This window comes from Diospyros lotus, chromosome 10 (genome assembly GCF_014633365.1).
Source record: "Diospyros lotus cultivar Yz01 chromosome 10, ASM1463336v1, whole genome shotgun sequence".
In the NCBI taxonomy this organism is placed as follows: domain Eukaryota; kingdom Viridiplantae; phylum Streptophyta; class Magnoliopsida; order Ericales; family Ebenaceae; genus Diospyros; species Diospyros lotus.
The window spans coordinates 31,120,794-31,247,065 of NC_068347.1; the positions used below are offsets into that span (position 1 = coordinate 31,120,794).

Sequence of the window (126,272 nt, forward strand, 5' to 3'; positions counted from 1 at the left end):
TATGTTATAGTTTTTATAATATATTTTATTTATATTTAATTATTGTTTATAAATATAATTATTACTTTTATTATCTCGTACGTTTTATTTTTTATACTTATAATTTATTTTTTTATTATTTTACTCAATTTTAGTAAAATTATATTCCACCAATTTATGTTTTTGATGGCATTTTAGTCAGGAAGGGGAAAGCATTGATTTTACAGGTTCACCCGCGACCAGTGACAAAGAATTTCCGGTAAAAGATCACTTTCAAGATCCTTTGACAGAGGGAGAGAGAGAGAGAGAGAGAGAGAGAGGTGTAGAGCGGTCTTTGGGGATGGCTGAGTCTCTCTACAGGCAGGAGGGAACAAGGCGTGGAAGAAAGTTGGAAAGGGACAGAGGAGACAAAAGAGAAGCAGAAAATGAGAGAAAAGAATAGGCGCCTTTTCTACATGCGCCATCGCCCAAAGCCGCCTCTTTACTCTTCAAACCACCACCAATTACAACTTCCCATTCCCAATCCTCAATACAAGTAACCCCTTAGAAATCCCAACCCTTTCTCACCCCCCCGGCCCTCTCGCTCTCACCATATTCTTCCCTTTCCATTGTTCGAGTTTCCGCTCTTGTTAGATCCGTGGACTCACTCTCAGAATGGAGACTGAGTTTTTATTGTTTGATCTTCTATTGGGTTTGTTCTGAATTGTTGGAAATTTCTGCGTTCTGGTAGATATAGAGGTGGGATTTCTGGGTTTTATTATATTTGCAGAGAGATATGCAATCGGAACCGGCGGCTCTGGGAGTGCAGCAGCTTCGATTGGTGGCCTCGGAAGCGACAGACAATCGAGGGAAGCATCGGATTTCGGCTGAATTGAAGCGGCTTGAGCAGGAAGCTAGGTTCTTGGAGGTTGGTTTTTCTTCGGTACTTTTATGGGTTTTTTAAGTTCTTCAAAGTTTAGGTTTCTTTTCTTTTCTTTTTTTGTTGATTTTTTGGTTTAGTAAGTTCACGTGCTTCTTGGGTTTTGGACGAAAGTTGCAGTCGTCGAAGTAAATTGTGCATTATCTGTAATCCTGAGGTACCTTTTCTTTTTCCTTCAAACGTTATTGTAGCTCTTTATGGAAATTGGATTTCTATTTGTCAAGGCTGGGACTGAGAGACACTTAGGGATGGGATTAGTTATAAGGGCCTTACAAAAGATAAGGCCATAAATAGAAATGAATTGCAAGCTAGAATTCATGTAAAGAACCCACATAGTGGATTAAGGTTTGGAATGTTGTTTTGTTGTTGTGGATAAGGAAAAATTATGGGGTTTTAGGAGGCAATTAGTTGTGTTTTCAAAATTTAGGTTTCGCAGAATGCTTTTCTGCAATGTTTAAGGATGTGAGTTTTTAGGGTAAGAATGAAGGTTTCGAGCATGAAAGCAGTTAGTGCACTTATCAGAGGAAAAATTGAAAAGGAAGAGAAAGCAGCTACTCGGTGCAAGGTTGAATCTTGGCCTGTTGGATTGACTGACACCCTAAATTGACAGGATAACGATTGATTGTATTACTGCCTGGTGGTAAAGGTTTTCATTTGGTTGGTTGACTGCTAAGCTTTTGAACCATGTCCTGGAAAACTGGATATAATGATGCAGCTTCTTCTGCTTTTGTTTTTTTTTTGCACATAAGCTTCTTGTGTTGATTTGAAACCTGTGGCAACAGTTTATCATCGTTCCTTATATACTGTTGTGAGCCCAACTGGTTGTTCTTTGAATCTTACAATGCAAATTTTATGGAAATTGGGGGATGTTTTGCTTTGTATTAAGATAGAGCACTGTGTCATTCCTCTCAGATGCCCTTTTGTTGTTTGCTTCTGCAGTGATTAGGATTATTTCTTGTCCCTTCGTCATAGGAACCCTGGACTCATTCACATGGCTTCTGCACCATTATAGCATCATGTATTAAGCTAAATACATTTTAGAATGCTGATTGTGTTGGACGATAAATTCATTGTTAATGGCTCTATTTGGGCTGATGTCAAACGTTAAAACTCCCTGTAAATGCTCCAGTTTCCATATATGCCTTCTATAGTGTTGAGATTAGGTCTCCACTATGTTGCTTTTGTCTCATTAACGCTCTGCCTAAATGCTCCACTAGCCATTTATTCCTTCTATCATGCTGAGATGAGGTCTCTAATTATTTTGCCTTTGTTATGTTAAGTTGCATTCCTGAAGCTGAGTCCTGATCTCCCTCTATTGTGGTAAGGCCAAAGTCTCTACATGGAATTTGAGGATTTTTGAATTGGAGGCTATGACTGTAGGTTTCTTCAAGGCCTTGCTCCTCCTCTCTAAAGATGATGGTCCCATCGCTACCATTGTCTCCATGTTCTATCATGCCAACCTCTCTCTCTCTCTCTCTCTCTCTCTCTCTCTCGTGTGCTCCTAGCTTCTTCTCTTAATTGACTGGTTAGTTGTCTTTCTTCCAGCTCTGATAGTGTCTGTGTTTGGCACATGCTGTTATTCCCAACAAGCCTCTTCCATTGACACATGTTACATTATCTTCCTTTGGACCTGTGCTAACTCAGAATCTTATTACATCCTCCCACTATCAAAGAACCCTCAACTAAAAGTTATGTCCATGTCAGATAAAGCTCCTTGTTTTCAGCTCTTGGCCATGCCTGGCCATTGAAATCAAATGTTAGACAAAACTGCTCCTCCAATTTCACTGATTGATGATAATTGCATTTTTTCGGTTTTTGAACTAGGTCGGATTCATGTTACTTTAGACAAAAAATAACAATTATGTGAAGAAAAAGTTTAACTTGGGTGTATGTTGCAGTTCGGAAATGAAATCAAATAGAACCCCATTTTAGAAGAAAAGCTCATAGAAGGGTATCACAATTTATCAAATTTGAGCACGTGTTGGATTTTCCTACTCATAATTATTTATTCAGGATGGTGTGAATTTGTCCGTAGCTAGTACAGTGAACTGAGAGTAGAAAACTAGTTGGTCAAACTGGAACATCAGGTTTGGTAATGAATGCAGAGTATTAAGAGACTCTAAAGGTGTGTTGGTACTGCAGAAGTACAAGATTCCCCTATGCTTTTAGTTGTTCATAGGCCCAACTTCTGACAAGACAATGCCTTCTCTCAGTTCTTTCTCAGTGTTGCTTACGTTGAGGACATATTACGGCAGTCTTTTTTCAAAGACCTTTAGTGTCACATTATCTGTTCTTGGTCCTTATCTCAAACAGGAAGGGTGATGCAAATAATTGCTACTTTCATGCATAATAATTAGATATATATCATATTACTCAAAAAATTAAAGAACATGTTTCAGATTAGCACAGTGCAAAAAAAGAAAAAGAAAAAGGTAAAGCACCAAGCCTTTAACCAACTATCTGGGTTCTGCTAGCACAGTGCCAAATAGCAAAATACTTGAAAGCTTGTTTCTTATATGTTTTGGTGGTGATATTTGCTGTAGGATACATTGGGTTCCCCTTTTGAAGCCATCTTCATCTTATGTTTGTCTTTGTCCCGTATAGTTAGAGCATCCTTCATAACAGGGAGAGCATAATAAGTCATGGTTGCTAACTTTTGTAGCGGGCAATTAGAAATATTTTTGGGAAACTTGCTACCCTGTAACTTTGAATTGCTGCTGGAAGATGAGATTTGTGTAATTCTTTATTTTTAGCATTTCAGGTCCCTATGGTTTATTTTTTTAAACACATTTAGCAGGATATATACATTTTTACCTAACAAAATCAAAATGAGTTATTTTGAAAAAAAAAAAAAAAAGAAACCCCAAAGCATAGGGACCCGAAATACTAAAAATAAACCATAAGGGGTGTATGTGAAAATGGCTTAAACCACATGGGGTCAGGGTGGAATTTACCTTTTCCAAATAGTTTCAGTTTTAGTCTACAGACTCTACACTGTAAAGCGTTGATAGAGCACCGGATGACATCTATATCGCTCATATCATCTCATTGTGCAAAACAGTTTTGCATGGGCATTATAGCAACTCTTTATAAATATGTCACATTAGGTATTTCAGATGATGGTTTTATTAATAGTTAAACAAAAACCCATTGATGCAGGAAGAGTTGGAACAACTTGAAAAATTGGAAGCGGCCTCTGCTTCGTGCAAGGAGTAAGTATACGAAAATTATTTGAGTACTCAAATGATAGAACTCATACTGGGATCATAATGAACTTGCTTAATGCATCTTGCTATGTGCCACCAGAATGCTGATTATCATTGAGGCAAGACCAGATCCCTTACTTCCAGTGTAATGTCTCTTTACTACCCATGACCTGTATCGATGAAATTATCTTTGTTTGACCCTGGTTTGAGTCTGAAAAGGTTCTCTTGCTCTCGTTTTTGGCAGAACAACTGGACCGACAAATCCTTCCTGGGATCGATGGTTCGAAGGACCCCAAGATTCACAGGGTTGCAGATGCTGGATACTGTGACAGTCTAATTGCAGGAGTTCAGTTCCAGTCTACTTCCATCGACATTTCTTGAGGCAAAACGTATCAAGATCTTACAAAAATGCTAGGGATTTTAGGCCAACCCCTTGTTGGTAAATATAAATGGCATGGTGCTTCTTTGTGCAGAAAAAGTTTTAACAGTTTTTCCCCTCCTTTTGGGTATTTATAGTGAGAACCAACTGAAATTTTCAGGCCATCCTCCTTTTATCTGTAATTGTTGTTGCCTTGGATTACAAACTGATTTGATGCTCTGTCTAGCAGAAGACTTTGCATTTTCATGCAAATTAGTTGAATATCTTTTGTCATCAATAAAATGTTTTCCTAAATTTGTAGTCTGTAATGTTAAATCTTGATAATTTTGGCAGAGAGAGAGAGAGAGAGAGGCTTTGTATCCATCTGATATTTATGTATTTGATCGCTGGTTTATTAATATAACAATATAATTGTTTAGGTCATATATATTTATATTATTAGAATTAATAACATATAAATATAATTGTAAACTAGCAAAACTGACTGATTTTGATTGGTTTTAACCGATTTATACACATTTTTGGCCTCCCATTTTCAAACTGGATGGGCTTAGTGACCAATATTGCGGTTCAACCAGTGTAACCAGCCAATTTGATCCGATCTTAACACCTATGCCAAAAATAGTTCAATGAAATAGATCGTTGTGCAGAAGACACAATTCTTTCTTGCAAGGCCAAATCAAAATAAAACATCAATTGCCAAATCACACAGGCAAGATGCCTGTCCATGGTACACAGAAGAAAATTGATCCATATTCAATCCTTAATATTCATAAAAGGAAAGAAAATGAAACTGTTTATGGTGGTTGCATTTCTAGCTTGGAGCTTTTCCAGTGACTCTCTGGGCAATCCACCCTAAACCGTCATAGAGGCCTTCTCCAGTAAGGGCACAGCAGGCTTGAATGTGCCAATCATGGTTCTTGATGCTGTGAAGGGAAAGGGCATCAGTTATCTCAGCAGGGGTCATTGCATCCTTGAGATCTTGTTTATTTGCAAAGACCAGGATTACAGAATTTTGAAGATCATCGTGCGGGAGCAGCCTGAAGAGTTCGTCCTTCATAATACCGATCCTGGCTCGGTCTGTGCTGTCGATCACCACAATAACTGCATGAGTTCCACGATAATATGTAGCCCATGATGTCCGGAGTCTGTCTTGCCCGCCAAGATCCCAGACCTGACAAAACCATGTTGGCATAGAGAGTGAACCACAACCCACAAAGGCAATATTGTTGATCTAATGAAAATCATTGAAATAGAGGGGGGGAAAGGAAATTTATCGTTGATTTCTACCAGATTTGAAGTTGCATGTACAGAACTACTGTAGCCACGTTAACTAAATCTATTGAATCTTGCATCCTCTATACGGGATAGATAAAATATATACGAGAGATCCACCATCAAACGTTACTAATTCAAGGATGACAGGGAACAACATACATTTGACTCGTGAAAGCAATAGATTCATCCAGTGGATTGAAATAATTTAGTAGTTCAGGTCTATCATGGCCAGGTACAAACTTACATGTAAAAATTGACATAATGAAGTATAACTAATATTTAACTAATTGCAGCATGTAGTAATAGTATAACTAAAATCATTCATTACACATTTAGTTTGACTTGTAAAATCACAGTTCCAGCCTATAACACAGAGGATTATCCACCACGTATATGTTGTAAAACTTCCCTCCAATGTCCTTCACTAAAGCCATACCATGGATATTCTTTATTCTGTTTTGAAAAAGCTTTCTTCATTTGTCACAATCTTTATCAAACATTACAAATTCAAAGTTAAAGTAGAACACTGATTTTTAATTTGCTATGGGATCACATTTGCAGTGTTTCATGAAATTCCACAAATCAATAAAGCAACATTTTGCAACTTCCTTGAGGCATGATTTATTGCAAAAAGAAATGTAATCGTATCACAATCAGTCAAATTCTTGATATGACTTAATTCTCTGATCCTTCATCATCTTCGTATTATCATGTATTGTTAGGCATGGATTACAACAGTGTCATGCATTCCTGTACTGGCACCTAATAAATCAAAGGTACAGTACTGGATAGATGGCTGGTACTCATTAGGAGGATCAATGAGAAGCCAATTAGACATGTAACTACACCAGAAGATCCTAAGAAGGATGAAACAACTAATCTGAAAGAAGGAGATCTACCAAAAATAAGGGTAAATCCAAATATATCTGAACCTTGTCCAGCATATTACATAACAAACACAATATAGACTTCCCTGAATGCAAGCATTATCCTTCAGAGTCCATCCTTATAAGCTGAGCACTATGTGCCAAAAATCTTCTATCATGTTCAAACTGGCCTGATGGCCGTTAGAGTGGCATTCCTGAGGCTGAACTGCCATCACAAGCCACAAACATGCATCTTGTACTACAATGGATGTATATACACATCTGACATTGGAAACTATGGAGGGTGAGAACACTTATTTTTTCATGTCATACAGATTGCAACAACACTATCTCATATCAATACCAAACAATCACCCAGCATTGCCACACTACCATACATGACCATAGGCCCCCTCCCTTTTGCACTCTTTGCACACTTATTGTTAAACCTCTTATCTGAGGCTCGACTATTCTGGAATTATAGAGGACTGAGAGAAAGAATTAGAAAGGGAGGGAGAATTTAGAGGGAAAGAATTTTGTATTATCTCAACATGATTCCCATCCTCTACACATAGCCTTTTTATAGGTTCTTCCTTCGGTTGTAGTGTCTTAACTGAAAGGGTACAAGTAGCTAAAGCAGTAACTAATTGGTACAACTAGCTTATTCAATGGAAGCCTAATTACAAGTATACCCCTAGGATCGTGACAATCCCCTCCCCTTAAAAACCTTCTTGTCCCCAAGAAGTGATAATAATTGGGCTGCCTGTGGGAAGTGCTTCAACAAGTTTGGCAAGTACTCCCATGTTGTGTGGTCAAGGTGCAGTGTGCTCACTGCACAAGGACTTGAGCAAGGGGTAGTGTATCTTGGTAAATTACCCTCTTGTCCACAATAGCCCGAGGTTCAACTTCCATTTCTATGTCTTCATCTACTGGTGGAAGGTTCGGACTAATGGCTACATCTGGCCCCATTGATTTCTTTAGCAACGACACATGAAACACTGGGTAAGTTTGTACCCCTGCTAGCAACTGCAGTCTGTAAAAGCCACCTTCCCCACCTTGGCCACTATAGGGAATAGTCCAAAGTATTTAGAGCTCAGCTTAGAGGTAGGGGTGGTAGAAAAAGAATGCTGTAAGAACCTTTTCACCTTCAAAAACACCATGTCTCCCACTTGAAATCCCTATCACTCCTCCTATCAGCGATTTGCTTCATTTGATTTTGGGCTGTAGATAATTCCTTCTTGAGCAGTTTTAGGACCTCCTGCCGATGCTGCAAAATACTCCTCAACTGCTGCCATGGGATTTGGAGAGTCGATCACAGCTGGTAACAGGGGGTTTTGTATCCAAACAGTGCCTCAAATGGGGCCTTTTTAATAGCACTATGGTAGCTGGAGTTGTACCACCATTGTGCTAAAACCAGCCATCTATTCCAGCTCTTTGGTTTGGCGAAGCCCATACATCCCAGGTAGGCCTCCAAAAACTGGTTCACTCTTTCCGTTTGCTCATCAGTTTTAGGGTGGTAAGCTGTGGACATGTGCAGCCCGACCCCCAAACTCTTAAACAACTCCTGCCAAAAAGTGCTGGTGAAAACCTTGTCCCTGTCAAATACAATGGATTTTAGGACTCCATGGATCTTGACCACTGAGTCTAGGAACAGCCAGGCCACTTCTTGAGCTATGGAGGGATGAGCTTGGGAAGTGAGCAAACTTGGTTAGTCTGTCCACCACTACTAGGATCACATCTCTTCCTTCAGATTTCAGCAGTCCTACAAAGCCCATTGAAATCCCCTCCAAAGCTTGCTTAGGGATAGCAAGTGGCTGTAATAAGCCTGGATGTGCCACTTGCTCGTGTTTACAATGTTGGCAGGAAGTACATGTCAGCACAAAATCAACCACATCCCTTTTTAGGCCAGGCCAAAAGAATAGCTGTCTCATAGGTTGCCCTTACTCTCGAATGGCCTCCCAGGGGTGAACTATGAAGCGTCTGCAGAATTCTATTATTTAACAGCTTGTCTTCTCCCACTACCAGCCTTCCTTTGAACCTAACTAATCCATTGGAAAGAGTGCAACTCGGATGTCTAGCTGGTTAGATGGCTAGTTGGGTTAAAATATCCTTCAGCCAATCAGTCTTTTCATAACTTTCAGTTAAGTCTTTCACCTAATCAGGCACTACAACAGTAATAGCCTGGCAAGCCCCTTTTTCTTCTCTCCTTGAGATAGCATCAGTCACAACATTTTCTTTCCCTTTCTAGTATTGGATGGTATAATCCAATCCCAACAGCTTCAAAACTCTCTTCCTTCACAATTGAGTGTGCAGACTTTGTTGTAATAGAAACCTGAGGCTTTCATGGTCGGTCTTGATAATGAATTGGCTACCCTTTAGGTAATGCCTCCACTTATCTACTGTCACTAGCACAGGAAGTAACTCCTTGTCATACACACTCAGCCCCAAGTGTTTTGGGGCAAGAGCTTGGTTAACGTAGGCTAGAGGCTTCCCTTCCTGCAATAACACTACCCCACTCCATTATCACATGCATCCATTTCCACCACAAAAGGTTTAGAAAAGTCGGGCAATGATAAAATGGGGGCCTGTGTCATAGCCCTTTTCAGTGTCAAGAATGCTGCTTCTGACTTGGGGTTCGAGTGGAAGTTGTATTTTTTAAGCAACTCTATTGATGGTTTGCTGACTATACCATAGTGTTGTATGAACCTTCGATAATACCCTGTCAGTCCCAAAAATCCCCTTAATTCCTTGACTATTGTGGGCCTCGGCCAATAAATCATGGCTGGTATTTTTTTAGGGTCAGTGCTGACTCCTTCCCCCGAAATCACATAAGTATTCCACCTCCTGCTTAGCAAAGGTGCGCTTTGATAGCTTAACAAACAATTGATTAGATTTAAGGATTTCGAAGGTTGTTCTTAGGTGGGATAGGTGCTGGTCCAAGTTGGGGCTATAAATGAGGATGTCATCAAAGAAGACAAGTGTGAACTTTCTCAAGTAAGGGCTGAAAAGGTGGTTCATCAAGGCTTGGAAGGTAGTAGGGGTGTTGGTGAGCCCATAGGGCATAACAGTGAATTCATATAGGCCCTGGTGTGTCCGGAAGGTTGTTTTTGGGATGTTGGCAGGTTCATCCGAATTTGGTGATACCTTGCTTGAAGGTCCAGCTTGGAAAAGATGGTAGCACCAGCCAGTTCATCTAGTGGGTCTTCGATAATTGGTATAGGAAATTTGTTCTCAATGGTGATGGCATTGAGTTGGCGGTAATCAACACAAAACTGCCATGTACAGCCTTCTTTTTTGCAAGAAGAACGGGTGAAACAAATGGGCTTTGGCTGGGCTGCATGATGGAAGTTACTAGCATATTCTTGACTAGCTTTTCAATTTCCCTCTTTTGTATAGGGGGTATCAATAGGATCTAATGTTAACTGGTTCTGAATTTTGTTTGAGATGGATAGAATGGTCAAAGGTTCTGTTGGGGGGTAAGGAAGTTGGTTCAGCAAATAGATCCTTAAATTCCATCAAAAGTAATTGTAAAGCATCAGAGTGTTGTACCTCGATAAGGAGTTGGAGGATAGCAGGGTTTTCAGCCTTAGTGTCCTCCTCCTCAGCCATATCTTCCCCCTCTCTCTATGCCTGTACGGAGTACATCTGTGATACCTGCCCACTTTTTTTCTGCAACAATTTTTGTAACTTTCTGCCAGTTATCATCTTACACTCCCTGGTTTCAAGGCTGCCAGCCAGTGTCAATTTTCTGCCATCAATTTCAACCGTAACTTCCAACTTGTTGCAATCAAAGGTTAGAGGGCTAACCATCCTCATCCAATCTACCCCTAAAACAATGTCACATCCTCCTAACTCAAGGATTCTTAAATTAGATGTAAACTCCTGTCCTTGCATCAACCATTTGAAATCAACACATTTATAGTGCCTGTACATCTTGTTCCCATTAGCTACAGTCACCAAAAGGGGGGCAGTGGCTGTCAATCTACACTTCAGCTCTGTGGCAGTAGCCTCAAGCTGCTGAACATGGAGGGAATGGAAGAGGAAGAAGAAGAAGAAGTTGAGGGGGAGGAAACAGAAAATGCTTTAGAAGAAGAACAAGGGCTGTATCTATCCCCACACTTGTAGCATAGCCCCAATTGCCTCCTCTGCTCAATGGTTGGGTTCTTGGCTGCACTGAGGCTGGCATTCACCTCGGTGGGGGCCTCAGGTTAATCCCACAGCTGCAGTCCAAGGGTTTCCCCCTGTCAGATGACTGGTGAAGGGACTTGTTCTTGGCATGACCTTGTGCTTCTTGAATATGACCTCCAAGGTAAGCTCCTGCAACCTTGCTTTCTCCGCCGCTAGTTTCACGGTTGCAAGCATCATCATCTTAACCATCGGCCTCACATCATCTTTCAAACCACTAATAAAACTTGACACAAAGCAGTGCTCCATCAAGGTTGGCCGAGCACTCCATATTAGGGACCTTAGCTCCTCAAATCTAACTTGATAATCAATCACCGATCCCCCTTGCCTTAATTGGTTGAACTCCTCAATCACATCAGTCATGTTCTTCTCCCCAAATCGGTCACATAACTCTTCAATAAAATCAGTCCACCTGGCCTCCCCTTCCCTAGACCTAGTCCACCCTTGGCACCACGAATCAGCCATATTGTTTAGATAGGCTGTTGCCAGATTAATTTTCTGCCCCTTAGCCACATTGTAAAACTGAAAAAAACCTTTCATAACGGCGGATCCACCATCTAGGCTTTGATCCTTCAAATAAGGGAATCTCCAATCTAAACATTGGTGGGGTATGATTGGGAGTGTGAGAAGCTGATCCTCTTACCTGAATTCCCAATTCCACAACTAGTAGTTCCTCTGTCTCCTACAGTCCAGAGGTCCTAGGGAGACTGCCATGGTTGGGTAGAATTGGATCAGCTACTGCCCGGGGAGGAATTTCTAGTGATAACTGGAATTGAGGTAGCGAGGACAACATGTCGAACATGTTGTTGATCTGTTGGCCATGTTGTTCCATCGTCTACCAATGCCTCTCCAATTCTCTTTGCATTCCTTCTCAAGAGGCAGCTAATTCTCTCTGCATTTCTTCTTGAGAGGCAGCTAGATCCTCTTGCATGTGTTCTCTGATGGCCTCAATATCCTCCCAGTTGTGGGTCATTACCTCATGAGTTTGCATCATCCTGAACTCCAACGCGTCCATCCTCAACTCCAGCTACTTCAATCTGGTTCCTTCGGCCATAACTCAATTATCTACACTAACTTCTCCTACAATCTGATTCAACTCCTCCAATCGGTTATCGATCAGAGTCGCACCCTCGCGACTCTGCAATCTTCGGCTCCTCCTAGCTCCTCCTTCTGATCGCCATAGATCAACAATCCTTCCCCACCGATCGCAATTCGCTACGATCCTATTTGCACCAACAACCAAATTCAACACCAGGGATTGCTGACTCTGATACCAAATTGTTAAGCCTTTGATTTGAGGCTCGATTGTTCTGGAATTATAGAGGACCGAGAGAAAGAATTAGAAAGGGAGAAAGAATTTGAAAGGAGACGGGAGAATTCAGAGAGAGAAAAGATAGGGAAAGAGAGATTTAGAGGGATAGAATTTTGTATTATCTTGTTGGGAGGCCGAGCTGATGAGGCCAATGGAAGGCCGTGCTATCGAGCTAATGGTCGAGCTACTAAACTCGTTATCATCTGATTTATCCTCTGTGATTTATCTTGATTTATATTGTTGTTATATCTTATCTTTCCTTTTTATTAGATTTGTTTGTATTTAATGTTGTTGTAATCTAGTCCTAAAAGGTAGGAATCTAATCTCTAAAATTTAGGAGAATTCTTAGGATCCACTGTGTATATATTTGTGGCATTCTCAAAGGAATAATTGACGGAGTATTATTCTTTCAAAAGAAGATTTCTCAGTATTCTAAAAGGCGCTAGGCGCTAGTCGGGCGCCTAGACGGAGCCTAGAAAAATTTGATTTTTTTTTAATTGAAGAAACTTGCAATAGAAACCTATATATATAACCAATAACCTCACTTAATATTCAAAATAACAATAACATATCATGCCATTACTGCAAAATAACTACAAAATAATCAAATTAAAACAATAAAACAACAAAATAACTTTTATTTTATAATATAATGAAAACAGAAATTATTTTCTGTAAAATAACCAATAACCTCATATAATTTTTTGTTTTCAATCTTCTTCATCATGTAAAAACACATATATTATATAATTAATAATAATTAAAACTAAATATATATCTAATATATAAATAGAACAGAAAAATAAAATAAAATAAAAAATGAAAAACAAAAACAATGTAACGGAGAGAAAGAGAAATCAATAACCAGAGACTTAGAGAGAGAGAGGGGTTACGAAGGAGATGGAGCTCGATGGTGGCAGAGATGGAGCTTGACGGCGAGGACGCGACGGCGGCGGCGACGACGTTCAAGTAGCGAGGAGGACGTGAATGGCATAGAGGCGGTGTTGATGAAGCTTGACGGCGATGATGGAGTTGGAGGCAACAATGGCGGTGAGTACCGGCGAGCCGACGACGTTGAGGCAGCGACGACCTTTGGGTGAGAGGGGGAGAGGCTAAGAGACGAGATCAAGAAATAAAATACCCTAAAATCAGCTGATATATAAAGCAAAAACTTGGGCGGTCCAAGCGGTGTGGGCCGCTTAGGCGCAGCCTGGGCGCTGCTGCGGCCGATTAATTAGGTCGGCACCTAGGAGGCCCGACTAGGGCATACTCAGGGCGGCCAATGGCCGCCTAGTGCCTAGGCGGCCGCCTAGAGCGATTTTTAGAACACTGAAATTTCTTCATGGTATCAGAGCCTGCTCTTCGATCCTAAAGCAACCTCTATTCTATTTTTCCGTCCACACCTTACTTCATCAATCAGTTTTATTTGTTTCTTCCGTCTACACCCTGTTTCATCAACAGCGGATACTCAACCTAATCCCACTCTAACCAAGACTTTTGCCACAAGTTCTCCAAATCTTTCCAACAACTCAATTGATCATCTTCCTATATAGATTACTCACCATAAGTTGAATGGGAGTAACTTTAGGGAATTGTTTCAGTCAGTTATGCTGGTGATCAAGGGAAAAGGCAAGGCTGGTTACTTAACAGTCTCTACTCCTTCTCCACCGAGCACAACAGCCACATATGATACCTGGGAAGTCGAGAATTCCACCATAATGGCCTGGCTAATCAATTCGATGGAGCCTAGAATAGGAAGAACTTATCTATTCTATAAAACCACAAAGGAGATATGGGATTTGGTCCAAAACATATACTCAGATTTAGAGAACTCATCTCAATGCTTTGAGATCAAATCTTCCATTAGGACCACACAACACGATAATCTAAATGTTACAGATTACTTTAATATTTTGGTTGAACTTTGGCATGAGATGGATCTATTTTACACCATTAATTGGGAATATTCTGCGGATAGTACAAAATATAGTAAGATGATTGAGAAGGATCGGGTGTTCGATTTTCTACATGGCCTTAACCATGATTTGGATGAAGTAAGAGGCAGAATCTTGGGTACAAAACCTCTCTGCCTTCACTTCGAGAAGTTTTTGCTGAGGTTCAGAGGGAGGAAAGCCGAAAAAAGGTAATGCTAAATCAGCAAGGTGAGTTCTCTTTAACTCACCAAAATTTTGCTTTAGCAAGTTTTAAACAAGAAGAGAGTCAACCAAGGAATCTAGGACGAGAGAAGCAGTGGTGTGACCACTATAAAAGGCCATGTCATACCAAAGAAACATGTTGGAAAATTCATGGGAAACTAGCTAACTGGAAGCCAAGAGGAAAAAAGGAGAGTGAAAGGACTGCTTGCATAGTTGATGCACCAAAGGAAGCAGGAAGCAGTACCAGTCTTAACCTATTAGAGGAGCAGATTCAGACCTTGTATAAGCTGCTAAATCAAGGTATATCCTCTCCAAGCCCTCCTATGGCAGCTACTGCTTTACAAGGTAATCCTCATTACTCTCTAAGTTCTAACAAACTCTCTAAGAATACATGGATAGTAGATACGGGTGCTTCTGACCATATGGCATGTTTAGCCTGTTCAATGACAGAATACACCCCTTGTGACAACTCTATAAACATTTCAATGGCTGATGGTACCACCTCTCCAGCCAAAGGACATGGAACAATTTGTATTTCTGGTTTAAAACTTAAATTAGTTTTACATGTTCCTGGTTTAAGATGCAATTTACTATCAGTTCATAAGATTACTCAAGACATGAATTGCTGCGTGACCTTCTTTCCTTTATATTGCTTATTTTAGGACCAAGTATCGGGGAGGACGATTAGCAATGCTAGAGCTAAGGATGGGCTTTATTATTTGAGAGAGGATAGGATTTTTTCTTCTACAAATAAGGCTGTTTTAACAGCCACAACCAATGCCAAGATTTTGTTATGGCATAATCGTTTAGATCACCCAAGTTTTCTTTATCTTAAATTCTTGTATCCGCATTTTTTCATCAATAAAAATCAAACTTTCTCATGTGAATAGTGTACCATTTCCAAACAATCTTGTTCTTCTCATCCAATTCAATCCTATAAGCCATCTAAACCATTCCATTTAGTTCATAGTGATATTTGAGGACCATCTAAAACCTCTAATATTTCTGGTTCTAAGTGGTTTATAACCTTTATTGATGATCATTCTAGGGCATGTTGGGTGTACCTTATGAGGGAAAAATCTGAAGCTTGCAACATTTTTAAGAAATTTCACAAACTCATCTTAAATATGTTTCAAACTTCCATCCAAATTCTTCGTACTAATAATGGTCGAGAATATTTCTCTCATAACCTTACCACTTATCTATTTGAACATGGCATTTTACATCAAAGCTCTTGTCCATACACACCACAACAAAATGGTGTGGCGGAAAGAAAAAATCACCATCTTCTAGAAATGGCTCGTGCTATGATGTTTACCACCCATGTACCACATTTCTATTGGGGGGAAGCAGTCATTACAGCTGCATATTTGATCAATAGACTTCCCTCAGAGACCCTAAAATTTCAAACCCCTCTTGCTGTCCTTTGTTCTCTCTACCCAATTGTTAGCCACTTATATTTTCTTCCTCCAAAAATTTTCGATTGCACTGTGTATGTTCACAATAATCAGCTTAACCGTACAAAATTGGACCCCAAGACCCTTAAATGTATCTTTATTGGGTACTCTCCCTCCCAAAAAGGTTACAAATGCTATAACCCACTCAAAAGACAAGTCTTGGTCTCCACAGATGTCACATTCTATGAAGACCAATCATTTTACACCTCACCAGTTTCAGTTGCTGCATCTCCATCCCTCCTGAATCCTAATCCTATTTCCTTTCCTTCCCTTGATGCTCCTCTGCCCTTATGCTCTCAAGGGGGAGAATTTCTAGCCTCTCCGCCTGTTAGGCTTTCAAGTTCCAATAGCATAAGGGCAGATCCTTCAAGCTCTTCTCCTATTTCTCCTAATCCATCTTCTCAGCCAGAAACTACAGCTGAATCTCAAGGGGGAGCTTGATGCTCCTCTGCCCTTATGCTCTCAAGGGGGAGAATTTCTGGCCTCTCCACCTGTTAGGCCTTCAAGTTCCAATAGCAAAAGGGCAGATCCTTCAAGCTCTTCTCCTATTTCTCCTAATCCATCTTCTTAGCTAGAAACTACAGCTGAATCTCATGTTCCAACTCCATATTCAACTGCTAAAAATCCTCTGCAAGTGTATTCTAGACGTTCAAAGGCCCATCCCGAGGGACAGCAAAACCAATCATCACTTCTAGATGTTGGTCTATCAGAAAACAACATTAAGAATGAGTCTACCAGTAGGGATAATTTGGATTGGGCTATGCCTATTGCTCTAAGGAAAGGGGTAAGATCTTGTGTCAAGTATCCTATGTCTAATCACTTGACTTATGCTAAGTTATCCCCTCAGTACAAGGGATTTGTTGCAAGTATTGACAACATTATCGTTCCAAGGAATATTCAAGAGGCTATGAGTGATCGTAAGTGGAAAGTCCTCGGTGAAAAATAACACATGAGAGACTGTTAAACTACCTTCAAACAAAAGGGTGGTTGGTTGTAGATGGGTTTTCACAGTAAAGCATAATGCAGATGGAAGTGTTGAAAGATACAAGGCAAGATTGGTTGCACAAGGGTTTACTCAAACATATGGGATTGACTATGAGGAGACTTTTGCTCCTGTGGCCAAACTCAACTCAATTCGGGTATTAATTTCTCTTGCTGTTAATCTTGATTGGCCTCTACTTCAATTTGATATTAAAAATGTTTTTTGAATGGTGACTTGGATGAGGAGATATATATATGAGAATACCCCCAGGATTTGAACAAGAAATTGGCAGTGGAAATGTGTGAAAATTAAAGAAATCCCTATACGGATTAAAGCAGTTTCCAAGGGCTTGATTTAAGAAATTTAGCATGACTCTCAATCGTTTGGGATATAAGCAAATGCAAGCTGACCATACCCTGTTTATAAAGTCTACAGTAGAAGGAAAAAATGCCATATTAATTGTTTATGTTGATGACATTATTGTGACAAGTGATGACTTACAGAAGATTGAAAATTTGAAGAAGCAATTAAAAACTGAATTTGAAGTGAAAGACCTAGGAGTCATGAGATACTTCTTGGGAATGGAGGTGGCTCGGAGTAAAAAAGGGCTATTCATCTCTCAAAGGAAGTACACACTTGATTTGTTAAAGGAAATTGGGATGTTAGCATGCAGACCGACTAGTACTCCTCTAGAAAAGGGTAGGACTGTCGAAGAAAAAGAAGATACTCCTATTGAAAAAGAAAGGTACCAAAGGTTGATTGGTAGACTAATTTATTTGTCACTTACAAGGCCAGACATAGCCTATGCAGTAAGTGTCATAAGTCAATACATGCATTCTCCTACTCAAAAACATATGAATGCAGTGTTCCATGTTCTAAGATACCCCAAGGGAACAATTGGGAAAGGGCTAATGTTCAGGAAAACTAATGAAAGAAGAATTGAATATTTCGTGGATGCTGATTGGGCTGGTTCACATGAGGATAACAGGTCAACTTCAAGTTATTGCACCAAGTTATGGGGTAATGTGGTTACTTGGAGGAGCAAAAAGCAATCCGTAGTGGCTCGAAGCAGTGCCGAGGCCGAATTTCATGCTATTGCTCAAGGGATATGTGAAGTTATTTGGTTGGAAAGGATGATGGAAGACTTGGGGATATCCTTATCTTAACCATCAGAAGTTTATAGTGATAGCAAATCTGCTATCAGTATTGTGAAGAATCCGGTTCAGCATGACCGAATGAAACATGTAAGAATTGACAGGAGTTTTATAAAGAGAGAAATTGAAGAAGGAGGAATCAGCTTATCCTACATTCCAATTACTAATCAAGTGGTTGATATTTTCACAAAAACTATTGCGAGGCTAGGGTTCGAGTTACTAATTGGCAAGCTGGGAATGACTTGTATCTATTCTTCAGGTTGAGGGAGAGTGTTGGGAGGCCGAGCTGATGAGGCCAAGCTGCCAAACTAATGAGCTGCCGAGTTGATGGAAGGCCGTGCTGTCGAGCTAATGGTCAAGTTGCCGAGCTACTAAACTCGTTATCATCTAATTTATCCTCTGTGATTTATCTTGATTTATATTGCTGTTATATCTTATCTTTCTTTTTTATTAGATTTGTTTGTAGTTAAGGTTGTTATCATCTAGTCCTAAAAGATAGGAATCTAATCTCTAAAATTTAGGAGAATTCTTAGGATCCACTGTGTATATATTTATGGCATTCTCAAGGGAATAATTGACGGAGTATTATTCTTTCAAAAGAAGATTTCTTCATATCTCAACATGATTCCCATCCTCCACACATTGCCTTTTTATAGGCTCTTCCTTTCGGTGGTTGTGGTGTCTTAACCGAAAGGGTACAAGTAGCTAAAGCAGTAACTAATTGGTACAACTAGCTTATTCAATGGAAGCCTAATTACAAGTATACCCCTAGGGTCATGACACTTATATACTAGCATATATATAATCTAGCAAATCAAGTTTGGACAACCCCTTGAAGAAACCTTCCCTTTCACAAAATACTTGAATATTTTTTGATAAATTTGAACGTAAATAAATATGTTTATGGAGCATAGGAGAAAAGATTAGTCTCTTCAAAGAGGCAATGCCTCTCAAAAGGAGGAAAACTTGGTATTGCTATGCCCCCCCCCCCCTCTCTATGAAGTTGGCCTATGGAGGCTATCATGAGGGTTTGAGTGTAGTTTAGCAACTTTGTTGTTTACAAGGCTGGGAGGAGAGATAGGGTCAGTTTTTGGCAACATAGGTGGTGCAGTGACATGCCTTTGGCAAGTGACCTCTAATAAAGAGGCCATAGTGGCTGATTACTTTGTCATCACTCCTAGCATAATAGTAGGGAAAATTTTCAATGGGGAATTCACTTCTTGTCAACTTTTCATAACTTGCTCAAAGGCCATCCACTGATAGGGCACAAGGATGACAAATGGGTGTGCAGTCCATGATGGAGGGAAACCTTTTCTGTTTGTGCCTTAATAGAGCACTCTGTGACAATAGTCCGTTGAACTTTCCTTGGAAAGTCATGTGGAGGGCAAGCACCCCTTTCAAAATCACCTTCTTTGTGTGGGCGGTTGCTCTTTTTAAGTTATTTTAACAACTGATAATTTAATGAGATGCAGGCAAGTGATTTTAGGTTAGTACATTTTTTGTAAAAACAATGGGATCAATCCCCTTCTCCATTTTCCAGAGAGGTTTCTGAGCTTCATGTTTCCCGTTAGTCAAGTTTTGTGGTAGGTTGTTAAAGGTTTGCATCGAGTAAAGTCTAGGATTTGGGCAAAAAGTAGTCAAGTGTCAAGCATCTTATACTAGACAAACAATTTTTTATTCAATTGTAATTTCTATTAAGTTGAGGGGTAAAACCGGTAATATCAAACCAGGTCATTTGTATTGGGTTGTTCGCCCACTTAGTCTATAAATAATGGGCAGGGGGTAGGTGCTTGAGACATATATCATTTTGCGAGTGCATTCTGTTCAATTGAGAGAGAAGGCTAGAGTTTAGGTAGTCCTTTGTAATCTCGGGTGAGGGGCAAGATTCTACTCCAGTAGGCTGTGTACTGATCGTTATCAATAAAAGAAAACTGCTCTCGATGAGTGTTTGAAGGCTGGATGTAGGTTCATTCCAAGAATGAACTGAACTAGGATAAATAATTGTGTTCTTATGTGGTTTGCTTTTTGTTCTTATTACTTTCAATTCTGATGTTGTTCTTGTAATTTATGTTCTGTTGATTCATTCATGAGTGGGTGCGATTGAGAGTGGTTTTAATCCGTCTAAGAAATCGAAGTCCAGTGCTCCCTTGTTAACCACTTGGCATTAGAGCACGAGTTCTAATTCAAGAAAAGCCAAGATTTCATTGGATTTAGTTTTTTGTCATAGAAATGGAGTCAAATATGTCTGCCACTAGATATAATATAGAAAAATTTGATAGCCAGAATGATTTTGGCCTTTGGAAAATGAAAACGAGGGCTTTGTTAGGGAACTTAGGACTGGAAGAAGAGTTATATGGAGAAACTAAAATGCTTGCCACCTATTCTGTTGAAAAGAAGAAAGAAATTATCAAGAAAGCCTAGAATACTCTAATTTTGAGTTTAGGGGATAAAGTCCTACAAAAATTGTCTAAAATGACAACAATGACAGAACTTTGGCTTAGATTAGAGAGTTTTTACATGACTAAATCCTTGTCAAGTAGGCTGTATTTAAAAGCTTAGTTTTTCACCTTTAAAATGAATTAAGGTCAAAGGCCACAAGAACACATAGATAATTTCAATAAACTTTGTTTAGACCTGGAAAATATTTATGTGAAATATGATGATGAGGACAGAGCTTTAATCTTGTTACATTCTTTACCAAAATCATATGAAACATTTGTAGATATCGTAAAACATGGCAGGGATACCCTAACCCTAGATGATGTGATAGGAGCCTTGAATTCAAAAGAATTACAGCACAAGGTAAAAGGAAAGAATTCAGCTGGTGATGTTCTCTCAGTTAGATCTAAACCTGATAGGAAAGAAGCTAGGCAAAGGGGGAGATCTAGGTTAAAATCTAAGAATGGCAGGAAAACTATAAAGTGTTATCACTGCTATGAGAAAAGGCATATCAAAAAGAAGCATGGATATTAGTGCAGATGCACTAGTTGTATCCGAAAATGCTGATAAAGAAGCATGGATATTAGATTCAGGCTGCTCATTTCACATGTCACCATATAAGCAATGGTTCTTGAATTTGTCAGATTCCAGATCTGACCAGCTAATTCGAGAACAGCGAGGGAAAAGAAATAGAAGAAATGAGAGGGATTGGAGGGAAAATAAGGGAGAAATTTAGGAGAGAAATAAATTGAGGAGGAAACTAATTTCCTGATTTCATTCAACATACTCAAATAAGGCGCCTTAATCAGTTTATATACTGATCAAAATCAATTAGGAGCCAAAAGCCGTTGGGCTCACCCATGTGAACGCACAAGTGGCTATGTGCACTTACAAGTGGTCTCCGTGCGCGCTGGATACGCTTTCACGCGATTATGCATGCTAGGACAATTTCCCCAGCTAAGCACAAAGGTTTATTTACATTCTAATAGTGCAATCATACTATTATTTCTACTAACAACTAGTTAGCGTAACAATCTCGGCCCCTTAAAATGTTTCTTGTCCGCAAGAAATATGTAGTAGGCTGGCCACATTGGGGAATTGCTGGAGAAGTTCCGGTAAGTATTCCCAAGTATTGTTGTCGGAATACAAAGAGGACCATTGAACTAACACCTGAATCATAGGAACGCCATTGTGGTGGGTCACCCGTCTGTCTACGATGGCCATGGAAACGGCCTCTGGTGGTATTTCGCTCACTATAGGAGGTAAGCTTGGTGTAGAGCTGTGGCTGCTCACTGACTTCTTCAGCAAGGATACATGAAAGATTGGATGTATTCTTGCTTCAGCAGGTAGTTCCAGTTTGTAGGCCACAATGCCGATTTTCTCTAAAATTTTTAAAGGGCCATAAAACTTAGGATTCAACTTTGAAGTGGACTGTTTAGTCAATGCCTTGTAATGTTGCGGATTGAGCTTCAAGTAGACTTCATCCCCTACAGCAAATTCTCGTTCGCTCCTCTTTCGATCAGCTTGTTGTTTCATTCGGTTACGTGCCTTGGCCAATTCCTCTTTTACCATTCTTAATGCTTCTTGTCGCTGCTGGAGGTAGGTTTCCACAGTGGCTATTGTCGTGTGACTTCCTAGGGCAGGAAGTAAATCTGGTTTGTAACCATAAAGGGCCTCGAATGGAGTCATCTTAAGTGAGTTGTGGAAGCTCGTGTTATACCACCACTGTGCCATTGCCAACCATTTATGCCATCCTTTGGGCTGCACAAAACTGAAGCACCGTAAGTAACCTTCCAGGCATTGGTTAACGCGTTCGGTTTGGCCATCCGTTTCAGGATGGTATGCGATAGACATTAAGAGTTTGGTTCTGAGGCCTTTCATCAGCTCTTTCCAAAACAGGCTGGTAAATATTTTGTCTTAGTCAGAGACAATTGATCTAGGGATGCCATGTAGCTTTACCACATTATCCAAGTAGATTCGAGCCACCTCCTGAGCTGAGAACGGATGGGCTAATCTGATGAAGTGGCTAAATTTGGTGAATCTGTCTACCACTACTAGGATACAATCCTTTCCCTCCGACTTTGGTAGGCCTTCAACAAAGTCTATAGTAACATTAGTCCAAGCGCGATCTGGAACCTCTAAAGGTTGAAGCAAGCCAGGGTGGGCCACTGTTTCATGCTTGCAACGTTTACAAACCTCGCACCTCAATACATATTCCCACACATACTTCCTTAGTTGCGGCCAGAAAAATAACTGTCTAACTTTGTGATATGTGTTTTGGATACCCGAGTGTCCTCCGATTGGAGATCCATGCAACGCATGAATTATCCTATCCCTCAGCTCCTTACAATCACCGATTACTATCTTGCCTTTGTATCTAATTACTCCATTGGTAAGTGAATACCCCGGTTTGCTGGTGGTGCTCACGATTAGCTATTCTAGAAGATTCATGGTCCATCCATCCGTGTGGTAGCTGTCAGTAATTTTTTGGAACCAGTCGGGTATCATTGTAGATATGGTTGCGGCCATTCCTTCTTCATGACAGCGAGATAATGCATCTGCTGCAACATTTTCTTTGCCCTTCCTGTATTGGATCACATAATCTAAGCCCATGAGTTTAGACATAACTTTTTTTTGTAATTGGTTGTGCAACCTTTGTTGTAAAATGTATTTCAAACTCTCATGATCTGTTTTGATTATAAACTTTCCTCCTTCCAAGTAGTGGCGCCACCTTTCTACTGCCATTAGCACTGCCATCAGTTCTTTCTCATAGATACTAAGGCCTTGATGTCTTGGGGCCAATGCTTGGCTAAGAAAAGCCAAGGGTCTTCCATCTTGAGTCAATACCGCTCCTATGCCCGTGTTGCTTGCATCTGTTTCCACTATAAAGGGCTTATCAAAATCAGACAATCCTAGCGTAGGCACGCTGCTTAGAGCTGCTTTTAACTGCTCAAAGGCCTCTTCTGTCTTAGTACTCCATTGGAATCCATCTTTCTTTAACATTTCTGTCAGCGGTTTGCTTATAGAGCCATAGTTCCTCACAAATTTCCGATAGTAACCAGTAAGCCTTAGAAAACCCCTTAAGGCCCGTATGTTGGCAGGTTTGGGCCAAGCCATAACTGCCTCAATCTTCTTCGAATCAGTCCCCACTCCTACTCCTGATATAATGTGCCCGAGATACTCGACTTGGGGCTGTGCAAAGGCACATTTCGACCACTTGATACATAGCTGATTGAATCGCAAGATTTCAAATGTAGCCCTAAGGTGGTTAAGGTGTTGGTCAACGGATGGGCTATATATTAGTATGTCATAAAAAAAAACCAGCACAAACTTTCTAAGGTAGGGTTCAAAAATCTGGCTCATGAGGGCTTGGAATGTAGCTGGGGCATTCGTGAGGCCAAATGGCATTACGGTAAACTCAAAATGCCCATGATGTGTTCGGAAGGTTGTCTTGAAAGTGTCATCAGGATGGACTCTAATTTGGTGGTATCCGGCCCTTAAGTCTAGCTTAGTAAATATGGTTACATGTTTGAGTTCATCAAGTAGGTCATCAATGATGGGAATAGGAAACTTGTCCTTAACACAAAAACGCCAAGTTCCATCTTTCTTTTTTACTAATAGAACAGGGGAAGCAAAAGGGTTGTGGCTTGGGCAGACAAGGGATTGATCTAACATTTCCCTGACCATTTTCTCAATTTCGGATTTGAGTTTAGGCGGATACCGATAAGATCGGATGTTGATAGGTTCGGCCTAGGGTATGAGAGGTATAGTATGGTCTAAGGAACGTTTAGGAGGTAAAGTCTTAGGTTCTACGAAGAGATCTTGATATTCATTCAGCAATAAATCTAAAAGGGTCAGTTCAAGTACCTGTTGCGAAGACTTTGAGCTTACTGTCTGAATTTGTTTCCCTTGCTGATCGCTGGCCTCAATGGAAAATAGATGAGCCACCTGTGCCCACTTCTTTTTGAACATTCATTGTAACTTCTTGCCCCTTATCAACTTGCATGCTCCTACCTCCATATGGCCCTGCAGTACCACTATTTTCCCTTTTTTATCCAATGTTACTTCCATGTTATTAAAGTCAAAGCTAATGGGACTCACTTCCCGCATCCAATCTACCCCCAACACAATATGACAGCCCCCCAATCTGAGTAGTCTAAGATCAGCCTGGAATTCCTCCCCTTGCATCTCCCAATAGAACCCCATGCAAGCTGATTTGCTGAGAACTTTATCTCCATTAGCTACCGTGACTGATAATAACTGTGTCCTTGCTGTTGGCCACCCCATTCTTTTAGTCGTTGTTTCATCAATGAAACTGTGGGTACTCCCACTATTGATTAACACCATGAGAGAGCTATCGCGCACCTTCCCTTGTACTTTAATAACTTTGCTGTTAGCCACTCCTTTAATAGCGTGTAATGATATGGCGCCACTGCCCTCGTCCTCGTCTTCTTCTATTGCTGCCAATTCTTTTGTTTCATCTCTTTCCTCTTCTCCGTCCAACAACAGCAGTTGTTTTCTACATTGGTGTCCTGGTGTGTATTTTTCCCCACACCTAAAACACAGTCCTGCCATCCTCCTTTGCTCCAACAGCTTGTCTCTGCTCAACGTATTTAGAGGGGGTGCAGGTAACGCGAAATACTTGGTATTAGGGCCCGTCCTGATTGCCTCTCTTCCTGGTGGTCTACCACCCTGATATACCATTCCTCCTTGGGTTCCTCTGATCTGTCCCTTTGTTTCCTCAGCAACGCGTCAAACGTCAGTTCCTGTAGGTAAGCCCCTTCTGCAGCCTCCGGAACCATCCTGGGCCTAAGAACTTGGATTACTGATCGAAGCTCCTCATTAAGTCCTCCTATGAAGCTGGATACAAAATAATCTTCAGTGAGGCCGGGGTTCCGATTGAGCATCAAGAACTTGAGCTCTTCGAACTTCGCTTGATAGTCCATCACTGAGCCTTGTTGTCTCAAGCGATTAAATTCTTGTACAACATCCAACCGTCCCCGTTCTCCGAATCTTTCATTGAGGCCTTGAGTGAAGTCCTCCCAATTATAGTTCGCTCTTACCCTGGACCACCCTTGGAACCACACATCTCCTTCATCATGAAAATATGCTACTGCCAAGGCCACCATCTAAATCTCTGGTACTTGGTGAATCTCGAACAACTTCTCACACCTTCTCAACCACCATCGCGGTTTAGTACCTTCGAAGGTTGGGAGTTCCAGTTTAGGAATTGGAAATCCCTACCTCCGGTCTACTACCGGTTCATCGCCAACCGTCGGCTCTTCTTCCGATACGATAATTCTCGCCTGTTGGTGTGGTATACCAATTCCTTGTAGGATTGGTTCCGTCCGTTCTCTAGGTGGAAAATCAGGGGAGATCCTTACCTGTGGTTGATTTACAAACATCAACATAAATTGTTGCAGCTAATCCCGCAACAAATTTCCTTGATCTCGAACTCCTTGCAATTCCTCTCGAATTTGCAATTGCATATCCCCCCTGAGTCGATCGGCCAGAGTCTCCAGCTTCCTATCCACAGCCGATCCAATCCCTTCTTTTACTATATCAACTCTTCCTTGCATTTCTGATACTATCGTTGTTACCTGTTGGAGCTGCATCTCCATCTGACGCATCCTCGTACCATCCGCCATTGATCCGATCGCCTTCAAACAATCTGGTTTGGAGCTTGCTCTAATACCAATTTGTCAGATTCCAGATCTGACCAGCTAATTCGAGAACAGAGAGGGAAAAGAAATAGAAGAATTGAGAGGGATTGGAGGGAAAATAAGGGAGAAATTTAGGAGGGAAATGAATTGAGGAGGAAACTGAATTCCTGATTTCATTCAACATACTCAAATAAGGCGCCTTAATCAATTTATATACTGATCAAAATCAATTAGGAGCCAAAAGCCGTTGGGCTCACCCATGTGAACGCACAAGTGGCTATGTGCACTTACAAGTGGTCTCCGTGCGCGCTGGATACGCTTTCACGTGATTATGCATGCTAGGACAATTTCCCCAGCTAAGCACAAAGGTTTATTTACATTCTAATAGTGCAATCATACTATTATTTCTACTAACAACTAGTTAGCGTAACAGAATTTTAAAGACATAGCTGGTGTAAAGTTTTGTTAGGTAATAATCAAGCATGTAGGATAAAGGGTATTGGAGATATTCGGATCAAACTACATGAAGGTTCCATTAAAACTTTAAATTCTGTAAGATATGTTCCAGATTTAAAAAGGAACTTAATTTTCCTTGATGAGCTAGATAGAAATGGTTACTCCTATAGAGGAGATGGTGGAGTCCTAAGAGTATCTAGAGGTTCACTAATAAGCATGAAAGCAATCCTAAATAATGGCATTTATGTGCTGCAGGCCTCCACACTGTGTGGAGAAGCTGCAGTCACTAAAAGGAAAGCCTATGATAAGTCAAGGCTTTGACATTTTAGGATGGCTCACATTAGTGAGCTAGGTCTTAGGGAGTTAGCTAAACAAGGGATATTAGGAGATGAAAAACTTACAGATTTGGATAAGTGAGTCACGTATATTTGGGAAAGCTGCAAAAAGGCCATACATTCCTCAAAGGCCCCTTTAGATTATATACATTCTGATTTATGGGGTCCTGCCCAAACTTTAACTTATGGTGGAGCTAGGTATTTCTTGTCTATTATAGATGACTTTTCTAGAATAGTTTGGGTCTATGTATTAAAATCCAAAGACCATACATTTGAAACCTTTAAAAGCTGGAAAACCATGATAGAAAACCAAAAGGAGGACAGAAAAATTAAAATCATTAGAACAGATAATGACTAGGAATTTTGCAATAAGGAATTCTCTCAATTATGTAAGGAAAATGGAATCCTAAGACATTTGACAACCCCAAGAAATCCAAAGCAAAATGGGCTTGCTGAAAGGATGAATAGAACCTTGTTAGAATGGGTAAGGTGCATGATCTTTCATGCAAAATTACCAAAATCTTTTTGGGGAGAAGCTGTAACAACAACAACCTATGTGATAAATTGGTCACCCTCGGCTGCTATAGGGTTTAAAACCCCCTATGAGATGTGGACAGGTCATAAGCATAGTGTGGAACACTTAAGGGTGTTTGGATGCTTAGCTTATGGCCATATCAAGCAAGGAAAGCTAGAACCTATGGCTAAGAAGTGCTTATTTATAGGATATCCCGCTGGTGTGAAGGGCTATAAATTGTGGAGTTTAGAATCAGGCATGCCTAGGACTATAATAACTAGGGACGTTACATTTGATGAAAATTCCACTGTAAAAGATACAAAAATAGATGAGACTAAGGATGAGGAAGGGAAACTAAAAGCTGTGGAAGTTGAACAGCAGGATGAACCCCTTGAAAATGCCTTGGACAGCCCTAATAACCAGCAACCAGAAAATGAAAGAGAGAGTGAAGGGTCATCAAGCATAGACAGTGAACTAGGCCATGAAAGATCCAATGTTGCTAGGGATAGACAAAGGAGAAATATAAGACCACCGGTTAGGTACAGATACTCAGATTTAGTCTCCTATACACTGTCAAGTGCATGGAAGAGACTGGTGAGGAGCCACTTTCATATGAAGAGGGAATGCGCTCAAAAGACTCCAATAAATGGCTAGAAGCCACACAATCTGAAATGGAGTCTCTAAAGGGTTGTAGGCTGCAAATGGCTATACAAAATTAAAGAAGGTGTTGGAAATGAAGGTAAACATAGATATAAAGCTAGGTTAGTGGCAAGGGGCTTCACTCAAGTGCCCGGAATAGATTTCAATGAAGTATTATCACCGTGGTGAGGCATACTTAAATTAGAATCTTACTTGCCTTAACAGCACACTTAAATCTTAACCTAAATCAAATGGATGTTACCACTGCCTTTCTTCATGGAGAATTAGAAGAAAATATTCTAATGGAACAGCCAAAGGGGTTTGAAGTTAAAGGGAAAAGAGAGCAAGTATGCTTGCTAAGGAAATCTCTCTATGGGTTGAAGCAATCACCTAGGTAGTGGTACAAGAAATTTGATTCTTTTATGATAGTCCAAGGTTTTAAAAGGAGTGCATTTGATAGCTGTGTACATTTCAAGCATATGCCTAATGAAATATCTATATATCTTCTTTTATATGTTGATGATATGCTGATTACTAGCCAATCAGCCATAGAAATTCAAAACTTAACGCTGTGATTAAAATCAGTCTTTGAAATGAAGGAATTAGGAGAAGCTAAGAAGATATTAGGCATAGAAATTAGTAGAAATAAGCAGCAAAGGTAGCTTGTATTGTCTCAAAAGTCCTACCTAAGTAAGCTAATTAGGAAGTTCAATATGCTTGATGCAAAGGAGGTTTCAGTCCCCTTTGCTCAGCACTTCAAACCCATCCCATGAGCAGTCACCCTCTGATGAAATGGACATTAAGGAAATGAGTAGAATCCCTTACTCAAATGCAGTCGGAAGCCTAATGTATAGTCTGTACTAGATCGGATTTGGCCCATGCTATGAGTATGTCTAGCAGGTTTATGGCAAATCTAAGTAAAGGTCACTGGAATGCTATAAAATGGATATTTAGATATGTTAAAGGAACATTAGATATGTCTTTAGTTTATGGTGGAGCAAAAGTGGAAGAAGAGTCTTGTCTTTTAGGGTTCACAGATGCTGACTATGTAGCAGACTTGGATAGGAGAAGATCCTCTACCAATTATGTTTTTTAGCTATGGGATTCAACCATAAGCTGGAAAACAAATCTGCAGCCTCTAGTGGCCCTTTCCACCACTAAGGTTGAGTATGGTTGTCACCGAAGCTATTAAGGAAGCCCTTTGGTTGAAAGGAATTGTTAGTGAATGTCAGATCCAACGGAGCTGACAAGTTTATCTCAAGAATTCTGCAAGGAATTCTGGAGAATTCTAGTAGAACTCGATCGAAGAGAGAGGGTGGGAGAATTTAGAGAGAAATTTAGGATTCAATTCATTCAAGCCTCTTCGAGTGAAATCAGTGTGTATTTGTACTGATCTCCTCAACCAAGCGGGCAATTCGAATAGTTCCCGCCCAAGCTTCTATAAAACCGCTAACTACCATGTGCTACGGCTACTTCTACTTTCCCGCCCTTTTATTTAATAAGCACATGACAGTTTACCCACCCCATGAAACATTTCTTGTCCTCAAGAAATACAAAGTAGACTAGCTACCATCGGGAACTGTGTGAGCAAATCAGGAAGATATTCCCACGTATTGTGGTCATTATGAAGATGAGACCACTTCACCAGCACCTGGGTTATGGGGGCTCCATGCCTATAAATGACCCTTCGATCTAAAATAGTTGCGAGTTTTGCCTGGGGTATACTGCTGCCGATACCCTGAGGCAGACTTGCACTCACTTGCTATCCTTCAACGCCTCTCTTCAATAGTGATACATGAAACACCGGATGAATACGGGAATTCTCCGGTAGCCGCAGCTAATATGCCACCTTACCTAATTTAGCCTCAATAGAAAAGGGACCATAGCACTTAGGGCTCAGCTTGGTCACTGGTGTTGAAGTCAGTGCCCGGATGTGGGTTGGCCTTAGCCTCAGATATACCTCATCCCCTACTGCAAACTTCCTCTCACTTCTTCCCTTATCAGCCTGTTGTTTCATTCTATTCTGGGCCATAGCTAGATCCCTCTTTAACTGTCCCAAAATTTCCTACCTTTGTTGGAGATGATCTTCTACAGCTGCCACATTAGTAATCTCTTGGATAGCAGGAAGTAAGGGGGGCCTATACCCAAATAGAGCTTTGAATGGGGACATCCTGATAGAAGTGTGGTGGCTAGAGTTATACCACCATTAGGCTAATGACAACCACTTGTGCCACCTCGTGGGATGGTGGAAGCATAAGCACCTCAGGTAGTTCTCCAAACACTGATTGGCTCTCTCCATTTGTCCATCAGTTTGGGGGTGATAGGCTGATGACATACTTAGCTTAGACCCCAGGGATTTCAGCAAGGACTGCCATAGTAGACCGGTAAAGACCTTGTCACAGTCAGGGATGATGGTTCTTGAAATCCCGTGTATCTTAACGACCTGATCAAGGAACACTCTAGCGACTTCATGGGTGGTCTATGGGTGAGATAGGCTCAAGAAGTGAGCAAACTTTGTGAATCTATCCACCACCACTAATATGCAATCCTTCCCTTCCGATCTAGGTAGACCTTCCACAAAATCCATTGATAAGCTCTCCCATGATTGGCCTGGAACAGTTAGAGGTTGTAATAATCCGGGGGTAGCTATATTCTCATGCTTACATCTCTGGCAAGTATCGCATGCCATAACAAACTTAACCACAACTTCCTTCAATTTAGGCCAGAAGAAGAGTTGCTTTACCTTATGGTATGTATTTTGAATCCTTGAATGCCCTCCCAGTGGGGACTCAAGTAGAGTTTGGAGTATATTTTGCTTGATGTCCTGTCAATCCCCAATCACTATTCTTCCTTTGTATCGAATAATCCCATTCTTAAGTGCATTTCTTGGTTTGCTGGTGGGGCTCAAAATTAGCTGTTCTAGTAATCCTTTGATCTGCTCATTGGCATCATAACTAGTGGCCACCTCTTGATACCAATCTGGTACCAAGGCAGTTATGGCTACTGCTTCTCCCTCCTCCTGACATCTGGATAGTGCATCGGCCACTACATTATCCTCCTTCTTCTTGTATTGTATTGTGTAGTCAAGACCCATTAGTTTTGCCATACCCTTATTTTGTAATTGAGTGTGTAGCTTTTGCTGAAGCAAAAACTTTAAACTTTGATGGTCAGTCTTGATCATGAATTGAGCCCCTTCTAAGTAGTGCCTCCACTTGTCCATTGCCATTAATACAGCTATAAACTCCTTCTCTTAAAAGCTTAGCCCCATATGTCTAGGAGCTAAGGCTTGGCTGAGAAAGGCTAGGGGGCCTTCCCTCCTACATTAACACTGCCCCAACTCCAATCTTGCAGGCGTCTGTTCCAGCACGAAAGTTTTGTTAAAGTTAGGTAGGCCCAACACCGGGGCCTTACTCAAAGCCCTCTTGAGTTGTTCAAAGGCTGCCTCAGCCTGATCACCCCACTTGAAACCTTCCTTCTTTAGTAATTGAGTTAAGGGCCTACTAATGATCTCGTAGTTCTTCACGAATCTTCTGTAGTATCCTGTTAGACCTAGAAACCCCCTCAAGGCTTTAAGGGTGTTAGGTCTTGGCCAAGACTGCATGGCCACTACCTTCTTCGGGTCTGTGCTAACCCTTGGCCTGAGATAATGTACCCGGAATACTCCACCTCCCACTCTGCTTGAGAGGGGCTATTGACCACCAGCAAGAGTTCACTGTCTCCACTTGTATCCTTCTCCTCCCCTTCTTCCACTGCCTGTATAGAGAAGAGTTGGGCCACTTAGCTTTTGCTTGAGCATCTTCTGTAAACGTTTCCCCGTGATCATCTTGCACACTCCGACTTCCTTGCTGCTCACCAATGTCATTCCCTTCCCTTCCCTCTCAAAAATCACCTCCATCCTGTTAAAATCAAAGCAGATAGGGCTCACTTACTTCATCCAGTCTACCCCCAAGACCACATCACATCCCCCTAATTTTAATAACCTCAGGTTTGTCTCGAACTTTTCACCCTGCATCTCCCAACGGAAATTAGCGCAAGCTAACCTGCTCATCACCTTACTTCCATTAGCCACTGCTACTAAAAGTGGTTGTGTGCTAATCAGTGAGCACTTCAACCGTTTGGCAGTACCTTCATCCAAAAAACTGTGGGTACTCCCATTCTCAATGAGGATCATCAACTTACTTTCTCCTACCTTCCCCTCTACCTTGATGATTTTGTTGTTAGCCAACCCTCTCAAGGCATGTAGAGAGATCTCCCAATTGTCTTCGTCTCTTTTCTCAGGCACATCCATCATTTCTTTCTCTTCTACATTCTCCTCCTCTCCTTCCAATAGAAGCAACTGCTTCTTACACTGGTGCCCAGGGAAGTACCTATCCCCACATCTGAAACGAAGATTAGCCTGCCTCCTCTGCTCTATCAACCTCTCCCCTTGTGTTTTTGGGCCCGATATTGGTAAACTCCTCACCCCTTATACTCCTTTCCAATTCTCTCTTCCCTGAATCTTTCCAATAGGAGTTGACACATTATGTGTTCCTCCTCTATTCATGATTCGTTGTTTCTTCATGAGTGCTTCCACCATCAGCTCATGCAACTGGGCACTGTCAGTGGCATGCTTAAGGGTTTGTGGCTGCAACACCTTCACCATGGGCCTTAACTCCTCATTTAACCCATTAATAAAACTAGAGACAAAATAAGCCTCCGTGAGGTAAGGATTATAGTTAAGCATCAACGCTTTCAGCTCTTCAAACCTCCCCTGGTACTCGGCCTTTTAATGCATTCTGTTTGATTTTGTTAAACTCCTCCACCACATCTGTCAGTCCTCTCTCCCCAAACCTCTTGCAAAATTCTGCCCATGGGCATTCCGCCCTCGTCTTGGTCCATCATTGGTACCAATCATCCCCAACATTGTTAAGGTAGGCTGCTGCTATGGTTACCTTTTGATGCTCCGATATCCCAAACCACTCAAAGGCCCTCTCACATCGTCTAATCCACCACCGACGTGTACTTCCATCAAATATGGGGATATCCAATATTAGCATTGGTATCCCTGGGTGGCCAAGGCCTCCATTCAACCCTTGCCTTCGACCAACCACATTCTCCCATGTTTCTCCCAGTTCCTCCCCAACCTTAGAGTTTCCCGATCTCCTCTGACTCATCCCATGGCCGGGAAGGATCGGATCTGCTCTTTCCCTAGGAGGAAAATCTGGGGAGAGGCTTACCGGTTCTTGTTGCACGGACATGACCATGAAGCCTTGTAACTGCTCTCGAATCTGCGCTCCTACTTCTTCTCGGATTTGGTTGGCCGCACCATCCAATTTGCGATCAATGGAGATAATCACCTCATAATTACGGTTTGATCCCAACTCTAGCTGATCTACCCTTGCCTACAAGTCCGATACCATGGATTTGAATTGGTGTAGTTGTGCCTCCATGTTCTTCATCCCCGTGCTGTCTGCCATCACCAGTCCTTCTCGCAGCTTCGCCTGGCCTGGATCGCTCTGATACCAAATTGTCAGATCCAACGAAGCTAACAAGTTTATCTCAAGAATTCTGCAAGGAATTCTGGTAGAAGAACTCGATCGGAGAGAGAGAGAGAGAGAGAGAGAGAGAGAGAGAGAGAGAGGGAGAATTTATAAGGAAATTTAGGATTTAATTCATTCATGCCTCTTCGAGTAAGATTAATGTGTATTTATACTGATCTCCTAAACCAAGTGGGCAATTCGAATAGTTCCCGCCCAAGCTTCTATACAACCGCTAACTACCATGTGCTACGGCTACTTCTACTTACCCGCCCTTTTATTTAATAAGCACATGACAGTGAACTCATAGGAAGAGATGTTAAGGCTAAGTTGATGTGTGACAGCCAAAGTGTTATTCACTTGGCTAAAAATCAAGCCCATCATGAAATAACCAAACATATTGATGTTAGGTATCATTTCATTAGGAAAATCCTTGAGAAGGAAGAAGTTAACCTAATTAAAGTTGCAGGTGAAGAAAATGCAGTAGATATTTTTACCAAGGCTGTTCCTTTATCTAAATTTAGCATTGTTTAAAGATCCTTAATGTTTGTTTGTGTAAATGATTAGGTTTTAAAGCAGGTCCCAAAAGAGAGCAAGATTAGTTTTTGAAGATTGGATTGTACTCAAGGCAAATGGTGGAAATTTGTTAAAGGTTTGCCTTGAGTAAAGTCTAGGATTCGGGAGAAAGCAGTTAAGCGTCAAGCATCTTATACTAGATAGGCGGTGTCAAGCATCTTATACTAGATAGGTGGTTTTTTATTCAACTGTAATTTCTATTAAGTTGAGGGGTAAAACCAGTAATATCAAGCCCAGTCATTTGTATTAGGTTGTTCGCCCATTTAGTCTATAAATAAGGGGCAAGGGGTAGGCGCTTGAGACATATATCATTCTACGAGTGCATTCTGTTCAATTGAGAGAAAAGGCTAGAGTTTAGGTAGTCCTTTGTAATCTCGGGTGAGAGGCAAGATTGTACTCGGGTAGGCTGTGTATTGATCATTTTCAATAAAAGAAGACTGCTCTAGGTGGGTGTTTGAAGGCTGGATGTAGGTTAGGAATCGAATTCCAGTGCTCCTTTGTTAACAGTTTTTGGGGTCTTGGAAGAGTGGCCTGGCCTGGCCTACTTAGGGAGATTCACTTGGATGACCACCCTTTTGTGTGTTTGGTGGTGTATCGATCAAGAAAGAAACAAACAAGCTTTTAAAACTCAGAGTTTGGTTTTCAGTTGAAAAATTATGTTGTTTCAATTTTGTTTTCTTAGTGAGATTGAAATTCTTTCTTTGCCTTCTGTTGCATAACTTTTGGACAATATTCATTTTTGTTCTTAATCTTTAGTGGGAACTTCCTTGTTTTTTGTGTATTCTTTTGTATTGGCTATGCATCTTAGAAGCAATTCCATCCCTTAAGATGCCTTTTTCTAGACATGCACTCTTATCTCAAAACAAAAGAGGAAGAAGCAATTTTTTCATCTTATTTCTAGTTCTTTTTCCACTTGAACTGAATTTAAAATTGTTATCTAGGTTAAATAGGCTTATAAAATGTAGATGTTAGAGATAAGTGTCGTATGGGTGGTGATGAGAATAATAGGCAATTATCATGGAGGCTGCTACTATGGGCAGCGGTTGCATGGTGGAAATGGTGGCAAAAATGGTGAATGAACTATAGATGCTAGTTTGTTTGTGCGTGTGTGACTCTCTGTGTGTGTGTGTAGGGAGGGAGGAGATGGTAGTTTGATAAGAGAAATATGAAGTGGAGTGTACAGGTGACGATGGTGTTGTTTGGCCAGGGGTGGTGTTTGAGGGGTGGATTAAAGAGAGAAACGAGCAAACAGATGAAAAAATGGGGGTATTTTAATAATCATTTCAACTGTTGGCTCTCTTATCTTTCACACACCAACAAAATCAAACAAGATACTAGTGTCATATTTCAGAGAAGGCACATTTATGGGCCCAATCACAAGGGAATGGAGTGCAGCTATTCCTATCCTAAATATCAATGGAATTAATGCATGCTTACTACAAGAAATTCAAGCTTGTGCATTTTGTGGGTGATGTCAAGTGACATAAATGAAGTAAACAAAATCCAAAAAATATTCATCTAAGCTTTGGTAGCCAAATGGCAAGGCTACTCAACAAACCCTATTCTTTATGTGGTTTATCTCAGAGCAGTGAGGGAGGGAGAAAAAAGAGGGGGGGGGGGGGGGGAGGGAGAGAGGAAGAAGATGGTAGTTTAATAAGAAAATCTGAAGTGGAGCGTACAAGTGACTGGTGTTGCTTGGCCAGGGTGGTATTTGAGGGGTGGATTAAAGAGAGGAAAGAGCAAACAGACGAATAAATGAGGGTATTTTAATAATCATTTTCAGCTGCTGGTTCTCTTACTTTTTACACACCAACAAAATCAAACAGGATACTGGTGTCATATTTCAGAGAAGGCACATTTATGGGCCCAATCACAAGTGACTAAAGTGCAGCTATCCTTAACCTAAAATATCAATAGAATTAATGCATGCTTACCATGAGAAATTCAAGCTTGTGCATTTGTGTGGGCATGAAAGATGTCAAGTGACACAAATGAAGTAAAAGAAGTCCAAAAATAATCACTTAAGCCTGGTACCCTATTCTTTATGCGGTTGATCTCAGAGCAGTGATTCAAATTTTGACTCCTTGATCAACACAAGATGAAACTGCAAAGCCAAATGATTAGTATTGAATGTGTCCAACCAACAATCATCTGTTAAATATTTCCTGCTATTAATGGGTGTCTACGTAAAGCCTACTTCAAATTGTAGATTTGATAATCCACTCTATTTCCTCAAAGAGAACACTTAACATTCATATAGGTGATTTGCTTGCCAACTCCAAACAAATTCTATACTTTCATGACAGTTGGAGGATTGCTAACTTGTAGATGCTAAGACCTACTAAATTGCCTATTGCATATAGAATGGCTGGCCTAAATAAACTTGAACTACTTATCATATCTCTAAGAAAGCTCCACCTGCAAAAATAGAACATTTGAACAAGCAGAGACAGAAATATAGACATGTTTTGTAAAGGCAGTCACAACACATTCAGATAAAACCCAGTTTACAAATTGAGATGCTAGCCAGAGTTGCTCATACTAATGCAACAACTGCATAAATCTGAGGCAGATAATGAAAACCCCTCTCATCTAGTCTTATAACTGCACTGTCATTTTTTACACTATTTTTGTTATATTGCCAATCATCCATGTCAACACCCTCATTTCAATACGTTCAATATTGGCAATTTGGCACAGTAGTCCCTTTCTACCATAAAGCCTGGTTTATTGCTGAATTAGAAAATGCCGGCAAAGCACACATATCTTCTTTTTTCTTCTCTTTTCTTTTTTTGGTGTTTATAGTATGGTTCAGAGTCTCACCTTATTGTACTTTTCATAAGGAACCATTACTCACTTAAACTAGTATACCTGTTATTTAAAACACTTAAATTCAAGCCTTAATCCTAGTAGGCGCAGTATAGTATACATTTTACATAACAAAAAAATAATCAGCAACTTCTGGGAAAAGTTGAAACTATGAGAGGCTCATGGAATTGCCCACCATTCATTCCCACTTTTTATTAAGACATATCCTACTAAATTTGTAGGTACACACACAACTGATCCATAAACAAGTGCAAGTGTTAATAAAGCTAAAAGATTAACGCCCCAAAAGAAATAACTCATCAAAAATTACTAATTCGAGTAATAAGAACAAGAATCAATTAACCATACGCGAAAAAGAAAAATCATAATTTCGCACCTCGAACCGTATATTCTTGTAAACGAGCTCCTCGACATTGCTACCAACTGTAGGATGCGTGGTAACGACCTCACCCAAGTGCAATTTATAAAGCGTCGTCGTTTTCCCGGCATTATCCAGCCCAACGACTACAATCTTGTACTCTTTCGCTGGAAACAACATGAACCAGAACCTCGATATCAATGCTCCCATGTCTTACCTAATTCACAAACAAAATACACACCCATATGCGCACAAATTCACAGATCGGTTAAAATTAGAACTTCGTGAAGCAAATTGGAAAATGCGATTATCGGAATAGAATCACTGGAATCGAAGAAACGAGACGAGGAGTAACGAAAATCGAACCTTCAATTGAGTGCAGGGAAGTGTTGGTGGCGTTGGGGGAAGCCCTAATTATGGAGACGATCGATCACAGAATTAGGGATTGGAAGGGGCTGAGCGTCGAGGTCTGATCAAATGGACGCTCATTGGTGTTAGGGACGAAGAAGAAAAGATTTGTGGGCTGTCGGCGCCAGCGTGGCACAATGACGTGGCCGAAAATGGAATAAAATCTGGAAAGTCCGAATCGAGCTTTGCCGGTCCGGTCCAGGCCCAATCTGGCGAAATGGGCTTTCTGTCCCGAACCGAACGTGCTTCCATGATGGGCTCAACACTCAGTTTCTTTGGTGATGGGCTCATCGATTTAAAAATGAAATTAATTCGCATCAATTAAAATAATAAAGATATGCATTTAGAGAGCTAGTTGGGAAGAATTTATATAAGAAATAAATACTTGATATATTATTTTAATTTTAATTTTATATTATTTATGGTAATAATTAAAGTATAATAAATGCCTTCATATTACCGTCACTAAATATATATAATAGCTCCTGAATTACACATGTTAAATATTTATGAGTGATTTAACGGGCCAACCGCCAACTGGGGGTAGAAAGCCCAATCCAGACGCAATTCACATTGCCGAACACAGGGCTTGGGTTGAAACTGCGAGCATCGCATTGTGTTATTCGCGTCTCTCCCGTCTGACTCTCTTAGGCGGCAACTTCGAAGCTCCAACTCTGCCTATCCCCTTCGTTTTCTCCGCCCCTCTCTCTCTCTCTCTCTCTCTCTCTCTCTGTGTATATATATACACACACACACTCCCCTTTACAGTCTCTCGTTCTCTCCTCCCAATTGGAAACACGCTTGCGAACATAATTGCTTGCTTGCCGGTCCGTGGGAATGGCAGCGATGTCGCAGTCTATCAATTTCTTCACTTCTTCTTCTTCTTCTTCTTCGTCCAGGTCCCGGACGTTCGCCGTTTCAAAACCATCCTATTCAAAGCCCTATGTATTCAAAATGAATCCGCGGATTCTGGAGAAATTCGTCAAGAGATCGATGTCTGTGTCGTGTTCAGATCCAGATTCACCGTCGCCGGTGCTTGTCTCCGACAACGGCACCAGCGGCGGAGCGGCGGTGGAGTCGGTGAACGTTTGGTCGCCGACTGCGGAGTCGAGTACGATTGAGGTTGATGCGGTGACGGAGACGGAGATGAAGGAGAACGGGTTCCGGAGCACGAGGCGGACTAAGCTGGTGTGCACAATTGGCCCGGCTACGTGCGGGTTCGAGCAGCTGGAGGCGTTGGCAGTGGGGGGAATGAATGTTGCGCGGATCAACATGTGCCACGGCACGCGGGAGTGGCACCGGAGTGTGATCGAGAGGGTGAGGAGGTTGAATGAAGAGAAGGGATTTGCTGTTGCGATTATGATGGACACTGAAGGGAGTGAAATTCACATGGGGGACCTCGGCGGAGCCCCATCAGCAAAAGCCGAGGTATATTTGCTTAAATTTGGTTTCTTCAGAAGTACGAGTCCAATTAGTGATGCCAAACACATTGGGTTGAGTTCATTAGAAAAATTATACTCTGTCTACTTAAAATGCAGGTTAGAATTTTTTTTTTTTTTTTTTTGTGTAAATAAAATATATTAACAGGAAAAAGCGCACAAGCATTTTTACAAAATTTAGTCGGACATACCCCGTTAGGAAACAAGACGCAAAGCAACCCACTCACAAGAAAAGAGAAAACGAAAACTAATACAGCCTCAAACCATTTAAGGCAAAGTAAAAAAAACACCTAAGGTGGGATAAGGGCAACAACCATCCCAAGGCAAAATGGTGCAAGAGAGTGTGAGAGGATTGCTAGGGAATGGAACGGATCCATAATCTGCCATAATGAAGAACTCCTGCCAAATCGTGGAAGAGAGGATGGAAGGAGGAGACTGAAACATAAGCGAGTAGCAGCTGAGGGCAGTCACGAGAAGGGGAAAAGGAGCTAAGGGATACCTCAGCCAGAAGACCTGCAAATACACCAATCTCACAGACAGGAAGATCAGTAGTAACTGGAAATACAGCTTGAGAAAAGAAAAAAGAGAGAAGAAAAACAAGGACTAGGTCAAACAAGAAGGTGGTAAATGCCAAAAATGGACAAAGGTAACCTTGCAAAGTGCAAGGGAAGCGCATCAAAGTCAAATGAGTCCAAACAGAGGTTTGGATCTGATAGGCAAGCTGAGAAGGGGGACACATACTATCCCTAAAGCAACGGTTATTGCGCTCATGCCAGATGAAATAAACAACAATTTGAAGAGTGAGCCGAGCTGCCACTGTCCACGGAGATTTGCCACGCCATCTATGCACTGTCTAGAAAATCTCACTAGACTAGCATCGCCAGAACCAAGCAAACTTCACTCGACATTTAAGATGAGAGATGACTTGCCACAAAAAGGGACAAGCAAAGAACAAAAGCTTGTGGCACTCTGGAGCAACTTGGCATAGAAAACACCAATTAGGGAAAGGCAAATAGAGATTGAGTCAATCAAGAGTGGACAGACATCCCCTAATAGCAAGCCAAAGAATAAACGTGTAGGAGGGAAAGCCAAATCCATGCCAAACAAGATGAAACTAGGAGACCTTATTACGTTGAGCTTGTAAGGCCCGCAATGTAGATCTCACTGAGAAAGCACCATCAAATGTTGGGAGCCACTGGGGGCAATCTGGGGAAGAGATCTGAGGTAGGCCTAGCATGGAAGAGAGAAGAAGTTGAAGAACATGAGAAGGGCCTGACTTAGGCTAGCCCCAGGCACCTTGCACAATAATATCAGAGACCCTAGCAGTGGAGGGGAGATAGAACTGATGAGGAAAATCGCGAGAAAAGAAATCAACAAGCATCCTCATCGGATGCCAGTGATTGTGCCACAGAAAAATCCTACAGCCATCGCCTATATGCCACCCAAAAAACTGACGAACCTTACCCCTAAGTTGGAGAAGCTTATGCCAGTACCAAGGGCAGGAATAGGGGGTTGAAAGAAGTTAAAAGCATGACTCTTTGATGTAGTAAGAGTGAATCCATTGACTTGAGAGGGATTCAGATGAAGTCTGCATAAGACACCATATGAGTTTAGCAACAAGGGTTTGATTCCTAAGGAACAAGGGACGAAGACCCAAGCCACCTTGATCTTTAGGACAACAGATGCCAGACTTGGCCACTTTGGCCTTATGAGAGGATAAGTCTGATCCACTCCAAAGGAAAGCACAGGCAATCTGCTCAAGCTCTTTGAGGACTTTTTTAGGGAGAATAAAGATAGAGGCCCAATAGATGTGGATTGTGGACAGCACAGATTGAACAAGCTGAAGTCTACCCGCAAAGAATAAAAGGTGACCACACCAAGAACCCACCCTAGAACGCACCCGATCAAGGATCGGACGACAATCATTATATGAGAGCCTCATGGAGATCAAAGGGAGTCCTAAATAGTGAATAGGCAAGGAGCTTGGATGAAAGTCGGATTCCATGACTAGCTCCGCATGCAGATCCGGGGAGGAACAACAAATGCAATTAGGAGAAAATGAAATTATCATTACCTTTATTTTCTTTGGGATCTATATGCTTAATTTCTGGTTCACTATTGCTACTTTTGATTTTATTTGATTGATTTTTGTTTTTTTCTGACGGGAGATTCTGACAGCATTTGAAGAATATGCCTTCTACTGGTCCTGCAATGCATCTGTCTGTGGTCAATTTATTGTCTCTGCACGTTGTTGCAATTAGGAAGAGAACTGTCAGCATTTCAAGCTTATTTCTCACTTGTTATTTCTTAGATGTGAAAGCACTTTTGTGGCAGCTCATCACAATCTCTAGTTTTGCCAGGAAAACAAATTGGTTGATATTTTTTTCCTTATTGATCTAACTTGTCATCCAAGTAAAGAAAGATTGCAAATCTGCAGCTTGAAGAATCATTCTTTTCCATCATGGTGTATAGCACCATGATTTATCACATTCATCATGAATGGATGTATCATAATGATTTCTGAGACTTTTGAGCACTAAACTACTTTACTCAAGTTCTAGACCAGGCTAAGACTCTTGCTGTTGTGTTTGGAAATATATTTGTTCAAGTCTACTATGAAATTGAATAGCATGTATACTTTGCGGGCTCCCAATTATAATTGAAGCCAATATTGTTGGTCTCCTAAACCCTGATGATAAACCCACATATTTCTTGTGCATTATCATTGTGTGATTGGGTTATGAGCATAGGTTTTCTCCAGCTGTCTATTTGCTTTGGAATGTTTTTTATCTAATCAAATTGTGTTGAGAATAAATATATCCAGTTCCAAGGAGCAAGAATAAATGTCTTGTTCTTATGGAATTATCCATAGCTTTAATAATTGGTTTGACATTTGAGTCTTTGATGTGTGGTTTCATAGCCACTCGAAGTCTCCTTCTGGCTGCTTTGAAGTTCTTAGCTTTCCAGCTTCTGAATTGAAGACTTACGAGTTAATTGTAGGTATTCAATTTAAACTTCCATTGATTATTGATGTGCTTTATATTTTCACAATATAGATGATTGCAAATATGAAGTCAACTCTATCTCATTAACTATCTGGCTCATAAGTTCTATTTTTGGTTCTCCAACACCCCCCCCCCCCCCCAATCTTTTTCAAAAAAAAGGTAGGGCTGCATACAAAACAACTCTCCCCTGACCCTTGCAAAGCAGGGGGCCTTGTGCATTGGGTATGTCCTTATGTTGTGGAGAAGTGTTGAAGTTGATGAATTAACTGAAGTTGCTAATTACTGTTATCATTGACTTGGAGATATGGTTCATGATGTAATAATTTTTAATTTAGAAGTTTAAAGCTTAGTCCAATCATATAATCTTCTTAAGCAGGATGGTGAAGTTTGGACATTCACTGTACGTGCACTTGAATCATCTCTCCCTGAACGTACAATTCATGTGAACTATGATGGCTTTGCTGAAGGTAACAATTTTTTCATCTGCTTTGGTTGTGGAAAATGACTAATGAAAAATGATTTGTTGTAGATGTTAGAGTTCATCTTATGAGTGAACTTTGATAAGGCAGATGTAAAAGTCGGGGATGAACTCCTTGTGGATGGTGGCATGGTGAGGTTTGAGGTGATCGAGAAGATTGGTCCAGATGTCAAATGCAGGTGTACTGATCCTGGACTTTTGCTCCCTCGGGCAAATTTGACTTCTTGGAGGGATGGAAGCTTGGTGCGGGAACGTAATGCCATGCTCCCTACTATTTCGTCAAAGGTTGGTGCTTCTCCTTTCCTCTAATATTCATTTCTTTCGTGAACTGTGGAAAGTGCCCCTAGATATCCTTTTTATGTCTTTCAAGAAGTACAAACCATGTTTCTTTAATTAACTAGTCTAAGTGATAGGGGACAATGAAAAGATTGCCAAAAATTGGAGAAGAATAAAAACTCAGTGGGGAAGAAGTAGAGAGGCAGAGGGAGATCAGAGAGAGAGGGGGAGACTTATTAAACGGGAAGAAAGTCAATAATATTATTCAAAATCAACAACTGATTCCTAATTACATCACTGATGCCTATTATAGACTAAAGTTCAACCATAAAATATAAAATTTCAAGTTACAATTGTTCAAACAAATCTGCTAAAAATAAAAGTTAAAAGATTTAAAATATAATATCAAAATTAAAATAAATGAAATCTCCTATCAATCTTGCTCAGTTAGAGAAAAATGTGTCCTCAAGTTTTATGGACTCTCACTGCTTAATCATCCAATCATATGGAAAGTGATTGAGAGTCTTCTGTTGTTGCTTGCTATAACATGGACATCAAATGGTCATGTGGAGCCGGTGGATCTATTTTGCTAGATTCTATTGACATTGTGGCTCTGTTGATGTTGAAGTGCTGTTTGATGTTTTGAAGAGGTTGTGGCCTGAAGGTTACTGCTAAACAATGGTAGTAACCTGATGATGATAAATTGTGTGGGGTTATTGCTGAAAATCTTAAGTTAGTTGCTTCATGTTGTTGCTGGCAGTTGGTGAAAGGGAAGTGTTTAGAGTTGAAAGGGGAAGAGATTATGGTGTTTTGCAGTTGTGGATGGAGGATGATGGTCCTGCCTATTGGATTGCTGCTGAAATTTCCTGGGCTGTTGAAGAATGGCAAGACTAATGTGGTGGATCAGTGTATTTCCTCTGATACCAACACTGATGTGGGACAGCAGAATGTAGAAAATTGGAGGAAAATAGAAGAAATCTGGGGAAGTGGAAGAAGTAGAGAGAGAGAGATTCCAGCAGGGGAAGAAATTGATAATTTTATTCTAAATCAATGACTAACTCCTGATTACATCACTAATGCCTGTTTATAGGCCCAATTTCAATCATAAAATGTAAAACTTCAAGTAACAATTACCCCAAAAAATCTACTAAAATTAAAAGCTAAAAAGAAATCTAAAATTTAATATATTAAAATAAATCAAATTTCCTATCACTAAGACTATACCACCTTCGATGGTTGTTATAGCAAAGGCCTTTAAAATTTTCCCTGTAAAATTATCTCATCAAATTTTGATTGTAGAAAGATGGCATGAGGAGTGGGTATCAATGCCCCATTACTAGGAATTGGATGTCTTGGAGAAGGTTACCACTCTTTAAAAAAAACCATACTTCTTATTAGTTCAAGAATGTACTACTATGATATCTTTTATAATAAAGGCCTTTAGCATTACCCTGTAAATTATGCCATCAAGTTCTGATTGTAGGAAGTTGGCTTGAGGAATGGGTATCACATTGCTAAGAATTGCATGCCCAGTAGAAGTGTACTAATTTTCTTTATTTTTTAAAAAAGAACTGTTTAGAACTGGTTGGTTTCAGTTGTAGATGTTCAATGATCCTCTTAACTATTCAGTGCAAGTAAACCATGGTTGGTTTTGTATGATTTATGATTTTTCAAGAATAAATGACATCTTCATAAGTTACAAAAATTCATAAGGTTTGATCATAATATTGGTTTTTCGATTGATAAATAAAAATAGATGGTTGGAGAGCTAGAATATATGTAGATGACCCCACTCCCACCTAGTCAGATTAAGACTTATGATTGTTGTTGTTGAATGATAAATAAGGATTCCATCAGACTTAAAATGCTAGAGGGGGAACCTTTGATAAAAAAAGACTTATGATTGTTGTTGTTGAATGATAAATAAGGATTCCATCAGACTTAAAATGCTAGAGGGGGAACCTTTGATAAAAAAAGAAGAGATCGAAGCACCATAGGAAGTAGCCATCTATTAAACAAAAAAAATGGGAAAGAATTATAAAAAAAAAAAAAGAAGATATTTTATATCAACCACAAAAATAGGGAAATGAGAGTGCTCCATTCAAAATGGGGATAAAACTGTGTCTTCAAAAGTTCTTGCCAAAAGCATCTGTGGTAGGATTGTGATTAAGAAAAGAAGGAGAAGGAGAAGAAGAAAGAGCAGAGACGAGGGAGAAACCATGATATTTGAATATGCTCTGGTACAAATATTGATAGAGAACTAGCAACTGTGAGAGAGAGAAGAGGAAGAGAGATCTGAAATAGCATCGAAGAAGAGTTGGGAGAAAAGGAAAGAGAAAAAGAGGGAGTGAGAAATTGGGCAATCAAAGTCTAGATACTTGCATGCAGCTAATCCCTATTTATGTACAAATATGAATAATTTTGTTAATTTGAAAATGAAATATGTGAGCAAATCTGAACTTTGAATTCTAATGAGGATAAAAATTCTTTCAATCCTAAGTGCAGGTCCTAATAAATTTTTTAACTCACAATCTGTCAATTTTCCCTTTTTGGGTAGAACTATCATCTAGAGAGAAAAGGAAGCAATATAAACTATCTTGTATGAAAACAATGAATTTTGTTATAAAAAATTATAGTAGCTATGATACTTAGATGATTCTTTAGATGTCCAGGATACACGGACGAGATATCTCCGTAACCATAAGTCATCTGCCAAAGACATGTCATCTTAAGTACAACCTCAAATAAAATCCTCATATCATGGTCGAAGTGAGAAACTATAGGGACTTGATCTTGAACTCCACAAATAGGGAATATTGTAGATAAATTTCTGAACAAAGTAGGGCCATCAACAATCAGACCAGGATTTTTTAATTAAAGCCGGATGAAGTTAATAACCTTATCCTTGGAGGAATCTGTGATGCCACTCATGAACCCTCCTTTGACCCATTGTTATTCCCATTAACAACAGTTCACTCATTTTTGTGAGTGGTAGAATCTGTGACTATAGTTGTCCTTGTCCCAGCCCTGGATTCCCACTTTTTAGGTGCATGTAAGGTTGTTTTCAATATTCACAGAGTGGTTATTCTTTCTCATTATAATGACATTTACTTGAAAAATGGTAGTCTTTCTCTTAGGCACTGGTTGTTTATTATGGCCAATAACTGAAGAGCTGACTTCTGGAAGGAGGCATCTGATATTCATCACCTCTTTAATATAGCAGTAGTTGGCAACTCCTACTTTTTCTTTCTTTTCATTGTATTATGGGTAAATTACACCCACCACCCCTCAGGTTTTGCAAAAAAACACAACCCCCCCCCCCCCCAAATTATAAAAAATGATAGACCCCCTTGCTGTTAGAAAATTGAGTAAAAGACCATTTCACCCCCGATTTTTTTAAACTCTCTCTCTCCCCCCATGAAGAAGCCATGACACTAGGTTTGGCCTTGGTTTCGGGCTAGGGAGAGGAGAGAGAGAAAGAGTTCGAACAATTGAGCAAAAAAGAAAAAAAAAAAAGTGTTAAGCCAAGGTTTTCAGTGAGAGGGATGAGAGGAACAGAAAAAAAAATAATAATAAACTGGTGGTGGATGGCCACCATCACCAGCCACCACCATTTTCTTCATCCTCTTCTTCATCCTCATCAACTACCCCTCTGCAGTGGGGTTTATTTGAAACCCCCATGGTTGGGGCGATGGCTGAATCTTCAACCATCGTCAAACCTTCACGAGAGAGAGGGGGAGAGGGGGAGGAGATGGAGTGTTTCTTGAGCAGAAGTATTTTTGGATGAAAGAATGATTTCTTTCATACAGACTAATCTTCTGTACAGAAATATATAGACAAAAGATCTACAATCTTACCATCTAAAATGTACAACAATCAAGGAATTAGACAATCCTAGAAATAGAAAGTTTTGACTTTATACAGTCCCTATAATTACTCCAATCAATCATCTATCAATCCATAATTTACGGTTGCAATCTTGTTTAATATACACCCTATCAATTTTCCTCAATTCTTGGCATTCAGGTTGATTTAAATATGATGCCATATTTGATTGTACTAGGACAGTTGGTTAGGGCAGTCTACACTGCCCGACAAAATAACCTTGTCAAACTATCCTCCAGCACAATTTTTGTATTAGAAATGAAACATATTCTTCCTAGAAAAATTTGTAATGGACTGAAAAAAAAAAGAATATTTGGCAATATTCACGTAATATTTACATTGTATCTTTAGATCGTTAAGAAAAATTTAGTTGGTTGTTCCTGTCCAAGGGAGTGTGGGGGTCCAAACATTTTTGGATTAGCTGGGTGGACTGTTGGTGGGTGTCAAAATTCTGGAAAAGCCACCTAGGACCTTCTAGAGAAATGGTCTGTGAAGACATTTGCTCTTGGTGCATTCTTGTTGGCATGTGGTGCATTCTTTTTGTCTCATGGTGCATGCATGATAGTGTTTATGCTAGATTAATGCTTTGTGTTTCTAGTAATCATAGAATTTTACAGTCAGTCTCGTTCATCTATCTATCAGGATTGGTTAGACATTGATTTTGGAATTGCTGAAGGTGTGGATTTTATTGCAATATCATTTGTCAAGTCTGCTGAAGTGATTAATCATCTTAAGAGCTACATCAAGGCACGGTCTCGTGATAGGTAAGCACATCTATCTTGTATCTATTCTCTATAAACCATTGATTATAACTCAAATAGTGGTGCATTTTGTTTCCCTTGTTCTTTTATTGCTTTTCTAATGTTTGGTAAAATAGGAACTTCTTTAAAGCAAACTTGTATATGTTATTCTTTTGCATCCCCTCTCCAGTCACAGTGAGTGAGCTAGAATACTTATATGACAAGAGTCAATACTGTCATGTTTCATTGTTTATTGAATTATTTGAGTGTTGAGCACATAATAGCAAGAGATCTCAAAGTTTTTTTAATGAAAAAAGAAGGAAAAGTTAGTTAGAGGCTCCCATGGTTGCATAGAATTCCTTTGGTGCAGGAAGCAACTATTATGTTAAATTTCCTTGTTCCAGAATAAAGTATTTTTCTTACATCTGTTCTTTTAGAAGTCGAAACTGCCATTTGTCCCTATAATTTCTCCTTAAAGTTTTTCCTTTGTTTTCATTTTCAGTTTTTTGGTCATGTGTATAACATTGTGATCATGCAGTGATGTTGCTGTCATTGCAAAGATTGAGAGTATTGACTCATTGAAAAACTTGGAGGAGATCATTCAAGCATCAGATGGAGTTATGGTAGCAAGAGGAGATCTGGGTGCTCAGATTCCACTGGAACAGGTTCCATCTGCCCAGCAAAAGATTGTTCAGATGTGCAGGCAATTAAATACACCTGTTATTGTTGCCTCTCAGTTGCTCGAGTCTATGATTGAATACCCCACACCCACCAGGGCTGAAGTGGCTGATGTTTCTGAAGCAGTTAGACAAAGAGCAGATGCCTTGATGCTCTCTGGTGAGTCAGCCATGGGCCAGTACCCTGAGAAGGCATTGGCAGTTCTGAGAAGTGTTAGTTTGAGAATTGAGAGATGGTGGAGAGAAGAAAAGCGCCCTGAAGCTATGGAACTACCAGATATAGCATCTTCTTTTGCAGACAGTATTTCAGAGGAAATCTGCAATTCTGCTGCCAAGATGGGTAAGAAGTTTTTGTTCATAAGGTTGTGCTTACGAATTTTCTTATATAAGATTTACAAGTTATTCATTTTTTTGTGCTTCTAATCTACAAGATTAACGGCTACAATCCCTTAATGGGGTCAGTTTCTCAGTTTATGGGAAGTGCTTATTTTGAGGGCTGTCTGGTGAACCTTCTGCTTGTATCCATAGAGGAATGCAGTGTTATATTGCATCTTGGACCATTGGTTTGTTGTAGGTTCTATATAAGCATGACTCTTTTTTAGAAGATAATTCAAGTCATGGATGCAGAGTCATCAGGCTAAAGCAAATCTTCCATAGAACTAACTTCATTTTGCAGATGAAACACAGTTTTGTTAGGTTTGAAAAATTGCTTGGAAGCATTTTTGCCTGCCATTAAATTTATCCCAGTCAAATTCCATTAGATGGTGGCTCGGTCATGATATTATGCCTAACTTTTGCATCCTAATACAGGAAATAGCATTTTTCTGTTGTTGAATAACAAAATATCCAGCCTTTATCCCACTATGTGGGGTCGGCTACATTAATTCTAGACTTCCATGTATTTCTATCTTTTGTCATATCTTCATTTAGATCCATACACTTCATATCAAATTTTAATGTCTCTTCCAAAATCTTCTTGGGTCTGCCTCTACCTCTTTTTTTGACTAATTGTACCATTTTATCAACTCTCCTTACAGGAGCGTCTCTTGGTCTCCTTCTCACATGACCAAACCATCTTAGTCTAGTCTCTCTCATCTTCTTCTCGCTTGGCACTACTCCTACCTTATTACGAATAACTTCATTTCTAATTTTATATTTTCTTGTATGGCCGCACATCCATCTTAACATCCTCATCTCCACTACGCTCGTATTTTGCTCATGCTGGTATTTGACTGCCCAACATTCTAAGCCATACAACAAGACTGGTCTTATAGCTGTCCTATAGAATTTTCCTTTTAGTTTTAATGGGATTTTACCATCACATAACACCCCTGATGCATTTCTCCATTTTAGCCAACCTGCCTTAATTCTATGTGTGACATCCTCGTGATTTCTCCATCTTTTTTAATCATTAATCCCAAATATCGAAAATGGTTTTTTCTTTATAAGATTTGGTCTTCCAATTTTATTATAGCATCCTCCACTCTTGCATTCTTACTAAATTTACATTCCATATATTCTGTTTTCTTTCTACTTAATTTAAATCCCTTAGATTCTAAATTGTTTCTCCACAACTCAAGTTTAGTGTTCACTCCTTTTGTTTTATCCACCAACACTATGTTGAATGCCAAAAATATTTTCAAATGCTATAGACATATGCCACATTTTAAAAACTAGTTTACTAGAAGGAAAAATTTTATAGGATAGCTATAAATTATTTCACGGAATCTTGGGCATTAAAGCACCAACATATGCAAAATACAAGTGTAAAGGAAATGAGGATGCTATGATAATTGTGCACCCATACAAGAAATGATAGTGTTAAAGATGAGGTTAGTTGTAATAAGGTTGGATTGACTCCTATTAAAGATACGATATTGTGAAACATGATTAAGATAGTTGGATCATGTGAGGAGAAGACTAATAGAGGTTCCTGTGAGGAGGGTATATGGAATGGAAAGAGTCCTTAACCAAAGAGGTAAAAGAAGACCAAGAAAAATGAAAACCTTAATCTGAAACTCTTAGGTATATACCTTATAGAAGATATGACAATAGATAGAAATGATTGGCAAGCTAGAATTTATGTAGCCAATCCAACCTAGTGAGATTTAAGTCTCAAATGTTTGATATGTTGTAGCTTTATCTATTAAAATTTACTGGGTTTGGCTGGTTGAGATGTATTTAACTTCATTGTCATCGTGTTCTTTCATATCTTAGAGAGATATCTTGATCTCTCCTTTTTTATATATCTTTTCCTTTTATTTTTCAGAGGCTTGCTCTATGACCTTATCTTATAATGCATGTGCTTTGTTCGTTCTATTTGTAGTTATAGAATTTGCAGTGTTATCCTTCATAAAACAAGATGGCTAAGTTGATCCAATGGGAATATTGAATTATAATCCTTCTGTTTAAGATGTATTGAACTTCATTGTCATTGTGTTCTTTCTTTTCTTGAGAGATATTTTGGGCTCTCCTTTTTTATTCATCTTTTCCTTCTATTTTTCAGGGGTTTTCTCTATGACCTTATTTTATAATGTATGTGCCATGTGCTATGTTTGTTCTATTTATAGTTGTAGAATTTGCAGTGTTATCCTTCGTAGAACAACATGGCTAAGTCAATCCAATGGGAATATTGATTTATAATCCTTCTGTATGATATGCCATGCTTCTATAGGACTGTATTCATGTTTTCCTACTTTCTTCTTCTATTGCAAAGTCTAAAGTCATTTGCTATGGGAGCTGAAGTTTGGGTTTCACCTCCCCCACTTAGCATTACTTGGACCCTATTAGTAATGGCAGTTTTGATTTTCAGCGAACAATTTAATGGTGGATGCACTCTTTGTCTACACCAAAACAGGCCACATGGCATCCCTTCTGTCACGTTCTCGACCTGACTGTCCGATATTTGCCTTTACAACCATGGCATCTGTTCGGAGGCATCTCAACCTTCAGTGGGGTCTTATCCCATTCCGCCTCAACTTCTCTGATGATATGGAAAGCAACCTCAATAGAACTTTCTCCTTGCTCAAGGCCAGAGGGATGATCAAATCAGGTGACCTGGTCATTGCCGTCTCTGATATGTTGCAATCCATTCAAGTTATGAATGTCCCTTAAGAATGTAGACAAAATGCTCTGGTTCCGGGCTTTATTTGGGCCAGGTAATGTTATTTGGTAGGCATCTCCTGCTGTGTTGGTTCAACAATATTGTCCATGCTAGAGAAGTAAAATAGAGTAACCTTGAGCCATCTCTGTTACTCTCAACTTCAACCATCAATATCTTCCTTGGTGACCCTGCGTTGCAACCTACAGCAGGTTTTAAGTTTTGCTTTTGTTGAGAATTATCGGTTGCAAAATGTACTGCAGAGGCATGCACTGTAACTCTTATCTATTTTTGTTACAAATTTGCGGGTGTAGCTTATATAGACTCCTTAAGTTTTAGTTTGAGCAAGTTTCTCTTGTTCGCAAGGATTTGGACTAATCATCATCCTCTTCCTTAAAGCTATTATGTTGTTACATCTTTTATTAATCCATTATTATCCTGTTTTAGTGACTTTCAGCCTCTGATCAATTCCACTAGCTAATTGGTTTAAAAGTCGTAATGTTCCATCCATCTTTGACAAAATCTACCCTACTGGATTGTTAGTCCTCTGATGATGATGATGCTGTTAAGTCTATGTCTACTCTAGAAGACTAGGACTTGACAAGTAAGTCATATTTGGCATATTCCCATACTTGGATGTAGTTAATAAAGATTGTTTACACAAATTGCCTAGTCAAAATTGAATTTTTTAGTCACCTCATTATGTGTGTTTTGACCCTTTCAACTGTAATATGTGTATTGAGAGAATGCTACTAGGTATAATCCCATATGATTTAAGGAGACTTGATATCTTGAGCTGTTGAGGGTCTAATTTACAGCCTGGGATGTGCATCATTCAGGAAACAGCATTCATAGTAGGGGATTGTGACAAACTCTTCCTGAAGAGGAGCACATTGGTATTTTGCTCTTTGTTTTAACTGAAAGCTGGAAAACCTATCTTGGTTAAGGAAACCAGGCTAGTAGTATTAGGATTCCAATTGTTTTCCATACTGATTTGGAAACTTGGCACGTCACAAGAGGAGCTTGGAGTGGAGAACTGGCGGGGGGCTAGTAAGAAACTTTCAAAGTGGCTATATATTTAGGGCGGTGGATCGGGTCTATGCTATGGTACTATCTGTTAGCTATCTTTTTTTAGGATGGTTCCTAGCTGTCATGTGAACTGAGTAACAACACAATTCCCTGTTTTGTCATATATCACAAACCTCATAAAATATTTAATGCAATGGCAATATCACGTTATTATGTTAATGCAGTATATCATTTAGAAAAGCGGGCAATATAATATTTGTCTGACTCGAACAAAATTAGAAGAGAGACGTGGGCTCCACACAACCAACCCCCCCGCGCGGCGCACATGCTCGCTTCGTGTTGCATTCAATATATCATCCCTTTCATCGTGATATCATCATTACATTGAATATTTTCTCAATTAACCTTGTAAGCATGAACACCGTCTTGCATAATCTTTGATAATTCTAGGGTATAAATATGGCCATTGTTTTGAGCAATCTTTCAAGATAAGCCTAATGTAAATGCAGCAGCTTGAAATGAAGCGAACAATAACATGCATTGATGGACAAAACACGACACAAGAATGAAACAAGTGGAGATCAGAATAAGAAAGCTGGGCTTCAAATTATTATTGGGCTCGGAATAATTGAAATCTGATTGGAGAAGATTGAATGTTGCCCATCTTGAACACTTGCCATCAAGTAGATTTCGATTTTCCCTTCCTTTTATTGTTGAGAACTTTTTTATGTTGAAAACCCAAAATGTTGAACATAACTGAGGTTTTTATCCTTTTAATTTCTTTCTTTATATGAGGGAACCTTGTTTGCTGCTTGCATATAGTATGGATTGCAAGTGCCATTGAAAAATTATTTTGAATCTTCATTTGCAATTAGGAATGCCGTCGTCTAAAAGCAACATCAAGCCCTACTTTAAGCTGGAAAGATACTTGGCTCTGTTTTAAGACCCTGTCAAAAAGCCATCACTCTCAGCCAGCCTACATTCTACTAGTTTTCTAGGGTTTTATATATATATATATATATATAAACATATGCACACACACACAACGAAAAAACAAGTTTATCTAGATGATTAGTTTATTCATGCTCCTTATCTAACAGAACGTACAAAAACAAGGTCTTTCAATGCTTGGCCACTTAGATTAGATAATCTCGACAGGGACAGCAAACAGGGATATGGATATTACTGATGACCACACACTCCACAAAAATCCCAACAAAGCTGAAAAGGAGGGTTGAATATTTTATAATTCAGGAGGGCGGGCCCTTGCGTGCATGGCCTAAACAATCTAAGGAATTGTTGGAGGTGACTGAAAGTTCAATAATTCTTCCTACCCTATTCCTTTTTTTCATCAAGGTTCATGTCTTTTTTTTTTAAAAAGAAAATTGAATTCGCATGTAATTTTTGATTTATTTAGTCTATTATAAAATGAGTTTATCTAGAAGAGATTTGAAGAATAATATATGTAATTTTTGTGATTACAAATGCTATAGATACTAAATTGGACCTTAAGAGCCTCACTTTAAGGTATTATTATGCCCCCCTAAGATAGGCATCAAATTTGCCTAGATCTCAATCAATAGTCCCTCGTTAAAAATAAGAATAATTACAATGAAAGCTTCAATAGCAATATGTATGTAGAGATCGATTGGATTGATGGTACCTGTCCGGATGGGGTCCAGCAATAGAGAGAGCCCACAAATGGCCCCCAGCAGCAGTCCATCAGTGTAGACTTCTTCAATCCAGCATCAAGATTCCTCGCAAAAGCAAATTGGAATGTGCCAAAAGTGGCTTACACCTCATGGATAAGAAACAAAACAAAGAGGAAACTGCTGCACCAGCGTTCTGTTTGGCGTTGCCCAGTAAAAGAAGAAAACCACAATAACAAGAATCCAACCACTATAATTCCCAAAATGAGAAGAGTGTTGGGATCCCACTGCCGGTAAATTTTGTGAACAAAATGTTCAACATTCGATTAAGACTTTAGTACACTAAGAGTTACAAGTTGATTAATAAAAAAGGATTCGCCCAAACATAGTTTAACAAGCTGCAGTTTTCTTTCACTTGTTTCTAAGTTTTCTGTTGTTTTCTGGCAAAGTAAACTCCTTTTCCCAGAAAACTCATTCACATAAGTTCCACTACTGTGAAGATGTAGAATCAAACATCACCCAACATTTTACTATCTGTGATTGAAATTTGGAAAACAAAGAATCTTACTCATAGCCTAGAGTCTTGAAAACAAAGACAGTCTATCTTGACTAGGCCACGGATTGGCCTCCGACACGGCAAAAACTAATGGCCACCCACTGGTTTTTCTCAGGACAAAGCCACAAAAGGGAGGCCCAAACTGTCATAATCTAGGTTCACAATCAGTGGGCCATCAAGATCCTTGAAAGCATATGTATATATAAATATACGGCAAACACTTGAAGAACTACATCACCAAGTCTCATGAGATGCAAGGATAAAGTTATTCATATGGTAAATTCTATTTATAGTCAGAATTTTTGCTCTTTGCAAACAATTAATTAAAATTTTACACTTACTATTCGCACCTTTATTACTCTTTATAATTATTTATATTTCAAAACTACCCTCACACGCAGACCCATCCTACATAGTCACCCCACACACACAACCACAGCCACTGTTGACATCAAACCCTACTCTTCACACCACCTCCCGCCCTCTGTTGCCTTCCTTTATTACTGTCGCCCTCTTTCACTCACCCTCTGTAGTAAACGATTGAATAATATCAAATGACTGTTCAAGTGCAAAAGTAGTTCCATTCTCACAATTATCCTGATATAAAAAGAAAAATAAATCAATCAAACTAAAATTACAGGGTTTTGGAAATTCTGGGATTCGGGTAGGGTTCGAGGAACTCCAACTCCCCCGAACCCTAGGGTTCGAGAAACTTGGGATTCCCCAAACTCCAAGGTTCAGATTCCAAGTTTCCCGAACCTTTCGGGGACTACAAGTTTCATACCCACATTTTAAGCATATATATATGTATGTATATAGTTATCATGGTTGTCACCCACTAATTTCAATATTTATAGACGCGTTCAGCATTTAAGCTGTATATATATATATATATATGTGTGTGTGTGGAAACTATATATATATCACACCAATTACAAACAAATATGCGTGTCTGTGTGTGTATATATATATATATGTGTGTGTGTCTTTTTCAAAAAGTCTTCTCTAGTCAATAGAAACTCGAACCCCAAACCACTGGGTTCGGGGCGCCTTCATAACACCCCAAAGCCCTAGGTTTGGGTCCCTTTCATGGCCCCCAAACCCCTAAGTTTGGGGGGGCCATAAAGGGTGATTGTCGCTGGCCGCTATGGCCACCAGTATGACCAACTGCTTTTCCAGTGATCTCTAATTCTTTAGTTATGTGTGTATTTGTGTATATATGTGTGTGTATGTGTTTGGATGCATTACCATTAGTCTTCTATTCTATAGTTATATTTTCATTCGTTTTCTGTATTTGCCGTATTGTTTCCAGCGTGAATGGCAATCGCATATGGTGACTTGCAGGCAATTCATCGAGGGAGAAAGTAGCTGCAATAGTAAAAGTAAAAATGAGTTTTCAAATGAAGATATTTTAGATATATTAAAAAGTGGTCGTAGGAAGCAAAATAGGCGGGTGGGGTATTTGTCAAAGAGTAAACAAACAATCAGGCAACCAAAAAAATATAGGGGAAGGCGTGCGTGCGCGCACAATCAGGCAATCAGGCGGGTGTGTGTGTGTGTGTGTTGGGGGTACCTAATTTATGAGTTTTGGGTGATCCATAAATTTTAACTTCTTACTAACTTCAACCATGTAATTAAGAATTTGGCACTTGATGATGATATCTGTCAGAATCAACAATGGGCCCTGCCCTGTGAAGCCCACAAGCATGGCCCATTAGTTCATGTCACTAGATATCTTCAACCAACATATTAAACTCCCCCCTCCTCCTCCTCCTCCAAAGAGATAGTTGTTGTGTGCATTATTTTAATTAACAGAGACCTAAAACCTTATTGGTAAGAAACAAACAAATAAACAAACACAACCATGTTAGAACAAAGACATTTGTGGTTTTGGCAAGAAAAAAAAGTAACCTGAAAGAAGAAGACACTGCCATCCATCATTGCATATAATTAAATATATCATGTTTTGCATATACATCTATTATGGCCATAATAAACCTCACCTTGCTTTCCCTATCAAAGACATTTGTATACAATGTTGTTATCAATACAAACAAACAGGCCTATCATTATTAAATTGAAAAAAAAAATGGATACAATAGACCAGCACCCTACCATTAGACTTAGTGATGCAGTTTTAACTTCTTTGCTATGAATATCTATTTTGAAAGTCAATCCTTGATTTCTAAGCATTAAGAACATCTATTACTGTCTAGACTATACCAAGCAGTAAATAATCAAAGTAAACCAATGATGCTATGGCTTCTTTTATGGTCCTGATGCAGGAGGAGTTCACCATTTTTTGGAACTCCACCCATACTAAACTTTGGGGGTGCTTAAATTATCATGTAAGTTTAACTGATCATATGGTGTATACAAAATAAAATAAAATATATTGAAAAAGATTATCGCTGAGGACATATTGATGTCCCCAAAGAGGTTTTTAGTTAGGCAATAACAAGGCAAGTTAAATCAAAGCATAGGTAGCTAACACAATTAGCATCAGTTATTCCTATGTTGGCCACATGACCTATCACTTCTGGATGAGTACATTAGGCTATGTAAAAATATGAGACACAACCATCATGGAACAATATATATATATCGTGTTGATAATTATATGTAACTGTTATAATTTTTTTAAGGTTGGGGAGATAGAGATTGAGTGCCTTTACATGAGAAAATGCAAATTGGTAGGCTAAGAAATGGGATCTTCTAGGAGAAGGTATTTGCCCCAATTTGATTCTACTGGTTCAAATCATTCCTGAAATGTCACTTCATTATCAGGCTAACCGATAGTTTTTCTTTTCTTTTCATTATTATTATAAAACTAGTATCAATTACTGTTCTTAGTCTTACTTATAATCATACTCGTTGAATAAAATTTATTAAGATTACATTTTGTATGCTAAATCTAGGCAAGTCAAAAATATTATTTTCCACGGTTATAAACAAACTACGTACAGATTCTTTCTTCAGCAATTAAATTAATTAAAATTCAACTACAAAAATACAACAATTATTCTGGTACTCCATAATTCAGCTCTCCAATTTGGTGAGTTTGATGGCGATGCATGAATAAGTAACGTCATTGTAATGTGGGAGGTATCCACTTGGATTTTGACCCCTCATCAACCATGGGGGAGTGAAGTCATGAACAAAGAAAGGTCCCACTCCAATCAAATCTCTCTTTTATTCATCTCCTCGACTGTAAATGACTTGGTAGAATGACAATGAATTTGGGGTCATCCTATTCTTTTCCCCCCCTCCCTACCCTACTGGGGCTAAACAAATTTACTTACTTCTTCCAGGACAAACTTTGTTAGGTCGATCTAAATAATAACTAAAGAATAAGTAACAATTTTACTTTGATATTTATATATCACATTTCTATAGGATGTTATAAACATAATGGATTTTCATTTAAAAGTACTAGTTAGTTGAAGGTGACTTACCAACTTATAAATTTGTAAAACCAAGTAACAGTAATATATTTAAGATATTTCTAATAAATTACATACAGATGTAGGACTAATTAACTCATGATAGATCGTCACAATCTTTGAATCCCTCTAATCATCCAACTAAACTTAATTAATATTTTCACTTTGCATTCAAATACGTTCAGCTCAACTTAGGGAATCAAAATTCTCCACCCTTAAGAGATAACCATAGGTTGAGGAACCTGTACAGCTATACTAGAGTGTTCAGATCTACTAGGCTACTAAAAAAGGGCCTGCAGGGGCATAGTTGGGTGATAAAGAAAGGGATTGTAAAATCATACTAGAGATTCTCAATGTGAGATCGATTTTTGGAAAAAGCAAAAATTTGTATCCTTTTAGAAGTGGTCCTTAATAAGTGTCGATGGACATAGCTTAAAAAAAAAAAAAAATCTTGGTCACCCAGACACATTCCTGATTTACCTCCCTCGAAATGACCCTGGGACGAATTCGACAGGAAAACGAGTGATAGCGTGTAATCTAAAAATGGGGGAGAGAATCTTTTTTTATTATCAATGATCTAACTTATATAAAAACAATCTCTTTTTATCCCATTTATTACTCTTAACTAAAAGGCATTGGAACCTATAATTCGAAATTCAAATTTGATTGAAATTAAGACTTTTAATTTAATCGTGATTATGATTTCGAATTTGATTGTGATTATGATATTATCAAATTCGATTTTATGTGATATTTATCTTATATGAGGAATATTCTTATGCATCATCTTTTGATTAAGATATATTTTTTTGTGTTCATCCATAGATGATCTATAAATAAGTGTCCAACACTCTAGAATTAGTTGCAGTTATATCACTTTTGTATTACTAATATTTGATTAGTGATATTTTATTTTTTTTGCTCGTAATTTTTTTCGATTTGGATTTTCTATGTAAATTCTATGTTCGTGTGTATTTGATTGTGGTTTGTTGTCAATTCAATTTCATAACAAAGTGGTATTAGAGTTGTTATATCAAACCATTCATGTTTGGTAGATCTCAACCATTAGATCTGCATAATCATCATCATTATTTGTATCAGCTAGTTTCAAGTTGCCCAGCATGTTCAACCCCTGTCGCCATCGCATATCCACCTCTTCTTCCGTCGCTGACCATCCTTGCCCTCATCGTCACTTCAGACCTAATCGTCTTCCTCTACCTCATCGGTCATTTACTCTTCGTCATTCTCCTTTTCATCAATTGGAACATCATTGGTTGTTGTTAAGTTTCTTGTTGCCGATCTACTATCTCTTCCACCATCGATCGTCGGCCAGCCTTCGTCGCCTTACTCCTCTGCCATCGGCCATTAGCTTTCCTTACTACTTGTCATCCATCAACACAATCGCCATTGTCGATTGGGTTTTTGCATTACAAAAGACCATTGTTTCAGCACACCCAAATCCTTAACCATATTTGGTTAAATCCGAACCACCAGGTCCAGACTTGCTTCAAATTTGGTTAGCCTAGAGTTAACCCATTAGGCTATATCCAACCAGTTAATCTGCCAACCTAGATTCAAATTCGTTTTTGCCCACATTTATTACCCAAATCCGATATTCTGGTTTGTTTTCTATTGGGATTTTGTTTATCGATCGTTTGGCATTATTTGAGATTATTTAATATTTGTATTGGTTACCTTAAAGTATGATATTCCATTACTGGATCAGAATATCTTGATTCTCACTATTGCAAGTTAAGATGCGTGTAATTTTGGACGGATGAATTTAGATGAATGTGGAGTTATTAAGGGGGATTTATATTGATAAATGCAAAGTTATTAAGATCGGCAAAAATATGTCGAGGCTGATCTTCAGCTATGCTTTAAGTACGGCTGAAGATATCCACTTGTTTCCTCCTGACCAAGGGAGGACGATCGGAGGTGGGGCGCGGGCTTCGATGACGAGTCCGTCCAGGGGGCGGTTGGCACCTGCAAGCACTCTGACGGTCGAGTGAGTAAGGGAGTAAAATGAGGCAGTGTATCGGTAGGTCAGTGATGAGAACATATCTTGGCTCTGAAGAGAGCTGGTTGATATAGGAGGAGAATATGTCCTTTTGCATGCATGAGACGTGCACTTGCAGGTGATGGGACTGGGTATCCGATGCCGGTAGAGGTTCCCAAGTGGTAGCATTGTGGCCACGGGACCCTCATTAATATGGATGAGATCTGCCATTAATGAGGACATGATCTGAGACTGCCACGTGGATATCTAGTGGAAGTCATAATGATGTCATGGCATGCTGGCATTGGGCCAAGGCTGGGTCCAGAGGAAGGACCAAGATTGGGCCTAAGGGAAAGGCCGAGATTGGGCCTGGACGGTTCACAGCGCCCCAAGTCGGATGCTCGAGTAACGAGCGTTCGAGCTAAAGAAGGGAAAGTCTGGGTAATCTGGTGTGCCTGTCTGATACAAGGCACGACCTAATAGACCGAGGCTGACTTGAAAGTCGAACCGAGGTAGACTCGAGGTCCGGCATGCTTGTCTGATACAAGGCACGACTTTGGAATCGGACCGAGGTAGACTCGAGGTCTGGGGGATCACATCGGTTTGGGTCCCGATCACAGCTGGTAAGGGACCGAGGTAACTCGAAGCCTTGAGCGAATCGCGTCGACCTAGGTTTAGAGCACTGCAAAGGGGCGATCAATGTGGGCTCGAGGTCCTGTGACGGACCGCATCGACCTAGGTCCAAAGCACTACAAAAGGGAGACCGAGGCGGGCTCGAGGTCCTGTGACGGACCACATCGACCTAGGTCCGAAGCACTGCAAATGGGGGACCGAGTCGGGCTCGAGGTCTTGCGATGGACCGCGTCAACCTAGGTTTGGAGCATTGCAAATGGGGGACCGAGGCGGGCTCGAGGTCTTATGACGGACTACATCGACCTAGGTTTAAAGCACTGCAAATGGGGGACTAAGGCGGGCTCGAGGTCCTGTGACGGACCGCGTCGACCTAGGTTTAGAACACTGCAAGGGAAGGGACCAAGGTGGGCTTAAGGTCCTGTGACGAACTGCGTTGAGCTAGGTCTGAAACACTACAAAGGCAGGCTCGAGGTCCTGTGACGGACCGCGTCGACTTAGGTTCAGAGCACTGTAAATGGGGGACCGATGCGGGCTTTAGGTCTTATGACAGACCGCGTCGATCTAGATCCAGAGCACTGTAAATAAGGGACCGAGGCGGGCTCGAGGTCCTGTGACGAACCGCATCGACCTAAGTCCGGAGCACTGCAAATTGGGGACCGAGGTGAGCTCGATGTCTTGTGATGGACCGCATCGACCTAGGTCTAGAGCACTGCAAATGGGGGACCGAGGCTGGCTCGAGGTCCTATGACGGACTGCGTTAACCTAGGTCCGAAGCATTACAAATGAGGGACCGAGGCAGGCTCGAGGTCCTATGGCGGACAGCGTCGACCTAGGTTCAAAACATTGCAAATGGGGGACCGAGGCGAGCTCAAGGTCCTGTGACAGATCGCGTCAAGCTAGGTCCGAAACACTGCAAAGGTGGGCTGGAGGTCTTGTGATGGACTGCGTCGACCTAAGTTCGAAGCACTGCAAATAGGGGACTGAGGCGGTCTCTAGGTCCTATGACTGACTGCGTCGACCTAAATCCAAAGCACTGCAAATAGGGGACTGAGATGGGCTCAAGGTCCTGTGATGGACCACGCCGACCTAGGTCCGGAACACTGCAAATAGGGGATCGAGGCAGGCTCGAGGTCCTGTGACGGACCGCGTCAACCAAGGTCCGGAACACTGCAAATGGAGGACTGAGGCGGGCTCGAGGTTCGGCGTGCCTATCTGGTTCATGGCATGGCTAGATAGGGATGTGGCGAACTCAAAGCCTTAGAGTAATGACGAAGTTGTGCCCGATCTCCTACTGATACTTGTATTGAATGAGTTACAAATAATAAAATGAAAAAATTCTTGGGTACCTTATTTTTAACGAGTCGAGTGAGTCTGAGGTGGCCCAAGATCTATTTATGTTGTGCCTGTTTGATACAAGGTTATCTTCAAGGAGAGTGGCCGAGGTTACTCGAGGCTGGGACTAGATCGAAGAAGCTCGAGGTCCGCCAAAAATAAGAACATACATTGGCTCTGAAGAGAGCTAGCTGATATAGAAGAAGGAGATGTCCTCCTATATGCATGAGACGTGCTCTTGCAAGTGATGGAACTGGGTATCTGGCGTCGGTAGAGGTTCTCAGGTGGTAGCATAGTGGCGACAAAACTCTCATTAATGTGGATGAGATCCGCCATTAATGAAGACAGGATCTGAGGTTGCCGCGCGGATATCTAATGGAAGTCATAATGATGCCGTGACAAGTTGGCATTGGGCCAAAGCTAGGTCCAGATGGAGGACCAAGATTGGGCCTAAGGGGAGGGCCGAGATTGGGCTCGGACGGTCCACCACTATAGTAAACTTTATGTGGATTTGGGTGGTATTTCTTATAGTGCAATTTTAGTTGGTATTTATTAAGAGATTAATTATCTGTGATTTTGTTGGAAGAAAGAATTTTGGATAATTTCATATTTGAATTCGTGTCAAGGTGGAGCTTATTACAATTATGACCCATAATTCAAATTTGAATGAGATTGGGACTCCTAATTTGACCGTGATTATGATTTTAAATTTGACTGTGATTATAATATTGTCAAATTTGATTTTATGTGAGATTTATCTCATCTTGAAGAATATCCCCATGCATCATCTTCTTATCAAAATATGATTTTATGTGTTCATCCATAAATAATTTTAGGTCTATAAATAAATATTCTAGAATTAACTGCAGTTATATCACTGTTGTATTATTAATATTTGGTTAGTTATATTTTGTTCTTTTTGTTCGTGATTTTTTTCAATTTGAGTTTTCTACTCAAATTTTATGTTGATGTGTGATTAATTGGTTTGATTATGATTTATTATCTATCTAATTTCGTAACAATAATAACTAATGCATGTGAGGCCAATCCACTTTCGTTTGGGAACAGAAGCTGTGGTGAGAAATACGACTAGTTATTGCATTATTTTCGTCACTTAATCGTAAAAGGTAAGTTTCTTTCTTACTTTGTCATTTATATATTGCGATTTAAATTTACTCAACTCTTACCAAAAGTAAAAAGTTTCTATCACAGTGAAACGACCATAGAAAATGCTAATATATACTATCCTTTCTGAACATAACACAGAAAATGGAGAAATTGGTTAGGTAAGTATCCATTGAATTCTCTCTACATCATCGGAAACTGAGAATCAATTGTAAAATCAGGAGCAGCTTGGTTTTTTGGACTGATCTATATATATATATGCTTATTATATACGTATGCAAAGTGACATGCATGTTAATTACAATATCTTGTGGAAAAAGTTCCTATTTTAGGGATTTGATATTGTGATTGCTTGTCTAATTCTTTTGTTTCCCAAAGTATAATTAGATGTCCATGAGTTATCAAATTTCTATCTTCCTAATTATGTAGAGTTGGTTATATAAATTTTAGATTTTTAGTCAATTTTATTGATGAGTTATAAGACTCTTGTGTACGTACCTAAATAGGGAAGATTATATGTTTAAGATAAAAAAAAAAAAGAAAGAAAGATACTATACATCTAAGATTTGCTATATTCATGAAAAGCAGATTAAGATTAACCCACTTAATCTGCTCGAGTGTAAACATAAAGTTTTGAATGGGTTCATGAAAATTAGTGCTATGAGTGGAGCCAGGGGCTTGGAGGAAAAGGATTCCCAAATCAAAATTTGAAGCCTGGGCCCATATAGCTGGGCAATTTTTATAGTTTCCAACTTTCCTCAAGCTACAAAAAGCTAAATATTTTTTGTGCAAGAAACAAAAAGGTTATCATAGTAAAACCAAAAGCAGATGAGGCTCAAAAGGCTGTAGCAAGCCAGTGTTCTCTTTAAGTCTCAAAAGAGGAGGAAATGAGTGATAAAGTGACCCAATGATTCCAAGAGACATCATCACAAGAAACTCACTGTAAGTGTCATCAACACTCTTGTCTCATTAAAGTTGTAACATTGAAAAGGAAACATCAACAGATGAGTGACATATCACTAGCTTAACAACTATGATTTGGTTTGGCCAACAGTTTTTAAGATTTTGCTTTCCATCATTCATAAAACGAAGCACCCATGAACAGCAACTTCAGCAATAAAACATAATTACTATGGTTCGTCTGATTTTGAAGGAAAGAATCTGATGGCAATACTCAAATTAGAGTAAAATAATGCCACAAGGGTTTCTACAAATTTTTCTTAATTTTCTGTTTCTCTCATTCTAATTAGACATTTGAGTCAATAACTTTGCGACAAGAAATAGGAAGTGCAGGGAAAGAAGTCATTTTCAGAGGTGAACCACAACACTAACTTGGGTTAGGATAGGATTACAGCAAGGGCAATCTAATTAAAACTAATTAATCCTGCAACTTACGACGGGAGTACTTTAATTTCTCTTTTTCTTGATATTTGCTCTGATTTTGTTTAATGTTTGATTCTTGTTTTTGTTATGAACAATCTTAAGAGACGTCTTCCTTGCACTACTGTTTCACTTCTTCTCATTTGCTTGCTATCAATTAATTATATATATATATTCATTGATTGGTGTCTTAGAATTTTGATAACTGAATATCTCTATCTATTATTTGGGGTTAACAATTTTTCAAAGATGAAAATTTCATAAAAACTTGTACTAGTACCCATTTTCTACACCTACTGTGTGAGGGTCATCTAAGAGGTACAAGGAAATAGGCTCTCTAGGAAGTACAACTTGTACTAGTACTACAGCTTGTTTACTCCTAAAAAGGAACCAACAGGGGGGCCAAGGAGGAAAACACCAATTAAAGCAAATAATTATAACCATATCAATACTCATCACCATCCTTGGGATAAAAAAAAAAAAAAAAGAATAGCATACTGCATCACATGGGACCCCCAATATTTTGCTACACCAATTATCTTAAGCCGTGTAGACACGCATTAACATTCAAGACTTAAACTATACTCATGATGCTGGGCAATTTTGTCCAATAACTTATGTATAGTATTTTCTCCAAATTTCCAATTAATTTATACTTGAGAGGGCATTGTGCTCATGGGTCGTGACCCCTCACTTCAAACCCATTGATACAAGCAAGATCTTCATAATCTCTTTCATGGGTAAAAAGATAACAGAAAAGGGTGAGGGTAAAGGGACTCTTCAAGAATTTAAGTTGTTAAACCAAACATGTAAAGCAAGAACCAAGTTCCTCAATTAATTAAACAAAAAAAAACCATACATTTTAATTAATTCAGCTATACGTGTTTAGGAACACAAATATTAAACCTTTAGTCATTTTTATCCAAGGATAATGTCCTTTATAAATGTGGACCAACGATTTGGAGGAGTTACATCAATCAAGACTCAAACCAACTTACCTACAATTATAAATGCATAGTACATTGAATGGGAATTTTGACGAAGTTTAAATATAATAACAAATTCAATTAATATTCAATGAATTTAGCTTCAACTAATTAACTTGCATGCTTTACTTTTTTGCTTTTTAATCGACAAGACTGAGTAAATATATATATTCAGGACTCAAAGAGAAACGAAATCAGTATAACGATTTATATACAACACACATTATCACTGGCTATTATTAAATTAAGTAACTTTAATATAACCAAGTAGAGACCTTTATATAAAATTAAGAGCAATGATTCATAAAAGTAAAAAATAAAAAAAAAAAAACTTTAAATAAAAACTCCCCAAGAGTAACGGTCAATCTTTTATCGTGTGGCCCAGTCAAAGTCTAAAAAAAAAAATCGAAATCGTCCGTCGGATCGGAAGGACAGAAGCTGAAACGGACGGAGAAGGGCGCAGCAGCTTCCAGATGACGCCCCCGGAAAGCAGACCCGCGATGGTCCCAACCGACACTTGTCAATTTCCGAGTAAAGGCAAAAGCTTTATTAGTTGACAAGTGTCCTCTCTTTGCCTCCACCAGCAAGTTAAGTAGCCACTGTTTTCAAGCCATGCCTGGGAATGGATTGAGTACAGTCGAGTTCAAGATAAAGCCGTGTGGCCAACTACGACTTGCAGATTTTTTTTTTTTTTTGCTAAATTCTTAATCTCTCTACTTATAAATTTTTTTATTTAAATATTCAAATTATTTATTATTTTAAAAATTATTAATTGATATAATTTTGAGTCAATTACACATCTTAACAAAAAATATGAGTATCTAAATAAAAATATATAAATATAAGAGATAAAATATGTATTTTATCAATTTTTATCCTTCCCTCCCTCCTTCACAAATATATAACACATTTGATTTGATATTTAGTATATATTTTACTTGGTTTAACATCCTATTAGGGCATTATATTTATGTATAAATAAAAGACTAGACACAAGCAACTACAATAATACTATTAGGGCATTATATTTATGTACAATGATACTATTAGGGCATTATATTGATGCTTTATTGAAACAGAATCTCAAAGCTTTTTTACCCAAAAAAACTGAAACGACAATCAATTTTGTTTCTGCACACGCAAATCCAAGTCCATTTCAAATCTCGGGCCCAGCCACGGTCATCGTGCGACGGTTATCGACAACCCCACCCCCAAAGGAATAACAAGGGCATCCGGGTAATTTCGACATCCAAGGCTCCTCTTCCGAGCCTTGGCTCCCACGTATCACCTCCACGGCCCACCCCAGCGGCCACAACCACGTGACCAACCGCAACTATTTGGATTATCCACGGCCATGTCGTCGTCCGCGTGGCAGCCCAGTCCTAGTCAGCACCCCCACCCCCCCACTATATAAACTCCCCCCTCCCAACCTCCCACCGCTCTCTCCAGTGGTTTTAACTTCACAACCAGACAACCCAACTCAACCCCCTCGCCGGGCACCGGAGAATGAATATTCCGGCGAATGTTGTCCTATTCTTCGTCCTCGCCGTCGTCTTCCTTGAAAAATCTGGTTTTCGCTAGAGAAAGGTAACCGTTTTTTCTACAAGAAATTTTACGGGTCTTGATTAGTTCTTTGGATTAGAATAGGAAAAGTGAGAAGAGAAACGGTGATGATGATGATGATGATCGGTAAACGCCTGTGAGATTGTATTAATCGTGTGTTTAAGCCTGTGTCTTGCATTAATTTTGTGGTTCAGTGCTATCATTGTTTATGCTGGAGTTTCTGAGAGTCATTGATTGGAGGTACAGTTTTTGATGTTTGATTGGCTCTTGTTACCTTAGCAAACAAGCGTCTTTAAGAGCTCTGAGCAAATGCAGTACTGAAAGAGTATAATTAGGCGGAGCAGGGTTTGAGATACAGAGAGGGTGAGAGGGAGGGGAAGAACCTTTTTATAGTTGACAGCCGTAGCACGCCTTTTCCGATGAAGATTCAACCTCTCGATTCTGAAGCGCTGCAAGAGCCGATTCTGAACGACTCCGCCAAACCTGTGATAAAATCGCGCCTCAAGAGGCTCTTCGATTGGCAGTTACCCAGTGTTCTGCGGATTTCGTCCACGGAGAAGCCGCCTGCGGCCGGCGAGCCCCCGTACGGAAAGGATGGAGGAGCGGCCGAGTTCGAGCCGAGTTCTGTGTGTCTGGATAAAATGGTGCAGAATTTCTTCGAGGAGACAAACGAGAAACAATTGGCTCCCAAATGTGGCCGCAATCGCTGCAATTGCTTCAACGGCAACAACAACGATAGCTCCGACGAGGAATTTGACATCTCTGGCGTTTTCGGTGACTCCATCCCAACCGCTTCTTTTGGTGATTCTCTCGATATGCTCAAGGTAACAACTGTTCACTTGAATTCAAATTCAGTCTAACTCTATGCTCAAATAATTACACATTTTAGCTTAACTGAGATTTTTCACCCATCCCGTAGAGTTTGATTCCTTGCCCGACCGTCGCCGAGAGAAATCTCTTGGCCGACACTTCGAAGATCGTGGAAAAGCATAAAACCTGCAAGCGGAAGGATGATCTGAGAAAAATCGTCACGGACAGCCTAATGCTTCTCGGTTACGATGCTTCAATCTGCAAATCGCGTTGGGAAAAATCCCCCTCGTTCCCAGCGGGTAACAACAACATCTTTCTCACACGTGTTCCAAATACTTCCATTTGATTCTCATCTGATTTCTCACGGTACGTTTGTTAATGATTGTTCAGGGGACTACGAGTACATAGATGTGATTGTGGAAACGGAGAGAGTGTTGATAGACATCGATTTCAGATCGGAGTTCGAGATAGCTCGATCAACTGGGAGCTACAAAACGATCCTCCAATCTCTGCCGCACGTTTTCGTCGGCAAAGCTGATCGTCTCCAGCAAATCGTCGCGATCGCATCGGAGGCCGCCAGACAGAGCCTGAAGAAGAAAGGGATGCACATCCCTCCGTGGCGCAAGGCCGAGTACATGAAATCCAAATGGCTTTCGCCTCACACCAGAACCACCGCTCCTCCGGCGAACGACGCCGTCAAGACGGTTCACTCCCCGGCCGCGAACCCGCCGTCCGAGGCAACAACGGAGAGCGAGTCCGGTGAGTTAGAGCTGATCTTCGGCGAGAACACTGAGGAAATCGCTGCAGGCCAAACCGAGCCGCCGTCCCCAGCCGCCAATCCTCGAGAGGATTCGCCGGTTATGGCGTGCGCATGGCAGCCGCCGGCCATAAAACCGAAGAGCTACGAGAGAGCGGCCAGGACCGTCACCGGACTAGCGTCTCTCCTCAGGGAGAAACCCTGAAAGATTTTGGATTTTTTTTTTTCCGCCCTCAGTTTTACTATTTTCCGAAAATCAAATACATAAATATAAAAAAGTACAGAGAACCAACTCCGGAGGAGTACACCACAGCTTCGGGTGACAGTAAAATCTCCTTATCCCCCTTAATTTTTGTTCGTAAGGGTATGTAAGAAGCAAAATCAGTGTTCAGCCTTCTCATCAAGTCGGAATAAATTATCCCCAAATTTGCAAGCTATCTGTCAATTTTCTTATCAGGATATAGGGTTTAGATTTTAATACAAATGGTGGTTCTGTTTCTGGATCTCCACCTCGAAGCAGCCCCCCCCCCCCGCTCTGCCTCTTTAACTGTTTCTCAAGTCAAGAGGGAGGAAACACAAAGGACAGGACACTCGTGGAGTTCTTTTTTATTTCCATCTCTTCTCTTATGGGCATACCATACGCATAAATTTGCGTGATTGATTATAATTTTTGTGGCGAGTTGTGTGGGCTTATTGACGCCAGACTCCCGTGCGTGCCATCTCGGTCGCCGTGAGGCGAGGCCAACTGTTCACTACAATAACGTGACATTTCTTCTTTCCTATCTTTAATTTCCTTTTTAAGAGTAAGCTGTCTGAATTTTCAACTTTTCTTTTATGAGGACTGGAATATGAAAATATTCAATCTTTTTCTGGCCACGTTAAACTCTTATCTAAACTGCCTCCTGGTGGGTAATGGGGTTGGGTAGTGGAGAGTGTTATTAATGCCCGTACATTTTGTTATTTGTGGAGTGAGGTTTGGAAACCAATTGTGTTTTGGTATTCTAAAATCTGCACCGCACGGCCTTGGGTGGTGAATCTCGTGGGTTCGCACTGGGACTTTATACTTTGACCGGGCAGGGCAGGGGGGGATGATGGAGCAGTGGAAATGCGTTGTGTCCAAAAATGTGAGCTCCGGCTCCGAAGCAAGGAATATTCGACTTTCTTGGTTTTGTTGTCTTTTCACCCTTTGTATAATATCGGGCTGGACCCGGCCCCGGCCTTGGTGGGTGGGTCACCTAGCGACACGTACTGCAAATGTGAATTGTGGTGTTGAATTGTACTACATTTTTGCTTTGAAAAACAACCATTTATCCATTCCTATTACCCACCCACTTATTATAACTCCCCAATTCTAACAGAATATGATATAAGTCTAATATCTTGAGTAAATTACACGTTATTTTGAGATTTTATTAAATTATAATTTTTTTTTAACGCACTATTCCGAGTGCCCCCACTATTCAGCCTCACGATTTCAGTAGGAGAGGTAAATCAAAAAATTCAGCAAACAGATTTCGACCCCTAGCACAACTACAAACATGAGGACAACAAGTATTTTTCATTTTTCATGGTCGCTCCTTGCCTGTTAAACTATTTTTTGGCCAAGACTCGAACATGGAACCTGAGATACAAAAAATATTACATTACATTTTTTCTTTATCAATTAACCTACCACGCGAGAGCAAATTATAGCATATTTACACCTTGAAGGTGTATTCACTTCTCATTCATATCTTAATTATTGGAATGAAGAAAGATTTCTCTTTGGTAACATAAATATACAATGACATGGGCAACAACTGGGTAAAGTTTTTAGAATATCCAAATGTTATTTAGATACTTAGTTATTATATTTTTGTATTTATATTCCATTAATTTGAGATTTTTATTTACCTAACAAAAAATACAAAATAATCCGATTCTAACTTTTTAATTCGGCACGTTGAATGTTCACAAATTGTTTATTTTTCTTTTTTCTTTTCACACGTTCATTTCATGTAGCATCACCCAAAGCACAACCCTCTCTAGAGCCCGGAATTTTGATCCCCTGCGCACTGTATTTTTCACGCAATTCTTGCTGTCGCAAGAAAATAAAATCATTTTTCATCTGCCAATTGTTCAATCACATGATGATGATTGATGATGATGATCATTGATCAAAGTCCAGAGACTGGCTAATTAAATTATGGGAGGCATAAAATAGTTGTTTTTTTTTATTAATTTTATATTTATCAAATTTTTAAAACACAAAAACTAATTTATTATAAAACATAAAATTAAAAAATCAACACCACATTGTTTATTTATAAATTACGCGGGCGCAATCAATGTGGTGGGACCTTGCGTGATCCACTATGCTTGTGCATGTACACTATCATTGCCCTCCCTCCCCGTCTTTTTATATATTTTCATTTTTCATTTTTTTAACGTCAAAGTGGGTGGGGTGGGGTGTGGGGCCCTGCTTTTTTTCCGATTAAATTTAGTGAGAGTGGGTCCCATTTTGTCCACACAAAAATAATAAAAGCAATTCCCACAAATTTTGACTATAATAACAATAATACTTACAAGAAAGCAACGCTCCACCTACTCTGCCTGTCACAGTATGGGTAGAGATAGAGAGGGGGAGATTTCTTGTGAGTTCTAACTTTGATTTTCGTAAAGATTGCCATAGCAATAGTAGCCATTCATTCAGTACCTTTGGGGTGCGAAAGCATATTTTTATAGTTGTGAGGGAATGGATTTGAATTTTTATTATTGTGTTATATTAAAAGAAATTTAGTATAGTATAAAACACCCAATTAAAGAAATAATATAATATATTTAAATTTGAGTAATGTTATTAGTTATGTATCGTATTTTTATTAAAAAAAATATTAAGCAGAATAGATAATGACATATAATCCTTTTAATCTTTTTCAACGAGAACTGTCACATAACTGATGGCACCGTTGTCAATCGTGACTCTTATTATTATTTTGAATTTTTTTATAGAGTCAGACAAGTTAATAGACATATTTACAGAATGAGAGCTAAAAATATGGGCGATAACATTTTAATTTTTTAACCCTCATTCTATAAACTTGTCTGTCAACTTGTTTAGCTCTCAAGAATTTTTTTTTTATTTTTTAAATTTGTGTGATCCATAATTAATATGGATCAAATAGAATATTAAAACCAAAACAAAATTGTCTTACTGGTCATCAAAATTATGTAAGAATTTTACCCAATTTATTACCCATCCAGTTTGGATTTCAAATTGTGTAACCAATGGAGTGAGGGCATGGTTCCAAGTTTGGCATATATTGCTTTGATACCACCATACTGGAAGCAGAAAAAAGTGAATGGAAAAAGTACGAATGTGAGACTGAGTGAATGAAACATTGGAAAAGCTGAGACACCACCCAATTTCACAAAAGTTCATCCAATCACTGTCTACCTTCAAATTATAAACGCCATTTAGGGCTTATGTGGTCCTAAAAGAAAATAAAGTTTCATTCATTCACCATTGGGTGAAACCGTTACTAAATTTAAAATTTTGTGACTTTTTAGTTATTTTTATATTATATCGTTTTTCATAGGATCGTGTCACGAGATTAATAGACTTTTTTTAAACGAAATTGTAATTCCCTAACAGAAAATAATAGAAGTCAATCATACCCCTTAAATGACAAATTAAATTATTACGAAAAGACATCTTAAAAATATGTATCTACCTTCGTAAACACGCTAACCCCTAACTTTGAAAATTATGGATTATGAAAGTCGAGTGACTTGTCGTCTTATAATTAATCAGGTATATACGTAATTTAAATTTTTAATTCCACTCTTTATTTGAAAATAATTATCGAAAAAAATGTAACAATAATATTTTTTAATTTATGACACGGGAGTCTACGAGATGACTGAAAATTTAAAATTCAGGCAATAATCTCTCCTCAATGAAGATGTGATTATAATTATTGTCAACATTAGAGTGAATCCAACCACCACGATTATCTCTTGCCATAAAGCCACCAATTGACTGATTGTTTTGCCATACAAGAACAATGCAAAAGGACGTGATTCCGAAGCATTCATGCACCAATTGATGGGTGCTCGCACAGAGAACTGCAGTGACAATTAAATCTTTGTACAATGGAATGGACCATGGAGGTCCCAAATGGCCATTTCGTCAGACCAAAAGCTCTTTGGATAACAAATTTTGGGACCAATGCATCCCACCCCCTTCTTTTTTTTTTTTCTCTCGTTTTCTTCTTTTTGACCTTATTAGAGTAGGGTTTTCATGATATATACCTTACAATAAAAATTAAAATATACAAAAAAATCTGTATACAGGTTGACACTTAGATAAGTTTAAGATCACTCTAAACTCTTTCCAACATTTGAGTTATTTTAGTTAAACAGAAATCTCACTCGACCAGAATGTCGACTAAGGCATAGGCCACTAAAGCCTATTTCTAGGACCTCCAAAAAAAAGTAGAGTTTCAAAATCTAATCATTAATTATTTAAAATATATATTTTTTATTTTTTGATATGCAAAGTCACTAATTCTATTTCATGATGATTTTTTATTTAAATTTATGATCTATTATATTTGTTGTTTTATTGGCCCCCAACTCATGGATCATTTTTAATATTAAACAATGAATAGTAAGTGTCATTTAGATGAGTAGATCTCCTGACTCCTCAAATCCACGAATCATTTTTCAATATTAGATAATTAATAGTAAGGTATAAAACTAGTAATACAACGAAAAAAAAAGAGGCCGAAAGTGAAGTTATTTTAAGAGTACAATTTGATAAAAAAATTCTGTGGATGACAAAAATTTTATCTGAAGAATCCATACTAATCTAGACATTAAAGAAAAAAGGCAAAAGTAAATTGACGACTTCTTAATTTGCAGGATCTAGTTGTGGACAGTTCACATTTTTTGCTTATTCAATTTTTACATTTTTAGATATTTTCTTTTTATCTATATTACTAATTTTAAAAAAATCTAAACTTGAATAAAAAATTAACGAAAAAATAAATTTCAAATAATTTTAATATTTATTTATCTTATTAAAAGGCCACCAAAATAATTTTTGCGGGCCACATACAGCTTGCGATCTAAACTATACAAGATAAAGTGCAGATGAGTTCATAGGCCATGGCCTACCCAAGAAAAAGCCTACATGATTTTAACGAGTAAATAGATGTCTGTACTTCAAGGAAAAGATGAAGCTTCAAGAAGGAAATAGAAAAGAAAAAGAAAAAAAGAAGTGAAAGATGAAGCAAAGCTAGGGGAGAGGCAATCAAACAAGTTTCTCTGGCGGTTTTAGAAAGTCTAATCAAGCCCAAGACAAATTTGCAGTTTAGATACCGCAGCATTGAACATGTAACTTCTGTAATTGCTTCATCCAAACAGGGACTAATCTCCCTGTAAATGCCTCTAGAAATAACAAAAATTGAACAAAATTGCTCAACTCTAAAATAGCAAGAGTTGGATCAAGGTTGGTACAATGGTTAAGGAAAAACGTGGGTTCTCCGAACTCATCTCCCCAAACGCAGTACAGCAACCAAGCTTTCTATTACAAATAGAGAATTTAGAAGGAATGAATGGTGACTCAACATTAATCCTTAAACCTCACATAGAAGAAGTTGATTTGACCAAATATCATCATAGTACATCTCAAGACAAGCAAGCGTCTATAGGCAAGTACACTAGAATAAATAGTTGGTCCCATATAAACTAGTACTGGTACTCAAACTATGAGCTAGGTTGGTTAGGTTTTGTCATGGCATCTGGGTAGTTGGGTTGCTGAGATAACAGTGAAAAAGAAAAGAAAATTTTCTAGTCATTCCTACAACTTACAACCACTTTCTAGGCAACCAAACAGAAAGGAAGTTCTCTCTGTCTCATTAATATTCACATAATATTTCTAAGCATCACGTTGTAGCAATTTTTACAGCTGCGTATATAATAATATAAAACTAGCATAAGTGCTAAGGGATGTGGCTGAAAGAAACACTTTGATGAGTGCAAGCAAGGTTATGCAATTTTAACCCGGGCCTAAACATGATTTGAAATTTTCTACAAGGCAAAAGTACATCCTCTTTTGTCCACCACCATGTGGGCTATCAGTCCTGTTATTAAGCAAGGCCTGTGGCTGTCACAGTCTCACAGACATGTTCCTTTGTGGACCAGTAGTCCACTGCATACGATACTGGAGGGGGGGGGATGGTCCATCCGGCACAGCCCCAAGGTTCAGGACAGTTGGAAGCTAAGCTCCAAAAACATCTATCACAAGTTTCTTTTTCATGTAAAGCACACAACAGATTCCCTCTTCTCCGCGCAACCCTCGGAGCAACTAATAATCATACAATCGACAATCAAGGATGGTAACTAGGTAGAACGGGAGTAACCGGTAAGAGCACTACTTGCCAGGAGGTTGTAGATTTCACTTGTGCCCTCCCCTCATGTGGTTGGAGAGGCTCGAACCGCTTATGGTAGCAGTTCCCTTCCCAGAACTCTGTCCACTTGCATGCTCAATGAGGATCACGTGTACATCTATGCTTAATCTGAGTCTTTGAGCCTATAAAGAACAAGAGCTGCTCAAGTCATGACCTAGAAGACAGCTAGGTTGCCCCCTCCTTACCCATCTTTTGGTGTAAAGAAACAAAAATCATGCAACAAAAGATAATTCTGAAAGCTAGAAGCTACTCAGAAAGCAGACATGCTGCTACATATAAAAACAATTATTAGTCACATGAAGAAACATAAGATTGCAATCTAAATAATAAGCAAGAACAAAAATGGCGAGACCAATCATAAAATTTGGCCCCTATCTACCCTAAGGTTATGTTTGGATACAGGGATATCAAATGATATCATTTGAATTTGTAATTCAAAATTATTTGAATTGACAACTATGTAGGTGTCATTTCATTTTTTTTTTTTTTTTTGGGTATCCAAACTGTGAATTTGGAATTGCAAATTCCAAATTCCAAATGACCCTATCGAAATGCAACCTAAAAAAATTTCCCTATTGCCAGCTTCACTCTTTCCCATCAGCAGCTCGAAGAGAGCCCAGCTGAACTGGAGCTTGTGTACCAACAACTTTTGATGAGCCATAAATTGACACATCACTGCCCTGAGTTTTCTCTTTTTCAATTTGTTCCTTGATCCAGAAGTATGTGATTTTCAGCCCATCCTGTGACACAGTATGTACATAGTTTAAAATAGTCAGCTTTGCAATATAAACTGGATCAACACGACAGAAATAACACATTACCACCAGCAGATACCTTTAATTTCATAGTAGGGGCCCAACCCAGCTTCTCCTTTATCAAAGTGTTGTCTGAGTTTCGACCACGCACACCCTCAGGGCCAGGAATGTGATGGATAGGCAGCTTCTTGTCCTCGAAGCTCAGAATAATCTCAGCCATCTCGTTCATGCTAACCATTTCATCACTTCCAATATTCACTGGTTCTCTAAAGTCTGACTTTGTCAATCTGAAAACAAAGAGCTCACATCAAGACAAGAATTAACGAGGTTGCGTGACCCAATATGCAAAGAGCCAAGTTATCAGATTGCCACTTTTAAATCCAAATCATGTCCTTCAGGAAAACAAAACACAATTTGTACTTGTAGGAAATACAACAAACCACAACCCCAGGTAATAAGAAGAAATTATTCTTCAGTGGATGGCAGGTTGAGGTCTCTTCCAATTTTGATTCCTAAAGAATATTGTGTTGTTGAAATTCTTATGCTAACAAATAAATACACACCGTGCATGAATACAGTATCCAACCTTCCCAAACAGAATTCTCAGGCATCCGTAAATGAAATTAATTTGCTTGTTTTACTCGGATCTTCTTACTGCAAATAAATGTTACCTCAATAACATCTGGTGTGAAAAAAATCATTTCTCCTCAAACAAGTCCAGAATTGTGTGATGTTTACAATCAGTAACAACAATATCAGCTAGTATTAAAACTTCACAGCACCTCCATCCAAGAAAAGGCACATCTTGATTGAACTTCAATGATGAATAAATATGTCATATACAAGAGAATTTGTACCTTAGAACACCCTCAACACATTCATCAATGAAGGTGAATGATCGGGTTTGTAGCCCGTCTCCCCACATCTCAAATCTATCAGCAGAGGTAATAGCCTTCCTACAGAATGCAGCAGGGGCTTTCTCCCTCCCCCCTGTGCCATCAGATGAGAAGCAAAATGCATTAGTAGAAAGGCCAAATAAAATTAGAAAGAATTTCTTCCTATCTTATCTTACCTTTCCATGTTCCAAAGGGTCCATAGATGTTATGGAACCGTCCAATCCGACACTCAATGCCAAAGTCCTTGGTGTAGTGTTTGCACAGTTCCTCAGTTGCCAGCTTCTCTAACCCATAAGCATCTTGTGGCTAGACAAGCAATAAAAGTGCCATCAATGGCTTCAAATATGAAGTAAATACATAAAGGAGTCATATTCTTTAGTTGTGAGCAAAAACCTCAGCAGGCCAAGCATCGGACTCCTTCAAGCTCACATTAGTGTCCAACTGCTTAAATTCAGGGTAAATGCAAGCGCTAGAGGCATAAAAGAACCTGCATACAGTGACAAAAGATCAATATTCAGATCTACTAGACATCAACAATTTTTGGACACCATATATGACCATAATATTTCAATTGAGAATTTTCCACAAATCCCCTTAAGTGACTTGAAAAAAGTTACTTTTTTGAGGAGTGGTTTGTGCCCTACTCTTTTCACTTGAATATTGGCTATCAATGAAGTATTTGAACTTTACACCCAGAAAAAAAGATTTTGCTATTATTGCAAGATGATCTACCAATGAACAAGGCGTTTAAGTCCATAAAGCACATAAACATATTGATTACCATGCATAACAACACAGATTTCGAAGATTTTACAAAATAAAAGGAATAAAAAATAGATATGTGATAGCCCCACCCTCCAAAAAAAATAATAAATAAGAAATTAATTAAGCAAGTTGAAGGCTACAAACCTCTTCACTCCATTGACCCTTGCAGCCTCAAGCATGTTGAAGCTTATCATTGTGTTGTTATACATAATGACAGAGTGGTTGGACTGAATGAAGCCCATGCCTCCCATATCGGCAGCAAGGTTGAACACATGATCAACTCCATCAGTGGCTTTCAAACAGTTATCCATTACCCTGAGATCTACAAGATGGAACTCATGACAGAACATGTCCTCTGTCATGTGTTCATTCTTCTTCCAGTCTGAAGCAATGATGTAATGCCCCTCACTCTTCAATCGCCTAGCGATGTGCGAGGCAATGAATCCGCCTGCTCCAGTTATGGAAATGCGAAGCTTCTCAGATGGCCAGTAGGGTTCTCTCTCAAGGTTCTCATAGGTATATGCCCCATAGTTACCACCAGAGCTTCGCATTCTGCAGACATCAGGAAGAAAAAGAAGAAAGGGAAGGTTATAAAATAAGAAATGACAAAATACAAATCAGTTCCAGTATGATCTTGGAAGGAGTTGAAGGGACATACTTATGGTACAGACAGTGGAGGATAACTAGTTCAGAAGAGAAATGTAGAATGGGAAGTTTATCGGTTTTCCTTACAAGATTATGTGGCAAGCAGCAAAGACATAGATTAAAATTAGAAAATACTTGGAAGAAATTAGTGAATTCAGAATTAAAGAACTGCTGATTTAAAAACGGGAAAGATGAGACTAGAGTCACAAAATCCTAACACTTTTTAGAGAGAAAGCAAAAGGCTGGCAAGGTAAAACTCAGAGAACCCTCATCATCCATAACAGGCTTGATTTCAGATTAGAAAATAAGGGATCAAAAAGAAATCCAATGACACCAGAGAACTCTGTTTGCCCAAATATTGTTCTATAGGGCAAAATGATAATGATGGAATCGGCAATACCCAAATCATCTATAACTACAGCATCATCCCAATTCAGTAAAAAAGAATGATTCACAAGGGCAGGATGGTGCTCTAGTATTTTAATTTCAGTATTATACGTTGTGAAATGTTTGCAAAATGCAACATATAAAATTATTCCTGTCAAAGAGCACTGCCATCAAACAATGTCCCATGGATGGAAGATGGGATCCTCAACAATGGAATAGATGACCTATTGGTATTCATTCCCTAATAGATATGGCTTGTTTGCCATCAACGCTAAATGCAACAGTAACAGGCCTTCTATTTGTCATTTTCCACAGTTGTTCTCTTCTTATGTTTCCTTTCAAAAAGAATTATTTTCTAGTCTAAACACTATGCCACATTGTTGGCCATGTTTGCCCCCACATCATCCAATAGGAGTTGGCATGTTCTAGATACATCATCCAGGAGGAGTACAATTAGATTCTTCCATGATACGTAGTGGCACTCAGCTAAAAATTTTCCATTTCCTAAGCAATAAAATCATTTGAAGAACTAAATGGAAACACCATGCACAATTAACGTGGAGAAAACAAAAGACAATGTTCTCATAACCTTATAATGACATGAGCAAAAACACCGGAGTTGAAGAAGATAAAACTAACTTAATATTAACAGATATGAAAGACGTTCATTTTCCAAGTTCATTGAAGCATAGAATTGCAAAGATCACAGAAGCAAACAAAAGCAAAAGATCGGCACCTTTACATCTGCTTAGCTAGTAAAACTAGTAGAGTTGTTACATGGATAAACAGACTGATAATCCAACAATATAAATTCAAAGTTAAAGGGACGGCGAAATCAGATAACTATAACACAGAATCAGAGATTCAAATTAAAAACACCTCAAAATGCATGGTTAATTACTCCGCCCAAATGCCCAAGATTAAAAAGATCCGAGTTTCGCAATAAAAACATCAGACAAATATCAAGAAACCTGGGAAAGAAAACTCAAAGAACAAACAATTACCTCGGCCATGTCGAATTACAGGAAATGTACATTTCAATTGACCCAGAAGTTGATGAAGATAAAGTAAAGATGGGATACATACATAAGAAAAACACATGTGAGTATACACAGAACAACCTTAAAACCAGAACACTTAATCTCATGAAACAGAGCAATGATAACCTTAAACTTCACAAAAACATCGATGTAGAAGAAACCCAGCGGGAAAGAGAGACCCAAATCTAGACATGTCCAAACCACCTCCCCCCCCAAAGCAAACCCATTAAATTAGCATACCAGTCGATTATGATTAAAAGGAATGAAACAATCAAACGCACAAAGCAGAACAAAAATCCGAGAAAAAAAGGCATAAAACCTTAGAAATTCAATTTCCCGAAAGAGGTCGGAATTTGGAGAGCTAAATATCGGTTTCTTACGTATCTTATCGCTCTTGAGACAACCTCTTCACAGATCTTTGGTGGAAGAATTCGGGACCAAAGCCTAGATGGTGCCACTCAGCGACAAACCAGTGTCTCCTTTCATTCTTTCCTTATTTACATTTTATATTTACTTTTTTTAATTTGTTTCCCTTTCTCTTTTGGATAGTTTTTTTTTTTTTTTTTAATTTATCAATAGAATTTATATAATATCTTATAAATTAATGAGCATATAATTATAATATTATTTTGATGAATTTTTAAATAAAAATAAATAATTATATCTATTTTCTTTTTATGTGCCCATATATATTCAATCAGCTTGCAGGCCCAACATCATAAGGTCCCAGCCCAGCCCAGCCCATCAGTGCACAAATGACACAACCCGGCAAGTAAACCCAAATGAAAGCCGAGGCCTGAAGCCCATGACTGATAGATTATATGGTTTAATTTTGTAATTTATTTTCAAGCATTTGTTTTCACTTATAATTAAAAATAATAAAAGCTGAATATTTCATCTAATTTATGTTCCCATTTTCAAATTTTTGAAAAAATTTAAAAATGTTGTGTCAAACATGCAACAGGAACGGAAATATGAAATCAATACGATGTGAAACGGAAATGAAAAAATTGTTATTTTTTTAAAAAAATAAAAAATAAAAATGTAGAGGTCGAGAAATGAGTAAATAAAAAATATGGAGAATTTTTCAAATATAAAAACTAGTTATTTAATATAAAAAAATATAAATTTCATAATACATTTAAACAAATTTAAGAAATAAATTTTTTAAAAGAATTAAAAATTTTGAGTAAGACATAGAAATTTTGTTATCTCTATCTATGAATGAAAATGTGTTTTTAAATCGAAAACACGTTTTTTATATTTTTTAATATTATAAAACGATCACAAAAAAAATTTAGAATTACAAAGGTAAAAATTATAAAAGTAGATCAAAAATTTTTCTTGGATTTTAAAAGACGAAAATGTCGAAACAAAACCCCGAGAAGTTTTCGTGGATCATTGGTGCCAAAACTAATTAGGGTCAAAATGTAATTTAGATATAACTAATGAAACTTTGTGCGTGTGTGTGTGTAAAGTTTATGTGTAAAAAAAGATAATTATGATATAAACAGAAAAGGAGTTAAAGTAATCAAAGTTACCGGAAGTAATAAGAATTGGTCAGAGGCCGCTGTGGGTAGTCGAACTTGGACAGATCTTTGCACGTAGCTTCTCCGAGCTGTTGGATGAGATTGAGGAAGTGCTGGAGAAGTTGGGGAAGACAGGGCAAGGTGCTTATCGCACCTTGTAACGAACAATAGGAGAGTCGCCGGAATTGAGGGATCATTAGAGAGGCCTCACTTGAGTTGGGGTTGCGTTGAAATTGGCCAGTAAAGTGTTGATCTGCATACCTTGGGATTGTTGGAGCGGGGAAAGATGAAGGGCTTGCCATCAAAGTAGGTGATGATGGCCAGACAATTATTAGGGTAAGAGAAGATACATCGTAGTTCGTCAGAGTCTCTTCATCGCCGGTCTTCTAGATTTGGCTTGAGTAATAAATTGGGGTCATTGGATCACCGTTGTTGGAGGGTTGAAAATAACATTTGATAGGTTATCAAAGGGAGATTTTCTTGTCGAAGGCAAGTGCAGACTGTTCCAGGCTTTATTACCAGTTGATGTGGTTGAAAGTTTCAAGTGTTTGGTGGGCTGTGATTGGTTGTTGATGTGTGATTGCAAGTTTTTGCATAAGTGTTGATGGCTTTTATTGTGGTTGAAAGTTTCACGTGACTTTGGTGAGTTTTGATTATTTGTCGACGTATGATTGGAAGTTTCGTGCAGGTGTTGATGGTTTTTGTTGTGGTTGGAAGTTTCGAGTGAGTTTGGTGGGCTTTGATTGTTTGTCGATGTGTGATTGGAAGTTTCACGTAAGTATTGATGGATTTTATTGTAGTTGGAAGTTTTCCGTGAGTTTAGTGGACTTTTATTATTTGTTGATGTGTGATTGAATGTTTCGTGTAGATGTTGATGGGTTTTATTGTGGTTGGAAGTTTCACATGAGTTTGATGTGTTTTGATTATTTGTCGGTGTGTGATTGAAAGTTTCGTATAGGTGTTGATGGGTTTTATTGTGGTTGAAAGTTTCACGTGAGTTTGGTATGTTTTGATTATTTGTTGATGTGTGATTGGAAGTTTCGTGCAAGTGTTGAAGGATTTTATTATGATTGGAAGTTTCACGCAAGTTTGGTGGGTTTTGATTATTTGTCGATGTGTGATTGAAAGTTTTGCATAAGTGTTGATGGGTTTTATTGTGGTTGGAAGTTTCACGTGAATGTAGTGGGCTTTGATTGTTTGTCAATGTGTGATTGAAAGTTTCGCGTAGGTGTTGATGGTTTTATTGTGGTTGGAAGTTTCACGTGAGTTTGGTATGTTTTGATTGTTTGTCGATATGTGATTGAAAGTTTCGTGTAAGTGTTGATGGATTTTGTTGTGGTTGGAAGTTTCACAGGAATTTGGTGGGTTTTGATTGTTTGTTGATGTGTGATTGAAAGTTTTGCGTAAGTGTTGATGGATTTTATTGTGGTTGAAAATTTCACGTGAATTTAGTAAACTTTGATTGTTTGTCAATGTGTGATTGAAAGTTTCGTCTAGATGTTGATGGTTTTATTGTGGTTGAAAGTTTTACGTGAATTTGGTGAGTTTTGATTTTTTGTTGATATACGATTAAAAGTTTTACATAGGTGTTGATGAATTTTATTGTGGTTAAAAGTTTCACATGAGTTTGATAGGTTTTGATTGTTTGTCGATGTGTAATTAAAAGTTTCACATAAGTGTTGATAAATTTTATTGTATTTAGAAGTTTCATGAGTATGATAGGCTCTTTTATGCTTTATCTAAAAATGCATCAGGTTGAAACATAGAAATATCTTTATAGGAATTTTTGAAAAAAAAATTAAAACTTTTAGAAATATGTTTTTATAAATAAAAATAGAAAGATAATATTTTCTATTTTTTAAAATTTTGAAAATTAGTACATAAACCTAGAAAATGGCAATGAAATTAAATATGTCCATAAAGTTAAAACTAATGTCCACATCACACCATTAAATTTGAGAAAGGAAAGAGGTTCATAATTTAGGCTGCGTTTTTTTTGTTGTTTTCGAGTCATTTTTAGTTTTTAATTTTTTAAAATAATGAAAACATATTCTCTTTACTATTTTTAAAAATGCATTTTTGAAAACAAAAAAAAAATTGTAAAGAAAACTCAAAACAACAAAAAGTTGTTTTGAGTGTTTTCATCAAAAATAAATTCAAAACTCAAAACACATTTATTTATTCATATATTTATTATTATAATAGAAAAAAATATTACAAAATTCATTAACTTTAAAATGTAGATATTTTTTTAATAATTTATAAATATTAAATATTTTTAATTTACTGAATAATTAAATTTATTGAATAAAATATTATTACAAAATTATTTTCAAAATTTCAAAAAGAATGCGTTTTCTAATTTTTTGTTTTGAGAAATAGTTTTTCAAAATGACACAAAGAACGCGTTTTCAATTTTCTAAAAACAGATTACCAAAATAGAAAACTGAAAATGAATTCAAAACTCAAAACTAAAAATTGAAAAGCAAAAAGAACGCAGGCTTAGTGTTTTATGGAGTTATCGTATTTCTTAATTAAATAAATAAATATATAACAATCAAAGTTTTTATTAAAAGGCCCAAACTAATAGTGGTCTATGTTAGTTTAAAAAACAAAAAAACAAAAAACCATTTCCTTGCCACCAGACATTGGCCATAAACAACACCACACTCTTTATGTCCCTTTCTTGTCTCACTAAATGATTTACTTTCTTTAAAAAAAATAACTTTTAGTTCAAAAACAATTACTAAGGTAATATTCTTTAATGTACACATTACTAACCACACAATAAGGTGGTTCATAGTAGTGTTAAGAAAGCAAAGTTGTTGATAGTATAAAGAGTTATACTCTTATAGTTAAAAGAAATTTTTAAAATAATTCAAATACAAAACGTCAATATATACCAAATAAGTTTTAATACCACTTTACGGTATTTTAAAAAACTCAAGTACGAGTTCTTATATAAGTAATCTTTTAAAAGAATGTTGATAGTATTAGGAGTCTTTTTGTCCTTTTTCTTTCCAGATAAGTATTAATTAAATTTTCCCACATTTGATGAAATTTCTCTATGGAAGCATAAAGAATTTTTCTTCACTTAAGTCATATAAAACCCCTTTAATTATGTTACTTAAAAATTAGAATTAAAATTTCAATTCTTATGTCTAAAACCAAATAGAAATAAAATTAAATGAATAGTTTAACAATTGCAATTGGTTTGGGTAATTATTGGGCCATTTCCAATTTCTGGTGGATCTGGAAAATGGGCTACAAATTCATGGCCCGTATGAGGGTCTAGACAGGCCCAAATTACGGTACTTCGGGATACACATATAGATCTAAATACTGAGAGAGAGAGAGAGAGAGAGAGAGGGGGAGGGGAGAGAGATGCAGAAGAGAGAGCTGGGCAAGCAGAGCGGAGCTTCGGGCGGCTCCGCCACGCCGGCGGCGAAGAGAGGACGACCATTCGGCAGCGGAACCAGCAACGCTTCTGCGTCGGCCGCATCAGCTGCGGCCGACTCCGCGGCGCCTTCAACATTTCTCGGTCCCTCTCTTCAAGTCCACTCCTCATTCGCTGGTCAGTCCGCTCAAACCCCAGCCTTTCTAGTCTCCTCGATTTCACAATTCCAGGTGCTGGAATTGTGAACGTGTGTTTGTGATACACTCTTGCTGCATAACAATTTCGTGATTGTAGCAGGTTATGATTTAGGTCTTCGTCTCGAATTTAGTTAATTGTATGTTTTAGGATTTGAGGTACTGAGTATCTTACATGGATGGCTTGCAAGAGAAGATCTTTTTCACTCTGGATGGGATTGGCTATGTTTTGAATCTTGTGATGAATAATCAATGTCCTAAGTGGTAGGTAGCTTATAATGACAAGGAAAATGTGAATGATGCGAAACATGTAAAGTCGATTGTCAATAATCTTAATGGCCTGTACACAGCCTTAGTGTCTGGTATGAACAAGAAGGCCCTTATGGAAGTGCGTGTATTTTTCTAGCTTATGCTGCACAAAAGTTGTTGTGTGCATTGTTATAAAATTCTTAAAATGATGTTTGAACAATTGTTCCGTTATTTGTTGATTCTTGATGTCCTTAGTTTTCTGCATCAAGAATAATAAATTATTGAATGCTATTTTGGAGGCCAGACTGGTCTTCTGTTTGTTATTGCTCCAAATGCGCAAGAGTACTAATCTGTATTATCTTACTATAGAAAAAAAGAAAAAAAGAAAAGGGGAAACAAAACCCATGTAGATTCGTATCATTTTTCTGTTGAAAGCTTTTGGTTTGAAGCCCATTATAAGTGACCTGAAAACTGAGATGTTGGTGAAGCTGAGATAATAAGTTGCAGATGTTTTATTCTCCTGGGCTTTGTTGGATCATCAAAATAGTTTAATCAGCTTGTTAACAGGCATAAGTGACAAATAGATTTGAACGGGCTTATGCCTTCAGAGATAGTGGGAAAGGAAGTAGGTAAAAGTAGGATGTAGAAAAGCTGTATTTCCTTGAATTGTATGAATGAGATAGCATTGCAATGTCTAGTTATAATATTTGAGCGGTGTCAAGTAATCCATAAACAGCTCCTCCACTTTGGGAAAATTGTTGTGGTTCTTGTATGCTGTAAATATGCAATTTCCATATGTCTGCAAGGGTGAATCAGAACTGGAATAGCAAATTGATGAGTCAGTTGCGCCCTAGGTGCTTGGTTTGTCATTTGGCCTAATGCTGATTATGGATGATCCTACTTGATGAGGTGATGCATGCATGTGAGGCATCTCTGTTTATGCTCCCAATTACATGGTTTGGGCAATTTTTGACTTCATTTCTTGCTGTTTCTATTTATATTATTCAGATCAAAATAACAAAAGGATAGTCCTGGCTCTGCAAAGTGGATTAAAGAGTGAGCTGACATGGGCATTGAACACTCTCACATTGCTTTCATTCAAAGAAAAGGATGAAGTTCGCAGGGATGCAACACCTCTTGCAAAGATACCTGGGTTGCTAGATGCTCTTCTCCAACTTGTATGTATCAATATACTCTGTGCACTTTCAAAGCCTTCCTTACTTATTGCAGTAATGCAGTACTTTTTATAACTGGAACAGATAGATGATTGGCGTGATATAGCATTGCCAAGGGAGCTTGTCAAGACACCAAGGGCCAGACTCTTAGGTGCAAATGCTGTTGTGACAGGGTTTGGGAATGAGTTTGAGGCTCTGAAGTCAAATGATGCTGGTCTGAATCCTAGGTGAGTTCAAGGTGATTATTGGCTCCTTTCAAGTGACTTCAAAATTCTTCTTGCATAAATCTTGCAATATGGATTTGGAATATGAATTTGGGATGATCTCTTGATGGCAGTGTGGGATCTGGTGCTTCTGTTACAGAGGCATCCTTGCAGAAGAGTACAAATAAAAATCATCCTTCTGAATGGTGGTTAGATGAAGATGGTCTATTTAATCTGGATGATGAAGGGCGTGCAGAGAAGCAACAATGTGCTGTTGCTGCTTCAAATATTATACGCAACTTCTCTTTCATGCCTGAAAATGAAGTCATAATGGCCCAGCACCGTCATTGTTTGGAAACAGTGTTCCAGTGCGTTGAAGATTATGTTACAGGTGACAAAGTTTACTCAGAATTCTTGCTATTGATCCTTCATCACATTTAATCTCCAGCAAGTTTCCATGGATTCCTTTCAAAGGAAACCCAATATATTTGTTTCGTTCGTTTTTCTCCATAAATTTGTTGGATGCATTGGATATCTGAATTTTGAATTGATAGTGAACTGAGTAATTTATTAAAGAGACCTTCTTTCTTGCTACATGATATGGATTGCCAAAACAGAACATTACTGGAACCTGCTATTGCTGCGGGTTGTTTATTCGTCATTGTGTGTTTGCAGGTTTTCCTCTAGAATATGATTAAAGTGTTTTACTTATCAGAAGTTAATGAACTTAGAATAATTAGTTCACAAATACAAGCCAGAAGGCAATCATATCTACATTTCTTTCTTTTTCAAGATGATTTATGCACTGTGGGTGGAATTGTGCTTGTACTACAAAGCTTCCCTGGTGTTCACTAGCAATCAATCTTCTTAGTTCATGGTGAACGATTGTTTTAGAGCAATTGTTAATTTCCACTTTGTGAATCACTACAGATCCTTGCTCTTGAATAGTGTTTTTTAGAGGGATTTCTTGAGTGAGGTATTCAAAATGTTAGAGATAGTATTCAAAGTGGGAGAGATATCTAGAAGTTATCTCACTCACTTCTTATTCTGTATGTGATCATTCTTAAACTTTATCACATTTCTACATCTCACAAAATGACCCAGAACACTTCAGTAGGGTAGTGGGTAACCCTAATGGGTCATGGGTTTATTTGCCCATGTGAGTGTTGTCCAAAAAGTTTAACAAAATGAAAAATGAAGGGTTCAAGTACTAACAAGTTACCACATAATTGTTATTATGGGTTCTTATTTCAACTCATCAACTGAGAATAAGTTAAACTCTTGATGATTGAATGAAGATGACGAGACAACAACAATCACAAGTTTTGATCTACTAGATTGGACAAAGACTGCCCCCAAAAAAGTTAGGAACAGCAAAAAAGGTGAAGGGAATACTTTTATGTCAAGTGTAGAGAATTAATGTCATTGAAGACCAAGGAGATTGTGTTCATTACTGTTCTGAGTTGGCTGTTTCTTGCTGGGGGAATCTTTTGAGATATTTTTGAGTTTAAGAGGTAGAAATTATCTGTCCACTTATTAGAAATGGGAGAAGAAAAAAATGAAATACTACGAGTTGGAAATTTTTAGGAGAAAGACTTCAATTTTTTTTATGTAAAGTATTTAGGACTTAGGAGGGAGGATTAACATTTTAAAGTGATATTAGAGTTAAAAAATGTATGAAAGAATTGAATAGTGAACTCCTTCAGAATCCTGCTTATCCCATTGTGGTGGATTGTAAGTAATTTGGTGAGTTGGTAAACCATCTACTCTATTTTTGGCAGCTAGGGCTTGTGGAGCCTTATTTGGCCTACCATTAATGCATGGCATTATAAGCTAGTTACTAAAGCAACTTTACATGGGATTTAAATACTTTTTTGGGTAAATACAATAGGTCCAAGTATGATATAAATGATGAGCTCGTTTCTACAATGAGGTAGTTTGAGAGATCTATAATGTTTGTGAATGATTTTTGCAGTCGATGTTGGAGCCTGAGGAGGAAAAAATTATCTTGAATTTAAAAATTTCTCATAATTCACTATTATTTGTATCTTGAGACAAGTCTAGGAACATGCTAGATAGACAAGCAGACAGATAAAATTTTAATGCTGGCAGTAATGATCAGATTGAAACAAGGTCTTTTAGTTTGAGTTATCCTTGAGAACTGTATATCAATTGATGGGGACCAAAATTTTGTAGCATATGCTTTTAGTTTGATTTATCATTTATCCTTAAATGAATGATGCAGCATATTTGTCCTAAATTATGCTTAAAGGTTATGTCTGCCTAAAATTTTCAATATTTGCAGAGGATGAGGAACTTGTCACAAATGCCCTTGAGACCGTTGTAAATTTAGCTCCACTCCTGGATCTTCGTATTTTTAGTTCAACAAAGCCCTCATTCATCAAAATAACGTAAGCACTTACAGTTCCTATCCACTGGTGAACTTGACGTACTAGTGACTTCTAAATTCTGGGTTGCATAAAGCTTCTAATTTAAATTTCCCCAATTGCCTTTAACAATACCAGGGAGAAACGTGCAGTCCAAGCTATCATGGGAATGTTGGGATCTTCTGTCAAAGCCTGGCATTGTGCAGCTGCAGAGTTACTGGGCCGTTTAATAATCAATCCTGATAATGAACCTTTCATCCTTCCTTTTGGCCCGCAGGTGATTTTATTTTCCATTTTTAATCCCTTGTTTATTAAACAACTAGTTTTATTTTGTGCACGATTTAATGCTCTGTGGTTTACCTTACAGATCTATAAGCGTTTAGTTGATATTTTGAGCTTCCCAGCCGTAGATGCACAAGCAGCTGCTATTGGGGCACTTTATAACCTTGCAGAAGTCAACATGGACTGCCGTCTGAAGCTTGCAGGCGAGCGTTGGTAAGATTGTTATTCCAATGATGTTAAACCTAAATTGGGGAATCTGTTGCTGAAAAGAGTTGCCTTATACTCCGTTATACTGAATTTCAGGGCAGTTGATCGGCTGCTGAAAGTGATCAGGACACCGCATCCAGTCCCAGAAGTTTGCAGGAAAGCAGCGATAATACTGGAGAACCTCGTATCAGAACCACAGAACAGAGCCCAGCTTCTAGCTTATGAAAATACCTTTGCTGAAATACTTTTCTCAGAAGGAAGATATTCTGATACATTTGCTAGAATCTTATATGAATTGACCTCTCGACCAAGCAACAAAGTGGCGTCAGCTCGTGGTGTATGGGGTATGTGATGCCAACCCTGGCGCTCACCTGCAATCTTTTGCAAGTTTGGCTCTTGCTTGCACACTGTTGTCTTGTACGGTCACGTAGTTGACATGTAAGTGTAGGTGTTTTTGGTGCATGACTCTGATTGTTTACACCTCTGTGCATAATTTATTGTTCAAGCTCAGTGATGATGAACTGAAGATAGAACAAGAAACAGTAGTCGATGAATCAAGGAAGGGAGTTAGTCATATTATATAGACGGAGTTGACATTAATGTCTTATTTCTCTGTAAACTCTAGACTTAATAACTAGTTTTAGCTACATTAGTAGTACGATTGACATGAGTAGAACATGAAAATGGTAATGGAACCCTAGCCAGCTATCTACTTGTCTAGCTGCATTAATCTTTGGGGAGAAAACGGGGAATTCATGGATCTCATCCGTCCAAGGGTTCTTCTTGGCCGGGTTGATGATCTTCTGAGCATGCCAGATGTGGTGTTACACTTAAAACCCTATCCAAACGAGAAGACCCTTGGCCTCAGAGTGAGCCAACTCATGCCACAAAGAAGTGGATGTGTTGCCAAAGCTGTAGAGTCGCATTCTTGAAGGTTCTAGATGCCACTCGGTGAGCCCCAACTTCTTCTCTACCTCTTGAACACTGCTTTCCCACTTATGTGGATGCGGAAATTCTCAAAAGGCAGCTTTCCCACTTATGTGGATGCAGAAATGCTCCAGGCGAAAGAGGCAGTTTGTGAGGAGCATGGACCGGTTGTTTCCGGCGTAAATATAGCGCGACTAAGCCCCTATGGGCTTGCCACTAAGCTATAGGTGTTGGGGTTCACCTGTTAGACACAAGAATGGTGGCTGATGGGTTGACCTAACTACTAGCAAAGGGGAAAACTAGATAAGGAAAACATTGCTGATGCTTCGTGAGAAAGAGAGATCGAGATGGAGAAGAAATCTAAGGACAAGGGAAATAGGATTTAATGCTTTGGAACACATATGTTGAGGCTTTTGAAATGTCAATTTGCCCCCTATATGGGTATGTTGAGCCATCCAGCCATTTTCAGAAATATTATTCAGTATTCACAGAAATAACATAAATGTTGTTATTCTCCTCATATTTAAAAAGAATAAAATGTAAAAGAAAGTAATAAAAATAAAATGAAAATTATATCCTTTACATTCAAAATAATATTGAAAATTTAACAAAATAATAAGAACAAAATTATAATATTAATAAAAATCTATTTTTATTTTCCCACTCCCCCCAAAAAGAGTGGGTGGGAAAATAAGTCAGAGGCTCCTGCACCCTAAATTTGATTGAGTTGGTCATCATATACATATATATATATATATATAGCATGCACTTTGGGGATGCAACAATATATATGTTATATATAACCAGTAAGGCATAGCATATGACTACAGAAGAGTCTTTGGCTCAACTTCCAGGAGCTTATAAGTTTTAAGAATTTTATGTTGTAAATTTTAAATCTTAAGGAGGGTAGTTTGGACTTTACCTGGTTAATTATTGTTTTTTTTTTTTTTTAATATTTTAAAGCTATAGAATAAACGCACAACAACATGTGTGTTTAACAAGTAAATTACTATCTTGGCCGGAAACAAGTGGAATGCACAAAGATGGGCCCCGCGCTTTATATTAACAAATAAAATATAATCTTAGCTTGAAAGAAACATGAGAAATGAGCAAAGATGGCCTACGCTTTTGTTCAACACCTCAGCTTATATTTGTTGGGTGTGCAAATTAAAATTTCGCATCAGTTAAATATGGGCATATAAATGTGAAGATTTGGGAGATCTGTAGTCTAAACACGTGATATCAGAGTCCAAGCTTCTTGAAATGTCAAATAAAGGTAGTGGGCCCCGATTAAACTCGCAATTGAATTTGTGGTTGGGATTTATTTGGAGCAGGTGGGGATACTCTGAAACTTCACAAACGTGTTGTTGACTCACGATAAAGATGAGTAATTGATGTTGATAAAGCAGATGAATGGATGATTGATTGAGGAAAAGTCTGGAAAAATATTAAAATGATATAATTTTTTTCTTAAAAGAAGGATTGTTGAGTGTGCAAGATAAAGTGTCACATCCATTAAATATGGGAAGGATCATGAACATATAAATGTAGAGATTTGAGTCCCTTATTCCTAACAATATTAACATGAAAAAATTGGCTATATGGATGTAATTTCAACTTTGTCATTACACGTGTTTAATTAGCATATGAGTTTTGCAAATAAATCACTATTTTGGCTTAAAACATGTAATGAGCAAAGATGTGGCCAAGTATTTAGTTTTTGCTCTGCAGTGTGCTGGGGTTGCTTGCAACTCCTCCTTGACACGTTAGTTATGCTCACGTGAAAAAGTTAATTAAAGGGATGCAATTTCAACTCTGTTAATAACATATGCACAATATGTGTATTGAATAAGTAGTATTTATTAAAATAATTAAGATAAGATTTTATTAAAATAATTTATTTATAAAATTCAAGATAAATTATTTAAAAAGAAGAAAGGGGTAAATTTAAGATAAGAAATTATGTGATTTCTTTTTTAAAAAGTTAATAAATATAATAAAAAAAATACTTTTTATATTCTATTTTTTTAATTTATATTTTAATTAACAAACATTATCTAAATAAATTATTATCCTGACTGAAAACATGTGCAATAAGCAAAGATGTGCGCACATGAGCTCATTTCACGTGAAAAAGTTGGCTAAAGAGATATAATTTCAACTCTATTGTCGCATATATATAACATGTGAGTTTGATGAATAAATTAAAGAAATATCTTATAATTTTGTTTTTAAATTGCACGAAAATAAAACTATAAATCGAAACGAAAATGAAAAAAATAATATTTTTGAAAAAAATAAGAGATAGAAATACCAGAAAACACACAAATAAAAAAAATATAGGAATTTTTTTATAAATATAATTTTTAATATAAAAAGTTATAAAAAAATAGAAATTCAATCTAAAAATAAAAATAAATTTCATAATGCATGTAAATAAATTTGAAAAAAATTATATCTCTAACCTAATTAGAGCTCTTCGTGCATAAAAATGAGTTTTTGATACTTCTTTAATATTATAAAATGATTCTGAAATATTTTTAAAATATAAAAATGGTCTAAGAACATTTTTTTAAGCTTTTTTGACATTTAAAAAATAAAAACGTTTTAAAAACTGCGAAATAACACCCTCAAAACGTCTCGATATATCATAGTTTTGCTCTGCAGTGCATTGTGATGCCATACAAACTAATATGGTAAAAAGTTACAAAAAAAAATTGTACTAAAAGAATATACTTATATACAAATTAAATTAAACATTAATTTATGTTTAATTATACAGACATTTAATGGGCACTGCTGCTGCTTTCTGAACACCATCAGAAGACAACTGGTAGCTAGAAATTAACTTAAATAAAAACTATATATACACATATTATAAGCTTTCACTGTCTCCATTAAAAGCTATACAATAACCAACATTAGAAGTTCTTCGAAGAACTTAATAATAATAAAGAAGAAGAAAGAAATTCTTCAAGAAACTTCTTTGCTTCGTGGGAAAGAGAGGCACATAGATAGATGTCTTCAGGACCATTTCTGAAATCAAATCATACCTTCCTTCCACATCTTTTCTTCTCTCTCTCTCTCTCTCTCTCTTTATACATCAGAATGGCAGCTTCCGCCGCCACTCTTTCTTCTAATCATCGTTGGCTCGATAACTCCGACCCAAACGACACCAGATTAACTAAATCGCGGAGATACGAAGGTGAATTAATCTGGCGCGTTTTAAGTTTCTCCAAGTGTGGTGATGAAGCACAACGATGAGAGCTTTGTCCAAAGACAAAGATTTGTTGAACCAAGAAGGGTCATTACGGTCTCAAGACCCATCCTTGGTTTCGATTTGGTTCAAGCAACCACTTGATGATCAGTATCCACCTGGTTGGCTTTGGAAACCACCCCAGTCGGGGAATCGAAAATTTTGGCGATAAATTTTGATGAACATGGCCGCAGGCTGTGGCTGGCTGGGAGGGAGAATTGAAAATCTTGTGCTGCTGCTGGAGAAGACTTTGGTTTTAGAGGGGGGTGGAGGAGAGAGAGTAGAAAACCTAGGTTTTGGAGGAGGGACGGGGAGAGAGAGAGAGACTGTGAGGAAGACGAAGGTCGAAGTTTACATGGATTTATAGCGAAATTGGGGGGACTTTATTGTCATTATCCTAATACCCGAATTGACCCGAATACCCTTCATTTTTCTTCTTTATCCCCGCTTTGTCCTTTTCAATGGCGAGCCAAGCCCAACCAAGCCGAGTGTTCAATTTCCATGCGAAATTAAAGATTATAGTATCTTAGAGTGCACACCTGTTTTGCGTTCCCTCCTCAACTATTAAAATTAAAAATTATTTTATTTTAATTTCATTATCCATAATAAATGAATTACCCTTAAATGAAAAATTAAAAACAAACACCTTTGCATGGATTGAAACAGCTCAACTTGAGCTGCTCTAGCTTTCAAGGTCCTCATCCATCAACAAAAATCGGGGCTATTTTGGTCACATTAAGTTAAAATTAATTCTTCACATGCGTTCAGCACACGTTTTTAGGGCCTAGTTTTTTTTTCTTTTTTTTTTTTTAATTTTTCAATGCGTTGGGGTCGCATGCAACTCGACACATCAGCTCAAGTTCACGTGAAAGTTGGCTAGAGACGTGTAATTTCACGTTTCTAGTCACATGCACCCATGTGTGTTCGGTAAATAAATTATTATGTTGGCTAGAGACGTGTAATAAATTACTCGATACGTTAGATCAAGTTCACGTGAAAGTTGGTCAGAGACGTGTAATTTCACGTTTCTAGTCACATGCACCCATGTGCGTTCGGCAAATAAATTATTATGTTGGCTAGAGACGTGTAATAAATTACTCGATACGTTAGTTCAAGTTCACGTGAAAGTTGGTCAGAGACGTGTAATTTCACGTTTCTAGTCACATGCACACATGTGCGTTCGACAAATAAATTATTATGTTGGCTAGAGACGTGTAATAAATTACTCGATACATTAATTCAAGTGCACGTGAAAGTTGGTCAGAGACGTGTAATTTCACGTTTCTAGTCACATGCACACATGTGCGTTCGACAAATAAATTACTATGTTGGCTAGAGACGTGTAATAAATTACTCGATACATTAGTTCAAGTGTACGTGAAAGTTGGTCAGAGACGTGTAATTTCACGTTTCTAGTCACATGCACACATGTGCGTTCAACAAATAAATTACTATGTTGGCTAGAGACGTGTAATAAATTACTCGACACGTTAGTTCAAATTCACGTGAAAGTTGGTTAGAAACGTGTAATTTCACGTTTCTAGTCACATGCACACATGTGTATTCAGCAAATAAATTACTATATTGGTTGGAGACGAGTAATAAATTACTCGACACGTTAATTCAAGTTCATGTGAAAATTGGTCAGAGACATGTAATTTCACATTTCTAGTCACATGCACACACGTGCGTTTGGTAAATAAATTACTATGTTGGCTAGAATCATCACACGTGTTTATAATATTAGTCTTAGACTTCTGTTTTATAATATGCTAGGCTTTCATCTAACTCGAATGCTTAACACGTCAGCTAATGTTCATGTGAAAGATTTGGTTAGTTGGATGTACTTTAACATTATCATCACACGTGTTTAGCATACAAGTTTGACAAATAAATTATTATTTTCATTAATTATTATCATCGATCATTGAGTTTCATCAATCATAAAATTCGATCGAGTTTCATTTAGAGGCGACAACGGTAAATTAGGTGAGAAAATTTTTAAATTTTGACACCTTTAATCATCTTTCAGTGACTCAATTATTTATACCAACAACTTTTTTTCATAAATATATTATCATGGCTTATGAGCAAAGATGTGCGCCACATCAGCTCATTTCACGTGAAAAAGTTGGCTAAAGAGATAAATTTCAACTCTGTCGTCGCCTACGTATAACATGTGCACTTGACAAATAAATTCAAGAAGATGCCTTGTAATTTTATCCTTAGATTGTACGGAAACATAAATAAAAAATAAATATAATATAAAATAAAAAAAAATAAGAAACAAAAACGTGTGAGGAAACATGTAAATAAAAAATATAGAGATTTTTTATAAATATAATTTTTAATTTAAAAAATTATAAAATATAATTATTTAATTTAAAAATAAATATAAATTCCATAATACATTCAAATAAATTTCAAAAACACATTAAAAATTTTAAGTTAAAAGACAGAAAAAACTCTGACTCTAACTTGGTTAAAACTCTTCAAAAAATGATATTTTTCTAATATTACAAAACGAGTTTGAAATATTTTCAAAATTATAAAAATAGCATGAAAATATTTTTTACTTTGTTGGAGTTTCGAAAATAGAAACACTTTAAAAATGTCGAAATATAGTTACCTCCAAAATGTCTTCGTGCATCGTAGTTTTGTTTTACAGTGCTTTGGGATGCCATACAAACTAATGTGGTAAAAAGTTATAAAAATATACTAAATTAAAGAAAACACTTATATATATACAAATTAAACTAAACATTAATTCATGTTTACTTATAAAGACAAATCTTAAATAATGGTATTACTTATTTATTGGGCATTGCTTCTTTCTTTCTTTCTGAACACCATAAAAAGACAACTGGTAGGAGCTTAAAACTATACACATATTATAAGCTTTCGCTATCTCCCTTAAAAGCTATATATATACAATAACCAATCTTAAAAGTTCTTCAAAGAACTTAAATCAAAAAAAGAAAGAAATTCTTCAAGAAACTTCTTTGCATCATGAGAAAGAGGTACATGCATGGGTAGATGTCTCCAAGGCTAACTCTGAAATCATGCCTTCCTCCGCCACTACTATATATATGTTTCCTTCCTTGTCTTTTGCCTCATTTCTGCCCCTCTATTCTGCCATATATATATATATATATATATATATAAGTATGGTGGCTTCCGCCGCCGCTCTTTCTTCTATTCATCGTTGGCTCGATAATTCCGACCCAAACAACACCAGATTAACTAACTTATGAAGATGACGAAGGTGAATTAATCTTGGTGCGTTGTAAGTTTTTCCAAGTGTGGCGATGAAGCACAACGATGAGAGCTTTGTCCAAGGACAACGATTTATTGAACCAAGAAGGGTCATTACGTACCGTCTTAAAATCCAACCTTGGTTTCGATTTGGTTCGAGCAACTACTTGATCTGTATGCACCTCGTTGGTTTTGGAAACCACCCCAGTTGGGGAATCGAAAATTTTGGCGATAAATTTTGATGAACATGGCCGCAGGCTGTGGCTGGCTGCGAGGGAGAATTGAAAATCTTGTGCCGCCGCCGCCGGAGAAGACTTTGGTTTTGGAGAGGTGAGGAGGAGGGAGGGGGGGAGAGAGTAAAAAACTTTTAAGTTTTGGAGGAAGGAGGGAGAGCGAGAGACCGTGTGGAGATGGAGGTCGGAGTCCACATGGATTTATAGCGAGATAGGGGGGACTACATTGTAATTATCCTAAATCTCAACATTGAATTGACCCGAATACCCTTCATTTTTATTCTTTATCTCCGCTTTATCCTTTTCAATGGCGAGCCAAGCCCAAGCCAAGTGTTCATAAATTGATGGAATTTTGTTCTATCCCATTGGCTCATATTAATGTATTATTATAAGTCATTCTAGTTAAATTAAAACTTTAAAATAAATTATAATTCACATTATATATACAAAAATATGAATTACACTTAATGAAAAATTAAACACAATCAGCTTTGCATGGCTTAAAACAGTTGTGCGCACTCAATTTCAACTGCTCGAGCTCTCAAATGTCCTCGTCCATCCCTAACAGAGATCGGGGTTATTTTGGTCACATCAAGTCAAAATTCTTCACATGTGTTCAGCGCACGTGTTTGGGGCCTAATACTTTTCTTTTCTATTTTTATTTTTATAATGTGCTTTTCTATTTTTATTTTTTCAATGCGCAGAGTTACATGCAACACAACACCTCTATTCAAGCTCACATGAAAGTTTGGCTAAAGTCGTGTAATTTCACGTTTCTAGTCATATGCACACATGTGCGTTCGACAAAGAACTTATTATATTGGCTAGAATCACGAGGAATGCGCGAAAATATTAGTGTTATTTATTTTTTAATGCATTGGGATTTCATCTAACTCGAGTGCTTAACACATCAGCTAATGTTCACGTGAAAAGGTTGGTTAGTTGGATGTATTTCAACATTATCACCGCACATGTTTAGCATACGAGTTTGGCAAATAAATTATTATTTTGAATGGAAACATGAAGATGTAACCCAATATTATTTTTTTCTTCACAATGTGTTGGAGTTGCATGCATCTCGACACATTAGCTTAGACTCACGTGAAAATATTTGTTAGAGAGATGCAATTTTAACACTTATATCATCAGGGTCGGTCATGGGCCAAGGCTGTCCAGGCAATCGCCTAGGATCCCTTTTAGATCAAACCAATTTTAATTTTTTTTTAGCAATTTTAAAGAGACTCAATTTAATTATAGCCCAAACATTAAGAAGCTTTATCAGGACCAACCCACAAACGAATAAAGATGCCTGCGTACGTGAGTAAAATGGCTCTTTATCTCCATTTTCATTTGTGTTCATCTTCATTCGAGAGTACCGTTACCAAGAAGGTTTTGATTCCTTAAATTTCAATTCTCTAAAATTGCCTAAAATTATTGTGCACTAGATATTTACAGTTTCCACTCTATATATCTCTTCTCTCTTGCACATTGATAGAAATAGATACATTGATTTGTTTCTACAAGAATTCTTTCAATTTTTTTTTCTTTTATTGATTATGTTTTCTTGCCTTCTTTTGGGTTGATTTAAGGAAATTTTAATCTTGTTTCCTCATCTTGATATGAATATGTTTGAATGTTCTTCAAGTTTGTGTGTGAATCAATGAATGTTATGTATATGTTTTATGTGTTTCTTAAATTTTGGATTTGATTTTAGTGAGAGTTTGTTAAAAAAAGTGATTTTTGTGAAAATTTGAATCAATTGAATGTTAAAAAGCCAATATATCAAATGTGATTCTGATACATAAATAAAAAGTTAAGTTTTATTTGTTTTGATTAATGTACTTAGATTCAACGTACATATTTTTTATTTTTCTTTAACGATGATGGATACATCTACATTTATGCAATAGTAACATATTTATGGGACAAAATTAACATCTACATTTTCTTTCCGTTTCTACATGTTTCAATTTCTTCTATTTTTCACGATCGTATTCATCTGTTAATTTATTTTACAAATTTCAATTCAAATATCAAATCTAATTAATCAGGTTTTATTGTTCTTCAATTACATTTAAATTTGATATTGTATTGTTACTCAAATCTAATTAGATTTTTATTTTGAATGTTTTTATATAGTAAAAAAAATTATTCATATTTATTATATATAATTTTATTTTTAAATGTAAAAAATTCATTCTAAAAGAATAATTCTATTCATCTAGACTGGAGATCCAACTAGAATAATTCTATTCATCTAGAATAATTCTATGTTTCAACTAGATATGGATCTCCAGTCTAGATGACACTTTTTCATTGAATAATAAAAAGATACAAATATCGATATTTATTATATATTTTTTTATTATTCAAAAAAAAATATGTTATTTAAACTAGAGATTCATGTTAAATCTAAATAAATAAGATTACTTGTCCTAAAATCTAACGGCCGGTTGGATATTCACGCACAACATGTGTGTTCAATAAATAAATTATTATCTTCGCTGGGAATAAGTGGAGCGCACAAAGATGGGGCCTCGCACTTTGCTAATGTGTCAGCTGATTCTCACCTGAAAAAGTTGCCTAAAAGGGTATAATTTTAACTTTGTTGTCACCTATGTTGCACGGAAATACCTCATAGATGTCATTTTCCCGTTTTCTAAACGTTTCCTATTCCCGTTTCGGATCCTATTTATGCTTAATTTTTTAGAAAAACGTCCATTTCCATGTTTGCATTTTTTATTGGAAACGTTTCTCGTTTCTATTTCCGTGCAACATAGATTGTCACACACGCAGGCACAACATGCGCGTTTGGCTAGTAAGTCATTATCCTACCTAAAAACATGTGGAACGAGCAAAGAAAGAGATCTCGCTTTTTTTTTTTTATTTTTTTTATTAACACATCAGTACTTCTACTGTTCGACTCCACGATATTAACAGAAAATGAAAATTAGATAACTCAGTGGTCAGTTCGATCTCTAGTCCTGCCGCAAACGTGAAGACGGTGAATGATTTTCAACTTTCAGGATCGCTTTGACTGTTGAACTTTTTTCCTGATCAGGACTCGAATATTGAACCTGAAAATTCCAAAAATTTCACTCTAAAGTGTACTTTCTTTGCCAACGACTCTGAAGGCGAGACCTCGCCCTTTTGTTCTGTAATGCATTGGAATTGTGTGCAGCTCGACACGACTGTCAGTTCATGCTGTGTGGAGGAGTCGAAAACTAAGCAACTACATGGTTGCTTATGGTAACCAATGGTAGTACAAAATCTACACTTATAGCTTATTTGGTACATGAATTAAACTGTGATAATAAAATCTCATAGGGTATCTCAAATAAGTTGGTTTAAATTCATAATTTATCTCTCACAACTATGATCAAGTTTTATCAATTACTCGACTCCCAAGTATTATATATATTGTCAATTTTTTTATGAATTTTGTTACTTATATATATAGTCTTATCTAGTGTCGTACCTAAGTTTTTGGGGCCCTGAGGCGAAATGTAAAAAATGGGCCCCCAAATGTAGCCGCTGAAAATTGAAGCAAATCTGAAAGAGTGAATCTAATGAGCTAATCGACAATCAAGAAGCAGCGAGCCACCAGTGACAACGAGCAATGGAGCAAGAGGCAGCGAGCCATCGGCCGGCCACAACCCATAAGGACGAGCGACTGAGCAAAGCAGCGAAAGGCGATGCTTGCTGGGCGAGCGACTGAGCAACGAGCCACTGGCCACGAGGGCGAGGCGAGCCGGTGAGGATGAGGAACCTCCGACCGAGCAGCGAGAGGCGAGAGAGCGAGAGGGTGAGGGCAAGGTTGAGGGTGAAGGGCGATGGCTCAGCAAGAGGAGAGAGAGGCAGCGAGCGACCAGCGACGGAGCAGCAGCGGGAGGCGAGAAGTAGGGCGAGGTGCGACAAAGCAAGAGAGGTGGGGCTAGGGCAGCGAGCGAAAGAAAGGGAGGGAGAAACTTTGTAGACAGGAAGAAGGTGGGCGGTTGGGCTGGGAAATGGGCCCTTACAAATGGAAATAATTTTTATTTATGGGCCTCCTAAGCAATGAAGTTTCCATGACATTTCCATGGGCCCTGAGGTAGCTGCCTCATGGGCCTCATGGAAGGTCCAACTCTAGTTTTATCTACATAATATATTGTAATATTTTAACATTAAAATATTTTGATATATCGTAAAATTTTATTCACCCTCTTTTCTTTCTCTCATTTTCCCTTACGCAACCTGTCCTTTCACCGTCGCCTCGCCTCTCGTCATTATATCCTCCCTCTCTCATTGTTGTTGCACAAAAGGAAGGTGTGCAACGGCAGCAAGAAAGAGTATACAGCGGCAAGAGGCAGTTGCTAGAGAAAAAAAAAGGGGAGAGAGAGGTATTTTGAAATTAAGTGAGGTGTATTTTCATCTTTTAAATTTTGTGTGTTAACTTGTAAGTAAAATTGTATGTGCAAGTCACAAAATCCAATTCTATTACTTGCATTGTATGAAATATTTCTTAAGAAATATATATTTAAAAAATAATAGTTAGCACCAAATGACAAGAAAATATCCAAACCGCAACTTTATATAAAATTTTAAACATATGCATGCAGCAAATAAAATAAAATCTATTTTTGTTTAAATATTTATTAAAAATTATTTAATATCATATATTTATATTCCTTACATAACAAAATATAAGTAAAAAATAATACTAATAGGAGGCCCTCGATTGCTTGAATAATTTCTTCTCTATCCCCTCCCTTTTTCCCTATTGGAGTTATGATTGTTAAAATTAAAATTTTAAATGACATCAAAAAAGATTTCATAAAATCGAATCATAAATTCGAATAATAAAATTTTAAGATTTTAGAGACAATTATTTGTAGAAAAAAATGTTAGAAACAATTAAAAATATTCTTTAATGTATATAAATATATGTTGAGAATAACATAATTTTATAAAAAATAAATTAATATTATTTAATAATATGATTATTATAATTTACAATCATATTCTTTATAAATAGAGTACATGTAAGTACTAATTTTAAATAAATTTATCTATTAATTTTAAAAATATTAAATAATATGAAATTTCTAAATATAAAGTCTATCTTTTGTCATCATTTATCCATAATTAAAATTTTTAATATTAATTTAAATTCTTATAAGTCAATCATAATCTAATATAAATAAAAACAACATGTATTGTTAAACATCTAATAAAAGTATTTTAGTTTATCAAGTTTATAAACCGAGTTTATAGTATTGAATTGTGAGTCAACTCTAATTCTATGAAAATTCGAGTTTATAAATAAATTGACTCGTTTAAAACTATATAAGTCATAAATTCGTATGAATTGACTTACGAATTTGATAACAATGACTGGAGCTTTGCTTGACTGGACTGGATCTAGAGTTCATTTTTTAAATTAAGTCTAGTTTTGATTGAATAGGGCATATGAGTCACTGTTCTGGTTAACTTTGTAAATTTGTAATTGACACATAATATTTGAAATTAAATCTAGTTTTTTGTTGAATAGGGCATATGAGTTACTGTTCTGGTTAGTTTTGTGAATTTGTAATTGACATGATATTGGTGAATTGGCAACTCTCTTCTTCCCAAGCATTGGATTCCAATGCCATGCAAGTGAACATAGAAACAATTTTTTCAAAAAAAATATACAATAACAATTACAAGTCTTATTCTAACAATTTTTAGCTATTAAAATGCTTTTAATTACAATAAAATATATTATTTTTATTGTGAAAAATAATTTATTTGGATAGTATTTGTTAACCAAGATATGAGTTAAAAAAAATGAGATATGAAAAACATTTTGAACAAGAGTACTTTTCATTATATTTGTTAAATTTATCTGATAATTTTGGAAAAAGAAATTAAGTGATTTCTTACTTGAGATTTTTTAGATAAATTTTTCTTTCTCCTCTTCAGATAAATTTATCTTAAACCTTATAGATAAGAAAAAATGATCTATATACCCTTTAATGCATTCTAAAAAAATTAACAAACAATTTGATAAAAATTTTAAAATACTTCTGATTCTTATATTGATCATTCCATATCTTGGTCCAAAAAATATTTATATCTTATCTTAATATAATCTTATTTTGTTTATTTTAACAAACACTACCTCATAATATTTCTTAACTCAAGAAAGTAGGACCAAATTGTCATGTTTCCAAAGAAGAACAATCACTTTCCATGTTCAACAATGTTTTATCATTATAGAGATGATATGTTGCTTGTGTCTTGCAACTTGCAAGACATGGGTTAGCAAAGGGGGTGGTGTGCAAGTCCCACCACTCCCATGAGGCCCATAGCCTGCCTCTGAAATTGTCTGTATCGACCAATTATTATGTTGCGCCATGAACAATTATTACGTTGCGTCAGATGAGTAATATAACAATTCATTTCATTATTAATTCAGAAAAAAAGATTTTTTTTTTAATTTACATAAAACATCTGGTGTAACACCCCACTTTTTCGAGCGTTAAATAATTTAGGAATTTCGGGAATAAATTTTTTTTTTCAATATAAATTATTTCCCGACAATCCCGTTTTACCTTCTTAACACACTAAATAAGAATCGATAAGTTAAGACAGGTAAACATCATAATTGCAAAAGCTTAAAATCAAAACCTGATATGACACATACCTGAATTCGCCTTATATTATATCATAAAGAATCCGTACCACATATTACATCATATTATAAAATACATGGAAATACCATAAACATTCTAACAAGACTAATTATCAATAAAGCATAAGCTAAAACATATTCGAATTGGCTCGCTGAATTTATCGGCCACACCATCACGTGCCATCTTATCTCAACCTACTCCTTGCCTAAGCTGCAAGTCTAAACTGGAATGTCGAATATTCCAAGGGCATAACCCATTAGAAGATGAAATTTTTAGTGAGGGTCCAAAACATATATGTGGATGCATAATGCAATAACATGAACAACATTTGCCTTTAATGTAACTTCCCAAGCCTACCAGCCCGGCACAGAATCCTAGAAAAATCTCAAACCTTTGCAGGATAAGCCTAACGTTATTCCATCATTGCCCTAGGGGAATTACGGTTACACTTTGGGGCGACATCCCATTCCTATGCACAAATGATAATAATATCGTGTCATGCTATTATTACGATTTTCTATGCAATATGACAAAATGAATCATATCTTTCATAAATATCATGCATAATAAACAATCATACCATATGGGATAGGACAACTCACCTTTGCCCAAAGATCAAAATACCTCGAAAAGTGCCTACCGTCTCGATATGCTTGTTCGACCTCGATTTTCATGCCAAATCTCAAAAGTCGCATCAATCACATCATCTCGATCACCTCAACCATAAAATGATATTTAATCACTAAATATCTCAATATTATAATTTCTTCCTATTTTTCTTCATTTTCTTCCATTTTTCCTTCTAAAAATTCTAATAAATACCATCGAGACTATTTTCTCAAATCTAATTCCACAACAATTCATAATAGACTATGAACTTCGAGGAAAAAATACTAAACTTCTCGAATGTTGCGTTTTCACGCAAAACGAGACTCTTTAATACTAAAATCGAGACATCGGGAAGTCTGAATCCAAATATTTTTGCATAGGCCTCTAGAGTTTGATTTTAGAGGAATTTAGCAATTTTTTTCCATAATTTTTGGAGTCCGGACATGCCCGCACTCGCCCAAACAAAATGCTTCACGCGCACTCGCGAGGCCCAGCTGGCGCGTGTGCCCCATGCGCCGATCGTCTTCTTCTTCCAATTTGCCGAACAGCACGCGATACCTCTGGTTTAATTGCCATAACTTCTTCATCCGACCTCCGATAGACCCCCCGTTTGAACCTATGGATTCGTCTTTTCGCTCTCTACAAGATAATACCATAAAATCCCTCAAATCGAGCCATTTTCAGACTGCTTAAGCTCGTTTTTCGACAAAACTTATTTTTTGACGAGGCTTCGGATCTCACTCACCTCTCAACCAAAATGGCTCAAATTGCACAGAAATGAAGCTTAGGATATGGGCAACAAAAACCCCTTATCCGATTCTCCCAATTTATTCACAAACTCTCGGATCTAAGAGTTTAAATTTCTTCTATATTTCGGCATCTCTAAATACCTCTATTTATAGGCGATTTCGGGCCCCTAAACGATGGATCTCGCTTCATTCAATGCCTCTAATGTCCCCTCTTGCCCTTAACAAGTTCAAAATCCACCGAAAGAGCTCCAATCTTGCCATTTCAGTGGCCAAACTTTTGACCACTTTTGGCCAAAAGTTGGCCCAATTTTGACGTCATTTTAGCCATTTGTTGGCCAAGAAGCTTGTCTTAGCCTTGCCCAAAGGCCCCCCCAGCCATTTACTCGTGTCTCTCATGGCCAATTTCGGCGATTGGAAGGTTGGTCGGCCATGGATGCTTTGGAGGTTTTTCTTAAATTTGCACTATGGCCCCTCAACTTTGGTTTTCTCACTTTGACCTATTTTCACATAACCCCTTGATTAGTGGTTAATTTTGTAAAAATTTTGTTATAATTATACCCTTCTTTCGATCTTAAATATGGTTTAAATTAGATATTAATATATATTTTATGGTTATATGCAAGTTTAAATTGAAAGATAAATGAAATGAAGTTCTAAAGTAAATAATAATAATATATAAAATTATATATAATACATATACATCATTATATGCATGCATGTACTATATATATAATATAATCTAATATATATGTGTGCTATGTGTAATACATATATATAATATATAATTTATTAATAATATTAAATTATTTTTTTTATTTTTAGCCATGAAGCATTCAAGCCCATGAAGAATTCAAGTCCATGAAGAAATCAAATCCATGAAGAAATCAAGTCCATGAAGAATTCAAGCCCATGAAGAATTAAGGCCCAATTTGAGCAACCCATGGAGAATATTATTTGGAGAAGGCCCAAGGATTATTTTTAATCCTAATGAAGATTAAAAACTAAATTATAGAAATCTATTTTTATTTTGTATGTGAGAGCTTTATTAGGTGTGTTTTTTAGCTAAAATCCATTTAACTATTAGGTGGATATTATAGCTAAAATCCATTTAACTTTATGAGTGCTTTATTAGGTATGTATTTTAGCTAAAATCCATTTAATATTAGGTGTGTATTATAGCTAAAATCCATTTAACTTTAAGTGTGTGAGTGCCCATTAGATATAATTATGTCTAGTTAAATAATTGAAATTGTGTGGTTTGTATTGCATCTTGTGGCCTATAAATAGATCACTTGATTGCATTTGTAAGTGTGATTATTATTCTTGAATAAAAGTTTAGTTATTTCCTTAGAATTCTCTCTTTGAGAATTGCTTTTGTTCTCTCTCATTTTCTTTAGTATTTTCTCTTGTGATCTTACTTCATTCCTTTCTTCTTTTAAATTCTTATGTCATTTATTATTACTTTATTATTCACCGCCTAAATGGACGGTTAGTTTATGCCTTTAAATTCTTGCAATTTTCATTCTTGTATTTTAATTGTTCACCGCCTAAATGGACGGTTAGTTTATGCCTTTAAATTCTTGCAATTTTAATTCTTGTATTTTAATTATCTACCGCCTAAATGGCCGGTTAGTTTCTTCTATTTTAATTCCTGTCATTTAAATTCTGTTATTTAAATTATGTCATTTAAATTCCTGTCAATTAATTTAATGGAGATGAGTAGCTAAATCTAATCTTGGGTTAAGGCAAGGACAGTGTCCAACGCCAATGATTCCCAAAGAAAGCTGCGTTTTAAATAAGTAACCTTAATTTAAATTTCAGTATGAGTGTGTATTAATTATTAAAAAATCACTAGGTTTGGATTGGAGCGTAAGCCTAACTTAGAGCTTTCATGCCATGTATGAGAGTTACTAGAACTGGAAACGCTATCATACCCAAACCCGAATGATTAATTTAGTTGTTTTGTATATTAATTGTAATTGGATTTATGGTAGTTGCTTAAATTAGAATCCCGCATATCATGTATGGGGATTGCTTAACCTAGAACTATCATCATCTCTAATTGCATTTAATAACAAACCCTCATATCTGAAATTAAATTAATGTTGCTAATCTTTTATGCTAAACTTTGGGAATCAACGGGTTGGTACTGAAATTGTCTTAACTCAAGCACTATCCAAATTCATATTTTTACGTTTAATGTTTATTTCAATTTTTGCCTTACTTTATTTTCTAGTATCTGTTGTCTAAAAACAAAACCATAAAAAATCTTGTTGTCAATTTGTCCAAATGCGTGTGCGTGTGTGTGACATTCTTTTTCTTTTGCCATAAATAAATCTCTCAGTGGACGACCTGGATTCATCCAGAAAATATAAATTTAAATTTGGACTACAACTGCACTCGTACACTGGCGAGTATAAACCTCTCACTAAAATAAAAAAAATATATAAAAGTTTTATTATGATTTGTTTTTATTGTGTTTTAATTGCAGGGTGAGAGTGCAGTCACCCCTCAACTTTACATAATTGCATTTAAGTTCCTAAAGTCCTAAAACATCAATTTGACCCTTGAAAATTTCAAGAAATTATCATTTGCCCTCCTTCTGACAATTTCAAAAAACTGCACTTAGGCCTGAATATTCGTTTTGGCCCTAAACCTCTTCGTTTCTTCCTGAAACCACTGAAGGGTTGTTTCTTATGAAAAATCGAAGTCCCCTCAAGCTTCCATTGACTTCCTGGAAGTCGTCTATAACAATTCGGTATTGCAGCCTAATTGGTAGCTGCATTTTAGCTGTACCAAAAATTGTTCCCGATTCAATTTCTTTCAGCACCATAAATCCTATCTTGGGGTGCTCGTTAATGCCACATCTTTTTCCTTTAGCATCTCGGCTCCAGGGCACTCCCGGCAGTTGATTCGGTCATCTATACGGTAGTAAATTACCGTTATATCCTTCATTTATCCTTAAATTCCATTTTTGCCCCAAGATAAATTACCATTGAGTCCTTTAGAATTTCTTAGGTATTACATCTGAGTTTCCCCTAACTAATCCCAAAAGCGGGTGGCCTTCCTCCTTAGAGCAACTCTAATGAATGCACAATTTCTAGCGTGAACATCAATTTGGTGTAAAACAACTCTCCAACAAATATACTATTTTGGTGTTGGACACAACTTTCAATCACCAAATTTGGTGTTGAGTGAATAGTATAACACTCACCAACACCATTTTTTTTTTATTTTCAATTTTACCCCTCTATATATAACTTCAAAACAACTTATTTCATTTATATTCTTTATCACTTTTATTATATTTGTATATTTTGATTAGTAATTGGAAATATAAATTAAATTGTCATAAAGAATATATATCAATGAAAATATTTTATTAAGATCTATAAAATGAGTATAATATTGAATATATTTTAAAATATTTAATATATTTTATAAATATCATGTTAATATAAAATGAACTAAGTTTGTTTATGTATATAAAAGTTTTTTAGTTCAATAACTACTTGATAGAAGGAAAATATTCTGAATATAAAAACTCAATAATATAATAAAAAGTAATAATATTTTCATTAACTTAAATTAAAAATACATGATGAAAATTAAAAAAAAGTTTAAAATAAAAAAATTACATTAACATGGCTTAAAATATTAGTTGAAAAAATGAGATGGATAAATAATTAGGTGGATAAACAATTAGTTTGATAAAAGTTAGGTGAAAATAATTAATTAAAAAATTAGTAAGAAAAATAATTAGAATAACATATTTTGTAAAAAAATTTAAAAAATTATGAGAGTATGTTTTAATTTTCTTTTTATAAAATGTGACTAATTATTTTTAATTATATTATGATAAGTTAAATAAATTAATTAATATTTATAAAATATTCTTTAAAGATATTTTTTGCACCAATTTGGTATTAGGACAACATCAATTTAGTGTTAAAAAATTTAAGGTATGTTTGATTGTATTTCCTAGAATTTAATTCTAGATAATATTGACTAGAAAATAAAAACCAGCCCACCCCTTGGAAAATGAATTCTATGGAAAGAAGTTTTAAATGCTTGTACTATACACATTTTTCTATAGAAAAGTTAAGAGTGTTGTATTATTTTTTATAGAAAATGTGTAATAATTACATATTTTTTATGATAAATCTGTGCAATCAAACACACTCTTAGTGTAAAAAAAATGTTGAAGACCAAATTAACGTTGAATTTAATGTTCAACGTTGGAGATGCTCTTACCAGTCAATACATATTATTGAAACGGTAAATCTATTTGGATAGAATCTATCTGGATAGAACGCATTTAATGCTTGTTTTATATTATTTTATAATAATTTAATTATATTAAACAAAACAGAAAAATAATTTTAACATTATAAAAATTCTAACTCTTCACTCGTATGTTTCTCTTCCTAAAACTCCCGCCTAAAATTACTATCCAACACATTAAAGCTACACATTTCCAAAGCAAAAAGAATTAGTTATGAAAATAAATAATGACAATCTTGACGCTTAGGTGGCAACACACCAATGGCTATAATTACTGTATTCTCTTTGTATTCTTCTTTTATTTTATTTCATTCATAGATTATTTTACCTTGTCCGAATTGATTGATGCACGGGATGACTAAAGACATCAAATGATAAAAATATTCTCATCTTGAAATTATCGCCTTGCCTCGAATTGAACGGGCGAACTTCATCTATGTTGAAGTTCGCCGACACTAAGTGAAAGATGCAGTCCGCCAAATGATGCAGTTCTTTATCTGGCGAACTGCAGTCCGCTGGGATGCTGGCTGGAATGCAGCCCGCCAGTGGCTGCATCCCAGCGTCTTGCAGTCCGCTAGCCAGCGACTGCATCTTAGCGGACTGGGATGCTGGCGGGCTGCATCCCAGCGTCTTGCAGTCCGCTAGCCAGCGACTGCATCTCAGCAGACTGGGATGCTGGCGGGCTGCATCTAGCAGGCCAGCGGCTGCATCTTAGATGCAATCCCAGAAATTAGGGCTTGATTGAATTATTGGGTGGGTTTCATTACTGATATTTTTGTTATTTGATATTTTTAGTGATTTTGTGCGTCAACCAATTCGAATAAAATAGAATAATTCGTATTTAAAGTCATTATGACTCTTGGAATTTTAAAAATTCATTAAATTAGGTGAGAGACTAAAATTTAAATTTAACAAGGAAGAGAGAGAATGAAATTTTGAATTATGACCGATGAGAGTATCATTGGTAAAAAAAATATTAAATGACATAATTATTCTAATGTCAATAATTAAAATAACAAAAAAAACAATTCTATCTTGATAGATTTTATTAGCAAGTTCGTTATTGAAAATAATTTTAAAAACTAGTTCACAAACAAACTGCCAGATGCATGGGAGTCTGGGTCGGATCACATTCGTTGAGAAAAGTCCCAACCCCTTTCTAGGTCAAGAAAAATCAATTGTCAGTTCAGCCGTCACTGCCACGAGAAGGGCGATGGAAGAAACGCAAAGACAAGTGAGACTTGTTGATTATGATTGGTCTGGTCTTCGAACGATAAATTTCCATGAAATTCATGAGACCCACTATCTTAATGACTCCCATTTTCCCCAGAAAAAGCAAGACGAAATCCCCAGGTTGACTTGCAGAAAAACAGTCTTCTTATTTGAAAAGCCGGCTTTCGCTATGATCACTAGCACCTCTGAGCGACAATTTCAGCTGTTTGAAGGTAACTCTCACTTTTCCAAAGCTCTGGTTTAGATGCCATGTTGGTTTCTTTTTCTTGAAATTTCTTGGAAGAGTTCAAGTTTTTCCTGGAAAATCAGCTAAATCGAAGTCTCGCCCTTCTGTTCTTGACTTTCTAGATGTGGGTTTTTCTACAGTTTGATATACATTTAAGCTGCCATTTTCTGTTGTCCTCTTATTAATCGCTGGAAATGAGCTTCTGAAGCCGCGTATTCTTAGTTTCGTGCGTTTGTTTTGTAGTTCTCTTCCTTGTTTTCCTGTCATTATTTACTTTTCTTGTTTGAATTGAAACCAATAAGTAATTACGGCTTGATCGACTGTCTTTAGCCTCTAAAATCACTTAGAGCTTAACTCCCTGATGTGTTCAAAATTTCCAGTCTAATGCAATTGTAGATTTTTCAGGCATGAGTCCTGTTGTTGAAGACATAGAACACTTTCTTTTTCTTTCCCCCCCGTTTTTCCTTTCTTAAATAATTCCAATTATCGATGTATTTATAGAAGTTATCGAACTATATACTGTATATTGCAATTCAAAGTTTAACGTGTTTGACCCTTAATTGTGAGTAAAAAGGAAGAAATTTTCATGGTTTTGAGTTGAATTCTAGGTCTTTTCTTTTTTATCTGGTTTTCCTAGTGAGCTTGAGCCTCTGTATCTTGAATGGCGGTCATCGTAGAAGCACTGTTTCACAGGCAACGATTCCTCTAACAAGTTGTGCATCAAATAGGTGGTAGGGCTGGTTGACAAGTGCTGGGGAATCCGGATAGAAGATTTGATTTAGGCGTATCTTTCATGATGGAGTTCATTCCGATGGGAGCCATCTTAACTGTGCTCACTAGCCAGGTCATGAAAACAGCTCAAGCTGCAAAGGATGTTATTTTTGAGAAGGAGAGTTTCAAGGTTCTTTCGGAGCATCTTTTTGACATCGAGAGAGTCTTGACAGAATTGCAACTCCAAAATATTAATGATTCGCAAGCCACGAGACAAGCCTTGGAATTCCTTGAAGCTGATGTCAAGAGGGCAAATAACTTGGTTGAGAAGTACAAAAACCGGGCCCCATTCTATTTGCTGGTCAAGTGCCGGCACATTGTCAAGGAGGTGCAAGATGTCACGAGGGAAATAGGAAGGTCTTTGGCTGCTTTATCCCTTGCAAATGTGGAGGTTCTGTCGGGGATATCAGAGCAGGTGAATAGGTTACAGAACGAGATGCAAAGCGCAGAATTTGAAGCTTCTCAAAACCGAGTACAAATTGTTGACAAGTTGAATCAGGGTCTTACAGACCAGAAACTTGACCATGGTTTTGCAAACGATATCCTCAAAGAAATAGCAAAGGCAGTTGGGGTCCCAGTGGAGCCCTCGGAGATAAGCAAAGAGCTAGCAAGCTTCAGACGGGAAAAGGAAGAAGCTGCCGATAGGAAAGAAAAGGCTGAAGTTTTCTTCCTGGAGCAGGTTATTGAGCTCCTTTCTCAGGCAGATGCTGCAAGAGATTACGAGGAAATCAAGAAGCAGTACTTCCAACGGCTTCAGTTTATAGAAAGACTCGATCCAAGAGAAGAATATATTCAGCCATATAAAGCTTTCATTTGTTGTATAACTGGAAATGTGATGAACGATCCTGTGAGCCTCTGTACCGGCACTGCATGTGAGAGGACAGCCCTTGAAGCCAGGTTCGAGCGTGGTGAGAAAACTGATCCAGAAACTGGTGCTCTCCTCGAGGATTTTTCTTATAGGTCTAACATTCAAGTGAGACAATCAATTCAAGAGTGGAAAGAACTTAATTATTGTCTCAAAATCAGATCCTGCAACGCAAAACTCCTTTCAGGCCAGGACCCATCTGTGGAAGAGGCTCTAAACCAAATGCAGGAGCTTATGATCGAGAATTCTATTAACAAAGATTGGATCTCCATTGGAGGCCTTACTGATATGGTTGTCTTGATCCTTGGAAGAACAAATAACAGAGGGGTGAAAGAAAAATTACTAATTACATTGAAGGATATCGTGGAAGGTAATCCAAGAAATAAGGTCAGTAGTTCCTCAGTCCCTAAATAATGTTTGCCAAGTTTAAATTTATATCTACAGTGCTTTGCAAAACATTATTGAAATTTAATCAGAAAATTTCATGTTAAAATCTTTGATGGATTCCATAAACTAGTTCTGAGATGATATTTCTTATATCACTATTAGCTTTCTGATAGTTTTGAATTTTCTAATTAGTCTGAATTAGTGATCTATTATATAAATGTTTTATTAAATCACTATCTTCACAACTGCTTAGAGAAACTAAATAGAGGCATTAACTTAATGCACCATACTTATGGATTGTATTCACCCACTCCATGGTGTCCCTTCTTCTTCTTCTTCAGACAGGCACACACAAATCTGGATTTCAAATTTGTTTCTTGAGAAAGGAGACAAGATGTTACTTGACAAGATTCTAAACCTGCATCTAAATCAAATGTTTTAGGATAAGGTGGTTGAGTCGCAGGGGTTCGATCACGTCATTCCATGCTTAGGGGCTGACTCGAGCCTATCAAAGGCGGCAGTTGAGTTGCTATACGAGTTACTGCAAAACAGACCTGGTTGGGATGCATCTGTTTGCAGGAAGTTTTTGCAGCAACGTAGCACAATCCATGCCCTTGTTACCCTCCTTAAGACTCCAGTCACGGAAACAGCAGAGAAAGCAGAAGAAATCTTGATGAAGCTTTGTGATGAAGATGAGAACATTGTTCATGCTGCCGAGGCAGAGTGGTACAAACCGCTTATTGATCGTATAATTCAAGGTCAGAGAATCCACCTCTTTGAGTTTCTGACATAATAATTTATAATGAGCACATATAGAGCTTCCCGTGCGATCACATTTGAGATAAGGAGGAGAAAACTACTGACCAGAAATAGTTATAGTTGTTCTGACGGCGCTTGTTACAGAAAAAAAAGAAAAACTAAAGGGGAACCAAAAAGAAAAGTAGTGGCTGTAAAACCTCAACAAGACTGAGGAATAAAACTGAAGTGAAATGGCATGAGGGCATATTTCTGATTGTTTAGAAGATAGTTTGTGCCTATTGAGGAATTGGCACTATGCTTATATAGCATGGACTCGATCCATTATCATTGTGAACATTGGCATCATTTCATTTCATAGAATCCCCTTGTCATAATCAGCTTTGCCCACTTTCTTTTGTCGGTTTATCATGTTGTATTTGTATGCTGAAATGCATTAAAACTCTCCGTCCTCTCATGTTTATGTAATGTGAAATTTCTGTAATCAACAAAAAGCTATTTATCATTCTTAACTTCATTATTGAATTGCAACTTGTATTACATCATTCTTGTGTACTTCAGGGTCCAAGTCATCAAGAATATCAATGGTGAGAGCACTTGTCAGCATGGAACTGGGTGAACAGCATATCCAGCTACTTGGTGAAGCGGGGATCATACCTCCTTTGCTTGAAATGGCGTCTGGCAATTTTGAATCAAAAGAATTGTCTTTATCCGCATTGCTTAAGCTCTCAGGCTGCCATGAAAACAAAAGGCTCATTGCTGATGCTGGTGGGGTTCCAATGCTCCTGGAATTGATGTTCTCGTTTCATTTAAGCACAATTATAATTGCAAAATCTTCTGAAGTCCTTGAGAAACTCACTTCTAATGGTGATGGAACAAAGTTCTTTGTGGATGGAACTGCAAAGCAACTTGAATTAGAGCCAATAATCACCAACTTGTTAGCTTTTCAGCAGAATCCCCACTGGTCTTACACCGTCAGAAGGCCTGCCCTGCTTACTCTTCTTGGAATTTGTCAATCTGAAGCTGGGCTTGTTAAGACGGCTGTTCTCACTTCAAATGGTGGTTCGCTGATCCTTCCTCTTCTTGACGACTCTGACCTTGTAATCCGTGAAACTGCATTGAGTCTTCTCTTTCTCTTCTCACAACATGAACCGGAAGGAGTTGTTGAATACCTGCTGAGGCCAAGAAGGCTGGAGGCATTAGTTGGTTTTCTTGAGAACAGCAAGAACAGCGATGTACAAATGGCTGCAGCTGGTTTACTAGCCAATCTTCCAAAATCAGTAGAATCACTCACGAAGAAATTAATAGAAATGGATGGTTTAAGGGCGATCGTTGACATCTTGAGAACTGGAACCATGGGGGCAAAAGAAAATGCTTTAAGTGCTCTGTTCAGGTTTGCAGATCCTACCAATCTGGAGTCACAGCGGAAAGTGGTTGAACTTGGTGCGTACCCTTTGCTAGTGGATTTTCTTGAGTCTGGTTCAGTGACATCAAAGGCAAGAGCAGCTGCTCTCATTGGTAATCTGTCTATGAGTACCCTAAAGCTTACTATTCGGACGACAAAAGAAGTTGGCTGCTGGTTTTTTCGCCGTGCACGTGACCGTTTATGCTCAGCCCATGGAGGCACCTGCAGTGTCGCCACCACGTTTTGTATGTTGGAGGCAAAGGCGTTGCCTAAACTGGTGAATCTCTTACAAGAAAAAGTTCATGCTACAACATATGAAGTAATTCAGGCACTTTCAACCCTGGTTCGAGAAGAGCCCCCTCACCGAGGGGCCAATGTCCTCCATCAAGCCAAGGCCATTCAACCCATATTGGAGGTTTTGACGTGGGGAACTGTATCCCTGAAGGAAGAGGCTTTGCGGCTCTTGGCGAAAGTTTTCCGGTCGAGGGAAATGGTGGACTGTTACGGAGCAGAAGCAAGGTTAGCTCTTGTTTATCTGGCTGAAAACTACATAAATGAGGGTGGCCATCTTCAAATAAATGTAGCTATCGTCTTATCACTGATCGAACGTTATTCAAGGTCATCAAGATCTCTAGTTGTAGGACAAAGTAGATGAAAATTGTTATGATCACAATGACAATGAGGCTGACTCGATTAAGCTTCCCTATAAGTAGTTGTCAACTCTCCAATGGATCAGGCGCACACATTTGGTACGATATTCCTCCCTTTTTTCCGGTAGATCATTTTCCCCAATATCTTTTTTGATTAAAATATAAAACCTCACGGTCCTTATGTTAGGATTTTTGATAGAAATAAATCACAATTAAACTATCAAATACACAAAAAAACACACAAATTTGTATGCTTGTTTGATAAAGTCCCTAGAGCAAATGTAGCATAGAGAAAATCAAAAGTGTTTATGATGGTGAGTTTCTTATTATACAATGCAATACTCTAAAATATCCCTAGTCATAGTACTATTAAGATGGAACATTGATAGTGCGGAGAGACTAGCACATGTTATGTTCATTTCTTATGAATAAAGTAACTGTACTAATAAGTTAAAGTGCGGTGACAATTAGACAAATATGTGGATGCTTGTTAGAGAACAAGTTCATTGGATGGACTTGTTAGTTGAATTCCATATAGAGCATAACTTGCGTGTCTATGGAATGTTTCTCATAACTGTGTTATAAGTGATTCTTAGATTTGAAATCATCATATTATTTTGTATGTGAATCGTTATACTTTAATGTTATTTTCGGTTACCCTAGCCACTGGTTGCTCAAACAATAGTACTTGAGTATAGCATGAAACATATGGAGGTAGCTGAGTGATTAGTATAGGATTCATCACTCTTGGTTATAAGAGAGTATATCCCTACGGTCACTTGATGAATTGGTCACTTGAAATTCTCTGGCTAGGGTGGAAAGGAAGTTTCAAATTTGACTTGTCATTTGAGTTGATCAATTCGATATGAAGAAAAACTATCATTAAGCAAATATAAGGTTGACACTAATTCTATATTGTATGCTTAATGGGGATATAGTATAATGAAATGATTAAATTACGCTGTAACCGTTTATGGAAATGTCTTGTCAAATCAATTGATATTCTTACCAATTAGGTGGTCATGACATATTATTAGATGTCAATCATGATCTATAAGTATAAATTGATTAATTAGAGAATTAATGATAAATTAAAGTGTTTAATTTATCGAATCTTAATTTTAATTAGGATTGTATTTTATACGTATTGCCAACTTAGTAAAGACCTAATGGGCCCTTTTATGCAATTTAGTGACAAATTAAATTGGATTTTAAGTGGAGACTTAATTTGTTTAAATATAGATGAAAATTATTATTTAAATATATGATATTTAAATAGTAGAATAATTTGAGAAATTATTTATTTATTTAAATATGTGATATTTAAATAAATAAGACTAATGGTGTAAATTAAATACATCACAAGGGGTATTTAAGTCAAAGGGTGGACTAATCCTAATTAGATTAGGATTTAGACCTAACCCTAGACTTAAGCCTATAAATACCCCATTATGCCTCCATTAGGAAAAAAATGAAAAATCAATTCAACACTTTATAATTTCTTAAACTTTCAATCTTAAATAAAGAACTGGCATTCTTTAAGATTGAAAATTTGCTCCAAGATTGAAGAGTTCAAGCTTGGAGATTTGTTATTGGTTTATGTGTGGATCACCATTAGAGGCTAGGTGTTTGTGCAACTTGATTTGGGATCTACGAAAGCTTCAAATGAGGTAACTTTATTGTTTAAGTTCTTAGTTGCCTTTATTACACAATGAGTATAAGGATTGGAGATCCAGTCAATTGGAATAGTTGTTTGAAAATTTTTATTTTTCCATTGCATTATATATGTATGTGATACATTGCTATTTCCAACCGTTTTAACGTGAAAAATTTAAATCGAGAAAAATTATGGGGTAGAAAGAACAAAATATCACTAAGATGATATTGTTACAATAATTTTAAGATTTTGATCACCTATTTATAGACCTAATACTCATTTGTAGATGTACATAAGAAATTATATTATGATCAGAAGATGAGCAATGAAGATAAATTTTCAATTAGAGATGAATCTCAATCACAGTCAAAATTAAAATCTTAATTATGATTAAATTAAAAATTTTAATCACTGATGAACTTGAATTTTGAGTCACAATTATCACAATTTTCACCTTGACACAAAATTCAAATATAAAATTATCCATAATTCTTTCTTTCAGTAAAATCACAAAGAATTAATTTCCCTGACGAATACTAATCAAATTCAAATAATGATCAAACTTTACAATAGGCATGGACTTGGTTAATATATCTATAAGTTATCATGAGTGCTGATTTTTCTCAAAATAACTTCACCGTGAGCAATAATATCTCGAATAAAACGATATCTCATATCAATACGTTTTGTTCTCTCGTGAAACATATGATATTTAGTAAGAAAAATAACAATTTAATTATCATAATAAACTGAACTATCTTGAAGTTTCTCACTAATTTCACTAAACAACCCTTTCACCCAAATGACTTCTTGAATAGTCTTAGTAATTGTCATATATCCAACTTTAATAATAAATATAGCAATAATGGACTATATGATAGCATTTCAACTAATAGCACAATCACCAATTATGAAAACATATCTAGTAAGTAATTTTCTTTTGTCAAGATCTCTTGCAAAATTATAATCAACAAAACTTATGGCTCTTTCTCTACTCTTTCTAAATTGTAAACAAGCATCAGTGATACCACACAAATATCGCAAAATTTATTAGACTGTTTTTCAATATTTTTTACTTTGGTTAGCCATGTATTTACTAGTCATGCTCACTGCATAAGATAGATCTGAGCACATACAAACCATAGCATACATGAGACATATAAATGACTCATTCTTGTTCCTTTTAAAATAGACATAACTATCATAATTGCATATATTAAAATTATGATTAATTATAAATGAATCAAACATTTTGTACCACTGTTAAGAAGATTGTTTTAACCTATATAGAGAGTCCTTTAACAAGTACACAGTATTCTTTGTCTGAAACTTCAAAATTCTCTGGTTACTGCATATAGATATTTTCATCAAGTTTCCTATGTAAAAAAGCTATCTTAACATCCAATTGTTTAAGTTTAAGATCTTGAATGACCACAATACTAAGTAATGCCCAGATGAAACTGTGTTTTATAATTGGAGAAAATATATCAGTGAAGTTCACACCTAGAATCTGACTATACCTTTTTGCTTCGAGTCTCGCTTAGAACCTTGCTTTTTTAACTCTTTGTGTACCTTTTTTCTTCTTGAATATCCATTGCATTTAACTGTTTTCTTATTCTCGGATAGTTTCATTAACTTCCAAGTATCATTTTTGTGTAAGAATTACATCTCTTCTTACATTGCTATAATCCATCTCATGGACTCAACACAACTAATTGTTTTGCAATAAATAGAAGGCTCTTCACAACGGTCGATATTTTCAGCCATACTCAAAGCATAAGCAACAAGATCAGGCTCAATATACATTTGAAAATATTTAATATTTCTTCTAGGTTTATTTTTAGCAATATAATGTTCTAATAGATCAACACTTTTTTCTGGGCTTGACCTAGGGCTTGATTTAATCTGAGACGAAAACTTAGATGTATGACTCTTATCATTTTCAAGGTTTACCTGAATGTCAGAGCTCTGCTAACCTTTAGGGTTAAATTCTTTTGCAAACTGTTGAGTCAACTTGCTCATATTAATTAAGTTTTGATGATTAATAAAAATATTTTTATGATATAAATATTTTCTTACTTATGTAAAAAGTAAATTTATTTTGAATTAAAAGAGAATTGCTTTTATATATGTTTTCTTGTTTTAATCATTTATGTCTCAAAAGCTTATATTTGAATTTTTAAATTTTGAATTAAAGCATAATTATTTTTAGACATATTTTTTCTTACTCATACAAAAAATAAATTTATTTTGAATTAAAGAGTATTGCTTTTAGATATGTTTTCTTGTTTTAATTATTTATGTCTCAAAAGCTTATATTTAAATTTTCAAATCTTATTTGTCATGCAAAAAGTAAATTTATTTTGAATTAAAGGTGAGACATGCTGTAACGGCCCGCTCCTACCTACGGACACTATCGATGAATAATCGACATGATTACTCACACACAACACCAAACTAATGAAGAGATGGACTATGTTTCATCGAGAAACGTCATAGGTGGGAATTAGGTTTCGTCCTTCCCTTCGCTCCACCCGAGGAGTAGGTCCCAAAACATAAAAGAAGCACAGTGGATGGGACCCGAAACCCGAATGAGCTTTACCTTTATTCAGCTTGCCTCACAACAAGGCAAAAGTGACCTAGGCACAAAACTAGCACATTAAATATCTACTGAGTACTGGGGATTTATGGGAAGTACCTCTTTGATCCTTACCGATCCTAAACTTGGCTCCCCCAAATAAGCCACTATCAACTAGAAGTCTACACAATCAATACTATATTATACCGATTATAACAAACGGGATACCATCCAGCGCCTAACAACATACACATTCACCCACAAAGACATATATATATATATATACATACCACCACATGAATACATACATGAGATAATATAATTTACAATGCGGCAACAATGCTGGTCGTCACTTCAACCTCCCAATATAATCCCTGATTGCATCTAAACTCGCAATATCTACAACACAAGGTAAAACCTCATAAGTTACAATGACTCAGTATGGGTGCAAATGAATGTAAACAAGATAATATATGAGATGCAATGACAAGTAAGTATGCATGAATAGCGAGGTATTATTGTCTTCCGAACCCACTTGTTCAAGGCATTAACCTCCCAAATTATCCCTAATATGCATCTAGTCTCTCCCATGGCCAAAAGATTCCACTAGACTACCTATAGAATATGCACAACACACAACTGCACACAACATATATTTAACCATATTACCAAACATTCGCATGGCCGCCACCATTGGGGTCGTCCCTTACCTGGTTCAAAACCTTATCTCTGCCACGGGCGAGAACGCTAGCCCAAACTTTGAAGTCTTCTAGGATCATCGCTTCCTTGGTCGACCCTAGATGCAATCACAAACCTAACAATATAAATTAAACTAGGGTCTATGTTTTTGCTATACACCGCAAAATCATCCATCAACAATTTTCAATAAACCCCAACTGAGGATTTAATTCAACCAATAATTATTCTACATTATATTATTCCACAACATCTCACATAATGCAATACTCGAAAGAAATTTAATTATTTTATCTCATCAAATCTGAAGGAGAAAATCGATCAAACACTAACACCGGCGTCGCTTCATGGGGCTCTACCTTGCACTTAAATTCCCATTTTCGAGCCTCTGACATGCTCCTAGAGCCTCAAAATAATATCCATAATTTTCTCCCATTTTTCTGAAATTTTTGACATATTTTTCTCCATTTCCAGATTTTCTTTTTATTTTCTTTTTCTTCTTATTATTTTTTTTCATTTTCTTCTCATTCTTCCTCCTTTTTCTCTCCCGCGCGCTTTCTTCTTCCCTGCGCACTGCCTGTTCGCGCACCAGACCGTCGGCCGTTGTCCGTTGCCGCCGTTTCCTGCGAGGCCATCACCGGCAGACGTCCGGCCGCCGACCACCCCTGGCTCAGGCGCGAGCCACCGCAGCCTCCCCTGCGCGCGATGTTGTTGCTTCGCTGCTGCTGATTCCTGCGTCTGCCATGGCCAGCCATCGGAGCTACTGGCCGCCTTGCCGCAACCACCTTCCACAGCGAGCACATCGCCGGCCACCACAGGTTCCACCGCGCACCCGCTCGCGCTGCATCGCACTCGACCATCACAACCATGGTCGTCTGCCTCGCTGTTGCTGTTGCTTCCATGGCCGCCACTGCAACATCCAAGACCAATGCCACTATCTCCCGCTGCTGCTCGATGTCACTGTTGCCGCCGGATGCCCCAACCAGCCACCTATCGGCCAATCTCCAACCCTCTCTCGATGCTTCTCACTTTCTCGATCTCTCATTTTCTCTGCTTCACGGCCATTCTCTCAAACGAGAGAACACAATTTCGCATCCAATGCAACTAGGTCCCAAGCCATAATTATGTATATAATCATTATACATTAAATTCCTAAAATTCTCATTAATTTCACTTAAAAAGTTTATAATAATTATGTATATAATCATTATACATTAAATTCCTAAAATTCTCATTAATTTCACTTAAAAAGTTTATAATGTCACTTGGACCCTCAAAAGCTTAATTTAATTACCCTTAAACCACTTAAAATATCGATTCCTCCCAAAATTAATAATCGGTCATCACTCGATAAAACTGATCTCGATCCTGTGCTTTCACAAGACCTTATCTCAACCTGAAAACACTTTAGGGTTGACTTATTCATAAAATCGGGCCACCCTTCAGGGCCCTCTAACTTACCAACGACTTCTTAGTTGCCCCTTACGAACATTCGGTTCGAGCAACAATTTAAACTTATACAGAAATTGATCTGAAAACTATTTCCGATCCGATTTCTTTCAGCATCATTAGCCTCACCTCGAAACATTTGTCAATCTCATGCCCTCTTTCTCGGGCATCCAAATCCCAGGGCATTCCATACTGTTGATTCGATAATTTGCTAATTCATTTCTCAAAACTGCCCCCAGGGCCCACCGGACTGCTCAGTATCCAAATTACCAAAATGCCCCTCCCCAAGGCACCGTCATTTCATTTCCCTCCTCTTTCTCAAAGAGTACTCTTGGAATTTTATCTTATTTTCTAACACTGGTAACACATAGTGTTACATTCCACCCCCCTTAAAAAGAATTTCGTCCTCGAAATTCATTTTCACAATTTTTCTGCATGAGACAATCTCACTCTCAAGCTATTTCCTCATTCCCACACTTAGGAATCTCCCAGCTTCGTCATTCGCTCAAGTTACCACCACTCAAGCTTCTGCTAAAACTACCGATTATTTAATTCTCGAGGATATTCATCTACTGATGCCACTTTGACCTCCTGCTAAAACCCACAATTAGCCGCTAGTCATAACACGCAACTACTGCACTAATACCCATCTTCTTGATGGATTTCAACTGTCTCCTTTCATCACCGTGCAGTCAGCTCCCCATTTTCCCACATCAAACCAAAACCATAGCACGATAATGCCAATCAATCTCGTCAACACTGCATCATTAATCGGTCGACAACGATTTTACATCGATCGCACACGACAATGTTTCCCATGCCGAACCCACATGGCCACGATTTTTACACCGATCACACACACGGCAACGTCTTAGCACTGATCAATAGGAATAGTGTCGCTTCTAGTACCCACTAGACACACTAACACCCATTCACCCATGGTATTTCGTCATCAATCATATGCATGTATAGTTTAAGTTGATTCTCATGACAACATCTCATTGCTAATTGACTATCACTATGCTAGTACTATATGGGAAGCAACCATCCAGCTCCTTTAGCCATACTCGACCATTTTACACATGGTCTGCTACCTTAGCCAACCGAGTTTCACTTATTTCTACGTCTCAAGCATAACCCACATACCCATACTTTATCATAATGGGTAATTTCACGCTTTAACTAATAGCATGCACTACCCGAGTCTACACCTCGAGCTTAACGAAGTACGCACCATACCACTCTCATATCTAGGAATTCTTTCCATGCTCGATAAAGATACTGAGGCTCTTCCTATTGGCTGATGCCACTTGCCAACTGGGGTCACTTACCCCTACCAAAGAATTCTCATTGGGCAACCCCTCTTAAATAGGTTGCACCCGGTCCTCAATTTCTACTTTGCTAGGCTTTCTCTTGGTTGTCAAACCCTATAATGAGTGAGTAGTCCTACCATTTTGTCATCTGGTTGTGGAACCTTTAACCATAACCCTCATCACGCCTATCGTGCTTACTATAGGTCTTCGGTCCCTGCTCACTTGCACAATCACTGTGTTGCCCTTATGCATCTGGTGGGTCATCACCTAGTCTCACGGCTGGGCTGCTCCCACAAGGACATACTCGGTCTCAACACTAGTTCCCAACAGTATGGCTCGGGTCTGTCACTACTTACATCACTCTCGCAGCACGACTTCTGGCTTTTGGTCCCACACCTACCACCTCAGCTTTCATGGTTATACCAACATCCTTGTAAATTTTTTAGCCAAGATTACCAACCTAACATCATTCATCTTCGTTTCTGCTACAATTTTCATATTCTCAAGCTTATCGGGCTACCTCGATATTTGTGTCCTGCCTTGAAATATGTGCATAATCTCGATTTGCGTTTCAACTTCAAAATTTGCACAAGTCACTTCATCTTAAGCCTCAAAGCACTCTTGACTTAGCCTCTCTAGCTTCCTCGGTATGCATGCTCTGACCTCGAAATGTATGCAAATCCTTGATTCTTGTGCATCACCTTAATTCTCGCGCACTATTTCGATTTTCGTGCACTGAGTAAGTGTGTGTGGAGACACCGAATCATTATAAATTGTCTTATGCCTCATTTATTTATTCTTATTATATCTTGTGGCTTGCAATTTACTAATCTCAAACTTACATATACATAGTTATAAAATCTTAATTTATTTAAAATTGTTTAACAAGAATTTAATTAAAATAAAATAATTTATATATATTCTTAGAGAAAATAATTAATCAATAATATTTATTAAAAGAGAGAAAAATTTTAAACACTCAATTAACCCCCCTCTTGAGTGGCCATACCTTAAGGGACCAACACAAACAAACCACAAAGTATATAGCAATTTCATCAAATATAACATTTTTGTTAATTACAACTTTATATGTTTCTGAATCCCATAATTTATAGTTTTTAACACTAGATTTATAACCAAAGAATACATACCATTTAGATCTTGGTTTTAATTTTTCATCATCAAATGCAGGACATCTAAAATTTTTTAAATTAGGATAATTTGTAAGAGTAACGGACTATACATTTTTTGAAGTTTTCTTATCAATAGAAAATGAAAGAGATTGATTAACCATAAAACATGTCAGGTTTGTAGTCTCATGTTAGGATTGCTTGAATATGTCACCACACACTCAAGGGGAGGTGAATTGGATGTTTCAAAAATTGAGTTAAAATTTTTAAATTTTTTTGTTTGAAATAAGTTTTTAGTGCAATAGAAAAGTAAATATAAAATAAAATTTGCAAAGCTAGAAAAATCTGAAGCAAAAATAAAATCAACACAATAGATTTAGGGGGCGTTTGGCTTACCTTTTTTTTTATATAGCTTTTAAGCCATTTAGCTTTTAACTTAAAAGTTAGATAGTATTTAAGCTGATAATGTATTTGAATAAACATGCTTTTAAGTTATCAATTAATAATTATGTATTAATTTGGTTTGAAAGAGCTGATAAACTATCAAAATTTAACAAAAAGACCAAAATAGACATAGTGTTGAATAATGTAAAATTTTACCATTAAAAGTTAATAAATTAAACATAATTATTAAAAATATATTAACAATAATATATATTATTTTGTGTTATATATATAATATATATTGTTATATGTATATATATATATTTATTGTTGTTTTATATAATATATATATATACATACATACATAGTGACAGTGGGGAGGTGAAGCACGGATGGATAAGATGAGGGTGGGGACTGCGAGGGGCAGCGATCAATAGGGCGACCGATGAATGGCTGGCACGGAAGAGAAGTTAAAGCAGATCGAGGGCAACCGACAGAGAAGACGATGGGGGCAACGACCAATGTTGTCGGGGGCAATGGTTGACGGGAAGCGGCCAATCAATGCAACTTATAAATTAGTGGCGTTTTGCGAAAGCTCCCCCACCAGCTTTTGCAAAACGCTATGGTAGCAACGTTTAAGCTACCTAGTTTAAATGCTAGTAAGGTGCACCCAAATACCTCATCAGCTTCTGCTTACCCGCTTATAAGCTGTTGATACAACTTATAAGCAGTCAAACCGATAAGCCAAACACCCTCTTATAGTGGTTAAATTCAATTGGCCTACTCCACTACCTAACTACTCACTAAGGATTTTTAAATTCACTAAAACCTTCTACTTGAATTCAAATAGACTCTTTAGTAATCAGTTAGGCAATATACAACCTCATACTTATACCAAGTATGTCCTCTAGCAATACTGCTAGACAATATACAAAAGCAATTACAATGAAATGATCTTAGAGGCATAAACTCTTAGTTACAATGATCTCTCAAATATACATACAAAGGCTAAAACATAATAATACAAATAATATCTATAGTTTTTTGAGAGAAAAATGAAAGTATAAGCATTGATGAGCATAATGAATACAATTATAACTCTATATCACTTCCTTTTCATTTATTAGCCTATCTAGTGCATCACTGGATCGGCATTTATAAACTTCTCTCGATCATTAAAGAAAACTAACTGTTAAGAGCTGTTGAGATTTATAGAGCCTGCAAAAACTAGCCATTAAAACATGTCAGAGAAGAAACGGTCGACAGTTTTCTTTGAAAATTTTGAAAATATCTTTTGCCTTTGGGTAACAGTTGACTTTTAGAAAAAAAATGATTAACTATTTTGACAACAAGTTAACATTATATAGTGACAATTGACATTTTTTGAACTTTCGTGAAAATAACAGAGTGAAAAATTACTCAGTCGACAATTCATAAGAACAGTCGATAATTTTTACATAACACATTCATCTAAGACTAAAAACAATTGACAGTTTGCAAAAACCGTCAACAGTTTTTTACTACAAAATGCTAACCTTTGCCATTATTTGGATTTTGCATTTTCGATTTTCTAATATGAAATATATCTCATTTGATTTCAACATGAATTCTCTTTAAAATTCTAATATTGCCATCGAAGTTGAAAATATTCATACTACAAAGATTTTGAGTTGACAAAATGATTGAAACAATATCCTTAGACAATAAATGATTTTTTTATTTTTCATTTTCAAGAATATATACTTTATTTTCATTTTGAAAATGAGGAT

General features: G+C 37.4%; 7 protein-coding genes across 15 annotated transcripts; 5 read left to right on the forward strand and 2 right to left on the reverse strand.

Moving 5' to 3' along the window:
* The first annotated feature begins 253 nt into the window (after positions 1–253).
* On the forward strand, positions 254–4,908 carry LOC127811697 (guanine nucleotide-binding protein subunit gamma 1). The gene is made up of 4 exons (XM_052351821.1): positions 254–886; positions 4,058–4,110; positions 4,205–4,249; positions 4,349–4,908. The coding sequence occupies exons 1-4, from the start codon at positions 755–757 to the stop codon at positions 4,431–4,433; spliced, it is 315 nt and encodes a 104-aa protein (XP_052207781.1). The 5' UTR covers positions 254–754; the 3' UTR covers positions 4,434–4,908.
* A 188-nt stretch (positions 4,909–5,096) lies between these two features.
* LOC127811786 (uncharacterized) lies at positions 5,097–37,721 on the reverse strand. 2 transcript variants are annotated; one of them, XM_052351957.1, is made up of 3 exons: positions 37,565–37,721; positions 37,217–37,410; positions 5,097–5,657 (listed from the first exon to the last, which is right to left on the reverse strand). In XM_052351957.1, exons 2-3 carry the CDS (start codon positions 37,406–37,408, stop codon positions 5,298–5,300), a joined length of 552 nt encoding a protein of 183 aa, XP_052207917.1. In that variant the 5' UTR covers positions 37,409–37,410; positions 37,565–37,721; the 3' UTR covers positions 5,097–5,297. The 2 variants fall into 2 exon arrangements, with proteins under 2 accessions (XP_052207917.1, XP_052207916.1); XM_052351956.1 differs by having other exon boundaries at positions 37,217–37,415.
* A 495-nt stretch (positions 37,722–38,216) lies between these two features.
* On the forward strand, positions 38,217–51,662 carry LOC127811616 (pyruvate kinase isozyme A, chloroplastic). Its single transcript, XM_052351629.1, has 6 exons — positions 38,217–39,034; positions 42,427–42,517; positions 42,620–42,813; positions 47,332–47,453; positions 47,968–48,446; positions 50,919–51,662. Exons 1-6 carry the CDS (start codon positions 38,444–38,446, stop codon positions 51,218–51,220), a joined length of 1,779 nt encoding a protein of 592 aa, XP_052207589.1. The 5' UTR covers positions 38,217–38,443; the 3' UTR covers positions 51,221–51,662.
* A 15,112-nt stretch (positions 51,663–66,774) lies between these two features.
* Positions 66,775–68,905, forward strand: LOC127812067 (uncharacterized). Of its 2 annotated transcripts, XM_052352369.1 has the most exons (4): positions 66,777–66,925; positions 67,181–67,725; positions 67,821–68,010; positions 68,102–68,905. In XM_052352369.1, exons 2-4 carry the CDS (start codon positions 67,321–67,323, stop codon positions 68,671–68,673), a joined length of 1,167 nt encoding a protein of 388 aa, XP_052208329.1. In that variant the 5' UTR covers positions 66,777–66,925; positions 67,181–67,320; the 3' UTR covers positions 68,674–68,905. The 2 variants fall into 2 exon arrangements, with proteins under 2 accessions (XP_052208328.1, XP_052208329.1); XM_052352368.1 differs by having other exon boundaries at positions 66,775–67,725.
* A 6,432-nt stretch (positions 68,906–75,337) lies between these two features.
* Positions 75,338–81,426, reverse strand: LOC127812197 (GDP-mannose 3,5-epimerase 2-like). Of its 4 annotated transcripts, none has more exons than XM_052352562.1 (7): positions 80,953–81,426; positions 77,484–77,891; positions 76,968–77,061; positions 76,751–76,880; positions 76,536–76,668; positions 75,758–75,965; positions 75,338–75,663 (listed from the first exon to the last, which is right to left on the reverse strand). In XM_052352562.1, the coding sequence occupies exons 1-7, from the start codon at positions 81,240–81,242 to the stop codon at positions 75,508–75,510; spliced, it is 1,419 nt and encodes a 472-aa protein (XP_052208522.1). In that variant the 5' UTR covers positions 81,243–81,426; the 3' UTR covers positions 75,338–75,507. The 4 variants fall into 4 exon arrangements, with proteins under 4 accessions (XP_052208522.1, XP_052208526.1, XP_052208525.1 ...); XM_052352566.1 differs by lacking the exon at positions 80,953–81,426 and adding an exon at positions 79,792–79,920; XM_052352565.1 differs by lacking the exon at positions 80,953–81,426 and adding an exon at positions 79,731–79,893.
* A 2,862-nt stretch (positions 81,427–84,288) lies between these two features.
* LOC127810827 (armadillo repeat-containing protein LFR) lies at positions 84,289–89,613 on the forward strand. Its single transcript, XM_052350390.1, has 8 exons — positions 84,289–84,514; positions 85,789–85,958; positions 86,040–86,182; positions 86,293–86,549; positions 88,464–88,569; positions 88,684–88,822; positions 88,913–89,040; positions 89,131–89,613. The coding sequence occupies exons 1-8, from the start codon at positions 84,325–84,327 to the stop codon at positions 89,384–89,386; spliced, it is 1,389 nt and encodes a 462-aa protein (XP_052206350.1). The 5' UTR covers positions 84,289–84,324; the 3' UTR covers positions 89,387–89,613.
* Positions 89,614–110,122: 20,509 nt separating this feature from the next.
* Positions 110,123–115,403, forward strand: LOC127812042 (U-box domain-containing protein 43-like). Of its 4 annotated transcripts, XM_052352318.1 has the most exons (5): positions 110,219–110,237; positions 110,334–110,448; positions 111,191–112,485; positions 112,928–113,243; positions 113,803–115,403. In XM_052352318.1, exons 3-5 carry the CDS (start codon positions 111,256–111,258, stop codon positions 115,299–115,301), a joined length of 3,045 nt encoding a protein of 1,014 aa, XP_052208278.1. In that variant the 5' UTR covers positions 110,219–110,237; positions 110,334–110,448; positions 111,191–111,255; the 3' UTR covers positions 115,302–115,403. The 4 variants fall into 4 exon arrangements, with proteins under 4 accessions (XP_052208279.1, XP_052208280.1, XP_052208281.1 ...); XM_052352319.1 differs by having other exon boundaries at positions 110,123–110,448; positions 111,071–112,485; XM_052352320.1 differs by having other exon boundaries at positions 110,123–110,448; positions 111,100–112,485.
* The last annotated feature ends 10,869 nt before the right edge of the window (positions 115,404–126,272 follow it).

Excerpts from the sequence above, each read along its gene's own strand:
- LOC127812042 (XM_052352319.1), top strand. The coding sequence starts at position 111,256 with ATGATGGAGTTCATTCCGATGGGAGCCATCTTAACTGTGCTCACTAGC. Across the intron at positions 112,486-112,927 it reads AAGGTAATCCAAGAAATAAG|GATAAGGTGGTTGAGTCGCA; the intron begins GTCAGTAGTTCC and ends CAAATGTTTTAG. Across the intron at positions 113,244-113,802 it reads TATTGATCGTATAATTCAAG|GGTCCAAGTCATCAAGAATA; the intron begins GTCAGAGAATCC and ends TGTGTACTTCAG.
- LOC127812197 (XM_052352562.1), bottom strand. The coding sequence starts at position 81,242 with ATGGCAAGCCCTTCATCTTTCCCCGCTCCAACAATCCCAAGGTATGCA. Across the intron at positions 77,892-80,952 it reads ACCAATTCTTATTACTTCCG|AATGCGAAGCTCTGGTGGTA; the intron begins GTAACTTTGATT and ends TGATGTCTGCAG. Across the intron at positions 76,881-76,967 it reads CCGATGCTTGGCCTGCTGAG|CCACAAGATGCTTATGGGTT; the intron begins GTTTTTGCTCAC and ends TTGCTTGTCTAG.
- LOC127811697 (XM_052351821.1), top strand. The coding sequence starts at position 755 with ATGCAATCGGAACCGGCGGCTCTGGGAGTGCAGCAGCTTCGATTGGTG. Across the intron at positions 887-4,057 it reads AGGAAGCTAGGTTCTTGGAG|GAAGAGTTGGAACAACTTGA; the intron begins GTTGGTTTTTCT and ends CCATTGATGCAG. Across the intron at positions 4,250-4,348 it reads CCAGATCCCTTACTTCCAGT|AACAACTGGACCGACAAATC; the intron begins GTAATGTCTCTT and ends CGTTTTTGGCAG.
- LOC127812067 (XM_052352368.1), top strand. The coding sequence starts at position 67,321 with ATGAAGATTCAACCTCTCGATTCTGAAGCGCTGCAAGAGCCGATTCTG. Across the intron at positions 67,726-67,820 it reads ATTCTCTCGATATGCTCAAG|AGTTTGATTCCTTGCCCGAC; the intron begins GTAACAACTGTT and ends CCCATCCCGTAG. Across the intron at positions 68,011-68,101 it reads ATCCCCCTCGTTCCCAGCGG|GGGACTACGAGTACATAGAT; the intron begins GTAACAACAACA and ends ATGATTGTTCAG.
- LOC127810827 (XM_052350390.1), top strand. The coding sequence starts at position 84,325 with ATGCAGAAGAGAGAGCTGGGCAAGCAGAGCGGAGCTTCGGGCGGCTCC. Across the intron at positions 86,183-86,292 it reads GATGCTGGTCTGAATCCTAG|TGTGGGATCTGGTGCTTCTG; the intron begins GTGAGTTCAAGG and ends TCTTGATGGCAG. Across the intron at positions 88,823-88,912 it reads TCCTTCCTTTTGGCCCGCAG|ATCTATAAGCGTTTAGTTGA; the intron begins GTGATTTTATTT and ends TTTACCTTACAG.
- LOC127811616 (XM_052351629.1), top strand. The coding sequence starts at position 38,444 with ATGGCAGCGATGTCGCAGTCTATCAATTTCTTCACTTCTTCTTCTTCT. Across the intron at positions 42,814-47,331 it reads TCCCTACTATTTCGTCAAAG|GATTGGTTAGACATTGATTT; the intron begins GTTGGTGCTTCT and ends TCTATCTATCAG. Across the intron at positions 47,454-47,967 it reads AAGGCACGGTCTCGTGATAG|TGATGTTGCTGTCATTGCAA; the intron begins GTAAGCACATCT and ends GTGATCATGCAG.
- LOC127811786 (XM_052351957.1), bottom strand. The coding sequence starts at position 37,408 with ATGGGAGCATTGATATCGAGGTTCTGGTTCATGTTGTTTCCAGCGAAA. Across the intron at positions 5,658-37,216 it reads ACAAGAATATACGGTTCGAG|GTCTGGGATCTTGGCGGGCA; the intron begins GTGCGAAATTAT and ends TGGTTTTGTCAG.